Below are 144,179 nucleotides of genomic sequence, written 5' to 3' on the forward strand. Positions count from 1 at the left end.
GAACCGTTGCTGGTTCCACAACCCTCCGATGATTCACCAACCTGTACGGGACCAGCACGGTGAAGTATGGTCAAACAACCGCCCTTGACTGCCACGGTGTGGGGGAGGCCCTCGACCAGCAGTGGATTGACATCTGGCTGTAATTTTGTTAATTGTTCATTTCTGTTTGGCTCATAATGGCCATGTCATTGCACTGAGTTGGTATTGTTGGAATCCTGAATTCAAAGCCAGGCAGCTATCCATGATCAACAAACGTTGAACAAGTTGAATCCAGAAAAAAACGACATAGAATGTGGGTATTCACTTAATCTTGTCTGCCCACGCTATGTAAACGGCGATTAAACTAATCAATGTAATCTCAGGAAATTCACATTGAGGACATCATGATTTTATGATGATTAGGATTCATTTCAGGATTTTAGCATTATTACCAAGACAGACAATTGGAGCCACGCCCAGATGGTGGTGGTTGTGGTGGTCAAATCGGATGTCACATTGCAACTATGCTGCCCTTGCAAGATCTGGCAGAAGGAAGGACGCAACGGGGAAGTGCGGCGACGACAAACAGTATCGTCCGTGATGACCTCTCCTCGTTGACCCCGCGTCCTGAGATTGATCCGCCGACTGTGCGATTCCCCACCAGGGATCGCAGCTGGCGGAGCGGGTGCGGCGCGGGGATGCGGCGCAGGAATTTGGCCATATCCCGTGGGGACCCGGGGAGCGAGGGTCGGTGGTGGACTCGGAGAGGATCCGGCAACCGGCGTCCTCCGCGCCAGCGTCTGCGCCGCGGTCTCCCCGGGGAAACGTCACGCGGCGCGCCACCTCCTCTCACGTCCGGGTAAGCAGCGCACAGCGACGCGTGGACGCGCAGAGACACAGACGCGCGGACACGCGGACACACGGAGACGCGTAGAGACACAGACGCACGGACACGCGGACACACGGAGACGCGTAGAGACACAGACGCACGGACACGCGGACACACGGAGACGCGTAGAGACACAGACGCGTGGACATGCGGACACACGGAGACGCGTAGAGACACAGACGCACGGACACGCGGACACACGGAGACGCGTAGAGACACAGACGCACGGACACGCGGACACACGGAGACGCGCAGAGACACAGACGCGTGGACACGCGGACACACGGAGACGCGTAGAGACACAGACATGCGGACACGCGGACACACGGAGACGCGCAGAAACACAGGTGTGCTAACAATAGACACACACGTTTAGACACACAGATGTGCAGGTACGTGGACAGACATGTCCATGCTTGCAAATACAGACATGGATGGACAACACACGTGAAAACATATGGACACATTGATACAGGAACCCATGGACTTAGACACATGAACACACAGGCACCTCTGTATTCAGACACGGGGTTCTGTGGATGATTAAAATAGCTGCTTAGTTCTCTGATTCACGTGGACACCTTATTGTAGGTTGGAACATGGGTCAAACACACACAGACACTCGAACAAGTGCTCACTCTAAGCCTAAAACCCTGTTTCCATAGGACACATGACCCGAGTTTGAACTCGATTTGCCATTCGGGCAGTCGGCGAAAACAATCTACTTGATTTGGTTGCGAATTCGGGCTGCGGCCAGAATTTTCCAAGCCGGGTTTGCATCGAGGCATGGCCTGAATTCTCTACGTCAGAAACAGAATATGCCACCAGCTGTGTCAATCGCAGACGGTCTCGTCTACGGGAACACACTTTTTAAAATAATATTAAATTTAACATATAATGACGTTTAAATCTGTCATAAACCCAACCTTAATCTTCGACTCGCAAATATGTCTTAGGAAAGTTTTATTCACTTTTACAGAGTCATACATTTATGTATAACCGCTGAAAGTAACAGGGAGACTTTGTAGAGACAAATAACATTGTATATTTCAAAGCCTCGATTAACAACATGAAATCTCTCGACAATCTCCCGACACACATCGTCCCGTATTGCCGGTGCAGCGATTTGCCCAACAGCATTCAACGACTGCGTAACGCCGAGGTCATTTGAAAGGAGAGGTTCATTGCAGGTCTGTGGGGTATTTATGAATGGATGACCCCGTGCATGTCTAAGAGCTGCCCAATTCACGTGACAGAATTCCTGTTCAGCACGAGCTAGACAGGAATGGGAGTGCTAGGATGAAATGAGGTCAACTCACACAGGTCAACTCTCTCGAGTCAACTCTCTCAGGTCAACTCAGGCTAGCTCGAGCCATCTCGGGTCAAGTGTCCCGTAGACACTGGGTGGCGAGTAGTTTCAGGTTAACAAACAAAGACAAAGATCCCCCGTAAAGCCTTAGCGGACTTTTGGGGCAAGTGCTGTTCGCATGCACCTATGAAAGCCGCCACGGCAGAAGAGGGGGGTGGGTGGCCAGCACCACGCCCGGCCGCCTTTTTCTCCCCGTTGGCGATGTTTAGACACCACACACCAGGTACGCATTTGAGACTGAGTCAACCTAGGGGAGGCCCAGGACCGATTCAGGTAATCGTCACTTGGTGTTGGCCGTGAGCCGAAATCGAACTCGGGTCGCGGGGTTCGTAGCACAGCGCGCTAACCGCTGCTCCACCGCTCCCCGTAAGGGTGACACCAGACAGAGAGGCGCAGACGTGTGAGTGGGCACCAACGCAGCTGACACTGCCGCTACGCTAGTCGGACGCGACAAGAAGCCGTGCAGGCTCACTCAGCCCCTGTAAATAATACATCTACATTTTTGGAGAAAATATTAATAATACACGAATATCCATTTTACAGGGCAATCCGTACGGAACAATATTTCAAACGTGCCATGAGCTTCTGCAGCCTTCGTTTAATCCGGTTACGTTTGGGTAAAGGTAAAGGTGCATGCCTGCAAGTGCCTCTTCACGCCACTGCTGGCGGAAGGGCCAGCAGTGTGCCCACACTTTACCCCGCCACAAATCACCTGCCGGCTCTTGGCTTGCCATCGAACAAAGACGCTCACTGCACCGCGCGCGCTTTCAGATGCGCTCCCTTGCGATCGTCTGAAATGCTCTTCCTTCCGATATTGGTAATCCACTGGGAACGATGCACTTTTAAATCATTTCGATTTTAAAACGAATTTCTTTAGAACTGATTTGCGTTCTAGATTTGAAGCTTTCGTGACTGCAAGTATTCATACTCTTAGTTTTTTCGGTAAAGTCACGTAGGTAAAAAAATGAAATTAAAATTTATTAAAATAAAATAATAAAAATCACGACGTTTCGGAGGCAACACAAATCTCCGTCATCAGGTGGGACCGTCACAGCCAGATTTTCTGTATGATGACGGAGACTTGTGTTGCCTCCGAAACGTCGTGATTTTTATTATTTTATTTTAATTTATTTTAATAAAAAAATTTTACCTACGTGACTTTACCGAAAAAAAGAGTAACTGATTTACGTGTTTAGTTTTTTGTCCTTTCTCCGCACCGTCGTCGCGAAATGTTTTGCTGCGCACTGGTCTTGCAACCCAGAGGCCGTCGGGTTCCATTCTATCTCCACGGTCGGTTACGTGCGGTGCGAAAGAAGTTCAACACACATCGGAGGAGGGATTCAAGAAAACTTGCCCCATTCATTCAACAGCCGTGCCGTAGAGATAGAATGGAACCCGGCGGCCTCTGGGTTGCAAGACCAGTGCGCAGCGAAACAATTCGCGACGACGGTGCCAGCCTTTTAAGTGTACAAGACGCACGAGTTTGATTCTAGATTTGAAGTTTTCGTGACTGCAAGGATCAATATTCTTTGGTTTTTTAGGTAAAGTCACGTGGGTAGAAAATATAAAATAAATTAAAATGAAAACAAATCAATTATATATTATATAAACATGTTGTCTCTTAATAACTCTCTTCATACGCCTCAGTCATTTTGCTGGAGCAGTCAACACCTGATGACGGTTGCTTGTGTGGCTTCCGAAACGTCGTGATTTAATTTATTTGTTTTCATTTTAATTTATTTTATATTATATTCTTGGTTCTTTCGGTAAAGTCACGTAGAAGGGAAATAATAAAATAAAATAAATACAAAAACAATATTTTAAATATGATATTTATATTATTTTATTATTTCCCTTCTACGTGACTTTACCGAAAGAACCAAGAATATGAATCCCTGCAATCATGAAAGCTTTAAATCTTTAAATCAAAATTTACTTTATATTGTTTACCTTCGTGACTTTACTGAAAAAACCAAAGAGTACGCACGAGTGTGGTAAATGTACGGGGCGAGGGGAATCAGTGTTGCCACAACGGGCGACTTGCCCCATCCCAATGCTGTCCAAACCTGTTACGTATAAGGGGTGTGGCGAGGGCTCCGATGAAGGTTCGTGTAGGTTCTGGGCACTTCTCTTTCGTAGGCCTTCAGCGATAACTCTCTGGAGATGGTACTGCTGCTGCTGCCGCCCTGATGTGACTACACTTGCACCACTGTTCGGAATGAGATCGTGCGAACAATACCACTTCAAGGTGTTCTTTGCTAATTTTGCAGTGAAAAAAAATCTCTAAATGTTAATCTCCGATTTTTCGATTTAAAGCTTTCGTGACTGCAGGGATTCATCTTCTTGGTTCTTTCGGTAAAGTCACGTAGAAGGGAAATAATAAAATAACTAGTATTTTATTATGTTTTATTTTTATTATTTTATTATTTCCCTTCTACGTGACTTTACCGAAAGAACCAAGAAGATTAATCTCCGATGTTAATTTATCTCACCTTATGAAGAAAAACCCACTGACATTGACATAGCTCTTCCTCTTTGTATATACACGCTGACTATATTTGCTGTACTCTTTGGGTCTTTCGTTAAAGTCACGTAGATAAAAAAAACAAATCACGACGTTTCGATCGCGACACAAGCAATCGTCATCAGGTGAAAAATATAGCGGGAGAGCTGCTGAGGCAGGAAATAAAAATATGTGTTTGCTATTTATAAATATATTTATTTATTCAAGAAGATATCTTGGTTAAAAAAAAATATCATACAAAAAAAAGTCACATTTATTTTTCGTAGTCTCCTTTCAGTTTTCGTAGGCCCCAGGCACAGTTCCTACACAGTGCCTACTCCATACCTGTCAACCCATACGATTTACCCGTATTCTTGTACTGGGAAATTGAGTTTCCAGGTCCATACGGCGTACACCCGTTTCAATACGGGCAAAAATATTTACGTTGAGTCTATTTGTGTTGTGTTTCTCGCTTGCGATTGGGACTTTGTAGGATGAACGTTGAGATGTGGAAGGGGCACGGGGTGACCAGTAAGGTCTGAATTGGCCTGTAATAAGGTAGGGCACTGATAGGGGGTGGACAGGTTTGCTGTACCGTGCCAATTAAATAACACGAGCCTGGGTGTGGCTGCCCACATTTTGCCCCACCGCCGCCGCCACATTTTTTGTTATCATACAAAAAAAAAGACACGTCACATTCCCATACCCTTTGGTGCTTTCGGTATCGTTTCCTGGCCGAGGTGGACGTGACGGCGATTCTCGTCAACGCTGCAGTCGATTGGCGTCGCAACGGAAGGGGAATTTGTTGGAGGCTTAATTCATATTCGGTCAGAGGGAGTTCGTTCAAAATGGCACAGCGACTACTGCTGCTGCTGCACCGCGCACAGACCCTTCATGCGAAGACTCCCCCCCCCCCCCCACGTAGACTTGTGGAGCGTGAAGGAGATTCGTTGTTAGCGAGCACCTGTTGAGGCTGCTAAGCTGCACCAGGTAGCAAGCCAATTAAGTTAACTCGGAGGAGGCATGTTTATAGGTTCATAAACCACTTGCCGCTGATGGTATCCATGAGCAGGGATCGAACCTAGGTGACCGGGCGTGTGGCAACCGAGCACGAATTACTGCATGCACGCACACAGTACTCAGTGCACACAGTACATTTACTCACAGAACACAAACATCACACACGCACAGTAGACACACACAGTGCATACACAACACACACTCACAGTACACACACAACACACACTCACAGTACACACACAGCACACACGCACAGTAGACACACACAGTACACACACAACACACACTCACAGTACACACACAGCACACACAGTACACACACATCACACTCACAGTACACACACACAGTACACACACAGCACATACACTCACAATACACACAGCACATACACACAATACACACAGTACACACACATCACACTCACAGTACACACACATCACACACAGTACACACACAGCACATACACACAGTACACACACATCACACACAGTACACACACATCACACTCACAGTACACACACACATCACACACACAGTACACACACATCACACTCACAGTACACACATCACACACACACAGCACATGCAAAGTATACACACATCACATACACACAGTACACACACATAGTACACACACAGCACACACACACAGTACACACACAGCAAACACACCGTACACACACAGCACATACACCCAGTACACACACAGCACATACACACAGTACACACACAGCACATACACACAGCACACACACACAGTACACACACAGCACGCACACACAGTACACACACATCACACACACAGTGTACACACACATAGTACACACACAACACACACTCACAGTACACACACAGCACATACACAGCACACACACACACACAGTACACACACAGCACACACACCGCACATACATTCAGAGTACACACACACAGAATTCACACACACAGACACGTGTGTGTGAGCTTAAAATACCAATTTCACCCAAGAGATCATCTGACATAACTGGATTTTTCAGAATGTCAACGACAGTGTAGAGTCGTGGCCTGGGTAATTAACGAACAACATTAAAGGGGCCGTCCATAAATGACGTCACGCACCTAGGGGGGGGGGGGCAGACATTTGTGACGATGTGTGATGACGAGGGGGGGGGGGGGGAGAAATGTGACGTCACATCAAAATGCGCAACTTTAAATAAATATTGACAACACGTTCTACTTAATTAAATAGACTTTTTAATAAATGTTTTCTCCTGCAACATCAGAGTGCAGCGCCACATTAAATACGCACTACAATGACAATAGTTTAAATCGATTTGAAGCATGTTTTATTTTGGGAGGGGGGGGCAGAGCTTTGTGACGTCATATTTGAGGGGGGGTTTGACTTTTTGTGACGCCGTGTGACGAGGGGGGCGGGGGTCAAAAATCGTCCAAAATCGCGTGACGTCATTTATGGACGGCCCCAAAGTGGATACACTTCAACATTACCATGTCTAAGGTCATCCACGAACTCGCTCTCATCCTCACGTCACCCATCTCATCTCAACTCTACTCTCGAGCGAGGGTTGATGGATCACACACAGATGTCGTGGCCGTCGAGGAGTTTGACATAGCCTGGCTCGCCAGAGGGCAAAGTCACAGCAAGTGGACTCATCGCCATCTGTACGGGGATAGAGCGTTGCTCCCTTGCGCGCGTGGATTTTCTCCGCTTTCCTCGCGCACGCATCACGATAATAAAAGCACGCGCACACCACGAACTCGCTGAAAACATTTAAAACGTCAAAACGCAACGCATCGCGCACGACCGCCTTTTCCTCCCCAGCGGCAGTGTTTACACATCACACAAGGGCAATGTACTCGTTTTGGGCCGTCCATAAGTGACGTCACGCACCTGGGGGGGGGTAGACATTTGTGACGATGTGGGACGAAGTGGGGGGGGGGGGGTTGAGAAATGTCACGTCACATCAAAATGCGCAACTTTAAATAAATACAGACAACACGTTCTACTTAATTAAATAGACTTTTTAATAAATGTTTTCTCCTTCAACATCAGAGTGCAACACCACATTAAATTCGCACTACAATGACAATAGTTTAAAGCGATTTGAAGCATGTTTTATTATTTGGGGGGGGGGGGGGGCAGATCTTTGTGACGTCATATTTGAGGGGGGGTCTGACTTTTTGTGACGTTGTGTGACGAAGGGAGGGGGGGGGCAAAAATCGTCCAAAATCGCGTGACGTCATTTATGGACGGCCCCATTGAGGCCGTGTCGACCTAGGGGAGGTTACAGCACCGGTTCAGACAATCGCCACCGCTGTTGACCGTGAGTGGGAATTCGAACAAAACACCGCTCCCCACTCTCACTAAGATCTCTCCCCCCCCCCCCGTTCCGCTATTAACATTCTGTTGTGGTGCAAGTGCTGTTAGCGATTAGCACCTGCGGATGGCCGGACACGGCGTGCGCTCACCACCACACCTGCCCCACCCCACACCCCCAACCCATCTCTCTTTTGCCACGCAGGTGCGAGTGAACGGAGAGATGTGGCACTACATCGCCACCCAGTGGCCTCAGCCGCACACGGAGAGCGACTTCTGGCACATGGTGTGGGAACACGGAGTGAACGTCATTGCGGCTCTCACGCCGGCTCAGGTGAGCTCAGGAGGCCCACCAGAATTCGTTTGCAGACTTTGGGGTGTTCGTTTTTCCTCTGTGGAGTTCTCGTGTTCTCTCCACCACCCTCCCTGTTCTGCATGCGCTTACTCAATTTCATTTATTTGGAACTAGCTTTACTTTCGCCCGGGAGAATTGGATTCACCAGGCCCGGCCGCCTTTGTCTCATGCAACAAACAGTGGCGATGTTTACACACCACACCAGTTACTCGTTTGAGGCTGAGTCGACCTAGGGGAGGCCCAGGAGCAGTTAAAATATAAGTGTATTTTTAGCATTTTTGCATGGTGTACAGTCTGGAAAGTACCCACATGGCAAATTTCAAGTTTGTTGCATGTCGGGAAGTACGCTAAACATTTGGAACAGACACACATAATCACAACTTTGCCTTTCGCTGTATATATATGGAGATAACCCTGTGAGCCATTCGGCTCTTGATTCGGGTGCAACCGCAACAAACAATAACATTACAAGATACATTTAAAATTGCATGTACGCAAATTGAAACATCCTCTACAAAAACAATACAATCTTCCAGAAAATGCACCATCCTCTACAAAGTAACTGTAACTGTATTTATTTTGCTGTGCCTTTTTTTACACCTGATGAAGGAAGCTTGTGTTGCCTCCGAAACGTCGTGATTTAATTTAGTTATTTTCATTTATTATTATTTTATCATTATTATTTTTTACCTACGTGACTTTACCGAAACAACCTAAGAGTAAGAAGAGCACACAATCTTGATTTGAAGCTGTCGTGACTGCAGGAATCCACATGTAGTAGAAAATTAATAGATCTTCTATAAACTCGTGTTGCAGCAGCTTTTTCTCCTACGTCAGCAGTTCTCCTGCTGTGTCTGTTTCACCCGATGACGGTCGCTTGTGTTGCGATCGAAACGTCACGATCTATTAATTTTCTTCTTCTTGGTTCTTTCGGTAAAGTCACGTAGAAGGGAAATAATAAAATGATAAAAATAAAACATAATAAAATACAATTCTCACGATGTTTCGGCCACAACGCAAGCAGCCGTCCTCAGGTGAAGAACAGGGCTGTCGGAAAGACAGCGTCCTAATGAAACGTGATAATTTTATTGTTTTATTTTTATTATTTTATTATTTCCCTTCTTCGTGACTTTACCGAAAGAACCAAGAAGATGAATCCCTGCAGTCACGAAAACTTTAAATCAAAATATAAATTTTCTACAACATCGCCCTCATCGACTGCAAAACACTTGGCGGGACACTCCTGACAAAGAGTATTGAGGCTCGAATGAGGCTCTCCTGGGTAAACAAGCGTGATCATCACTTATTAACGCTTTCGTGACTGCAGGAATTCATATTCGTTGGTTATTTCGGTAAAGTCAAGTAGATAGAATAAAATAATAATACAAATAAAGTGAATAAAAAAATAAAATAAAAATAAAAAATAAAGTGAATAAAAAATAAATAAAAATGAATAACATTCAAATAAGAAGGGGCGGGTCCTAAAAAGGAAAGGCGCGGAGCCGAAAGGGGTTTGAACTTCGCTGATGATTGAAGACAACGAAGGCACCGATTCACATCGGGCGTGGTTCGTCCACTAGGGGCGTTGGGGCATTGCCCCAACAAGAAGCTGGAAACGAGAAATTATTTTTCTAATAAAAAACACTTTTATATAAATAGTTTTGTTGCGTTTAAAAACGATTTAACATGATGATTCTTTCAACGTGAATTGCTTAATAAAGATACAATTTTAAGTTATTCATATTTGAAACCGCTGCAACGCCACGGTCTGATTTGTGCCTCGGGGAGGTCTCGGGGCGGCTGTGAAGGCGTCCGAGTGGGACAATTCCCTTCAATCCTTGCGATGAGCTTCGCATTTTATCCACGCCGTTTGAGACCCATTCAGAGCGGTGTAGAAGGCGCCCGTGGCTGTAATGAAAGACGATGTCACGACGCGAGGTGGCACCGTGCAAATACAGGGTGTTTCGAAAAGATGGACCCAATTTCAGAGCTCACGGCCTACACGCTCCAGGCTTTTGGCAGTGTCAAAGGGGTTGTGTAGTGTGGACTTGAGGGTCATGGGTACAGCATTTGAGCGCTTTGTTGTTTTGTTTCGCATTGTTAATAAATGCCCACCGTTGGTAGATAACACAGTTGTATCAATAACATGACGTGTTTTTTTCTGAATTAGAACACCGTCTTTTCAGAGGTCACTCACAACAGCCCCACCTAGTGGAAATGTCACGAGCAGCCACTGATTCAAATAGTACTAATCAAAGGTCGCAACCGGGTACCCGATACCCGTACCCTACCCGATACCCGGCTACCCGTACCCGGCCGGGTACGGGTACCCGTTTGCGACCCTGGTGCGGCCGGGTACGGGTAAGGAATCAAAACCCGTTTGCGACCTCTGGTACTAATACAACAACAACAACGTCTACGACGGCACCTTGACCGAGTGCGCCACGTGGTTCCACCGCAGGTCGCCGGGGAGACGAAGCCGCATCGCTACTGGCCGCGACTGGGCTCGCGACAGCGCCCGTCCGTGTACGGGGACCTGGCGGTCCACGCCACCTTCCGCGGCACCACGGCGGCGGGCGGCTGCGCCACCACGGGGCTACGCGTGGCGCACGCGCCGTCGGGGAAAGAACGCAACCTGTGGCACCTCCACCACCCCGAGTGGAGCCGCGGCAACGATGACGACGATGACGACGGCGGCGGCGGCGACGACGACAATGGAGTGGAGAGGTTTCTGGGTGAGTGACGTCTGCCGCGATGGCTTTGGGGAAAGGCCTTCGTCCAGCAGTGGATTAATCATGGCCGGTGGTGATGGTGAAGTCCCACCTTGCGGGCGCGTCGAGTCGGGGGCAGAGGTCGCAAACGGGTTTTGATTCCTTACTCGTACCCGGCCGCACCAGGGTTGCAAATGGGTACCCGTACCCGGCCTGTACGGGTACCCGTTCCGTACCCGTACCCTACCCGAAATGAGTGACAAACGGTTACTCACCAGTGACTCACGGCCTACCCGTACCCGTACCAGGCCGCACCAGGGTCGCAAACGGCTACCCGTACCCGTACCCCGGGTAGCTGGGTATCGGGTAGGGTACGGGTATCGGGTACCCGGTTGCGACCTCTGGTAGGGGGCGATGCACAGTCTGGATGTAAGCACGCCTGATATAAGCACAGCTCTCATATAAGCAACACACGCTTACATGGCACTGGTGGTGGGGGGATGCGCAGGGAAGCTTCTGATGTAAGCACACTTCAGATATAAGCGCACGTGCGCTTGTTACCGGGGTGTGTGCTTCTAGTCTAGCAAACATTTACAGTTATTTGTCAATCTGGATGAAGATCCCCCTACTCCTTGTTGGTTGTCGGGGTTGTTAAACCATACTTCACCACGCCGGTCAACATGGGTTAGCAAATTGATGGGGGCACGCAGGACAGGTTGAGATATCGCTCGCCACTGACGTTAAACCGTGGCCGGGAACGGGCTGGGATTGCCGTGTTCATACACCGCAGGGGCGCTGACCACTGTGCTCGCCGCTTGTCCTGCGGCAGCTGCTTCTCGAGGAATGAGCAATTCACCCAGGGACGGATCGTCTCTGGGCGAGAGACGTTTTTGTGCAGCCGGCAGTGCGCGGAATCCCGAAGTGAAATTGCTCCGCGTTGCAAACGGAGCCTCAACGGGAGCCCCACACGTGGTCACCAAGTTGGAGTTCCCGAGCAAGACCGAGGAGGCGGTGGTTGGGGGGGGCTTGGTGGTGGTGGCAGGTGATGTTAACAAGCGAGCGGGACTGGGGGAGGACTCGGGGAAGAGTCGGGAAGAGCACCAGGGGTGAGGGTGGTTCTACGCCACGGCACGAGGCGACGGGGCGACTGATAGCGATGACGTGACCGGCGCGGCTGAGCGTTTATTTTCGCAGCGCCGATGAATTGGGCGATAAACGAAGATTGATGATGCCGTGGCGGGCGCGCGCCGTCGTTGTGTGACTTTGGCCGGTCGACAGCTGCGGCGGTGGCGGCGATATGTTTGCCAAATATTATTTATTTATTTACGTGCCGGAGCAGAGTTGTCAACAGCATTCATTTGAGAAAAATTGCCGTGGAGGGGCCCTCCCCCCTGTCCAACACAGAGCTCGTCGTGTAGACTTTAGTGACGTCAAGAGAGCGGTGAATGGGCCAGATGCAATTGCCCCTCTTGAGCAATCGCGAGCGGCTGGGATTGGCCAAAACCCTCGCCTCCTCGTCAGAGGCGCGGGCGCATTTTGTCGAATCGTTTTCAGACGTGAGTTGCCACTTTCAATCTTAAACGGAGGTTACTTTGTTACAAACTCCCCCCCCCCCCCCAAAAAAAAAATTAGAGGAGACAAATATTCCGGGAGGGAACCGATATTCCCAAATATCAGTTCTTGGGGCGGGTATGAATAATAATCATTCCTAGGGGGGAACAATTATTCTGGATGAACGGATATTCTCGATAACACCAGCTACCAAACCGTGCGCTGTGGATGAAAATCCCGTCAATCTAGACGCCACGACGACGGCGAGCAGAGCGAGTGTGCGCGCCCGCCAAGCTGCTGACGATAGTTGTATTCATTTATTTAATTGTTTTACCTACGTGACTTTACCGAAAAAAACCAAAGAGGATGGAGGCCTCCTCACGCTGTCCACACATGGCCATCCACGTGGAGCTATCATTCGTGGCCAGGTCGCTTCTGAAAAAAAAAGCTAATAGCTCAGTGGGCTTTACCGGGTAAAATAACAAAAAATAGTTCAGTTTTATCTAGTATTTTTTGTATATGTTTACACTTCCTATAATTTTCACTCCTGTCGAGTTTTTGTATTGTTTCTTGTTGTAACGTCCTGACCCACCCCTACGAGACATCTGTGAAAAAGAGCTTCATAGCTCATCGGATTCCTCCAGTTTAAATAACTATTCTGACCTCGTCACGATCTCCGCGACGATAACGATCCACCTGGCGCCCCGCACGCGAGTTCATTTCACCGCTCGATCTCGCGCCGTCCGATAAACCCTCTGTGCATTTTCCCAGCCAACAATCTCATCGGCTCAACATTTTCAGTTGTGTTATTAATCATCGCCGGCGGGACACTTCGTCCCCATCCCCTCCCACCACCCGGCCACGTGCAGAGTTCCTGCAGGAGCTACAGTCGGTGCGCAGGCTGACGGGCACCATGCTGCCCCCGAGGACGCCCCTTCCGCCCACGCTGGTGCACTGCGCCGGCAGCGACGACGGTCCTACAGGGGTCCTCATCCTCTCGGAGCTCATGGTCGCCTGCCTGGAGCAGAACGTGGTCAGTCCATCATCAACAACAGCATCATCGTCGTCATCGTCGTCATCATCATCCGCCGCAGCAGCAGCATCAGTATCAGCAGCAGCAACATCAGCAGCAGCATCATCAGCAGCAGCATCAGCAGTATCACCAGCAGCATCATCGTCATCATCATCCGCCGCAGCAGCAGCAACATCAGCAGCAGCATCATCAGCAGCAGCATCAGCAGCATCATTAGCATCAGCAGCATAATCATCAGCATCATCAGCAGCAGCATCATCAGCAGCAGCAGCATCAGCAGCATCATTAGCATCAGCAGCATAATCATCAGCATCATCAGCAGCAACATCAGCAGCATCAGCAGTATCATCATCAGCAGCATCAGAATCATCATTATTACCTTGATTTATCCACTGCTAGTTGAGGGACTCCCCGTGCCGTCACCATCTCTCACGGCCCCGCGATGCAGTGTATCTCTTGCGTGCGTGCTGACTCCATCGCTCTCCTCCCCACGGTGGACGTTCTCCCACGAGCGTTCCCCCCGGCCACTCGGACTGACAGAGAGCACGAGCGAGGTGGCCCAGTGGCTCAGGAGTCGGGGCACTGAGCCTGCGCCGCTGACAATCCTGGGTGTGAATCTGGGTTTCAGCCACCGATGATTACACCGAGTTGTTGACGGTAGCAGAGCGGATTGTCTTAGCCTGTTTACCATTGATTGCACACAAAAAAAAAATCGCAGCAAAAATCGAGGATTCAAATAGATATTCTTTAACTGCCATGTGGCAAACATTTTTCTCTGTAGCAGGGCACGTGGGAAAGTGCGTTGTGTGGCTAAAGAGTTCACTCGAAGGAAGCTCAGAAGTAGTTCTATGACATTCCCTTCCACGGCCCATTCTTGCGTGAAATGCGAGTGGACACTTCATCTCATAACGTGGCTCTGTTAGCACAATTTTCAATACGTTTGGGAAACAGACGAAACATTTTTTCTTTTTTTTCATCTTAATTGTTAGCCGCATCTGTGAAAACAATCCCTGGGCAGGTAAACTTTCCAGAATGTAATATATTATTTTTTACAGAGCACCGACACGGACAAAGGGGTGCTCGCTAACAGCACTCGGAGGCGATCCATCCTGGCTAAAAGGGAAACGTCTCCGAGTTTTGCGCAATCGGTACACACACGGGCTGGGTTTTTTTCTTCCCCCCCCCCGCCTTTACGAATGAGGAAATCCAAACGCATTCTTCTCATTCGAAATAGGCAGGCAACGCAAATAAATAACCAAAAACTAAACAGTTGTGAAATTCCACAAAATATATACTTCAAATCTTTTTTTAAGAGTGGCAGGCAGAGGCAACCACCACTATCAACAAAAATAATTACAAAAGGGGCATACATCACAAGACGCTTTGCACGATTAATCTTCGCACGACAGGTAAGTTCGCTCATCGTTTGTCATGTTTAGATGTGCGATGATAAGCAGCAGTGGCTCACGGTGGCTCCAGGTTGCGGAGGCTACAAAACTCCACTCGAGGTTTTTCCGGTCGAAGGTGCAGGTGGATTTGTTGAGAAGCTGGAATGCGTTGCCAGTGGCTTCGTCATCAGCGCTTTCTCACATAGAGGCCCATAGACTCGCATAGAGACCCATCGACTCACACAGAGACCCACAGACTCACACAGAGACCCACAGACTCACAGAGAAGCCCATAGACTCACAGAGGCCTATAGACTCACACTGATGCCCATGGACTCACAGAGGCCCATAGACTCGCATAGAGACCTACAGACTCACACAGAGACCCATCGACTCACACAGAGATCCACAGACTCACATATAGGCCTGTAGACTCACACAGAGAACCACAGACTCACAGAGAACCCCATAGACTCACAGAGGCCCATAGACTCACAGAGGCCCATAGACACACACTGATGCCCATAGACTGGAATGCGCTGACGGTGGCTTCATCATCAGTGCTTTCTCCGGCAGTCAGAGCGCGTGCAGCCCCCACCGGTCTAAGTGGAGTCCAAAAATGGTGCAGCAGCATTATCGCCATCACCGTCGGTGTATTAATGAAATCTTCGATAAATGGTGAGTGTTTCCCGAACCGGAACTGGGCTGCCCTCTTCACCAACCCACACTGGGACATGTGGTGAAGTATGGTGAGCAACCCACGTGACTGACACCGGTGCATGGCGAAGTCCTAGTTCCAGCGGCGGACCGACAAAAGGGCAGCGCGTGTCCACATGCACACACACTCCTCGCCGTTGATTCTCGTTCATTTGTTGTTGTTTTCTTGTGCTCCTCCGTCCGCTCGCCCCCGTGCACAGAACGTCGACGTCCCGCAGGTGCTCGGCGCCCTGAGGCAGCAGCGGCCTCACCTGGTGCCCACGCTCGAGCACTACAAGTTCGTGTACCGCGTGCTCGCGCGCTACCTCGGCAGGTCGCGGCTCATCTGACTCGCGTAGACCCGGGGGGAAGGACTCACGGAGAGACTCCGGTAGACTCAAGGAGACACGGGGAAGGACTCGCGGAGACTCGGGGGAAGACTCACGGAGACCCGCGGGGAAGACTCACGCAGAGACTCCGGTAGACTCAAGGAGACACGGGGAAGGACTCGCAGAGACTCGGGGGAAGGACTCGCAGAGACTCGGGGGAAGACTCACGGAGACTCGGGAAAGACTCACGCAGAGACTCCAGTAGACTCAAGGAGACACGGGGAAGGACTCGCGGAGACTCGGGGGAAGACTCACGGAGACTCGGGAAAGACTCACGCAGAGACTCCGGTAGACTCAAGGAGACACGGGGAAGACTCGAGCAGACTTGGGAAGACTCGCGGAGACTCGCGGAGACCCGCGGGGAAGACTCACGCAGAGACTCGGAAAGACTTGGGCACCATCAGCGTCGACAGGCGACATCCTCTTTTTTGCCTGCCGAGGCCGATCTGTGGGAGATAATTAGACGTTAAATCCTGTGTGGGCATGGTGGCACGGGTGGCCGTGTCGGAACACTGAGCTGGTACTGCTCTGAGATGTTGGATTCATGCCGAGGTGTGTATGACTCTCTCTCTCTTGGGTGATTCATAGTGGCGATGTTCCAAGAGCTAAGCGAGTGCTGCTGAGATCCTTTGGGTGATGTTCTCTCAAGTGGCTCATAATGGCCATGTCCTAGAACTCAGCCAGTATTGCTGAGATTGCGGGTTTAGGTCTGAGGTTTGGTGTCATTTTCTCTTGGGTTGTTCATAATGCTCTTTGGTTCTCTCGGTAAAGTCACGTAGGTATAAAATTAAATTAAATCACGACGTTTTGGGCGCAACACAATCGTCCGTCATCAGGTGGGACAACCACAGCTTGTGTTGCGCCCGAAACGTCGTGATTTAATTTTATTTTCTGCCCATGTGACTTTACCGAAAGAACCAAAGAGTATGGATCCCTGCAGTCACGAAAACTTCAAATCTAGATTGGTTCATAATGGTCATGTCAGAGCACTCCACCCGTACTGTTGGAATCCTGGCTTTAAATCAGCTATACTAGAAACAGTTTTAACGTTTAGCAGGTTGACTGCGAAACACGAAATGTTTTTTTTTGTCCACTTTAAAAGCTTGTGCGAGCCAGAAATTTTTAAAATAAAATATATTTCAGATGACTGGGACATGGGGAACCACTCTTTAGCAGAGCCACCAAGAGGGCCCTTCCCTGACACACGGCAAGACGCGGGGCTCTGCCAAACGAACAACAGTCCTTCTGCTCGCGACACAACTCTGATGGCACAATATGAATATCATCGACGCTAATATAATACAAAACAAATGTTAATGAATTCGAGGAAGGAACGGCATCTGCAAAACACGATGCCCATTTCCCAGCGTTGCGACGAAAGTTCCCTGTAATTTAATTAATTTGGCAAACTTTCTCATCGATGGACTACAAGAGAACATCGCCCAGACGATGAAAACCACGTGCTGCATTCGTGTCATCATCATCGTCGTCAAGACATGAATCCGTGAGTGTGAAGCCAATGGTTGAGGTTGCAGACGGCTCGCCAACGGTAGTTTGTCCAAGGCCCTTTGCGGCTGGCGCTAAAAGCCACTTCATCTCACGGAGGCGGTGGTGATGATGACGGTGATGATGATCGTGGTGGCGGTGGTGGTGGCGGTGGTGGTGACGATGGCGGTGGTGGAATCCCACACAGGACAATAACGGAGGGTTTTCTTTTTTTTCACGAGCGCTAAACCAACACGGTTACGTGCCGAGACGTTGGGGTTTTTTTTATTGTTTATTAAATCGGAGCGCGCGCGCGGGCTAAAGCTTCACAGCGATCGGAGTTCACGTGCTCGAGGGCGAACGCCGACACGGACGTCTGGACAAACCGGACCGAGCGAACAAAGCCCCGGAACAAAAGTTACCTCGCGTCTCCGCCTACGAAGAAACGGGTGTCATTCAGCGGGGGGGTTTTTTTTTTTTGCGATAAAGAGCCAAGTTCACCGAGCGGGCATCTCATTCGTACGACTTGCAGAGCCCCACCGATCATTTAATATTTGATTTTTGTTTAAAATTAACATCTTGTTGATTGTACGTCGAGAGGAAATAATCAGGGATTCATTTCAGCCGGTGCGTCTCTGATCCAGTGACCCGCAAATTATTTCCACACCCGGCTTCACCACATCAAGTATTCCTTTCGCTGATGGCTGTGGCTGCTGGTCACGTGCCACCTCCTCCAGTCAACCAGTGGCCCAACTATAATCGGTGAGAAATGAAGCTCTGGAAATAACGAAAAAACTGTTCCCAAACCCAAAACTTTATGACAATCTATGATTTTCTCATCATCAACCGCTGATTTAAACCGAGCCCGAATGAAGATGATCTCGTCAAGGAGTATAAGCCATCACGCAAACTCCGGTCATCCTCGCAGCGGCTGTTGGCTGGCCATCGAACAAAGACGGTCACTGCATCACTTGCTTTCAGATGCGCTTCTGCAGCCGTCTGGAATGTTCTTCCGTCCGAAAATAGCAAGCCACTGGAGCTATGCACTTTTAAATAAGAATTTTTTGAAAACTAATTTCTCGAGAACTGGTTTTTATGTTTAAATTCTTGTCCTTCCCCCACACCTCCGATTTAGCACGGTTAGCTACATACGGTACGAAATAATTTCAACATACACAAAACACGAAAAAATGTCTCAAAGCAAAATTGAAGAGCTGTCGAGCAACCAAGGTCATTGTTAAGGAGCGATAACCAACAAAAGCTGAAAAAGCGTAGTGTTATCATAGATAGTACTCTTGAGATGGGTATTTTACGAGAGAGAGGATTGAACAAAAAATCTAAACACAGACGCACTATTGTTTTTCATGCGCAATGACCTCCACAGAGTAGCCAAAGTTATACTGATCGTGCATGCGAGAAATGAACGCCAAATCAATAGGACGCACAGCATAGCTCACTCAGCAGAGGCCAAAATCAAGGATGATCATGCCACCAGGTGCTGTTTGCCTTCCAATCATCATCGCTGGGCCGAAGACAAAGCCAGGATCTCCAGCCAGCATCAGGACTCGAGAGCAGCCGAGAGAAATTGACTGACTGGCTGATACCTCCCGACCTGCCCTGCAGCGAATACAACGGATGTATCAATGCGATGTTTAGAGCACAGATATAGCCTGTGCTAAGTTCCACATGCGTCTGCATTTCATGATGTTTGAAATTGATAATGGGGAATGTGGCGAGGTATACAATACGCTGTGGCTGTTATCATCAACATCCCCAAGCATATTCATGGTTCGGTAAAGTGACGTAGATAGAAAATAAAAATAATCAAATTAAATTAAATAAAAGCAAAAAACACACGATCAGGCGGAGAGATGAAGACCGCTTGTGTTGCGATCGAAACGTCGTGGGTTTTTATTTTTTATGTTATTATTTGTATTTTCTATTTTACGTGACTTTACCGAAAGAACCAATAATATGAATTCCTGTAGTCACGAATGTTTGAAGTAAAAAAAAATCCCCAAACATGTGAATTTCATAGAGATCCGCAGTGAGCAATTGCGTGGCTTTTGCACGTAACTTAACCCCATTTTTATACGAAGAGGTCATTTCTATTGGCAAAGTGAACAACATTATCCATGAAACGTATGTGGGCTCGGGCAGGTTACGGTCACTCGAAGAGGCGATGGCCGAGACTAATCACAGAGTGACAGCCAAACTGGGGAAAAACACGCCAGGGCAGCAGATCCGGCACGGAGATGGAGTGATGAAATCAGCTCGTGTGCATGAGCTCGCTGGGTTGGTTGCATCGCGAGGCCGTGAGAGGCGGCGACGGCTTGGCGAGGACATTTCAGCCAGCAGTGGATAGACCAAGGCTAATGACGACGTCATTGAAAAATGCTTTGAGTTCCGTCCGAGTGTGTTGCGTGCGGCTTAATCGTAGCGCGAGCGGCGAGGGGATTATGCCGAGGGTTCTCTGAGTAAATATCGCAGCTGGGGAACTTTTATCCCACTTTAGCCAGGTTGCGAGTAGCAGCAACAACAACAACAACAAAACCCCACGGAACAAAGCTCTGTATCAAGAGCGCAGCCACAGATTTATTGCCTACCCACGTGTAAACACACGCTGACAAGGGGTGACAGCTCACGCGAATGACGCAGTGTTCGCGAAATCCATTTTGATGTAAGCGACGTGTAAATAGTGTAATTTGATTAATGGACGAATAAACGATAATAATTAAACAATTCCATGGAACTAAAATTTTCCACTTTTTTTTCACGAGACAGGGTGTTTTTCTGCTTCCTCTTGGCATGGGTCCCACTGCTGTGGAGGTCAACAAACCCACACATCTACCCCACGGTTCTTCACATCCTGGTTAACCACTTCGAACCGCGGCTTTCGAATTTAACAAATCATTTGGTGATGCTGTTTTGCTGCTGCGTTCGCAGTAGCGCACAAGCGCCAATTGACAACAAACATGGAACACATTCGTCAATAACACTGTAGCTTTAAAAATAACAAAATACATAATAGGTGACGTTTCGGGCAATGGCCCTTCTTCACAACGCATAGGCCAGAGAGGTAAGAGTATCGATTTAAAGCTTTCGTGACTGCAGGGATTCATCTTCTTGGTTCTTTCGGTAAATTCACGTAGAAGGGAAATAATAAAATGATAAAAATAAAACATGATAAAATACAATTCTCACGACGTTTCGGCCACAACGCAAGCAGCCGTCTTCAGGTGAATTCAGACGCTGTCTTTCCGACAGACCTGTTCTTCACCTGAGGACGGCTGCTTGCGTTGTGGCCGAAACGTCGTGAGAATTGTATTTTATTATGTTTTATTTTTATTATTTTATTATTTCCCTTCTACGTGACTTTACCGAAAGAACCAAGAAGAGGTAAGAGTATGTTTGTTTTGCCGATCGGTCTCCACTCTGGTGCTTCCACGTCCATCACGTTCCTTCCCATGTGGTGTTCCCCACTCCTCTCGACGTGTCCAACCGAGTGAACTTTCATTCAACCCGTCTGGAACGCGGTGAAGTCTCCCCATTGTTGTACTCAACAGAACACACGTGGGTCTCAGAGCCGCCACCACTGAGATCCTGGGATTCAAATCCGAGTACAATTGGCCAGCCGTGATTGGTTAAACCGGATCTCTCAACGGTAGCAAGTTGATGGCTTCAGCCTGTCTCAGCCAATGGCTACAAACACAAAGTAAAGACAAAGATCCCCCGTATAGCCTTCACAGACTGTTGGGGCAAGTGCAGTTAGCGGGCACCTATGAAGGCCGGTATGGCACACGAGGGGGTGGTTTAACGCGTAGGCTTTCGCGACCAATAACATCCATAATAGAGGTTTTTGGGTTAGATCGCGTAAATATATAAATGTGTCGTTAAACCCGCCACCACCCGACACAGCCAACTAGTAAGGGTTGTCACGTAAACGGAACGTGGCCAATTCGTCACTAGTACAGCATCACCGGTGTGTTGGAGAGCCAATCCACAACATTTACCATCTGGGTACGACGTTTCGCCAGTAATTACAACTAGCTTCATCAGGCGACAGCCAGATTTGTGGAGAAGTCTCTTACTGTTTCGTTCCTTATATAGAGGCGTAGATGTGTTGACCACCCTTCTGCGTTCTTGCACAATGATGGGGGGGATGGATCACTGAGGCAACGTACATGATGCATGTGCATTATGCGAGCCTTTTGGACTTGTCCTTCCTGTCTATTGTGTTGATTAAAAGAGCCTACCAACGGTAACCCCTATTGAAGTACGCTGCCCTTTGTAGGCATGCATTTAAATAATGTATTTTTTAATGATGCGCTTCCACGCAGCACTAAGGCGGTAGCTATCCGAACGGTTAAAGTTATTTTTATTTATTTCAATTTCGATAGATTCTCTAATTCGTTTTGGCCAGTAGTCGCTAGTTTTGCACAAAACGTCAACATTATCAAAATCAATTGAGTGTCCTTGTTGGCACGCGTGTTCTGCTACTGCTGACAGTTGCATTTGAGATAATTTAATATTTATCTGATGTTCTTTTAGTCTCGTGCTGATCATTTGTCCTGATGAAGCTAGTTGTAATTACTGACAAAACATCGTACTCAGTTTGTAAATGTTGTGGCTTGGCTCTCCAACACACCGGTGTGCTGTACTAGTACACTACACTATACATTAGTGCTGTACTAGTGACGAATTGGCCACGTTCTGTTTACGTGACAACCCTTACTAGTTGGCTGTGCCGGGTGGTGGCGGGTTTCAACGACACATTTAAATATTTACGAGATCTAACCTAACACACATCTATTATGGAGGGGGTGGTTGGCCAGCACCACGCCGGGCCGCCTTTGTCTCCCTAGTGGCGATATTTACACACCGCGCCAGGTACTCATTTGAGGCTGAGTAGACCTAGGGGAGGCCCAGGACCGGTTCAGATAATCGTCACTTGGTGTTGGCCGTGAGCGGGAATCGAACCCGGGTTGCCAGGTTCGTAGTGCAGCGCGCTAACCGCTATGAATGATATTGGTCGCGAAAGCCTACGTGTTAAATTAACCGCTACACTACCGCTCCTCAGACACACAGAGAGACACACACAGAGACACAAAGAAACAACGCCTCTGTGGTGAAGCATTATATATAGTGTGTCTCTGTCTTTCTATGTGCGCCTCTCTCTCTGTGTGTTTGTCTCTTTGTGTGTTTGTCTTTCTCTGTGTGTTTATCTCGACCTAGGGAATGCCCAGGACCCGGTTCAGATAATCGTCACTTGGTGTTGGCCGTGAGCGGGAATCGAACGCGGGTCGCCGGTTTCGTAGCGCTCACCGCTGCCGCTCCCTCTGCGCGCCACGTGTGCACAGAGCCACCCACACCGCCCCCATCGCCCCATTCCCAAGCAGCGCAATAACCTAAGCGCGGCACATTTCTCAAACACAGCTGCATTGGCCCAACTCATCGGGGGGAAAAGAAAAAAAAACCCTCCACGTGGCACCGTCGTGGGCAATTTCCAAAGCCGATTTGTGGGCTGCCCGCTAATTGATGGCCGTTAAATTAGTCGCGGTGACACCTGCGTGCAGGCGAGGCGGATCCCACTCCGACTTGGTGGACATCGCGGGGGGTCGCGCCTGCACAGAGGAGGAGCTCAGCAAACACAGGTGTGAGTTGCGGGAAGGTCACTCACTCATCTTGGGGGGGGCGGGGGGGGTCACGCGAGACGCGTTGCGGATGTACACGAGAAGGAGCTGGTGGTGGTCGAGGTGGTGGTGGTGGAGGTGATGGTGGTGGAGGTGGTGGTGGTGGTGGAGGTGGTGGTGGTGGTGGTCGAGGTGGACGTGGCGGTGGTGATGGTGGTGGAGGTGGTGGTGGAGGTGGACGCGGTGGTGGACGTGGTAGTGGTGGTGGACGTAGAGGAGTTGGTGGTGATGGTGGTGGTGGAGGTGGTGGAGGTGGTGGTGGAGGTGGTGGTGAAGGTGGTGGTGGAGGTGGTGGTGGACGTGGAGTTGGTGGTGATGGTGGTGGTGGCCAAGCACCCGTCTGTTGATCCAGCTCTGTAGGCGAGGATTGATCATCGAATATCCGTGTTTTTCGGTATCCGTTTACGGATATCGAGTATCAACTTCAAAAACTCATGGAATCAATGCTTTAATTAGGGTCTGGGACGAATCTTGGTTGATTAATCGACTCTTGCGAATGATCGACTTCTTTGTTATGTTGTGGTCGATTGCTCATGCCCTTTAAAAAGTGGTGGCTGCTCTCAACGCGATGCCTCCAGATGGAGGGAAACCCCCTGCAAGCTACGCCCAGCGCAACGCGGATGAGAATTTGGTGCAGCATGGGCGCATAGTACAGTACAACAATGAATTTAGCTGCGTTTCCCGGCGCAGGTAACGACAGTGGACTCCCATTCGTCCCCCTAAATCTGCCGACATTATCCCTTTACGATGGCCAATGCAACCACGCGACCCGCTCGGCGTGGAAGAGGCTTCATCCAGCCGTAGATTGACAGGCAATTGCTGTACATATCGACAGCCTGCTTTCTCTACTGACTCCGAAAGACAGCATCACCAGTAGCAGCAGCAGCAGCTGCACGGAAAGCCCTTGCACGTGTGTGGCGATCTATGCGTGGTCCACCCAACCCCGGCTCACAGCCAGCGGATGCGCACGTGTCTTTGGCATTCATGAGTAATTAGTCCAAATCGTGTCGCTCCTCCCTCCTCCTCCTCGACGCGCCCGCATCAGCTCCCCGCTGTGCGAACCGCAGAGCCACTGCCGCGATTAAGCAGTGGCTCGTGATCCCCCTGCACTCCTCCCCCCCTTCTGATATAGACATCTGCAGTGGGGGCGGGGGGTACCGATGACTTTATGTTGAGCGGTGGAGGGGGGGTGGGAATAGCAATAGGATAACATATCCTTGGTTCTTTCGGTAAAATCACGTAGATAAAAAAATTGAAAAAATGTAATAAATGTGACTATTTTTTGCTTTTATTATAATAAAATACAATTTTATTATAATAAAATGTATTTTCTGTTATTATTTTTATTTCCTATCTACGTGACTTTACCGAAAGAACCAATAATATGAATTCCTGCAGTCAAAATCAAATAGGCTAATTTTGGTATGGAGCCGATGAGCGGGGTCGGCTCCGTACGGTGCGAAAGAAGTTCAACTTACATGCGCACAGCTTGTGAGAGTCAACGCGTAGAATAGATAAGAGGGGGCAGAGAGACGCACGGAGATACACACACACGCGCAGGGGTGAGACACACAGGGAGGAAGTCATTAAGATAAACAGTGAGACACAGAGGCAGACACAGAGCTGTGATAGAGTTACAGAAAGAAGCATGGAGACAGACAAAGGGAAAAACACAGAGACAAACACGGACAGAGTCACAGGGAGACAGAGACACAAAGACAAAGATCGCCCTATTGCCTTCGCAGACTGTTGTGGCAATTGCTGTTAGCGAGCACCTGTGAAGGCCGCCACAGCACACGAGGGGGTGAGTGGTCAACATCACGCCCGGCCGCCTTTGTCTCCCCAGTGGCGATGCTTACACACCGCACACCAGGTACTCATTTTAGGCTAAGTCGACCCACTGCACAACTGTGCACACCCACAAACCACACGGCAATTTATAATAAAAAATAAAATAATTTTTACTTTTATTAGTGACGACCCCGGGGAGGGGGGACCATGACCAGTTCTCATATTTAAATCGTCACTAATGTTGGCCGTGAGCGGGAATCGAACTCGGGTCGCCGGGTTTATAGCGCAGCGCGCAAACCACTACACCACCGCTCCCCGAAGACAGAGACACGGGAAGAGACGAGCAAAGAGACGACGTAGACAACGGAGACGCGGAGACACACTACATAGACACACGCGGGCATCATCACAAACACTTTGGCTAGACCAAACAGTCCCAATGGAATCCCACGCCAGTGCACGTGCCACACATTGCCATGGAGAGCGGCCACTGGCCATGAGGATCTGGGGGAGGAGGGGAGGACGTGGGGGGGGGAATGGTGGAGGAGGAGGGGGGGGTGGTAATACCTGAATGACCCCTAATGGGCTGCGGAGAGAGGCGACGGATGAGCGAGCGCATCTCGCGAATCGAGACAGCGTGGGGCCTCTTCATCCCAGAGAGCGTCACAAAGAGGTGCTAATTGCGAGGAGGTTGGGAGGGCGACAGCCGTAACATCCTGCTCCCCCCGCCCCCTCCACACCCCTCCCCCCCCCCCCAAACTCATCCCCCCAACCCTCCTCCTTCCCCCCCCCGGGGTCGTCACTAATCCACACTTCCAAACACATTTGCAATAAACACCTCTGGAGCGCGGGTAGAACATTGGTGGGAGGGAGGGGGGGGGAGTTGCTGTTCGCGTTAATTGATAATTGTCGCGCCGTGATTTAGGCGCGACTCGTTGCCACGCGCCGTCAACTTCCACCAGACGAAGAAGCATTCGAGGTGTCTGGGTGCGTAACGCAGACAACGATCGCCCGTACGCACCTCTTCACCGGGCTGTTCGGGCTCGTGCTGTTTGCGAGCGCCTATTAAGGCTGGCGTGGCACGACCCCGACTAGGGAAATGCTGTGGCCATCCACACCTCTGTTTCCCCCGGTGCCGACCTTTAACACGCTCACCGCAACAGGTACTCATTTGAGGCTGAGTCGACCTATGGGAGGCCCCAGAACGGGCACAAATGCCCCGCCCGGGGCCGGCAATCGAACTCGGGTTGCCGAGTTTCGTGGCGCGACGCGCTAACCACTGCGCCACCGCTCCCCCAGAACAATAGATTACGCGCGCTGCGCTGAAGTTTGAAGGTGATAAGCAATGTCTAATTCATTTTTCGATTTAAAGCTTTCGTGACTGCAGGGATTCATCTTCTTGGTTCTTTCGGTAAAGTCACGTAGAATGGAAATAATACAAATAAAAAATACTAAAATAATTCTCACGTGACTTTCTATGTGACTTTAACGAAAGAACCAAGAAAATGTCTAATTCATCAAATCTATCGTGCATATGTCTCTCCGCATAAAACCAAATAAAAACATGTTTTCAAAACACGTCAAGTGGCGTAAATGAAACACGCTTGAAGCAATCGAGGTTACAATGAGCATTTAAGTCATTAAGCCTCTTAAGAAGCCGTCGAAACAAATTTCTGTGTGGTTTGTGAGTGTGTGCACAGTTGTGCACTTGGGTCGACTCAGCCTGAAATGTGTACCTGGTGCGGTGTGTACATATCGCCACTGCGGGGATAAAGGTGGCCGGGCGTGGTGTTGGCCACCCACCCCCTCGTGTGCCGTGCCGGCCTTTATGGGTGCTCGCTGACAGCACTTGCCCCTACAGTCTGTTAAGGCTATACGGGGGATCTTTGCCTTTGTCTTGCATTGGTCAGCGCACCTCGCGGCGGCCACCTGAGTGCGATACTCGCTCACGGCCAAAACGAGTGACGAACATCGTGAAAAGGGCCTCTGCCTAAACTGAGAATCTCGCGCGGGTGTGAAAACAAAAATGGGCACTGGGGAAGACAAAGGCGGCCAGGAGTGGTGCTGGCCACACGACCTAATAGGTGCTCACTAACAGCACTTGCCCCAACAGTCTGTTTTCCTGTACGGGCTATATTTGTCTTTGTACAGCGTTTAGAATGGGCAGTGATTGCGCAATGCCGTTGAGGTCTCAATGCATTCACGGCTGCGCGTCCCCTCCCCCTCTCGCCCCTCGTATTAATCCGGATGGATCCTGTGTCCAGCAGCAGAGCGGAAGAGAAGGACAAGGTGCTCAGCTGTGTGTGGTGGTGGTGGTGTGTGGTGGTGTCGGCGTGAGACGGCGAAGCGAGGGCTGCAGACACGACACTTGTGTGAGCACACGAGGCTGGATGAATTAACGCGCAATTGCCATCGGAATTACGAGGCACGGTCTATCCGCTGCTGGATGAGGCCCTTATACCCCCACGCTGTTGAGCGAACCCGGCAATGCGGGCTGATGAAGCGAACGACCGACAACACAGAGGTGCAGTACAACAATGGCAGTTCACCGCATTGCCACCTAATGGACGCAACGTAGCGAGGCCCACAGCCTGTAGCACCTGTTATGCATGGTGGTCGCGACCCGACTCCCTTCAGTATTGACCTGTGTATGTGTAATGGAGAGCATAGCGGAGGCGCTGTGTGACCATCATCATCATCACAACCGTTATCATCATCATCATCATCAACACAACCGTTATCATCATCATCGTCATCGCCACCATCATAATCGTCATCACCATCGTCATCACGTGTGGCCGCCGCGTGGATTCGCTCTCGTCGACGATGTCTCAGTCACCAGCGGCGTCGTCGTGCGCGCAGTCTGACCACTCGACGCGTGGTGGAGTCCATGGGCCGGGGGCAAGAAGTCGCTACCCCGTAAGGTGGCAACAGCTTGGGTCGAACCCATTCGTTTACATCGAATTATAATTAGTGTCCAGGAGAGCCACAGTGCGTTGCACGACTCAGGATGGTCCTGCTGCTGCTGCTGCTTAATTGGGTTTTTATTTTAAGATGTTCTCAGCCAATTAGTTATTATACTTTCGTTTTGTATAGCTTCATTCATGTCAATAGCATCATAAAACCATGTACGTTAATTATATATGATGGTCAAATGCCATATACGCAGTTGGCTACGCACGGGCGAAATAAGTCAAACACACACACCAAGCAAATGAAAACCCGACTACCAAGCAACATTTTAGAAAATAAAAAAAAATAATTAAGATATGGCATCAAAACGAAAAGCATAACTAACACAAAAATTATCACCAAAATGAATGATGAGTTGCGTTCAATAATATTATTATCATACGTGTGAAAATAAATCGGAGCACCCACAGAACACCCACGCCTTGCGAGAGGGGGGGCAACACTCCATCGCCGTACAGATGGAAACAGCTGGCGATGAGTCCACTTGCTGTACCGCCTTCTACTGGCGAGCCAGGGGTATGGCACCGTGTCCTCGACGCTTCACAACATCTGTGCGGTGATCCACCAAATCTCGCTGCTGCCTCCAATCGTTTTCAGTTTCATTAATTTTTCAGTTTAATTTATTAGGTATATAACCCTGTGAGCCATGCGGCTCTAGACTCGGGTGCAACCGCAACAAACAAAAACACGAACAAGAAAACATCTAAAAGTGACTACACGCAACAGAAAAATCCAGGAAAAAACAGCAAAGCCTTTCAGAAAAAAACACCGCGTTTCAACGCTGTGTGCAAAAATCCCAGTGGGATGCAAGTCAAACAATAACAACCTCAAGACAATAGTGCGGCATCACAGGTAGCCACGTGAATAGCCACCACCGCGTTGCAAACACGAACGAATGGCTTGATAACTCCACACATCTTCTTGGTTCTTTGACTTTACCGAAAGAACCAATAAGATGAATCCCTGCAGTCACGAAAGCTTTAAATCGAAACTCCACACATCCCCAATGGTTATCACGTGAAGGCACTGTTGTCGGCCACATTCGTGAATTGCCACCACAGAAATGGTGCCACCTCAGATGCTACCGACAAGTGGGCTCGTCTGTGCTGGGCACCACACGGGGGCCGTCTGATTGAGTTGAGCAGTGATTCTGGTGAAGGTGGAGGCGATGGTGGTGATGATGGTGGTGGTGGTGGTGGTGGAGGCGATAGTGATGATGATGGTACTGGTTGTGGAGGCGATGGCGACGGTGATGATGATGGTGGTGATGCTGGTGGTGGAGGCTAAGCGTCACCTGGTATTAACTAGGTAAGAAAGCGAGAGGCCAGGATGGTCCCATTTGTAAGAGCGACCCGAGCGGGGGAGTTGGTGGTGGTGCTAAGTGGGTGGCAGCCCCCGTAGCGTCCAGGGAACGGGAGCTGATCCCCCTCCTGCCAAGGGCTCAACACCCCCTTTTTTGACTTTTCAAGATGCACGTGAAGAGACAGATTGTCAGCGTTCGTCGGAGATGGCTGCACAAATGAGTAGAATTAACCTGCGGGCGTCCCAGCCTTTCCTCATCTACATTGGGGATGAGAGGTGATGATGTTGGTGGTGGTTAGCGAGTCGAGTTCGATGCCCGTTCACGGCCAACACGAGCGACGATAATCTGAACCGGCGCTAGGCCTCCCCTAGGTCGACTCAGCCTCAAATGGGTACCTGGTCGCGATGTGTAAAACATCGCAACTGGGGGAGACAAAGACGGCCCGGCGTGGTGCTGGCCATTAACCCGTCGTGTTTCGTTTAGGCTTTCAGAGGTGCTCGCTAAGGGCCACTTGCCCCAACAGTCTGTTACAAGCTACACGGGGATCTTTGTCTTTGTGAGTGGGTCACAGGTGCAGCTACTCGCTCACAGCACTTGCCCCAACAGTCTGTTACAGGCTACACGGGGGATCAGAAGCAGGTGGTCGCTGTAGTTTCGTGGGATCGGTTTAAGGGTTGGTCGCTTTGTTGGCGACCCACACCTGGTCACCGAAAGGACACGAACTTTTGGCCCGGGAGAGAAGAGGGGAGGGAGAGGTGAGGAGAGGTGAGGAGATGGGGGGGGGTGGAGGTAGCCTCTCGCCCGCTTTTATCGGCCCTGGTTTCGCTTCACCTGCCAGAGTAAACACCCGCGCGCTCGCTCTCTCTCTCTCTACACCCATGCGCTTTGTATACATAACCTCCTTTATCACTCCACTGCTGGATGAATACCTCCCGAAGCTGCGTCGGTTGTGGGGGTTGTTTGGGCCATACTTCACCGTGATGGTGGGTGAAGGGGGCTTGGGGTGGCCAGTATCGATTCAGATATGATCGCCCACTGGTGTTAGCCGTGGCCGAGTATCGATCTCAGGCAGCCCGGTTCCTCGCGCAGTGCGCTGACCATTACGCACCGCTCCCCCCCACTGGTTGGTAGGAGTGTTTACATTGCTTGGTAAAGCATACAAAACACAGGGTACATTAAAAAACTGTTAATGATGCAAAGAATCATGGTTTAAAATCGACTAGTATGCCCCCGATAAATGAATCAATGTTGAACTAAATTATTTTCATCGCACAGTATTTTTCATTCTCTCGGCTGATATTTTGCCAAATCAAGTGCAGAAGGCAATTTCATGGGGGGACGATTTTTTTTCTTCTTCGTGCATTCACTGGTGGTGACCGGGCTGAGACCATCGGACTCACTGCACTTGAGAACCCGGCAAAACCCCCACGGGAAAATTCATCCCGGATTCGATCGCAGCTTCTCAGCGGTGCATGGCGGCGTTGTCTCCGACACGGCCATTGTGAACCCCGCCGGAGTCGCCAGGCCACAGCCAAGGCACACCGGCTTAACATATTAAGTCTCCGAAACAATTGAGTCAGCTCAATAATCCCCATTGTTTCTGGGAGCCCAGAGTCCCGACAGAATCCCGATAGCAAGTCGCCACGCGTCCCAGTCTCTCAGTTACAGCGCGGATTTAATGGAGACTCTGATAACCGCGTCCCTATTATCAGCCCAATCAGCACCGTGGGCTCATTCATGCGCATTCAATCAACATTTACTTGCGCGACTGCAGTTGCCCACCCCCCACGTGAATCGCCGTCCATTGCGGGGGCAGGAAATTCTAGATTTGAAGCTTTCGTGACTGCAAGGATTCATATTCTTAGGTTTTTTTCGGTAAAGTCACGTAGGTAAAACATTAAAATTAATGAAAGTAAAATAAAATAAAAATCACGACGTTTCGGAGGCAACACAAGTTGGAGCGCATGGAGCAATATCCATTGTTGTTATGTACTTCTATGCTCCCGCCTCTACGCAGCACACCGGCCTTCAGCAATTGTCGCATTGTCCGGCGTGGAGTCAAAGGATCCCCGCACGGCGTGACAAAGGCCACCATCCAGCAGTGAGACTGATAGATGCCCTGTGTGTGTATTCAGGTGCACGGGCTAAGCGTGTTGTATGTACATTCTGTTCGTAGCTGGGAGCGGAGCGGACTTAACCGAGACGTCCATTGGCGATATGAAGTTCACACTCTTCCAAAGAGTGGCGTGGAACTTTGAGCCATTGGGTATTTGATGCCCTGTGTAGATGACTTAACAGATCTGCAAACAATCCAGAATCAAACGCTCGTTGTGGCTAAAAACATTCTTGTAACGAAACAACTCAAGATTATTTTCGATTAGCACAGTTGACGACATGCGGTGCGAAAAAGTTCAGCAGACATACAGACATTGCGTACGTAAATGTGGGAATACAAAAATGGAAGAAGAAAACCCCCCACCGTGTTTGGATTTTCAAATCTGATGTCAACGGTGGAATGCGGCGAACTTGGGAACAAGCACAGACACTCCGTCTCTCAGTTTAACTCGTAGTCAGGCTTGCGCGACAAATATCATCCGCAATACAGGATTTTTTGTGTGGTTATATTCTTCTTCTTTCGTATGGCATTGTGAAAAGCAACAGTTTTTATTTTTTGTTCGTCATTTTTTTTTGTAAAATGTCATAAATGAATGCAAAGGTTTCGTCGTGTGCAATCCAATTATGTGATAGACGCAGTGTTGATGTCAGCGATACCGCCAGGATGCGCATGGATGGAGCATCGTGGTTAGAGTCGCGTAAAGAAGCCGAGCTTCGAGTTTCCAAAACTAAAAAGTTCAACAATAATTATTATTCTCATCTCATACATTTTAGAGGCCAAAAACATCGAAACGTTTCGTTTTCGGATATTTAAAGTTATTAGCGAATAGTTTGCTATATATATGCATCAAATGTAAGATGTTTCGTCGTTACAGAATATCGTGAACAATTACATCAGTCGCGCACTCCCCGTACGATCGGCTGGATATATATGTAGAACAAACAAACACAATTGCTAATTTCTTCATTACAATTAAGGATATTTTGTATATCACTGTTCGGTGACGACACTGAAATAAATATCCATTCGGTGCTGTCGCAGAAAGCAGAGCACCGACTTGTGCGGGGTTACCTGCATCTGGAAGGTGCTAGCACACAACTGCTTCTGAGGTTTCGATTGAAAGCTTTCGTGACTGCAGGGATTCATCTTCTTGGTTCTTTCGGTAAAGTCACGTAGAAGGGAAGTAATAAAATAATACAAATAAAACATAATACTAAAAATTCTTCAGAAGAATTTCTTCACCTGAGGACGGCTGCTTGCGTTGTGGCCGAAACGTCGTGAGAATTATTTTATTATGTTTTATTTTCATTGTTTTATTATTTCCCTTCTACGTGACTTTACCGAAAGTACCAAGAAGAGGCTTCTGAGGTCTCTCTTCACTCGCTGTCTTGCGCACACGAGGTACAACGTGTATGTATCGTGGACTTCTTTCGCACCGTACGTAGCCAACCGCGCTAATCGGAGGTGCGGGGGGATGGAACAAAAAACTAAACACAAAAAGCAGTTCTAAAAGAAATTAGTTCATGGCGGTGCTAGATTAATTACATGTTTATCGCGTGACTATCAACCCGGTATTTTTGTTCCCCCCCCCCCCTCCCCGTAACGCGTCCGACATCAGCGCTGTCGTGGACAATATTAGCACCGCGACAAAACGAGCAAGCAGAGCAACGAGCCTCTTTCCCAACATGCGTCTCGCCATGTACACACACGCAATAGTTTGACACATCCCATTTGTTTTTGTATTTCTAACAACAACAAAAATGTCACCTTTGGAATATAGTCAGTTTAAAAAAAATCTAACTCAATCACAATTTCATTGTTGCAGTTATCAGTGACTGGATTGGAACCATAAAACTCGCTTCGGTTTTGAGAACCCCGGTTTAATGCCTTGCCTCCGATTAGCTACTTACGGTGCGAAAAAACGTTCAACATCAGTGCCGGATAATCCTAATAGCAAAAGTTTGCTAAGGCCCCGCGCTAAATGCTTTCAAGCTATCAATTCCGGTTCAGTGATTCTGCACTTGCTGTATTATTGTAGTACTATACTGCATTCAACTTTTATCAATTCCGGTTCAGTGATTCTGCACTTGTTCTATCACTATAGTACTATACTGCCTTCAACTTTTATGAACGACTGGGTGTTTAAGGTTAGCGATTTATCGCATAAATCTGGCTGTATAGCAAATGAAAAAAACGATTACTTTACAAGTTACAAATTTGTATTTGAATATTTACGTGTTTCTTTTTTATTCAGGGCCCTCTTTATAACATATGCTACAGGGCCCCCGGTACTGTTCAACATACACACATAATCAGAGCGTGCCGACATCCGGATTCGAACCCAGCGTCTTTCAGCGGTGGCGGCTCAGCGTCTCGGACGCGGGCGTCTGTGAACCACCAAGAGTCACGTGACCAGCGGCTTTACACATCAAGTCTCTGTGTAGCGACTGAGTCATTTTAATCCCCATTGTGTTTCAGGCGGCGCGCGAGTCCCGCCAAACGCTGATATCAAGTCGCCGCGGGTCTCCCTGTCTCCTCTTCCCCTCCCCAACATCGTTTGTTGTTTTAAACGTGTGTTTACCTTCGCGTCTCCATCCCAGGCACAAAAATAAAGACAAAAGATCCCTTACTCTTCCTCCTCCGTAGCCTTACACGCGCTTTTGGGGCAAGTGTGCCGGTGCAAATACGTACACAGACAGAAAGACAAATGCTGCATCACCTTTCGGAGTGAATAGCGAGTGCCTATTGAGTTCGGCACGGGGCACGAGGAGGTTTTCAGTGGTCAACACACCACCGTCTTCTTCTCCCATGCAGTGCTGAGGTTTTACACGGCGTACTGAATATTCGTTTCAGGATGAGCCGGCCGTGTGGAGATCCATGAGCGGTTCGGATATCACTCGCCGCTCATGTGAGAAGCGAACCCAGGTCGGATAGCACAACCACTGCGCCACCGCTCCCCATTCAGATGAGCTCACAGGAGCATAGCAAGACAGACTGGAAGGGGACACGTAAACACCCACAGACAAAACAAACAGATGTACACCCTGACACTTGTTGTGTATTTGGCCATGGCAGCCTCACTGAGTCGCAAGACTGGTTAAGGGGAGGGTCTTGCTGCATGGGGATGTTTGACCATGGGGGGACGAGCAGAGAACCCGGGTAAAACCCACCACCGCATGGACACACGAGGCGAGCGACAATCAAAGCACCACGCCCGGCCGCCTTTGTCTCCCTAGTGGCAATGTTTTACGCACCGCACCAGGTACTCATTTCGAGGCTGAGTCGACCTAGGGGAGGCGCAGGAGCGGTTCAGATAAATCGTCGCTGGTGTCGGTCCGCGAGCGGGAATAGAACTCGGGTCGCCGGGTTCGTAGCACAGCGCGCTCGCCTCTGCACCGCCGCTCCTCGTGGGGTGGACACACGCGTAGGTGATGGTTTGGAGTTGGCGCCGCAGGATTTGATGCATCATCCACCACTCACCCGCCCATCTATCTATCCACCTACCCACCGACTCCATCACCACCCACCGACCCGACGATTCACCCACCCACCTACCCCCTCCCATCGCCAACTACCACCCACACCCAAACACATTCACAACCCCTCCCCCCGCCGCCCTATATACAGGACGACACGTCCTATAACAAGGAAGAGCAACTACGCGACTCTCCGCGGGAGGTCCATGGTCGTTTGTAAAGACGCGTAGAGTGGACGGGGAGGGGATTCCCATCTCGAGCGAAAAGACGAAAAAAATAACTTTAAACGAAGGAGCCGGAGGAGGAGAAGACGACGACGTCGTCGGAGGAGGAGGAAGAGTGAAGTGAGCAGGGACCGGGATGAGCAAAGGCGCGATGCCCACTGCGGGACGTGACTAGAGTCATCCACGAGCAGCAGCATCAGCAGCATCATCATCAGCAGCATCATCAGCAGCAGCAGCAGCAACATCGGCGGCATCGGCGCTAGATTTATCATCATCAGCAGCAGCAGCAGAAGCAGCAGCAGCCGCAGCAGCAGCATCAGCATCATCATCATCAGCAGCAGCAGTAGTAGCAGCAGCATCATCATCAGCAGCAGCATCATCAGCATCATCATCATCAGCATCATCATCATCAGCATCATCAGCAGCAGGAGCGCATTATGCACGCGCCGTGCGTGGGAGTCGCGTCCGTGAAGATGGAGGGAGGACACGAGCCCGACTGGAGCTCCTACTACGCCGACCCGAGCGAGGTGAGGTTACCACGGCGAGGCGAAGGTGCACCTAGCCTGGCACGGGCACCCCCTCGTACGCCGGAGAAAGAAAAAAATCTGAATAAACGCCCAGGTTGGGCGAAGTTTTGCTGTGCGCATAAACTGCGAGCAGTGGGAGCAACTCGGAGCGGTGGCTCAGCGCACTTGTTCCCACGTGCACGGCCAGCCCGAGTTCGATTCCCGTATATGGCCTGACAACATCAGTGGGGAGTGGCAACCGAGTCTTTGTTCGGTCTCTCCTAGGTCGACTTAGCCTTAAACGAGTTAGGCTAGCTAGGTGTTGAGCGTATATGCTTGAGCGCCGGGGATACAAATGCGGTCGGGCGTCGTACCTGTCCACCCGAAGCGACTCTTGCGATGGGTCGCTTAATATGCGCTCGCTGACGGAACGTGCTCCAACGTTTAACTGGACTGGGCTACACGGGGAATATTTATCGTTGTATTTGCTTTACACGCACATATATATACACACACACATATACAGCATACGTGTCTACAGTGTATATGTGTGTATATGTAACAGCAACGTAGTGTGGAGCGGTGGCGCAGTGGTTAGCGCTCCGCGCTGTGAACCCGTGCACTTAAGTTCAATTTCCGTCCACGGCGAGCATCAGCGGGCGAGCGATATATGAACTATCAATGAGTCTTTTTCTCTCTTCACAAACCCGCATTGACCAGCGTGGTGAAGTATGGTCAAACAACCCCCCCCCCCCCGTGCAGGGTTTAGGGCGGCCTTCATCCAGCAGTGAATTGACAGATGAGCTGTGAACTCGGGCTACCAACAGAGCGCTTGAGTTTTAACATCAATCTCAAGACGTGGTAGTCGAAAGTAGTTGCAGCAGTGTTGACGCAGAACATAAATGATCCTTCATAATGAAGATGTATACGAAGCATTGTGTAAAAACACACGCAAAACTTTGTTTCACATGTTTAACTCGGCACCATAGTATGCGTGTGTATATATAAAGAATATAATATATGTATACGAGACGCGGAGCCAGATGACGATTATGGCTCCGTTGTGAGCGTTTCTCAAAGCTGTGTTCGACGCGCGGACCACTCGTTTATAAAACAGTTTATTCTCCCACTCAGGTGACGCAGTGCAGGCGACGGGGTCGCGGCTGCGTAGATAATTTCAGAAATACTTGTTTAAACAAAATATGTAGAGAAAAATAACAAAATATATATAGGGTAGAGGTGGTAAGGGGCTACAACACATTGCCACGTGCCAGAAAGGGCATCGATCCTTTGGTCATCCCGGTTCATGTTCGCTCTTACTCAGCCGATTCAAACATTCCCCCCCCCCCTCTCCTTCATCCCTGGTTACAAAACGAATGAACGTATCTTTCTAAATACCAGGAATATAAAATTATTCATATTCCCGAAACGTATTTTTTTTGTTTAAACGCAGCTATAATATTCGTGTTTTTTTTCTTCGGTAAAGTCACGTAGAAGGGAAACAATAAAATAATAAAAATATAAAACAATAATTTTTTTATTACTTTATTGTTTCCCTTCTACGTGACTTTACCGAAAGAAGCAAGAATATGAATCACTGCAGTCACGAAAGCTTTAAATCGCAGCAATAATGTTTATTTTAGGGGGAGGGTGTGGTATTTAGATCTTAGGGTTAAGGTAGTTTAAGCATGGTGGTTTGCCTAACTGAATTTTTTTTATTAAACATCATAAGTTAAACATTACTTTAATGTCCGAAACAAAGTTTATAAATCCATAATAGTGTTTTCTTTGGTTAGATACGTGTTGTTAAAACCGCAACAACCGGATACGGCTAATCAGTAAAAATACTAAATGTTGTGTGTTTACTCTCCAACACACCGGTGTTCTGAATCCGCACAAATTGGCACGTATGTTTACGTGGCAACCTTTACGAATTGGCTATGCGCGGGTGGTGGCTGGATTAACGACACATTTATATGGACGCGATCTAACCCCCCAAAAAAAACCTCTTGTGGAAAATATTGTTCGCGAAAGCCTACAACTACTACTACTACGTGTCGTGTTAAAAAGCAATAAACATCGTGATTATTTCCGGATTAACCTGCAAATGCATCACAGCATCGCGGACCACCTGGAGGAGCGTTGCGGTCAGTGTTGGCAGTGCTACAGACAAAGCACGAACTATACGGGGTGGTGGCCGCACAAAAGTCAGGACACATAGGGTTCATCTTCTTGGTTCTTTTGGTAAAGTCACGTAGAAGGGAAATAATAAAAGAATAAAAATAAAACATAATAAAATAATTCTCACGACGTTTCGACCACAACGCAAGCAGCCATCCTCAGGTGAAGAACAGGTCTGTCGGAAAGACAGTGTCTGAATGGCATGTGTCGTGTTAAAAAGCGTCGTGAGAATTATTTTATTATGTTTTATTTTATTATTTTATTATTTCCCTTCTACGTGACTTTACCGAAAGAACCATGAAGAGGAATCCCTGCAGTCACGAAAGCTTTAAATCGAAACACATAGGGTTATTATACAGGGTGCTTCAAAAACGTGTTAACACTTCTGAGAATTTGCAACAATACCACGAGAAATGTCCCTCCGGAACTTTGGAGACCACCTGGAGAAGATTCCAGGCACGCGTTGACAATGATGGCGAACAAGTGGGAGACCATTTGACTTTTTGAAGCTATTAACATGCATTTGTTATCATGTTACAGTGTATTATCCGTTATTTTTTCCATTAAAAACGATAGTCCCATAAATGTGTTAAAAACAATTTTAAGCACCCTGCATTTATTTTAACAAACATCGTAAGGTTATTTACTTTATTCTAACACATGTTCAAATTGATTTACAATACACAGTTGATGTATGATGCACGAATTTTCTTTAGAAATTAATTCAGGACTTTACTTTTTTAGGATTACAGCAGGCGTCAGTGTCGGAATCTAGCCTACAACCTCCTGTATACCAAGAGAGGTAGTTAACATCCGGGCACCGTGGTGCCAATCTTAAGGCCACCTCGCAGCCCAAGCCTGGCATGCCCAGGCAGCCTCGCAATACAAGTGATAAACAATCTTGATTTGAAGCTTTCGTGACTGCAGGGATTCATCTTCTTGGTTCTTTCGGTAAAGTCACGTAGAATGGAAATAATAAAATAATAATATTTAATGTATTCTAACACATGTTCAAACTGATTTCCAATACACAGTTGATGTATGATGCACGAATTCTCTTTATAAATTAATTCAGGACTTTACTTTTTTAGGATTACATCTGCCTTCAATAGCATACATAAAAAAAAACGAATGTAACTCGTTCGTCTTTCGTACATTTTCTTTCCATTTCTAAATGTCATCTGGAAAGGAATAAGACATGTTTTTATATATTAATAAAGACGATAACAGATCAAATAGGAGCTTAGAATAAACATTTTAAAATGTTTTAATGCCAGTGTTAATATAAGTGAAATAACCCCATGTGCCCTTACTTTTGTGCCAATCTATATATATACTCAACACATTCCTAAATAGCACTCCCTTCAAAGTAAAACAGTTGACGTTTCGGGCAACGGCCCTTCTTGATCGCCTGTTCTTCTCAAACAACTAGTTGAACATTTTCTTAGAAAACGATGGATCTCTCGCGTTATAGAGGAGAGCGGGTAGGGGATTTCGCGTACCTCCGATAAGCACGGTTGGCTACGTACGGCGCGAAAGAAGTTCAACATACATACTGATACGTGTGGTCAGGGCCGTCCATAGGGAGATTACGGGGCGCGGTACAACCCCCACTTCGTTCCCCCACCGCTCCTCCGGAGCATCCGAGACCGTGACGGCAAAACGTGGGTGCCCCCCAAAGCGCGGGACCTGGGGCGGTCGGCCCGATTCGCCGTACCCCTAGGGACGCTTCTGCGCGTGGTGGGGGTTGGTGGCAGACGCGTAGAGGAGGTTTTGACATTATAAAGTGTTTTTTTTTGTCTAGACAATAAATGATCGCTTATGTTTGACGGGGTATCTATAAATGGATGTGTGTGTGTGTATATATATGTGTGTATTTTTTTACGTAACCAACTCACACTGATCAGCGTGGTGATGTATGGTCAAGTAAACTCCCACGACTCGCAACAGCGTGCAAAGGCTCTCTCATCCAGCAGTGCATTGGGCAAAAGGGGTTCTACATGTGCATTATATTTACAAATATGTTTGTCCACTGGACTATTGTTGTTTGTTTATATTCTGCCGTCTGAACGTCCGTGTGATGTATTAAGTGAACCATTGCTAATATCTGTAATTAAACTTGAACCCATGTTAATAATTCTTATAATCCATTAACACTGCTGGATGAAGCATTATTTGTGCCCGTATTGGTCTTAGGGGTCGTTTAGCCATACTTCACCACGCTGGTCAATACGGGTTGGTTACATCGGTGAGAGAGGTGGGGATGAAGCAACACGTATTTGAATATCACTCGCTAATGATGTTAGCCGTGACTGGGAATCAAACTCATAATCAGATCGCCGCCGAGTTCAAAGCGCAGTTGCGCTAACCGCTGCACCACCGCTCCACAGCAGCAGCATCTGAGAAGTGAGTTACGGTTGAATCGCTATTGTTTCTGGAGAGTGAATGGTGATTAAATTATAATTGTTTATAGTTCTGTAACAATACATTTTAAGAAAGGGTACAGTTAAATTCGCAAAGTGTATTCATTAACGTGGTATGCATTCGACTGATTTGAGTTGTTAAATGTTCCGTCCATTAAAGCCGTTTGATAGGTCAGCGCGTACAATTGTAATTAGCGTGCAACATTCCTCAAATAAATGAACAGGCCTCCGTTGGTACGCCGTCTACGGGTCTGATGAGACCCGTAAACGACGAAACCGGACCAAAGGTTCCGGTGTTTAATAACAGACGCAGCAAAACAATGTTTAACACATTCTAGATTTTAAGCTTTCGTGACTACAAGGATTCATACTCTTAGTTCTTTCGGTAAAGTCACGTAGGTAAAAAATGAAATTAAAATTTATAAAAAACGTCGTGAATAAAATCACGACGTTTCGAAGGCAACACAAGTCTCCGTCATCAGGTGGGACCGTCACAGCCAGATTTGCTGCGTCCACCGAAAGAACTAAGAGTATGAATGTTTAACGCGTCTGAGGATTTGCAACAACACCACCTAGAGAAGATTCCAGGCACGCGTTGACAACGATGGCAAACAAGTGGGAGACTCTTTGACTTTTTGAAGCTATTAACATTACATTTGTTATCACGTTACAGTGGATTATCCGTTATTTTCCATTAAAAAACGATCGTCCCAAATAAGTGTTCAAAACATTTGAAGCACCCTGTATAACATCGGTGGTGCTACTGCAGCATCGGCAGTGTTACAAAAGCACAATGAACAACAACAACAACCATCAATACATTCGTCAATAACACTGGATGTGTGGTCTTAACATGCAAAATATATAACAGGCGACGTTTCTGACAATGCCCCTTCTTCAGTAGGCCAGATAGAGCGGATAAGAGTTTTGAGACTGCACTTTACATCATGGGTCATGTTTGGTCATGTGCTATGAAGGGTTATTGCCCGAAACGTCGCCTATGGTTTATATTTCCTTTAATGTCCACACACACACACTGTTATTGACGGATGTGGCGAGTTTTTTGCTCTGTAATATTGGTTCGAAGGGTGAATTAGGTGGATGGACTAAAACTTAACGTTCGATTTATTTCATAATTATGGGAATGATTCCTATATATTATATTCTGTTTATCGGTCGGCGTGCATAGAAACTCATACGTACACTCTAACACTGCGTACAAAATGTATACTTAATTGTACATATATATATTTGACACACGTACAATACATATACGATAGGAAACAATATTTTCACAAGCCGGGAATAATAGTTGTACACCGTGCGTATGAAAATGTTACTCTCGAGCAAACGTTAAACCAAATCAACCACAACTTAATTGTATCCTTAATTCGCTGTTAATAAAATTGTTAAGTAGCTAAAGGAGGTAATTACCAAAGGGCTCATTAGTGTTACACATACCGTACATGTGTGTGTGTGTATCCTTTCCCGTTTCTTGTGATTTAAAACCTAAGACCGTCACCACCATCGAGTGCGCATGGAAACTGTTGGGGCGAGGGTTAGGAACGAGCGACGTGGCCGGCGCAACGACTACCAGCGACTCGTTTCAGGTTAAGTCGATCTAGAGGAGTGGTTCTTCTTCTTCTTCTTAACCTGAGGGTGCGAGATGCCCTTTCTGGGGGTGCGAGACATGGGCCAGATTTTTTTTTCGAAGGTAAATAATCGAAAACAAAAGTTAGGCACGGTTACGCAATCACAACTACTTTGTTTCATCAAACCCCTGAGTGTTTATTCACATTCTAAATGTCGTTAACAATTGAGAACCACAGGGGTGACGGCTGCAGTAAAGATTAAGAACCACTGGTCTAGAGGTTCGCCTGTCTGCCACTGATGTTGTTCGTGGGAGGCAAATCGAACCCTGGTCTTCAGTAACGTAGCGTAGTGCACAAACCACTGCACCACCGCTCCCTACATACAAATACAAAGATCCCCGTGTAACCATGCAGACCATCGGACTTCAGTAACGTAGCGTAGTGCACAAACCACTGCACCACCGCTCCATACATACAAATACAAAGATCCTCGTGTAACCATGCAGACCATCGGAGCAAGTACTATGGTAGAGCGCCTATTATTAATAATACACCTTTTATCGTGCAGGGAGAGCTTCATTGGGACTCAAAACTTATGTTCAAGAGAGAACTGCGTTTCTTACGCTTGGATTCCTCCAATATTCATAAATATTCTGATTCCGATATGAGATGGAAAAACTCTGTCAACCCTACGCATACAAAGGAGATACCGCTCAAATCTCCGCACCGACTTACTCAAGAATACTGGCCGTCTTAAACGGAACTATACTGAACTATGTTTTATTTTACCATCACGTGGTAATGTTTCGCAGCCAAACACTCTAAACGCGTGATGTTGATTCCGAATGTGGAGTCAAAACTCGGAGGATCCGGAGAAAAATCCACGCGACCACGGGGAGAGGCATGGAAACACCAAATATACAGCAGGCGTCAGTGTCGGAATCTAACCCACAACGTCCTGTATACCAAGAGAGGTAGTTAACATCTGGGCACCGTGGTACCAATCTTAAGGCCACCTCCTCGCAGCCCAAGCCTGGCATGCCCAGGCAGCCTCCCGATACAAGTGATAAACAATCTTGATTTAAAGCGTTCGTGACTGCAGGGATTCATCTTCTTGGTTCTTTCGGTAAAGTCACGTAGAATGGAAATAATAAAATAATAAAAATAAAACATAATCCACCCGAGGTCGGCTGCTTGCGTTGTGGCCGAAATGTCGTGAGAATTATTTTATGTTTTATTTTTATTATTTCCATTCTACGTGACTTTACCGAAAGAACCAAGAAGAAGTGATACACAATCTTGATTTTAAGCTTTCGTGACTGCAGGGATTCATCTTCTCGGTTCTTTCGGTAAAGTCACGTAGAATGGAAATAATAAAATAATACAAATAAAACATAATCCACCTGAGGTCGGCTGCTTGCGTTGTGACCGAAACGTCGTGAGAATTATTTTATTATGTTTTCTTTTTACTATTTTATTATCTCCATTCTACGTGACTTTACCGAAAGAACCAAGAAGTGATACACAATCTTGATTTGAAGCTTTCGTGACTGCAGGGATTCATCTTCATTGGTTCTTTCGGTAAAGTCACGTAGAATGGAAATAATAAAATAATAAAAATAAAACATAATCCACCCGAGGACGGCTGCTTGCGTTGTGGCCGAAACGTCGTGAGAATTATTTTATTATGTTTTATTTTTATTATTTTATTATTTCCATTCTACGTGACTTTACCGAAAGAACCAAGAAGAAGTGATACACAATCTTGATTTTAAGCTTTCGTGACTGCAGGAATCTATACTCTCTGGTTCTTTGCGGTAAAGTCACGTAGAGACGTCGTGTTTTCTTTTATTATTTTTTCTACCTACGTGACTTTACCGAAAGAACCACAGAGTAAGTTATAAACAGGCTTGATTCTCCTGCTTATCTTCATATTTCCCGACGAGATCGTGGCGCGCGTTCCAGATAATTTGATCGTTTTTGGCTAATAGGTTCTCCCTAACAGGCACTTATCCCGACATTCTACGTAAGGGTACACGGTGGACGGTTGCCTTTGTGTGTTAATTATTAAGAGCGGCACGGCACGCGGGGGGGGGGGTAACACCGCATAAGCATACGCAGACAAAGATCCCCCGCGTAGCCTTATATAGACTCTGATGAGTAAGTGCTACTAGCGAGCACTTTTTGCCACACGACCAAATCGTTCCATCGCTTCGAGCCCGGCGACCTGAGTTAGATTCCCGACCGCGCAAACCGCTTTCTGAACGAGTCCCGTGCCTCCCCTAGATAAACTCAACCTTAAATTAAGTACATTATGGGACCTCCTTTGCCAGTACCAAAATATGAGAATAGGTTTTCCCCTTTTTTCTTGCAACAAAACAGGTGTTAAGATGTTAAAACACCAAACTGAAACCTTTTACAAGGAATCATGTCTGCATTAACCACAATACTTGTGGTCAGAATGCAAAAAAAAAACACGCTGATAATATATGCATTGTCCTTGAAACTGATTGGTCCCCACCAGAGACAACTTTATTTTTAGCCTCGTCTCAAACGGTGTTAGACCAGAGGACGCCAAAAGGCGTACAGCACAAAGACAATGCACTATCAGAGTAATGAGAGCAAGGGGTGAGCATCTACATCATGGGACCTCCTTTGCCAGTACCAAAACTTGAGAATAGGATTTCCGCTTTTTTCTGGCAACAAATTAAATGAAGTGCCTGGTGCACGGCATGAAGACATCAGCACTGGGGAGACAAAGGCGGCCGGACGTGGCGTTCAGCTTAGCGGGGGAGGTGGAGAATTGGGTCAGACATCACTTGCCGCTGATGTTAGATAGCAGTGGTCGGGAATCGAACTTAGAGGGCTGTGGGTTGGTAGCGCAGTGCGTCAACTGCTACGCCACCTCTCCCCCAAAAAAGACGCACAGCCATGTACTCACATATGCTAAACTCACAACGCACGATGACAAAGATACCCCATAGAGCCTACACAGATTGTTGGAAGCAAGCGGTTTAGCGAAGTCTTATGAAGGCCGGCACAGCACACGAGGGGTGGGTGGCCAAGCACCACGCCGCACCAGGGACTCGTTTGAGGCTGAGTTGACACAAAGACAAAGATCCCCCGTGTAGCCTTAACAGACTGTAGGGGCAAGTGCTGTTAGCGAGCACCTATGAAGGCACACGAGGGCATGGGGTGGCCAGAACCACACCCGCCCGGCCGCCTTTGTCTCCCCAGTGACGGTGTTTACACACCGCACCAGGTACTCATTTGAGGCTGAGTTGATATACACACAGACACAAAGACAAAAATTCCCCATATAGCCTTTAACAGACCGTTGGAGCAAGTGCTGTTAGCGAGCACCTATGGCACACACGCGCACGCAGACACACACAGACACACGCGCCTCACCTGCCCGCCCGTGTCTCGCTGCTCCGTGGGGACTTGCAGGCCTACAGCACCTCCGCCGCCATGAACGCGGGCCTGGGCGGCCTCGTCTCCATGAACGGCTACCACATGGGCCACATGCACGGGGCCTTGCAGACACCGTCCTCCGTGGCGCTCCCCACGTACGGCTCCCTGCAACAACAGCAGCAGCAGCATCATCATCATCAGCAGCAGCAGCATCATCAGAGCTCCACCACGACATCCCCGCAGCTGTGCGGGGTGATGCAGCAGGGCGGTACGGCGCCCGGCGCCCTGCAAGGAGGCGGCTACGGGGGTCTCATGGGCGGCAGTGGCGTCGGCGTCGGCGGCGGAAGCCCCCTCGGAGGGGACCCCTACGGCGGCGAGGATTTCCTGCTGCAGGGCGCCGGCGGCGGCGCGGCGGGGGATGCGCGCGGCCCGGCGCAGGACGCGGCGTTCAAGGGCTACCGGCGGAGCTACACGCACGCCAAGCCGCCGTACTCGTACATCTCGCTCATCACCATGGCCATCCAGCAGTCGAGCGGCAAGATGCTGACGCTCAACGAGATCTACTCGTGGATCACCGACCTCTTCCCCTTCTACCGGCAGAACCAGCAGCGCTGGCAGAACTCCATCCGCCACTCGCTCTCCTTCAACGACTGCTTCGTCAAGGTGCCGCGCTCGCCCGACAAGCCGGGCAAGGGCTCCTTCTGGGCGCTCCACCCGGACTCGGGGAACATGTTCGAGAACGGCTGCTACCTGCGTCGGCAGAAGCGCTTCAAGTGCGACAAGAAAGGGACGGCGAAGACGGCCAGGAGCACTTGCGATGAGCAGCAGCAGCAGCAGCAAGGAGGTGAACTGCAGAGTAGCCGTGCGGAGGAGATGGAGCAACAGCAGCAGCAGCCTCGGCCAAGCTCGGCCTCAGCTCTGCACCATCACGAGGACTCGCCGCCAGCCGAGGCCATGGTCTCGTCTTCTAGCCGCCAGGACGGCGCGCTGGTCCTGCCACCGCTACTCCAGAGCCTCCACCATCAGCAGCAGCAGCAGCATCCGCAACAGCAGCATCATCATCATCAGCAGAATCATCAACAGCAACAGCAGCAGCACGGCGCAACCGATCCGGCCTCTCTGCACCTTAAGATGGACCCCAACTACTTTAGCCACCCGTTCTCAATCACCAGCCTCATTTCTTCTGGACAGCTGCATCAGCAACAGCAGCAGCAGCTGCTGCAGCAGCAACAACAGCAGCAACAGCATCAGCAGAGGATGGATTACAAGGGCTATGAGCAGGTAGTGCATGGATTGTCCGGGTACGAGTCTGACATGCACGCGGCCATACACGGGAAGACACTGATGGAACACACGTCCATCGGCACCACTGACCCAGCAGTCTACAGAGGTCTGTATGCCCGGCCACTCATGAATTCGTGATTATATCAGACCTCTCATCTGTGAGCGTGCGTGTGTGTGTGATGTATCTAGCAGGGTGTCCATGAAGGTATCATCCATTTATAAAGGTATCATTCATTTATAAAGGTATCAGATAATCCATTCATAAAGGTGTCATCCATTCATAGAGGTATCCATTCATGAAGGTGAATCAACACCCTGCACCACCCCAATTCAAACGAGATGTTCCATCTCAAGGGATAGTCCAGGAGAAATATTTTAAAAGGTTAGTAGGATATGAACACGGCCTTTTAGGCAATCCGCTGCTGGATAAATGTCTCCCCACACCATCGTCTGTCATGGGGGGCGACGTGTGAACATACTTCACCACGCTGGTCAGTGCGGCTTGGTGAATGGGGGAGAGGGGAGGGGCGGCTGGGGTATTCCTCGCGAGTCTTGGCTGTGGCCTGGAATCGAACTCAGGTTTGCAGAGTAGAGGTTTAGAGGGAAGTTTTGGTATAGTTTTACCTACACCCACACATTTGCCTTATAGTCACTATAAAATAATGGATGACATTTTTACGGACAGCACAATGCATGCAGCACTATGAGAAACAGCCACAACTCGCACACAATAAACAGAATTCGAACGAATATTATGATTCGTGCATTCGCAAAGATGATAAACATTGAGCCCATGATGAGCGGTGTCACGATGACTCTATCTGTGCATCAATTCACATCAATAAGCAAGGTTCTACGATAAGTGGCATCAAAAACGCGTGCGTACAACATCGAGATGAATTCAAAGTATACCCCGAACAAGGCTACATATATAGACGAGAATAGGTGAATAGGCTGAATCGATTCATAAGCTAAAACGACGACGACGACGACGCGCACACACGGTCGCGATGTTCGCGTATCAAAAACGAAATCCGTGTTTCCAATCCGCACGCGCTGAACGAGACATCGACATCGGGTGGCCATGGAAGACTTAGGTCGACTGGCGGCACGGGCACATTCACGATGGCGAGGGAATGGTCGAGGAGCAGGAGAGCGACGGACGAGCCAGCCGACACGCGGTGACCACTGGCGGAGACTGAGCGACGCGATGGGTCATCTCACGCGGTTAGGAAATGTGACATCACGAGAGATGGCGACGACGGCAAAGAGAGAGGCTTCCATCCAACAGTGGACAAGAATCAAGGCTGTGGTGGCTGATGGACGATGATGCGGAAGGATCCCTGCAGCCGCTAGAGGCCGCTACATTCACCGCAATGTGCACAACGACAACAACAACAAAAACCGTCAGGAACAATAATTGCGAACGAAGATTTTAATGCCGCGTTCATTCCAAGAACGTGAAACCCAGGCCGTGCAGTGTCATATAATCCCAGCCGATTGCACCCTAGACGCCTCGCGACGACAACAGCTGCCGCCATTCACCACCAAGTTGTGGTGATGTCACCACGGCGCTTGTGCCAGGCTAGGTGCACTTTGAAGGCCACGTGAAGTGTTGTCGAAGGCTCGCCGGCAACGAGGTCACGGGACAGACCCAGGCGCCACGGGTTGACACACACACACAGATGTCCATTCGTTGTGAAATATGACGAATGCTGTCAGCAACTATTAATGTACAGGACAAGCTTGCACAGAGACAGACTTTTGTTTGGTTTATTTGGTGATGCTGCTGCGTTGGTAGTGGTGCACAAGCACAAATAACAACAACAACAACAAAAACTCAACACGTTCGGTTTCAATAACACTGAATTAAGTTATACGTTTATGATAGGCGACGTTTCGGGCAATGACGCTTCTTCACAGCACATAATTACAGAAGCCCCGTAGTATGAGGTGCGTTCTCTAAGTCGTATGCACTTTATCACTCCGGTCTCTGAGTATGTCCTATGACGAAGGGCCATTTCCCGAAACGTCAGACATTATACATATTTGTTTTCCTTTCAAGGCCACATACAGTGCTTTTGACGAATGTGTGTGTGTTGATTCTCCTGTAATCTGGTGAGAGATGTTCCTGTTGATGTATGTTCGCAGGATCTGGTGGATTGTGTAATATTTGGTGACTGGTGTCTTTGGTTTACGTGTATTACCACTTTGGTCCGATGGTGTTTGATGGTGTATGTGTAAGTTCTGATGTATGTACACGTGTGTTGTTCAATATCAAACATACAATGATCCCCTGTATAGCCTTAACAGACTGTTGGGGCAAGTGCTGTTAGCTAGGAGCACATATGAAGACCGGCACGACACATGAGGGGGTGGGTGGCCGACATCACGTCCGGCCGCCTTTGTCTCTCTAGTGGCGATGTTTACACACCGCAGCAGGTACTCATTTGAGGCTGAATTGACCTAGGGGAGGCCCAGTACCAGTTAAGATAATCGTCACCGGTGTTGGCCGTGAGTGGGAATGAAACTCTGTACACCAGGCGAGGGAGTTAACATCTGGCCAATCTTAAGGCCACCTCGCCTATCGCAGTGCGCAAACCACTCCGCTCTCTCTCTCTCGCGCCGCCACTAGGGAGACAAAGGCGGTCGGGCGTGATGCTGGCCACCCCCACCGCCGCTTGTGTGTCGTTCCGGCCTTCATAGGCGCTCGCTTATAGCAACTTGCACTAACAGCAGGGTCAAGGCAAAACGGGGGGGGGGTCTTTGTGTCGGAAAATGATGACGTGTCCACAAAGTGTTGGGAACGTTGTTTTGTGATGTCTTGCGTAATATGTCCGCGTGTGTTTACTGTCTGTAAATTAATGTTTCTGATTTCGTATGTGTGTGTGTGCATGGTTACGATTATTTGTAACTGGTGTGTTTTAATATTTATGTGAGTGTGTGTGTGTATGTTCAACACGTGTTTAGCGTTCATGTGCGATGCAATCTATGCGTGTGATGGCATATATAAGTGGCGTGTGTCCGATTTACACGTGTGGTTTTCTTGATGTCATTGGTCGTGTCTGATGTAACTCACACGTGTGTCTGGTGAGGCATGTCCTATGACGTATCTCTGACGTATCTCTTTGCGTCACGTGTGTTGAGTGACCCATGTCTCTGCTGACCGAACGCACGCGTGCACGTGTTGTTAATATTCATTCAGTCGTGCCTCTGTATTATAATTCTAGGCGGGTGAGTGTGTGCGTACGTCTGTATTAACTTCAACAATGTCAATGATGGCAAATATACAGTCCGTGTACATACATATATACAGCATTAAGACAACGTGTACATAAGCTACATACAAAACGGGCGGGGCTGCACGCGTGGTTAATTAGTGGCGTTAAAACATTGTTGGTTTCACGGGTAAGAAGGAATAATGGAGTTTGCTTCGACTTAAAAAAAAAATGCGAGTCGGGGAGATGGCGTCACGCGACATATTTTCCAGAACTCAGCCCCGGACAGCTCCAATCGAAATTCAGCCCCGCGCACACTTATACCATAGCCTCATAGCCTCGGAGACTTTTTGGGGCCAGTGCTGTTAGCCGGTATTTATTGAAGGCCGGGACGTCACACGAGCAGGTGGGTGGGCCAGCAGCAAGCTCGGCCGTCTTTGTCTCCCCAGTGGCGATGCTTACACATCACAGTAGATCACTCGTTTGAGGCCCAGTCGACCTAGGTGATGTTAGCCGTAAGCGAACTCTGGTCGCTGGGTTCCTAGCGCACCGTGCTGACCGCTGCGCCACTGCTCCCCTATATCCAGGGCAGTCCATGGGAGGTGGGGGGGGGTGCGGGTCCTGGGGTAAACCGCACCCTGTGTGCCCCCCCCACCCCCAAAGCGCGGGGCCCAGGGCGGTCACCCAGATTCGCCGTACGCGAGGGACGGCTCTGCCTCTGCACACATTCCGTGTGGCTGCGAATCGCGTTTTGCCCAACAGATCTTATGCTTTAGTTATCCACCACCAACCATGGCATCGTTGGTTGATGACAAGACGACCTAAAAATATTGTCGAGTTTCAATCAACCAACAATTGGCTGACAAGCCAAACACGACTTGTGAATTCGGCCTTGTGCATGGATAATAAAACGAACCAGGGCTTAAATACCCAGCCGGGTCGAGGCCGTCAGGGTTGGGCTGCCCCCGGAAAACTTTCCTTGAGAAGATGAAGCCCCGGATATTGGACACAACACAGAGAGACAACGTGTGTGCATATTCTTGTTTTTTTTCCGGTAAAGTCACGTAAATAGAAAACCAAAAAATGAAAATAAAAAATAAGATAAAATGTTAATGAAAAGAATAAATGCAAAACATTAATAAATGCAAAACACCATGCGCCTGATGAAAACCACTTGTGTTGCGATCGAACCGTCGTGGGCTTTTTGCTTTTATTATTTTCAATTTTTTTATTTTATCTTAATTTTATTTGATTTTATTTTTTATGTCTTCTATCAACGTGACTTTACCGAAAGAACCAAGAAATATGAATTCCTGCAGTCACGAAAGTTTTCAGTCTAAAATTTAACGTGTGTGCACTTTTCTTTTGCAAGCAAGACACCGCGGTGTTGTTTTGATGCAGTCGTCGTTTCTCCCAACGTGTTCCTGAAATGTAAATTATTGTTTTAAATAAAGTTATAAATGTTCACTACGTATGCATGGACACGCGCCGGCGTTATGAACGCGTGTTGTGTGTGAACTGACGACTCGATCCGTGACGATGAGTAACGTCATCTTCTGAAGCCGACGGATGGGAGCGCGTGCGTTACGCGAGCACGCAGACACACAGGAGACGGAGCGGTGAACTTCAGCTCGTGTTGTTGTGCACGTGGCTTGGTGGATCGTTGGATCGTAGGATCGTGACAGATGACGCTGGATCGATCCATGGCTGTTACTGTCGATGGTGATTTTAGACACCAGAATTTCTGCGTGCTCAAGATCGTAGGAAGTTCTCATCAACGCTCCGCGCCTCGCCCGTCGCCCCCACTGATGTCCTCTTCTTTGAGGGGGGGTGGGTGTGGTGGGGAGTGAAAAAAATTTAGGGGGGGGGGGGTCTACAATTTTTTTTTTAACTGTTGGATCAACTTTTTACCCCCAAACGTGGGAGTGGCTCCACTTTCTATTACTTTTTGATTCGGGCCTTCTGGAAGGCTCTCACAATTTAGTTGATGGACAAACGGAACGCCGGGCTTTTATCATAGAAAGAGCGGAGTATTGATTGGTTTCACTCAGACACAGACGTGTACCAGGCATTCACACATTGACAAGGTACAGACCCCCAATACACAAAAAGTGAACAAACGAACACAGACACCGATCTGCAGACACACACACAGATACAGGCTCAGACGCAAACACAGACATGTGGCAGCGAACCGCGGCACAAACTTGAAAACTCGGCAATAGTTTATTGCAGGTTAGCAATCACGACAAAATAAATACTGTAGTCTACAACTGACTGATTTTATGACACACACTCGCCATGTGACTGAAGACATCGATACGTACGTCACAATTAAGACGGGCGCGTGCACACCCCATGTGACCGTCAATGAAATTCGAAATCATAAAATGAATACTTTTAGAGCGGTTTTCATCATCGCTCGCGATCATTGTCTGCCCTCGCTGGACTTTGATAAAAAAAAAAGCTGTTTAAATAAACATTGTGTACATATATATATAAAGTATAAAAAAACACGTGAATCGCAAACTAATGTGGACGTACAATTGGTGGTGCTTAAATACATGTTTCCGGCACCTCCGATTAGCACGGTTGGCTATGTACGGTGCGAAAGAAGTTCAACATACATGTTTTGGTTGCGGAGTGGTGGCACAGTGGTTAGCGCACTGCGCTCTGGATCCGGTGAAAAACCGAGTTTGATTCCCGCCCACGGCTATCATCAGTGGCGAGTCAAATCTGAACCTGTCCTCGCCCCCCCCTCCTCCCCCCACACTTTCCTGCACCAACCGACACGGACCAGCGTGGTGAAGTATGGTCAAACCAATCGCATGTCACCGACATGGACAGGCCTTAATCCAGCAGTGGATGAAACAAACGGGGCTTCACCAATAATAATTTTTTATTCATAATTAAACACTTTTTTTTATCACTGGCCACCCAGCCTCCCGAGTGTTTACAATTAAATACTGTTTGACTTTACTCTTTTTGTAAAGTGTACAAAAACTTTCTGAAATAAAACATTTGCATCGCACGCTTGTAACAACACTCGAATACGGCTCGATTCAATATCATCGACCCTTTAAACTCGAAGGCAAGCCCCCCCTCTCTCGCTTCACAAACATCGAATCGATCGCCAACAGCGGTGAAACGATAATTAGCCACCGCCACTTGTCGCTGTTTGGCGTCGCGGTTCGATTCGAGAAACGTTCCTTTACATTCTTGCGAACTTAGCTGAGCGGGGGTGACGTTAAATCCGTTACGTACACGCGCCACGCAACAGATCGAAAAACACCAAATTCTTTACTGCTGCACGATATTTTTGACGCGTGCATCGATTCCTCGTTACACCTCCACACACACACACGGCTAACCCACAACCGCGGCGACACCGTGCCTGAATTTCTTTGTTTGCAGCATTTACAAACGTATGGCGGACAGGAAAATCTACTGCTAGGCCCTTAAGCTGCCAACACTGGTTTAGAGCTGGGATGATGAATCAATAAAAAAAATTGCAATCAACTAGTTTTTTTCTGTGGTCAATTACTCTGGCTACTATAATAAAAAAAGGTCCCTCCCCACCATCTCCCAAACATATTCTGTCTCTCTTTGGTTTTTTCGGTAAAGTCACGTATAAAGATAAAATAATAAATTAAATAATAGCATACGACGTTTCGATTTATTATTTTATCTTTCTACGTGACTTTAACGAAAGAACCAAAGAGTAATTCCTGCAGTCACGAAAGCTCCATATTCTGTCTCCTGAAGGCGGTAAACCCTCCCAACCCTCCCACCTCACTCCAACCACGAGCCACGCCCAGCGTGACGATGCCGATTCCGTGCCCAAGCCGTGCCCCTCACCACCCGTCCTTCGGCACATGTTGGAACGGCGGTGAAACCTTTTCATTTTACAACCGCTATCCGATTAGCCTAATTAATCGAAACGATAACCGGGAGAGTAATCGATTACTTAATCGGGTTACATCCCAGCTCTGCACTGCGTTGTGTGCAACCTTAGCAGCAACAGACACAGGTATTACCCTCCATGATGTCACACGCAGTAGGGTGGAGGATGAGAGATGATCATAGCTAAGATTATTAGACCCGCTCCTCACGATGATGTTGACACAGCTGCTGATAATGCTGCTGCTGCTGCTGATAATTATGAAGGCACTGCTCTTGATGACAAAGATGATACAGCTTCTAGAAGCCGGTGCTACTCCTTGCTGAGGATGATGATAGCACTGCCCTTGATGATTCTGACTATGCTGACGGTTATCCTATAATACTGCTGCTGATGGTGGTGGTGGGGTGACGATTCTAATGATGAAGATGCTATTGCAGATGATCGCAATGATAATGCAAATACTGCTTATGATAATGATGCTATTGGTGTCGATGACACCAATAGAAACGCGATGCTACTGATGATTAAGACACTGCTGATTATGAAACCAATGGTACTGCTGGCATTAATAACGCCAGTTACATTGGCGCGTTAATACTCCTGCTGATGATGAATGATGCTCAGGGTCCAGCCGATGACAACAACGATGCCACCACTAATGATGTTGATGCTGGTGCAGATGACATCACTGTCACGTCACGTCTGATGAGCCAGCTTTTTGCGCAGAACTCCAACCAATCTCTCCAACCTGGAGAGAGAGAGAGGAGATAAACACGCACACAAATATCCCATCAGCCTCCAGTGCACGCACGCTTATCTTTATGGCGCTGTTTGTTTAAAGAGTGTGTATTACGATGCCCAATTGCAATGCCAGATACGTCAACAAATTTACACATTACGGGTTCTCTGACGGTAAAAAAAAAGAAATTTCAATGCCACTTAAAGAGGGAAAAACCTTTTAAAAGATTTTACACATTGTTGTTTGTGTTGTTACTGCGTGGAGAAAATCTTTTCAAGGACTTTCGTAAAGCTGCCCACACACACACCCACTTATCGAGCGTTGCGAATGCCCGCAATGGCATGCCGTCATACCGACAGCTCGTCAAACGACGGCGAAGCGGTGCAGGCAAAAAGGAGTTGGTAATCTCAAGCTCGCTCGCCATCGACGCACGATCCATGCCCAGCCCAGCCAGAGGGCGCAGCGCGAACCGGTGGGTTTGGGGAAAATTCAGTTTGCATATTCACAAACGAGTCCTTTTTGCTGTGGCTTGCGCCTCCCAAGTTCTGGGTAACCTCTTTGATCAATTGTGGCCAGTTTTAATAGCGTTAGTCCCGAAATAGCAGGATACTGAGAGTTCAGTTTTGTTTACATCGAATAACTCACATTCGTTAATAACTCTGTGGCCTTAAAAGGAGAAAAATAAATATATTTTATAGGTGACATTTTGGGCAATGGCCCATCTTTAGAGCACATAAACCACGTTTTTTATCTTTGAAGGCCACAGTGTGAGATTTTAATTTGTTGTGTTTGTGCACCCCTGCCAATGCAGAATCACCAAGTCAAAATATAAACTAAACAATTTTCTATTTTACCAGGTAAGGTACATTGAGCTATATAGCCCTTTTTCAGAAGCGATCTGGCTTCCACAAATTATATCTCAACGGAGTGGATTATCACACGGAAATTTATAGCAGCCAAATACGTTAAATGTGTGTTTGCTTCTAAATGTGGAGGGAAAAATCGGAAGACCCGGGGAAAAATCCACGCAACCGCAGAGAAAGAGACATGCAAACTCCAAATATTAGGATCGAACCCATGACCTCCTGCACACCATGCGAGGCAGTTAACATCTCGCCACCATGGCTGCCAACCTTAGCTGGACAGCACGTACAACAAAACATTTGAATCCACGAGAGCCGCCGCCGTCGCCATCGCCGCCGGACGTTACCTCTCCGCCTTGTCGTCGGCAACGGCGCGGTCACGCTCGGCGTGCAGCAGCCGGGCCCGCAGGGCGTCACGCTCCGATTCCGCCTCCTGCAGCCGCCCGTCCGGCGGGTGCCCATGACCCCCCCGCTCGACCTCCCCGTGCGCCGACCCCGCCGCGGCGGGACCCTTGGCCCCGTCCGGCGAGCGCGACCCGGCGCTGCCGCCGCTGTCGGAGTTGCCGTGGTTGCCGTCGTGGTTGCCGTGGTGGTTGCCGTCGTGGCTGTTATTGCCGCCGCGTCGCTCGCCAAGGCTGCCCGTCTCTTGGGACAGAGACTTGTGGAGGCTGTGTACACGTGATTGACAATCACGCGTTATACTTTCGCTATTTTGTTCTACAAATTATATTCCGATTGACACCACGCGACTCGATGATTATAGTTACTTTTGAGTGTTAACCAACAGCTCCGTTACAGTAAATCATGAGATGAATTCATTTTCGATTCAGAACCATTGCAGGCGAGGAGCATGTAGTCATTAGGTCCACAGTACTTTTTAGTACATCATCATAATCAGCTGTTATCTATTCACTGCTGGATAAAGGCCTACCCCTCCCCCCCTCGCCCCGCAAGCCGTCAGCGTCTCTCATTGTCTCACGATTGAACAATCCATCTCTTGCACCTGCACATGAACCAATTTCATCGCTCCATCTCTGCACGGTGGACGTCCTCCCGGGCCATGTTCCCTTTGTCCGCCACTTTATTGTTGGTCTTGTCCACTGGCCATCATCGTCTCTTCGAGACGTGTTCTGCCCGAGCCCCTGCACTTACTTTTACGATCCAAAAACAAGTGGGGGCTCTTACCTGCACACAAATAAAGGTCAGCTCTCTATCTCATACTGCGACCTTGTCTCGGCGTTCGGTAACCTTGATAAACACGGGAATGCGGAGCTGGGAGACTCTCCAGTTAGAGTACCGGCCATTGTGAATGAATCTTTTAAGTCTTCGGCGAACCATGGAATGTTGAACTATTATTAAACTTCTCACGCTGTATGACTCTGCTGATGGGACACAATGTCAAAACCATTCCAGAATTTTCCTTGTGAAATTATGCACTCACACAAGGCAGTGTGACTGATGAGATGTTTCAAATATAGATTAATTTCTTTTTACGCGGAGAGACAGATATGTGAAGGAGGCATAATGTCTGGTTTTTATTTATTTGTTAATTATGAAGAGTTTGATTTAGATACTGAACAAACCTTCCCCTCCTGCAATTACAGCTATCACCACCTTTGAGGCCACAGCAAGGGTCCTTTTAGCAGCTGGATTAGAACAACTGCCACCATCAAGATAAGGGGCTGGGGAATTAGCCACCTTATCTCAGAGCGGGTCCTTAGCCGGCTCCAGACTACCTTTTGTTGGGCACTGTCAGTCAACTGAGCTGAAGTGATTGGCTTAGTGGCCATAATGTAAACTCCCTTTGTCCCTGCCGCAGCTGCTGCCTCCAGCAACAGAAGTTACCTCCTCTCTCCTAAGGTGGCCACTCACAGCTGCAGCCCAAACCAGGTGTGGGGAATCCATTGGCTCGTAGGCCTGGACAGGGCCCACAACTTCAGTTCAACTGCACCATGGTCACAGGAGGCCGACAACTTCGAAATGGCCTGGTGAAAACCCGAGTTTGATTCCCGACCATGGCTATCATCAGTGGCGATTCATACGCCACTGCAAGCATCTTGGCCGCTTTAATCAGGTGCAGCAGAGGGTTATTTTTAACCTGGAAACGAGACTTACGTCACTTCCATCACTACAAGGGGCCTCTTCCATTGGTAGAAGTGATGGAGACGTATTGTATAAACGCATGACCCACCGCTAAAGGTATTTGATAGTGCCATCGGCCCTGAATAAAGGAATTATATGCACGGCAATTAAATACCTAGGAACAGTATAAAAATCAACGGCGCGGTGTTGCATCCACCTGCACACTCAACGGCTACACCACTGCAGACAAAACAAAGGCCTTAGACTGTAGGAGGAGATAATGTTCGCGAGCACCTATGAAGGCCTGCACGGCACAAGAGGGGGTGGGTGGCCAGCCTTTGTCTCCCAAGTGATGATGTTTTTACACACCGCACCAGGTACTGATTTGAGTGCCGAGTCGACCTAGGGGAGGCCAAGGACCGGTTTTCATAATCGTCACTGGTGTTGACCGTGAGCGCGAATCGAATCCGAGGTCGCCGGGTTCGTAGCGCAGCGCACTGGCCGCTGCGCTACCACTCCCCACAACACTGCAGACACAAGCATGGGGTCACACACATGGGGTCACACACATGGGGTCACACACATGGGGTCACACACATGGGGTCACACACATGGGGTCACACACACATGGGGCTTTCCTCCTCCGCCACAAGTACGCGAGGAAAGAGGGGCCAGTGCTCGTCGCGCTACGCGCACCTGTAGTAAACGCGCAGCGTCTGGATCTCCTCCTCCAGCTTGTCACAGCGTGATAACGCGATGTCCCTCTCCTGCTGCGTGGCCACGAGCTGAGCCTGCGGGAGGGCGGGGAGAAGGGAGGTGAGAGGAGGGAAGGAGGGATATCAATACAAGGTGAAACAAACACTTGCGCACAACTCACAAATGCGTACGTACACACACACACGGTTGGCTACGTACGGTGCGAAAGTTCAACATACATACAAGCACTCACGTGTGCGCACGCACATGCACACAAGTGCACACACAAGTGCACACACACGCAAGCACAGGCATGCACGTACACGCACAGACACGCACGTACACACACGTACACACACGCACATACACACAAACACGCTTGCTCGTACGACTGTGCCCAGGACAGGGTCGCAGGTGGCTCTACAATCGTTGTTGTAGCGGCCGCTGTGAAGAAATATGGGGCCTTGTTGTCAGGCCACGGACGAGAACAACGATACAAAAAGAAAATCAAGAATTCCAGCAAAAAAACAAATAATAGAACAATTAAAAAAAGAATACAAGTGTCAAAGTAGACGTTATTACCTAATCCGTCGTCGAGAATCGAATCTAGGTTTTCCGCAATGGCAGTTTGCGCGAACCACTGAACCCACCGCTCTCAGCGTGCACGCGAGCGCAAGCATTCACACAGAGCTACGGGGTCACTGACACAGAACACAGCGGCCACGAGCACGCCCATTCAATTGATTGAGGAGGGCACTAAGGTTGTAGCAAAGGGCAGCCCACCAACACTCAACACTTTTAGAAAACAAAAAACAACAATAACAGAGGACCCTTGGTGATCTTGTTAAGTCGAGGAGCAGGTAAATGAAAACCCAAAGTGGCCATATCCACCGCCCCCCACCACATACAGACCCTCCGCCCCTCTTCTCCCTCCCCTCCGCCCCTCCCCCCCCACCCCGGCCATGCCAACAGTGCAAGCCTCCCTCCCAACCGCCCACGAACCCACCGGCACACACAACAAAGACAACAATTCCCCGAAAAGCCTTAACAGACTGTTGGGCCAAGTGTGGTTAGTGAGCAGCACCGATGAAGGCCGGCACGGCATACGAGAGGGTGGGTGGAAAGCACCACACCCGGCCGCCTTTGTCTCTCCAGTGGTGATGTTTACACACCGCACCAGGTACTCATTTTGAGGCTGAGTCGACCTAGGAGAGGCCCTCGACCGGTTCAGATATTCGTCACTGGTGTTGGCCGTGAGCGGGAATCGAACCCGGGTCGACGGATCCGTAGCACGGCACGCTGACCGATCCACGACCACTCCCCACACCCGTCTACCCACCCACCCAAAGAACAAACAAATTGCTCACCACATTCACCAATAGCACGAAACAAAAAAAACGCACGGTACACTGACGTTTTGGGAAATGGAGTAAGTTGTAGATGGGGGATCGGAACTTTACGCTGTGGGGCTCTGGGAAAACTGGAGGGGTGACAAATGAACAGCTTGATTGATAGAAATGTGTTTTTTTCATCGGTGGATATTTAAAATCAAACAAACCCTTCAATCAATCATCCATAATTTACCCACTGTCGAGTAGATTACATTTATTATCCAGAACACCCCAATGTAGTGCTCCGTGAGGATTTTAAACGGTATTTTTTTCTCACGCCGATGGCCCAGGGTGTAGAGAGAGGGCACTTACCAACATAACCTAATAAATCACGTGTGTTTGTGTCACAATCCTGACGACAGATGAGACCCTGAAGCTCAAAACCATGGCAGAATCGGGCAGGCTATAATGAATGCTGCTGGATCACATAAGTCTCAAAGTCCACACGGCCAACAGACCAAAAGGAATGATAGTTTTACGTAGACATACAAAACGGAGGGTAACTGAATTAAGTTATTAGTCGCAAGTCAACATCACCACGACTGCAGCGCAAAATTTCACTTAAAAAGCGCATGTAATTTTTATTTTGTCAATCAGCTGGGTATTTTTTTCTCTCCTCCCGTTGCTCTCTACTGGCTGAGCCGAGCCGGCGAGTGGGAGTGGGTGAGAGGGAGCAGACGAGAGATGGAGCGGGCGAGAAAGGGAGCGGGCGAGAGATGGAACGGGCTAGTCGGAGCGGGCAAGGGAGGGAGCGGGCGAGAGATGGAGCGGGCAAGAGAGGGAGCGGGCGAGAGAGGGAGCGGGCGAGAGAGGGAGCGGGCGAGAGAGGGAGCGGGTGAGAGATGGAACGGGCTAGTCGGAGTGGGCGAGAGAGGGAGCGGGCGAGAGGGAGCGGGCGAGAGATGGAGCGGGGGAGAGATGGAGCGGGCGAGGGGTGTCGACCTTTATGGCTCGGTCCGGGATGCCCTCGCAGGCGGAGTTGCGCTTGTTGTTGGCCAGCGACACGTTCTGTTCCTTCAACCTCCCCAGCTCCTCCTCCAGCTTTGCACACTGTGGAGGGCGGGAGGGGGGGGGTGACACGGCGGGGAATCAAATACATTTAAAATAAAATGCAGCCAGGGCCGCACTCAACTTGGCCAACGCCCCGACGCAGAAATAAACCTGGCCATAGTGGCACGCGCCTGTGACCTCAGCTGTGTTGGGGTAAGCCCTGGTCGACCCGCTCGTTGCTCCTCGTACAGTCACGATCGTAAGCATAATGTGGACATGCTGATCATTCGAAGCAATGTCATGATTGGTATTGTTAAACGTGGTGCTTACTTTCGACACACCGCGCAATGTTAAATCTGCAATGATAAATCTGCACCGCTCAGTAGCGTGGCTACTGAGCGTGCAGGTGGTGCAGATGCACCATGGCTTATGGTCCTGTACGAGGTTATGAGGCTTGAGGGGTGGCGGGGTAGAATTTGATTGTGGATGATGGCGAGGCTCATTTCATCCCTCGCACCAGGGCCGACGTCGGCCACGCTGCGTCACCGCGCACAACCGCGCCGAAACGCCGCACTCAACGCTCGCGGATTTTCGCACAAACATCTCAACACCTCGCCCAATTTCGCGCAGGGGCCGCAATGTTTCGAGGCGCAAATGCCCCGGCGATTCGCGCGGCGCGCGGGGGTAGGGGTGGGGGAGGGTGGGAGGGGTGGAGCGGCCGGGGCGCCAGGTGGGCGACCGCCGCAAATGGGACGGGTGCCCGGCACTTGGGTGCGACGTTTGCCGGGGGCTGTGAGCTTCGTCGCTCCGCACAGCTTACAGAAATTCACTTCCTCCTGTCAAAGTGCGACGGCCTTCGCCACCCACCCATCCTGCCCGCTCGCCCGTTCGTTCGTTCACAGAAACGGCCGCCGACTCGCGAGCTGGGCGAGCTTTCATGGAGCTGCCACGATAATTGCCTGGAACCCAAATAAAATCAGCCTCGTCCCTGTAAAGCAGGGGGTGGGGAATCTGCGACGCGCAGGGGGGGGGGGGGGGGGGGGAGTAGATACGACCCACAGCGTCCCTTCAGACGACCCGTGGCCACGTCATTTGCGGAGCTGCCGGCAAATGATGTTCAGCCGACGCTGCAAGTATCGTAGCCGCACTCATCAAGGTAGCAGAGGGCAACGTGGCAGAAGTGACCGAGATGCGTGTGTTAACGAGCGCTTGACACAAAAAAGTATTTTTCAGAGCCGTGGTCAACCCTGGGCAAGGCAGAGATTTCCCATCCCTGCTGTAAATCCTGTGATTTGGATCGGTGTTTTCTCTTAGGGTTTTAATAGTTAATCTCATTAAATCTTCAAATTAAATCCACACCTCTTGATTACAAAAACTGAAATCCTTTTCTTTTTTAAAGATTGTGCTACCCAAGGACTCTTAAGATTATGGGACCATTCTCTTTGTGATAAGAGGCTAGAATGGGGCAGGACCAATATCTAACCATGGGTCCCGATTTAACACAAGCTAAATACTAGCCATCGCAGAACATCATGGTGAGAAACCCTTACATATTACTTTGGCTCATCTTTGAGGGTTGATTTTTATTGAGACTTTTAAAAAAACACTACATACAATGGAAAGTATTCAAATCATATTTCACATTTTATGGTACACCGAATCTGAACAGTACAAATACCTGTATTTGTTCATACACTTGTAACCTACCCTTGACCCGAAATATATTTCTTGCATCATAAAAGGCATGCAAGGGACATGAGGTGCACACGACACTATTTGCGCTCAGTCCAAGTGGCCCCAGCTTCAGTCAGTGCCCAGTAATGATGATGACAAATCTGAGGTTTGAGTTATAAGGGGACAAGGGGGCAGGGCAGAGAGGGTGAGGAGCAGAGCAGGTCAAGGAAGGGGAGCGCTTGAAAGGAGACACCAATATTGTATGTACAGTACGTTGAACTTATTTCGCACCGTGCGTATCCAACCGTGTCTATCGGGGTAAGGAATGGCAAGGTATGGAAGCATCAGGGCAGGGCAGCCTTGGGGAGACCAGAGCAGGGAAGGACATGGGATTTTGGGTAAGAGAGAAGAGATCTGGGAAGGGCCGGGAAAATGAGGGCAGGATCAGAGAAAATCTGTGAGGGCATGGGAGATCAGGGAAGCCAGAGCAGAGAAGATTAGTGAAGGGCCAAGGAGATCGCAGACGGAGGCAGGAAAGGTCAGGGAACAACAGGGCAGTCAGACAGGAACAGTGAAGATTAGAGAAGGGCCGGCGAGAAGGAGGTGTCGTGCTGGGGAGAGGAGGGCAGCACTACGAGGTTAGAAAGAAGGGCAGGGGGAGAGAGGAGGGCAGGGGTAGGGGGGAGGGCAGGGCTGACCCGTGCGAGGGCGCCGTCCCTCTCCGCAAGCACGGCGCGCATCTCCTCAGCGGTTATTCGCCGTGAGCGCTCGCGTGCCCGGGCGATGCGCCGCACAATGATGGCGCCGTCCTGCTCGATGGCCGGACCCGAGTCGGCGCTGCCGATCCGCGCCAGCAGCTCTTCCAGCGCCTGCCAGGGGTCACCGGCGCACACGTCGTTAAGAGTCACGTCATAAATTTCGATTTAAAGCTTTCGTGACTGCAGGGATTCATCTTCTTGGTTCTTTCGGTAAAGTCACGTAGAATGGAAATAATAAATAATAAAAATAAAACATTATAAAATAATTCTCACGACGTTTCGGCCACAACGCAAGCAACCTGTTCTTCACCTGAGGACGGCTGCTTGCGTTGTGGCCGAAACGTCGTGAGAATTATTTTATTATGTTTTATTTTTATTATTTTATTATTTCCATTCTACGTGACTTTACCGAAAGAACCAAGAAGAGTCACGTCATAGTTGTCATCGTCGTCACCTTGTCATCTTTAGCATTGTCTGTTGTTCTCATCGTCATAAGCAACTTTGTCATTGCCGATGGCAGAATAAGACTATCAATATCTCCGACAGCACACCAACACGAGAGGTCCTCTTTCAGTGACATAAGTGACCAAGGACGTTAAAGTTTGAAACACAGTGTTGTTTCGAGGTCAAAAATATTTCCCTCTGGTAACCTGATTAGTGTTGCCAAGATGCTTGCAGCGACATAAACATATTGTGGTACGGGCCATTTCGCGCCGTGGAAGACCTCACGTGGCCAAGACCCCAAGTCGTGGGAAAGGTGTGGCTCACGGTGCCATAAATTTCCCACCGCCCGGTCTAGACACTCGGCGACTCTTTCCGAGTTAAATAAAGGGCGTTCCTATTATTATCATCATCATCGTCGTTATTAGTCATAGTGCGGCATTGCCCTATTACCCCAGGCGTGACCCCGAGCAAGTTTTTGCAGCACTGCGGGAATGTGCGTCGCCTCTGTTTACCCGCGCCCACCTACAGCGGCCAGCGGAGCGACGGAGGGGGCAATGGCGATAGAGTGCAGCGCGCCGTGCCCGCAGCACGTTGCACGGTCTGTGGCTTTTGTGTAACGTACCACATCCGAGTCCGTGAGCTCCTGGGGTTCAGACCTAGAGCAGACGCACGCAAAGGACACACGGTTTGCGGGCACGTTTATTTATTTATTTAGAATATCCCCCCCCAAAAAAGCGCCGATTTGACAAAAGAGCGGCTCCTCAAATAAAAACGTGTTTATGAGAGGGCAGCTGCAGTCAATCGCAGCCCCCGCCCTGCCACCCACCTCCCAGGGCGCATGTTCACATTGACAATCTATTAGGGATGTGACTACTAAGGGGGGGGGGGGGGGGCGGTGGGATGCGGTGGTGTAACGACGCATAGATTGATCAACTAATATCGATTGTCCAGTTCACGATACTGGCATCAGGTCTCGTAGTGTACGAATCGATGCTCTCATGTTTGTAAGTGCTGCACCTAATGGGTCTGGGGTGACTCGCTCCAGTCGATAGAGGCCGCTTACATTCACCACAATGTTAATTTAGTTTCAAACGTTCAATAAAATCACGACCCTGTATTGCGACAATTCAATGAAATGTAAAGATGGATTTCTTTGTCTGATGATTTAGCAACCGAATGCACAAATGGAATTTCACCACTGGAAAAAAATACATAGAAAAGGGTAACAAACTTCCACCTTCTATTCTTGGAAACGGAGTTTGGAGGAAGAGGTGAGGGGTTTTGGGGGTGGACATTTTGCGGGAGGTGAAGCGATGATGGAGTGGTTTGTGCACTGCGCTACGAACCCGGCGATCCGAGTTCGATTCCCGCCCGAAGCTAACATCGGTGGCGAGTAATATCGGAACCACCTTCCACCTTCACAAACCCACGACAGACCAGCATGGTCAAGTATGATCTATCCACCCCCATCACCGACACGGTCTGGGGGAGGCCTTTGTCCATCAGTGGAGTGACGAAAGGATAGAGATTAGGGGGTGGAACATGGCGATTCGATGAAATGTCAAGATTCACAGTGACAAGTCGACAATCAATGATCCCAGTAACTTGCTTGTGAATGCAGTGACCAGTAGGGCTGTATCAATGATGACACTGATGAGCGTGGAGGTAGTGGGAGAGGAGACGGTCATGGGGGGGCAAGTGGGGGGGGTCACAGTGGCAAGATGTCAACTACCACGCCAGGTATACAGGAGGTCGTGGGTTCCATCCTGACCCTGATGATGCCTGTATATTTGAAGTTTGGATGTTCTCCCCATGGTCGTGGGGATTTTTCTCAAGATCCTTTGGTTTTCTACTCCTCGTTTAGAGAGTATTTGACTGCTATAAATTTCCACTTGATCAGCCACTTTGCGGAGCTATCATTTGTGGCCAGGTCGCTTCTGAAAAGGAGCTATATAAGCTCCGTGGGCCTTACCTGGTAAAATAAAAAATAGTTTACAGTTTAGTTTAAGTTCTCCACGGACGGAGGACCCACGAACTCTTCCGTGAGGGCGACTCGCCCAACAACGCAGCAGCGGATAGAGAAAAACAGAGAGGTGGTGGGGGGGGGGGGAAACACAAACGCGCAGGAATGCGGGGTCTGAGCGCTCGGCAAACACTCCACACGGCAAGGTGTGTTTGCTCAACGAGGGCAGCAGCGGGCGGCAGGGCTGTGCTGCGGCAAGCCCCGAATTTGCCCCCTCCCAACCCCCCCTCGCACCCCCAACCTCCACAATACCCCCCCCAGCCCCCCCCAACCCCCCACCTTGTGCGGGGAGAAACCACAAAAAAAACGCGGCCAGACACCACCGACGCTGCGGAATGCAGCGTCGAGAGCGGCAACCCCTGGCAAACAATGGGGGCCCGGCCACTTTTTTTTTACGGCGTTGGGTGGTGGTGGCCCCACCGTCGCCGCCGCCGCCACCACCGCGTGCTTCACCGGTGCCCACGAAGAGGCCACGCAGAGAATGAGGGAAGGATGAGGAGGGAGAAGGGGGGGGGGTTACGAGGAGGCGGTGAGATGCGGGGCAAAGCGAGGGTCACTCACAACTTCTAGATTTGAAGCTTTCGTGACTGCAAGGATTCATATTCTTAGGTTTTTTTCGGTAAAGTCACGTAGGTAAAAAATTGAAATTAAAATTAATAAAAGTCAAATAAAAATAAAAAATACACGACGTTTCGGAGGCAAGACGGAAGCTTGTGTTGCCTCCGAAACGTCGTGATTTTTTATTTTTATTTTACTTTTATTAATTTTAATTTTAATTTTTTTACCTACATGACTTTACCGAAAAAACCTAAGAATATGTCACTCACAACGCTCGCCCGTCCAACGCCACCGGCCCCAATGCATCGCTTTGCGAACCTTAAATCGCTCCGTGTTAGTTTGTTTAACTATATATTTATCCCAACAAGGAGCTCGCGCAAAGGTGGGAAACAACCTGACGACCACGGAGGATGGGGCAGGAGAGGGAGGTCAACTAGGGGGGGGTGGGGGGGGGCCCTCTCCGTGTCCTCGGGACAAAGGTTGCCGAACGTCGAGGGCTGCAAAAAAAAAGTTATTTCGAACAGCTCGGCGTTCCCCCCCCTCCCACCCCGACTCCACCCATAGTGCCCCCCCCTATAAAACAGATGACCTCTACTCTTATTAGGCAGACCGGCCAGTTGGACAAACACTGTTAAAACCTACAAAAGGTCTGCGGGTCACAGTGAAGTAAAATAGAAAGGAAAAGTTCACCAAAAATAGCGACTGAAAGCGGGAAAATCGCCGACCTTTTCTAACGGTTTGGCAAAAATTCACTCCATCAGATCGCAGAAGCTAAGCAAGTTTGAGCCTGGATAGTACTTGGATTGGTGACTGCCTGGGAATACCAGTTACCGTACGTAGGCTTGGGCTTGCAAGGTGACCCAGATGGCAGGACAGCAATAGATTTTTGAATCCATCTGTGCGGAGCTTTGAGAATGTACCACCCCCTCTCCCCACTCTCCCCTTGTGTGCAAGGATTTTCTCGAGGTTCTCCGGTTTTTCTCCACATACTCATTAATTTACTTGGTCAAACATTCCAATGCAGACCCCCTCTTCAACAAAGAGCGTTGAGACGCCATGAGGCTTTTGTTGGTAAATAAATAAATGGTATCTGACAACTATTTTTACCCGTGAAAGCTTGGGGGGGGGAGGGGGGGGGTCAGTGGGGTGGGGGCTGGTTTTCACCTAAAGTGTCTCTCTGGGGAAATGCAATAGTGTGGGCGAGTGTTGGGTCGAGTTGAAATATGAGGTTGAGTGGATGTGAGGTTGAGTGGATGTGAGGTTGAGTGGATGCGAGGTTGAGTGGATGCGAGGATGAGTGAGTGTGGTGTTGAGTGGATGTGAGGTTGAGGGAGTGTGGGGTTGAGTGAGTGTGGTGTTGAGTGGATGTGAGGTTGGGCGAGTGTGAGGTTGGGCGAGTGTGAGGTTGGGCGAGCGTGAGGTTGGGCAGGTGACGGTGCAATTGAGCTTACAGATGAGCGGCCAGGTGAGCACGAGTGTGAGAGGGCGAACGCGAGATTCAGTGAGCGAGGGAGCGTTACCGGAGGCGCTCCTCTTCCATCTGCCGTGCACGGAGGAGTGCATCGTCGCGCTCTTGCTGAGCCAAGCGCATTCGTGCCAACACCGCGGCGTCTCGCTCCCTCTGTGCCGCGTACACCTCCTGCACCAGCGCTGCCCATTAAAAAGACAAAGATCCCCCGTATAGCCTTGACAGACTGTTGGGGAAAGTGCTGTTAGTGAACACCTATGAAGGCCAGTACAGCACACGAGGGGGTGGGTGGCCAGCACCACGCCCGACCGCCTTTGCCTCCGTTGTGGCGATGTCTTACACACCGCACCAGGTACTTATTTGAGGTCGAGTCAACCTAGGGGAGGCCCAGGACCGGTTCAGATAATCGTCACTGGGTGTTGGCCGTGAGCGGGAATCGAACCCGGGTCGCCGGGTTCGTAGCGCAGCGCGCTAACCGCTACACTACCGTGTACAACACACAGACACGCACACCACACGGACACGCACCACACAGAAACACACACCACACGGACACACACAAAGCCCCCACCCCCTCCCCGTCCTCCCCCCCACCCACCGGCCGCCCTCTCGGCGACGCGCGCCTCCTCGGCCTCCTCGCGCAGCTCCGCGTCCACGGCCACCGTCTGCAGCTCCCGCTCGGCGCGACCCAAACGCTCTTGGAGCTGCGATGACACGGGGTGGGGTGGGGTGGAGGGGGTGCGAGACACGGAGGGAGGTGGGACGACACGTCTCACTCCCCCGGTTCCACGAGCCCTTGCTCGGACCCGGTCTATGATGGCCCAGGAAAGGGTCCTAATTCAGCCCTGCCCCGCGAAGACGGTGGGGTAGCCCCTAGAGCTCAAAGCGGAGGAGGATCGAGGAGGAGGAGGAGGAGGGGGAGGAGTGAGAGGATGGGAAGAAGGGTGATGAAGAGGGATGATAAGGGTGGGCATAAGTGTGAGCAAGGATGAGGAAGAGGCTGATGGGGAAGATGCAAAGGATGAGTGATGAAGAAGATGAGGAGAAATGAAGATGGATGATGAAGCAAGATGATGAGAATGACGACGATGATGATGAGGAACAGGAGGAGGTTCAGGATGAGCAAGTGAAAGATAAGGCTGACGATGATGATGAAAATCATGATTAGGTGGAGAAATGATGAGGACGATGCAGATGACGATGATGACGAGGAGGAGGAGAAGGGGGCGGGGCACCTGCTTGTTGAGTTCCCACGCGGCCTCCAGCTCGGCCAGCAGGAGCGGGACGTGCTTATGGTGTCCTCCCGGCTCGGCCAGGGGACCAGCGTGGCTCCCGCTGCTGCCCACAGGAGACGAGGTGACCGTCACTTACGTCGAACGCTCGTTTGTTTGTTTTTAGATTTTTTTTTTAAAACCCCCCCCCACCCCCCCCCGATCAGCGCGTTGGCGCTCAACATTTATTGACATGTTCATTTCAAAATGGCGAAGTCACGGCGTGTATCAAAGCTGTTTCACACGAAAATTTAATCAGAATTGAAAGATCGCGGAAGTATAAATGTGTCGTAGCCCTCCACCACTCGACATAGCCAGTAAGATTTGGTCACGTAAACTAAACGCGTCAATTAGTTACTACTAACCCCAAAAACCTTTATTATGAATAATGTTGGTCGCGAAGGCCTACTACGCGTTACAGAGAATTGAAAGCTTGGCCATCGTGAATTCAAACTCGGGCAGAGCAAGGTTAAAGAGGTGGGGGGGGTTTTGAGCGCAGATTTAAATCTCTCTACTTACTGATACTCCTTCCCTCTCTCTCTTTCTCCCCCCATCTCTCTCATCCGACAAAGTGGAAGGGGAGGAGGTTCCACAGGGTAGGGGGCCACAGATGTAAAAGTGCAAGCGGCCGAGGTCCTCAAACGGACCCTGGGAACCATCGCGCATCTTGAAATTGTCTTCATTCTCACCTGAAGCACACCATTCTCCGCTTTCGCCTCTCTGCCCTGTAGAATGATCACCCCTCAATTCCACTCCGCAGGCAAAAAAATATCTCAACATTTCTTCAAAAACGGCCGCCCTCCCTCCCCCGCCCATTCGTATGCCGTCGACAGACGCAGTCGCATTAAAAAGCAAACAGATGTGCAGACCCTGTATCGAGAATGAAAACTAATTTCTTTAGAAATACTTGTTGTGTTTAGTTTGCTGTCCTTCCCCCGCACCTCCGATTAGCACGGTTGGTTACGTGCAGTGCGAAAAAAGTTCAATATACCCTAAGAGCACGCCCTTACAGTGACCAAACAAATAAAAAACAGCACCCAGAAACCACGAATTCGCATTGCCAATCCCAGAATCCCCAAACTCGCAGTCAGCACCTGAAGATGGACGATCGCGCGGCGGTGACGGCAGACATGGCGGACGCCGCGTCGCCCACCGGCACTCCCGCGGAGGGCAGGCTGCGCGGATTCCGCAGGGAAAGTTTGCCTGGCGCAGCAGGACCGACGGTCACCACCGAGCCCGCCTGCCCGTTGTGGCGCGACGGGAAACCGTTGCAGCGGCTCTTTCCGCCGGACGGGGCCTCGGGGTCGTCGCGGGCACTCGGCGAAGCCGCCGAAGGAGTCGTCGCCGTGCTGGCAGGCGGCCGGGGAATCGAGTCCGGGGTGGTGGGAGACCGTTTCGCCTGCGAACGGAGAGCAATTTTGCGAACAAAAGTAGCGGGTAACTTATTCGTGAATGAAGTGCTTTTGTGTTTTTAGTCAACGACGAAGATGACGAAGATCGTCAAGCGTGACGAGGACCGCGACCCACTTGCCCACCAGAGATGGAAGCACGACTTCGAAATTAATGAGTCCGGACAAAAACGCTGACCGAGATAATTTAGTCACGTTATTGGAGACGGCAGTGCACAGGGAAAAACCGAACGTGGCAATGGTGAAATGGAAACATTTCCCGGGTTCACCGATTGACCGACCTGATAACATTGAGGGGGGGGGGGGGAAATTGCACACCCCTCACACCAACATTGAACACATGTACAACCGCTGTAGGCGACTGCGCTGTGAGAATGCCAAGGTGAAACCGATGAACAGAATAACAAAAGTATGCGGACCTGCAGAGAGGTTCTTGGGAGCGGCCGCGGAGGGACGGATGACGGCGCCGGTGAGAGTAGCCGGGATTCGTTGGTGCCGGAACTCGGTGAAGAAATACTGCGGTCTTCCTCCTCCTCCACATCCTCATTTTCCTCGTCCTCCTCCTCCTCCACCAAAGATGAAGAACCAGAGTTGGGCCGTTTTTCCAGTGGGTCCGATGCTCCACCACCTGGCGTTTGTGAAGGAGACCAAAGACAGTTCTGCTCCATGTATCATGTACAGCCCTCTCTGTCAAACCACAGGCTGTTTGGGTGGGAATTGTCAGCGAGCCCCTAAATTACATAACACACACCCGGACAGCCCTTTAGCGAACCCACTGCTAGATGTGGCCTCCCATCATGCCGTGCAGGGTCAAGGGGGTTTTTTGACCATACTTCACCATGCTGGTCAGTGAGGGCTATCGAAGGAACGGCCCAACACTAGCTAAACTTTCGAGGTCCGATAAGAAGATGTGATCTTTGGCACCGAAATGTTATCGAATCGATATTGCTACGACGAGGGATTTGTGGTCAGCAGGGAGTGGTGCGGGGTGGGATGCCGATCGCATGACAGACCACAGAGCCTGCCTAGTGCGAGATCCATTGCCATTGTTAAGACAAGGGAGAATATATGTTCCAACAGATTCCTGATATTAGCATTGTTTTCATTATTGTTAGAATTGGGCTTCATCCAGAAGTGGTTTAACAAAGCGCTGCAAATTACTAATTACACGACTGTTTGATATTGCTGGGGGTGGTGCAGTGCTTAATGCGCTGCACTGTTAACCCGGAAATCAGAGTTCAAATCCCAAACACGGCTTAACATTGGTATCAGAAGCAGTCCTGGGTACCTCCCCTCCCTCTGTGTCAACGCTCGCCGACCGGCATGATAAAGTATGGTCAAACAACCCACATGGCCTACACAGTATGATTATGGAGACCTTCATCCACCAACGCTATAAAAACGAACAACACAGTATTATCTTATTTTAGCGAACCGCGCTTAAAACAATGCCCTGTTTATTGGTCACTCCTGGTAGTTTTACAGCACAGTGCTGTGCTGCAGCGGGTAATCCGACGGACGCCAGCACCAACTTCGGTGATGAAGCGGCATAAGGCTGAAAATGACCAATTATTATTATATACTTTTAAATGCTGGGGGGGGGGGGGGGTTATTGGCAACTCGCTTAATAATTCAAACACCACTTCACCACCACCGAGCGATGACAGTAGAACCGACAACATTTTCCCCGGGCCCCGAGATGGGAGGGAGGTAAACAGCTCGCGGTAATTCGCCAAGGCTGCGCGTGCGTTTGCACCGCGCTGGTTTATAACCTGTTTGCACAGTCTGTGTAAACCCGCTGTGTGTGTGTGGCATCTCCGCTGCGGGAGGCCCTCCGGCGGCCAGCCGGCCAGCGCTTCGCCCGTCAAGCGCTTTGCCCCGTCCGTCAAGCAAACGAGAACGTCCGCGTCGCGGCTTAGCGAGCGTTCTCAAGAGGCACGTGGTCTGGCGGAAGGGCGAGGAGAGGTGGTGGTGATAGGTCCGGAATGAGAGCTTGCGGTCCACAGTTTACAAACAAGTGTTTTCTCTTTTTCCTCAACGTTATTCCGACTGTGCGATCACTGCGCATCACGAGACTAAACATTCATTTGGAAATCTCACAGAGCAGCGCAAGGTTGAGTGTTAAAGAGGATGGCCTGTGGAAGTGAGCGTCAAAGCGATCAATCCGAGGTCCCTTCAAGGGACACCTGGACAATAAAAAAAAAAATATTTTTTTAATTCCCAGAGCTAGAATTTAGTCCAGGATCAACATTTTTCACGAAACGTTCTTATCGTGCAGTCATTGGTGGCTGGGCTGAGATCAGCAACTCGCAACTCGTTCCACCGATTGCATCACAGGCAAGTGGTTGGACGCAGAGGATGTTGGCCGTGCCAGCTCGGCGCTCTGACCTCCGAGCCACCCCGACTGCAGATCCACGCTAGAGCGCTTTGCACTGCCCGTGAAACACGAATGCCGGTGCCTCGCAGTGAGGGGCACAATCCATGTTTTTGGTCAGAAACGAACCGCCTCAATAAGTGAGGGGTGCAACCATTCTGATTATTGACCCAAATGAGTCGTCGATTACTACACAGTTTGGGATAGTACTAATTGCAGAGCAGATCATAATTCTGGAGGAAATGGGTAAAACTATAATCATCATCAGCTTTGCCGCCAAGACCTGTAATGCCACCACCACCACCACCTCAACAAGACCAAGACTTGTGATCGGAAAGGCCGACGACGATGACTTTTCACCACAAACGAGCAACACATCGCAGAAACGGAGGTGTGAATAGCCGCCGTTGCTTTTAAAAATCTAAATTGCTGTGAACGCAACGACAATAATCACTAACGGGTGATCGCTCTCGTGTTTGAATCGAAACGTCGCAAGTTCGTTTTACTTCACACGGTGCGTGTATTTAAAAAAAAAAATGGGTTTTGTTCGTAGCTCTCCAAAAAAAAATGCATTGTCAAAAACAAAACTGATGACATGTGGACTTTTCCACACGGGGGAGGTTGCCAAATCGGCTTGACGAATAAAAATGTTCGCGCCAGCATGGGCGAGCCACATCACAAAAGGGCACCGACGAAGCCCTTATCAGGAAACATTTTCTGGGGGCTGGCTTTGATGTGCGAGCGGCACAATGGTACCCGTCTGGTCGCTGGCTCTGACAGAAAACCGAGCGACGGTCAAAGTCCGCCATGGCACGGCGACCGACCGACCGGCCGCCCGGCCGTCCAACCGGCCTGGCCACATCCATCATCGTCGTCACACCAAAGAGTGCAACGCCGCTTTCAATCAACGTCCTCCGCTACAACACCGAGAAACGCGGTGACATCGGAATTCCTGCTCCCCGCATTCGCTCGCATCATTTTTTCCCCCTCCTGTATCAATCCCCCCCCCACCCCACACTCTCTCTCTGCGTCTCACTCTCTCTCGCACGCTCGTTCACTCACTAGAACCTCTACCCGTCCGCTCTCTCCGCTTTTTTGTTTCTCGTCTTGAGCAAACAGGGAGCGTGCCCCCCCCCCACCCCACCACTGCCCCCACCCTTCCAGGGCCTGTCGCCAGGAGCTCCCATTGCCGCGGTCCCCTGCCCAGGATACCGGCATTTTCGTCAGACGCAAGACAAACGCTGGGACGGCGTTCTTAGAGAATCGTGCTCCATAGCTGCGGGCCGGCCCCCGCCCGGCGCTGTTTACTTTCCCACTCGTGCTCGGCCTTCCCCGCATTGTGCGGCCGCCGCTGGGAGGGCCCCTTTTCTTTTCTGCTCTCGTTTTTTTTTTCTCAGCCACTTTCGCGGTGTAATGACATTAGGAGGCAAAATCTGCGAAAGGCGCCGATTCAAAAGTCACTCTTCTCGTCCATTATCATGGAAACTGTTCCCTTTGGTATTATTTGAACGCTAGTTGACTTTTCCAAACTCGAGGCACAATCGCAAACCTCGGCAGAAACTATTTATGGGCAGTGGCGGCGGCAGCGGTGGTGGTGGTGGCGGCGTCTCACGAGGGAGAGAGATTTAAACGCAGGCCGCACGACCGCCGCATGCACTCCACACAGCGCGCGGCGCTTCCAAAGTAAACGCCAAATTGCAATGCGGACCAGAACTGTTATTTTGTCAGATACCAGTGCGACGACAATAGCTGTTGCTACTGCCTAATTATCTATGTTGTGGAAACGAGTTTCGGACAATTACTTTTTGGATTTTAGGTAAAAGTTCAGATTTTGTTTGGATTTTAGCAGCTTACATTTTATTAACGGATTTATTTATGGATTAATTATAATAAATTTAAAAGTTGTAAATGTTTAGTCAAATTAAAATTTTAAATAGAAATGTTTTTGTTTTATATTTTAATATTTCAAGCAAATGTGATATCACAAATCGTAAAAATGTCGTCATGTGACGGCCCTTGTGAAAGGAAAATCAAAAAAGTGCCACCATGGAAGTGACATCACAGCAAGTGACGTCATGTCCTGTGATATCATGTTTTCTGATCAATCCAAAACAAACAATTTTTTCAGATAATCTGTAATTTCATATCACGGCCATATTTTAGGATTTTTTGTTAGATTCATCTGCAAAACCTGGAACATGTCCCTACCACATTAGTACAGCGTGAAAGTGCAACGAAAATGCATCCACGCTCTGTCGTTTAGACTTGTGGTGTACGATGGATGACGTTCAATAAAATATTTTCTCGCCACAAGCCCACGTCCAGGTCCAAACGCAGACATTCTTGCATGGCAAATGTGGCCCCCTTTTTCATAAAGACGCAAACAACAACTGCGTGTTTGTTGTGGTTCATCCTCTCGGGTCGTTCTAATTAAGTCGGCAATTGTTTGCGCCTCAGTCGCACGTCAAAAGCACCCTACATGGGCGGAGGAGAGAGGCAAATCAACTTCAGAATCTAGCACAGCATCCAACCGCTTTCATCCACATGACCAGGTGGGCGGCAGAGCGAGTGGCTTGCAATCGGAAGGTTGCGGAAGTTCGAATCCTAGTTGGGGGTTGACTCGTTCCATAATTTCTCTCTATTTAAGATCGGAAGCAACAGGAGAGCTTCACCATTCTTGCCCGATGAAGCTGATTGTAATTATCAGCGAAACGTCGGACTACTCAAATTTTAAAAATGCTGTTGATTCTCTCTTGGGCTAAAGAAGTCAATTAAATTGTCCTTTGTAAAACGTGACACATTTTTTACTGTTTGGCCGTGTCAGGTGGTGGAAGGTTACGACACATTTATAAATAACGTGATCTGACCCAAAAACCTATATTATGAATATTATGCATTTCTCCAGGGTTAATAAAAATGAATACCAGTTAGTGGGGAAGTCGACCGTCATTGTCCCTTGGATAGATGTGATGAACATGGAATTTCCCCGACTGGCTGTAAAAGGGGGATAAGCACCGATTCAAAGCTCATTTGAGCCGAAAATCACTTAAGAATTTGAACGCAAAGTCAACCTTTGTCTACACCTCGCCAACGACCAGGTGGTACGAGTGAAATTTTTCTAATGAACAATACTATTTTTTTCACGTGCATATATACATGTACAATCAAAATGATAAATGGCACAATAAACAAAACCATGCCGTTTTAAGTCCAGGTGATTAATGTGCGTTATAAACAGACGTGGTTGGCAGCTGACGCGTGACTGATGCATGTAATATTTGGGCACACATTGGCTCACTGCTCTGGATTGGAAATGATAATATCTTGACAGGTCCAACTAATTAAACCCGTCTGCTTATCTCTTCAATACGCACACATAGTTGAGGCTCATGGGTGAGAAGGTAGGGCGGTAGGTAGATGGACAGATAGGTAGGTTGGTAGGTGGGCAGGTAAGTTGGTAGAGAGGTAGGCAAGTGGGTCAGAAGGTCAATAAGCATGGAGGTAGGTGGGTAAATAGATGGGCAGATAGGTCAGAAGATAGGTTGGTCGGGAGACAGGCAAGCAGATAGAAAGGCAGTGGGTCACAAGGTAGGCGAGTAGGTTACTTGTCAGTGGGTAGGTGGAACAGTAAGTTGGTAGTTCACTAAGTAGTTGGGTAGACAAGTAGGTCAGTAGGCAGTTTGATATGCAGGTAGACATTGATATATTTTTTTAAGTATCCACATGATTGCACGAGTGAACAACACCAAAACACAACTGCGCTAAAAGGTGGCGCCTCTTACTCGCTGCGCCGACGCTCCCCTCCTCATCGCCAAATGACTTCCCCATATCCGTGGTCTCCGGATCCATGCGCGAGGCCGCGATCGTCCTGCATGCATCACGACCCGGGGCACAGGGAAATTCCGCGTCAGTCTACAAACCATAACGTCCAGCAAGCGACTCTCCATCCAAGCGAACGTACCACATCGTGCAGAATAAAACGAGTTGTATCGCCACATGCCTGCTGGTTCAATTACCGCAAGGGTTGTTGCATTGCTTGTACACACACACAGGTGGCAGATTCGGCTGGTATAGACCTCTATGCGAGTCTGTGGGTCTCTGTGCGAGTCTAACTGCGGCGAAGTGCGATCCATCACTCACATCATCAATCATTGCCCCCCGAACCATGCTTTTGCAGGAGGTACAAACGGAATGCATCTGGTGATCCCAGACGACGCCCCCTTCGATGGCTCTCCACACTCAACACGTTGCTTATAAACCCCACCCTTCTTTCTTTCTTTTCTTTCAAATGCCACGTGAAGGAGAAGATTGCTTGCACACAGATGCAAGCCAAACAAAGTATCAAAATAATAACACGCCAGTGGGACGCTAAACAGAAATGGATTTCTGATGGACCCCGTGCATTTTTCTATTTCGCGGGGAGATTCAAATCGATCGCTCGCTCGATGACATCCCCGAGACCGAGGTGGACGAATTCATAAGGAGGGTGGTGGGGCGGGCGGGCAGGCGGGCGGGCGGGCAGGGGCAGACAGCACCCAGATTTATTATCCCCAACGTTCGAGTCCCATTGAGGCTGGCGCCGGCTTCGCCAGCAGTGCCAGGCACCACCCAGGGCACAAGGGGGGTGCTGCTGCTGCTGCTGGGAAGCCGGCGTTCCGGCCGGCATTCCGGTGGATCGTGTGAAACACGCGCGGCCGCCGTGTGATCGCGCACACGGCCATTGTCCGATGGAATCGTCTGACGGACGTGACCGCCCCTCCGACAACGACAGCAGCAGCTGCTGCCTCTTCTTGCGTACGGCACGACGGCCACGGCCAAACATACGTCAGTTCGATCGTTAATTCATTCGTTAACTCCATTTAAAGCGAGTCAAAGGCCGTTATCATCATCGATGTTGGCAACGATCAGTCTACTGCTGGATGAAGGCTGCTTCCCCAAGCCATAGCCCATCTCTCACTGCGCTGCTACGCAAGTGATCAGTCTGGCGCCTGTGGCACAAGCCAATTTCATCGCTCCATTTCCTGAGTGGTTGCCCCCTTTTAAATATGCACCCAAACAAACATAAATCAGAGAGACGCAAAGTCATCTCGTGCATAAGAGCATCATCGCAAAATTACATTTACAGATTTGGTGTTGGATTCGAGTTGGAAGCATTCATTTCATTATTAATCTTAGTTATTTTTATATTCTCTATATTTTCTTTTTACCTGTTTAGTCTATCGCTGACACAGGAATGACAGCAAAAGCACTATTTGCTGAAGATGTCCACTGAGTTAATAGCCCTTTGCTGATGATGCATGACGATCGATCGACTGCTATTGCCACTTATGGCCAAATAACTTATTCAGATTTCACCGACAGTAAAGCCTTCGTGTAAAGGGGCGGACCCATGGGAGCAAATACCACAGAGCTCCCTCCGAGAACCACAGGGTGAAGTTTGTCAAATTACAAATAATAACAGATTTAGGCATAAGCTAAGCTACAGCTTTGGGTGTCACATTAAAAAAAAAATAAGTTTAAAGTTTTACATAATAGGTTGAAAAGTAAAGGCAATAAGGAAAAAACTCTTAAAACGGTTATTTTCATTCCAATATGACAAAAAATATACAAGCAATCCTCGATTTACAAACCCTAAGCTTGACATAACTTTAGGGCACCCAGCAAGACATAATCCGGCTCCGATTACAAAAAAAAAAATTTCAGAGCTGGAATTTCGCAACGTAAGTGCCGAACCAAATATGATGCAATGTTCTTTTTTTGTGTCTGTGTGCGTGTGCTGTTGTTGGGCGACCGGGCTGACGCCATCAGTTCGAGACGCCCAACACCCCGGTACAAATCACGGGGGGGGGGGGGGGGGGGGCGGCCGCCACCATTTCTAACATCAATGGTGCCAGTGGTTCTGCCCTTTGACCCGCGGACCAGCTGGCCCACCTCGCGCGTCCCTTTTCTCTTTGACTCACGGCAGAGCGAGCGCGGCGAGCTCGCGGGCGAACTGCCGGTGCGACGCGATCTCCCGCTCGGCCTTGCGCGCTGACGGCTTGGGTCGAGGGCTGAGCCTCTCACGCAGCTCACGATTCACCTGCGCGTTCCCTGTGTGTGAGAGGCGCCCCGGGGACGGACTCGTGAACGCTCCTCCGATGAAACCACGGCATTGTACACTTCCACAAACGAAGACGAGTTATTGCTTTGCGCAAGACATCGGGCCCCACGGCCTTCTGGGAGTGAATCAATTCAGCAGCAATGATTCAGTACAAAAAAAAAAACAGGTTTCAACATTACAATGTCTCATCAGCAGTAGTGCTTGCTTGAATCAAGTAGTTCATTGAAATCAGCGCTCCCCAAGTCATGTGTGACACACAAAGATCCCCCCCCCCGTATAGCCTTAATAGACTGTTGGGGCAAGTGCTGTTAGTGAGCACCTATGAAGGCCGGCACGGGAAACGAGGGGGTTGGTGGCCTGTAACACACTTGACCGCCTTTGTCTCCCTATGGCGATGTATACACACCACACCCGGTACTAATTTGAGGATAAGTCGACCCAGGGGAGGCCCAGGACGAGTTCAGATATTCGTCACTGATGTTGGCCGTGAGCCGCAATCAAACTCGGATCACCCGGTTCGTAGCGCAACGCGCCAACCACTACACCACCACTCCCCCACTTCCACGCACACATACCTGAAAATACACACAGACACCTCCGCTTAGCACACAGTTGGCTACATACGGTGCGAAAGAAGTTCAATGTACAAAAACAACAGTCGCCAAACGCCACTAAGTGGCGGTGCGTCACCACAGCACTGTGCCAAGTCAGCTGCACTTTGAGGCACGTACACAAAAATTCCCCATTTACAGGCTGTTGGGGCAAGTGCAGTTACCGAGCGCCTATGAAGGTCGGCCATGTCATGCGAAGGGGTGACGTGGCCAGAACAAGACGAATGGCTGCATATATAACCGTCACGTGCAATCTGGTTGCGAGCTACATTTGGCGAAATTGTATCTGAGAAACTAAAATGATCGAATGAGCATCATTCTCAGTGGCAGCGGGGGGGGGTGGAGGAAGGTGCTGCCCTTCTACTCTGTCGATCAAACGTCACTTCCAAGCGATATCAGAAGTACCTCTGCGATATCCACTTCCACGGGCCATGCTCTGCACTGCCCTGCGAGAGATTTAAATGGAATCATTCATCTCATGACAAGACAATGATAGCACTTGGGATAACACTGGGGCGGGGGGGGGAGGTTTTTTAAATATTAAAAACAAAGATTAACTCAGCTGCTTAGCCAGTTATCTAACCAAACAACACGCAGCCCACCCCGTTCAACCCTCACCCAAGACGACCGACCGCCGACTCAATAACTTCCCACCCACTCGCCCACCTGGCCTTACACTGTGCACAGGTCACCCCCTTATGACAATAGGGGCCCACCTCTAATCTTGACAAACACGAGAGTGATCCTTTATGTGGAGTGTTTGTCCAGAAAGACCTCAAATGAGTCACAGGACTCTCTCTTTCTCAGAAAGTTCACCTTTTTTTTTCTTCCCACGGACTCAGAAAAATGCTCGACACGTCTTAGGGAAGAAAAAAAGTTGCCCAACACGAACCTTACATTAACATTGGCAACATCGACAACATGGGGGGAGGGGCATGTCACAATCCCCCCCCCCCCCAAATCAATCGACGAATTCTCACGGCTCAAGGATCACGACCTGAGTCAAGAATCAAACTCTCCTACGACTCGTTTTTACCGTTTGGTTTGTATCGTTTCTCTATTTGACCTCGCTCGTACCGTTTCATTTTATCCTTCGCCGAATGTAACATTAGCTTACGATTGCCTTCTTTTCTCGGTTTTACAATCAAGGGCAGGTTCATGGATCAAGAACTACCATCATGCCATCGGACGACACTTTGCCTCTCTTAACCTCAAAGTACTACAAGTACTTAACTGGGTTTGGACACAGCAATCATCACCCCCGACCGGAACACCAATGCCTCAGGGCACTCTTGCAAAGGACTCATCCAGGTCTCTTGGGTTCTGGCCTTGTTAAGGACCTCCGATCAGCACGGTTGGCTACGTATGGTACGAAAGATGCTCAACATACATATATAAAAAAATAAACTTGAACTTAATAGTACAGCTTTTGGGCCTTAACTATGACTGAATTCCTGTTGCCTACCTCAACAGTGCTGTATAGGTGACACCAACTCGAACATAAGAAGATAATTTGCATCAATCGTAAGCAATCCATTGCAGCACGCACTATTCTACACGTACATCGTCATAATCGTTTGCTATCGACGAATTGGCACTTGCCTCCAAAAACTCTAAAGAACTCCAGGCACACTGCAGAGACAGCTGGAGCAAATTATATTAGGGGCTGCGGAATACACAAGTTGGTGGGGAGTATGACTATCACCACAGACACTCAGTCACCTTTGTCTTCATAATCATTCATAATCAACGTTTTTGGGTTTAGATCGCGTTATTTATAAATGTGTCGTAACCCTCCACCACCCGACACGGCCAATCAGTAAAAAAGTGTCACGTGGACAAAAGACAAATAGTTCACTGCTTTAGCCCACCGGTGTGTTGAAGCGCGAAACCACAACATTTACAATTTGAGTACGACGTTTCGCTAATAATTGCATCCAGCATCATCGGGCAGTTCGCCAGAAAGCCTACGTGTTAAACACCTTTGTCTTCCCAGCACCGATGCTTACACACAACCCTCACATCCTGCTGCTGACCTACGCGGCGCCCAATGGGTTCGCCCCACAATATCTGCAGGAACTGATCCATGTTCATACGCCAACGATGCCCTCGCGATCTTCTGATCCTGTTCTTCTAAGTACTCCCGAGGTCAAGGCTCCGTTTCTAATGGTGATGGGGCTTTTGCCACTGTGCAGAACCCAGACTATGGAACGCTTTGCCTTTGGTAATACAACAGTCGTTAGAGCTATTTCAATGTCTTGAAAACCTTTTTAAATTGTCCTTCACGACCGAGTTATGACCGTTTATCCTGGTTGTTTATTTCCTGCATTCCATACACGGGGCGCATTGGGATCTCCAGATGAAATGGGCCTTATAAATGTACGTTGTTGTTATTATTGTTAACCCACTTCCTCATTTTAGGCCAAAGCGACTGAAATGGAAGTCTAGACCAGATTCAGATACCGATCATACAAAGGACCGAGTGAAAGGTACTCGGTAGGAATCTACGTAGCATTCATCGCCCCGCGCTGCAAAAATGTGCCGGGACTCTCCTGAAAGTGTTTCACGAGACTCGACGAGGCTTTCCCTTGGTAAAAAGAGCGTAAAAATTATAAAGACAGTGGAAGTTTTGACAAAATGTCTTAACCGTTGACTAACACTGCCCTCTAGAGATGCAATTTTTTTTTACAATGTTACCAACGGACATGCGTGCACGACCCAACGTTAAAAGTTTTAATACACGTTCTTAAACTGCTTCAACACAAACTGGGTGGTTTATGTACGGTCATTAAGATAATATAATGTAACATTCACAAAAGTGTCATCCACTATCAAAGAACCACGAGACACTGCAAAGACTGGGGTGAAGAAATCGGCCCACGTGCACATCCTCGAAGGAATTGTTACATCCCGAGACCGTGAGAGACAACGAAAATCTTGGGAGAAGCCTTGATCTAGCAGTGGATTGAGCATGGCTTGAGGACAACGTCTTACCACCCTCGAAGTCTGGCCACTAGTCCCTTGTAACAATTCGTGATTCAATCGATTTGGGATCGCAACTAGTCTCAATAATCCACTATTAATCGTGTTGCGATACAAGTAGCAACCGCCAGTGGAATCTCGACCGAGGCAATTTCATCAGATCCAACGTGTACGTGAATCGAGACTGGTTGCGGAATAGCAGCCACATGAGAGAACACATCTACGAATACGATCAACGTGGAGACTGAGCGTTGGGATAAGAAAAACAATATAATTACTGATATACACAGTAAAGCCACATTGAGTCGAAGGACTAGGATGGTTTTGCAGTGGATTTTTTAAGATGTCTTCAGCCATGTATGTGTGTTTATTATACCTGTGGGAAGAAAACCAGAGCACCCAAGAAAACCCACGTATGCAATGGGGGGGGGGGGGGAAACTCGTTCCCCGTAAAGATGGAAATTTATTGCAATTAGTCTACTTGCTGTACTGCCTTCTCCTGAAAAAAACAGGAAACGACACCTCCGGAACATTCGCAACATTCGTGCGATTCACCAACCGTGAATCGCACGAATGTAATTGCACCCTTTTTACCGGGTAAAAGGGTAAAGGTAAAGGGTAAAGGTGTCAACATTCCAAGGGGTAAGGGTAAAGGGTAGGGTAAAAGGTAGGCTTGTTGCTTTTTACCTTTTAGCTTACCTGCTAAAGGGTAAAAAGGTAGGGTAGAGTGATTGTATTGTGGTAAGGTAAAAGGTAGGGTAAAGGTAGGCTCGTTGTTTTAACACTTTTACCTTACCTTGCCGATGCCTAGCTGCCTCCGCAGCGCTGGATGTCAGGCCATGTGCATGTAGCCGCCGCCGCCACCACCACCACAGCCCAGCTAAGGTAAAACACCGAGTGTCGTGCATGCAACTGCGAGGTCTTGCCTTTGTAGAGGTCGAGCAGGGTGCTCTTGAGCTGCGCGTTCTGACTCTGCAGAGCGCCCGTCAGCTCCTCCTCCTCCTCCTCCAGCGCCACGTCCCTGCACAACACGGACAGATGCTCTTGCATTGCGCGCACCGCACAATCACATCCTGGCTCGCCCCGCCGATCCCCAGCAGGTCCCGCAAAACGTCTCGAAGAAAGCGTGAGAACGACGCGCACGCGAACGTGTGTGTGCGCGTTTGAGACGAGCGCCGTGGTGATGTCACTGCCACTTGGTGGCGAAAGGTTGTTGTTGTTGTTGTGACGCTGTGCTTGGCGCACGGTTCCTTCCCCAGCGATGGCAAACATCGGCGGGCGAGTGATATCGGAACCGGTCCAGGTTTTGTGATATCCGGTGCCCATACCTGGTACGGTGTGCAAACATCACATTGTGAACGTTCACTTTCCCCTGCATGGCTTTTGACTGAGCAAAGGGTATTTCCGCTTGGAAATTGCACAGTGCAGACAATGGGACGATCAACATCACGGAAACTCTCTCATTCATTATTAACGGGCTCCAGCGATGTGGCTCGCTGCACAATGGACTGCCGCAGGTGCTTACCGCTACCACATCATCGCAGCTGTAGAGCAGCAAACATTTGCAGGCATTATAACCTTTCACCCACACCTACCAGCAAGCACCAGCGATTCAATAAAATGTCATTGTTCAGGTTCGAGAATTGACTAAAGAATTGTTTATTTTTTCGCCTCATTTTGATGCCTCTGTGATGCAATGGTTTTCACTCTGGACTTGAAAATCCAGAGGTCAACGGTTCGATCTCCTGGTGCAGCAGTTGAAATGGTGCCAGTTTCTTAAGTTGCCCTGGCCCTATCCACCTCGCAGTGTAGATGGGTAACACCACAGTTAGGTTTCATGTTGGTGTACAATGCGGATACTCATACTTATTACAAAATATCTGGCCAGTGTGGAACAGAAGGAATTTTCTTTTTTTACCAGATAAGGCCCACTGAGCTACATAGCTCTTAAATCTTGACTTAAAGCTTTTGTGACTGCAGGAATTCATATTCTTGGGTCTTTTCGGTAAAGTCACGTAGATAGGTTCAAAGAAAATATGATACGAAGTGAGCTGAGTTGAGTACAGCTGAGGTGGTCTTACCAGTGAATGGTTGTAAGGTCTCAGACAGAAATCGGGATAGTTTGTAGGTGGGTGAGTCAATGATGGAGACGATAGGACGAAGGGGTGTCCCTTCTTTATGGATTTTTGGTAAGCCATATAATCTGGGTGGTCTAGCAGCAGAGGGTTTTAAGGAAAACCGCTTGGTTGGTTCGATCAAAGATGCCGAATCAGTGATATTCTTGGTTTTCGTAACGAGGCGGTTGGTGGGATCTCTTTTAATTTTGGTATAGCTACCATCATTAAGTAGGTCCTGAATTTTGTTGTTATTTTCTTTGAACCTATCTACGTGACTTTACCGAAAGACCCAAGAATATGAATTCCTGCAGTCACGAAAGCTTGAAGTGAAGATTGAACATTCATATATAGTTGCAGCTCTCGTTTCACGTGAAAGTGTTTTTCTTCTTCTTCAAATGAATGAAGTGGCACCGCATCCAAGATATCATGAGCTCATTCGCCGCACATCGCCATGGGTTCGAGGCTCACGACCGGATCGCTGCCGGTGCCACCAGCTGCCCCCGACAAGAGCGAGGAAACGCTCGCCGGGAGGACGACAAGCCAGCGATGAGGTGCATTTCAGCTGGGTAGTTGGGGAATGCGGTAACATTTTAACATCTTCTTAGTTCTTTCGGTAAAGTCACGTAGAATGGAAACAATAACAATAATAAAATAAAACATAATAAAATCATATATTTTTTTAATTATTTTTATTGTTTCCATTCTACGTGACTTTACCGAAAGAACCAAGAAGATGAATCCCTGCAGTCACGAAAGCTTTAAATCGAAACATTTTAACAGCGGCAGCGGATAAAGGACGGTACACCGACATTTGCACAGCGGCCACAGCGTGTTTACCCCGGCTGCAATTGTGCAAATTATAGTGACGGCTGAAGGTGAATGTCTACTTAGAGCTGTTAAAAAATGACCTTTGTCAATTTGCACAACTGCTATAAATTTAATCAAAATTGGTATATATTTTTTATCAAACAGGCAATGCTTTTAAAAATTAAATATATCTTTAGGGATACAATCAACTCCACAATGACATATGATTAGCTTGATATTTTAGACAGATTCACTTAAATTAATTATTTTGTTTATGCATCGAATGATGTGTGTGAGAATCGATTATATATACGATTGGTGTTAATCGTATGATTAAAGCAATACAAATATCCACGTGTTTTTATGGAATATTAAAATGTTACATTAATTGCGTGAACCAAACTGTTGAAAACACACAGAAAAAAATAAAAACAATACAAAACAAGATAGTAAAAAAGCCAAACTAGGCGACTGTCGAATTCAATCGCAACGCCAGAAACGTGGAGCTTCATCGTACCGCTAGGGGAAGTCCAATCAAGATGTCGAATCGGAACCTTTCTGCAATGTTACCCGCTTAATTACGCAGCTAACGAGGGCGGAGGCCAAATTCCACTTTGTCCGATTTTGCGACGAATTTTTACTTTTTCCACCGGCACACCGGTGGGAATCGGGGAGGAAGAGGCGATGTCCATGGCCTCCGCGAGGCCCTGCGAGGGAAACAGGGCGGCGGGGACCCAGCAAGTCGTGGCGTGTCCGGCAGGAGAGTGCGGTCCACTCGTGGGCAGCCAGGCATGTGTGGAGAGAGCACGTGGTGCGTGGCTGCAACCTGTGAGCGCCACATTCCTGCCGTGCTATGACAGCAAGAGCGACAATGCCTCGGCTGCTCACGTGGCCACGCTATCCAGACTACATGAAAGCAAGGAGGCTCCCCCCCCGCTCCCCCGGACACGGGGTCCCCCACTTGGATGGGACAGCAGGCCCAATTCTACCCCTACTAAGTACAGTCCTGACGCGGCGATGGGGAACATCCACGGATTTTCTGTCCCTCTCCTATTGGATACCGGCGAGTTGTACCCGGTTCGCATTTTTTATCGCAATCGAAAACAATTTTAAAAGGCGGCTTACTTTATAAATAAATAAAAATAAACAACTGATCATCTTCTAGCCCTCTAAATGTGTTTTTGGGTTGTTACCGGGTCGTCGTTCGACGCTTTTGAGCAGCCACACATTGTCCCTCGATTACATATCGTTTGCCAGCTCCTGTTGGTGTTAATTTAGTCCCAGAAGCTCGCAACGGGTCGAGCAAAACGTCAAATATCGTGCTGATCAACGAGTGGTACACCACCTGAAAATGCATCGGAGAGCTGAACGGTACAACTGCAAAAACCAGTGTAGATTTTTCTTTCCATTTTTTGCTCGATATTATCCCAATCGTACTCTCGGTGTCAGGTCTGAAAGCAACCCACCCACGTCAAGTTGCAATCTTTACAGCCACCTGTTTAGACTTGCCCTGTTGCGAAGACATGGGACCTAAGCCGTTTTTATGGCAGGAATAATTTTCTGTTGCATTACACCAACGTGGGTGTGACGTTGGGGGAGGGGGGGGGCAAGCCTGCGATCGAGCGACATGAAGGGAAGGGCTGGTGGATCGCCAAGATGGAGCCTGAAGACGACAGTGGAGCAAGTAGGTTGCCAACATATTTGCAGAGTTTGAAGTGCCATCCTCTCGCATGCGCAACATTTATCCGGACACTTAAGTTTCCTCCCATGTGCATCAAACTCACTCTACTAATGAGAAGAATTGGTCAAACATCCCAATGCAGGACCTTCATGAAAAAGTGTCTTGAATATCAAGTCATGAATTTATGGATTAGAGCTAGTTTTCTGACTGCAGTTATCTTATTATTATTCAACTCCTTCAAAAATATAACATCACCATTATCAGCCAAGATCGATCCACAGTTACACTATCAGGTTCAGGAGCCTTCCCTTTGTCCTGCTATCAAGGGTAGCGTTCACTTCTTCAGGTGTGACATATAGAACTTCCTTCTGAGCAACCGGTTGAATTCTATGGAATTTTTACTATTTTCACTACAAATTTTCCCACGATAATTGAGAGTAATTCCCTGTCATGCTGATTGATGGTTCCATCTTTCTCACAAGGGCTACAATTTGTGAATTGCAAATCACAATTACCTAGGTTTTTGCTGTCGTGGTGAATATATCTCTCCGATGCGTATGCCTGGTCGTACTGCGCCTTGTAAGGACATGGTGTCCAACGTGTCACTTGCTGCTTTCATGCCCTCACCGCTTGCAAAAAACACCCTCCGAATGGCGTGTTACATACAAACGGCGTTCATAACTCCGATACAACCGCGCGAGTAAGAACACGACACCCTCCACACATCACCAAGCAAAGCAATTTTGGCCTAACTGCCATAACAACCTTGGGGTCAAATTTCTCCCAACACAAAAAAAATCAGAATGCGGAGGAGATTAAAAAAAAAGGGATGTCAAAATGTTTTGAGCATGCCCGGCAAGCCAAGCGAGCGGCAGAGTTTGTTTACAGTTTACTCTGAGCCATTCAGACCTGTGTAGGGCTGTTACAGAGAGCCCGTTATGCATGGCAGCCTATGGTAAACAAACACAGTAGGCGGGGCTACATGTGTGCACAAGCAGGTGCCCTCTGCGACGTCCGCGCCAGACACCCTGGGGGGGTCGATTCGGTCGTTATGATCCCCCGGGGCCCCACCCCTCAGGGAGGGGTTGGGTATAAAAGGGGATTGTATCGAAGGGCTCGGGAGTGATGTTTAGCTAAAGAAGAGGAGGCGGAAGACGTCTGAGATAGAGCCCTGGACTCCCCCTGGTACGCCGTCCTTATCAGGACCGCGCAGGCTCGAGCCAGTGGCGTGGTACCAGAGCCAGAGCCAGTGCTGGTCTGGACTCTGGGTACCGGGCCCGACTGACCAGTGTCGGGCCAAGATAGCCTCCCCTAGCCCATTAGTGGAGGACTCAGAGGCAGGCTAGGGTTAGCTAGAGAGGTGTGTCCTCAGATAGACGGGTGAGGGGGCCGATACCCCCTCAAATGTGTATGTCACAACGTTGGTGTGAAATAAACAAGTGTGCCTCCAACTCCGGTGTGAACGAGTCGTGAGCGTTACTACATCTGGCGTCAGAAGTGAAACAAAGTACGAACATGGATACACGCCGGACGACTCGAGTCGGGGTACCAGAGGCAGAAGACACCACTGCAGTCGGAGGGCCCGAGACGGCTGAAGATGCCATCGACCAGCCGGGGCTGGGCGCATCCACGCCACAGCAGCTGGAGGAAGGGGAGCCGTCGATGGAGGGGCTGAGGGAGGCGCACGCGAAGCTGACCGAGCTGCTGTACGCCGCAGCCGCCATGCTCGACACCATCACGCAGCTGGGGGCTGCGGGACCGCCACGGGGCAACGGCAGCCGACGATCACAGCGCCTTCCCGCCATTTCCACGGAGCAACATTTTGAAACTCCCGCCATCGCCGCAGCTGCTGTTGAGGGCGTGGCCGCTCTAAGCATCGCGTCCAACGGCGGGAGTACAGTACCTGCCGCGTCACCACCAACGGGCGGAACGTCACCACGGGTGCGACCGGCGATGCCATCGCTGGTTCGTGCCGACGCTGACTTGAGTGAGGCGGACGAGGGAGTGCGTTCTTCCTCTGCAGCCGCTGCCTTACATCAGCGGCTACCTCCACTCAAGGAATTTGTGGGCGAGGATGGCGACTGGGGCGGCTTCCAGCGGCGCTTCCTCGCTCACCAGGAGATGGCACAGTGGACAGACGCCGAGGCTTTCCGCGCGCTGCCAGCACTTCTCGACAGCGACGCCCTCGCCACTCTAACATCGGCTTCGAAGGAGAGGCGCTCCACGCTGCAGAAGGCGATGCAGGTGCTGTCGGCGGTATATGGTCCACCATCGGACTGTCGCCAACTCTTTTACGATCGCCAGCGGGGGACGAAGGAGTCGCCCCTGGCGTACCGCACAAGCCTCCTGGCACTGGCGAAGGAGGCCTTTCCACGAATGGATGACGAGGGTGTCGACGCCATGGTGACAGAGAAGATACTTTTGCTGGCGGACGACTTAGACATCGTCATTGTCGCACAGGACGATGCAGAGATGTGCTCCCTCCAAGCGGCCCGTCTTCTCCACGCAAACCTGTCCTCTCAACGACGGAAGGCCAGCAAGGCGGCGAGCGGGCGTGCCGTCGCTGCAGCCACCCTCCCGGCGGAAGAGGTTTGCGCCATCGACCATCAACGGCAGCATGGAGCGGGAGTACGGGAGGACCGGGCCGGTTCAAGCCGTCTACAACATCCATCGTCGTCACCAGCGCTTCCACGCTGTTACAACTGCGGCATCCGGGGCCACGTCGCCTCGGGGTGCCGCTCTCCTGGGCAGCGCAGGACGACACCTCAACGGGACGCCGGCCCTCGTCACAAGCTCCACCATCATAATCCGGCGAGTCGCGGCACCCCTCACGTTTGGCCCACGCACACGCCCGTCGCACACTTAAACACCGCAGCGAAGGGGGGGCCAATATCGCGTACCATGGCACCAACACGCACCGCTCTGGGTACTCAGATTGAACCCAGCCAGTGGTCCGTGTTGGCCCATCGGGTTGTAGCCGCGTCGTCAGGGTCGTCGGCCGTTGTGGGTCACATCGATGGGGTCGAGGTGCGCATCCTGGTCGATACAGGAGCATCGGCGACCATTATTTCGGAGTTGATTTATAACATTCTCCCTGCCCAAAGCCGTCCTTTGATGCCTGTTAACGTGCCATTCTTTGCTGCTAACGGGGGTTCACTTGGCATCATCGGACAAATTCGAGCCCAAATTTGTGTCGGGGATATTAAATTATCTGGGCCGATTTTTGTTTCCTCCTCGCTGGCGGTTCCGTGCCTGCTGGGGACGGATTTCCTGGCCAAAATGCCGATTAGGATATTAATCGACCAGGGATGCATTGAGCTCCCATCGGGCCGACGCATGGCGTTTTTGCCATCCCCCGCTACGAGCCGGACGGCGTTCGCGACGGTGCCGGCGTTCGTAGATAGAACGGTGCGCGTTCCTCCGGGGGCGCAAATGTTAATTCCTTTGAGACTTCGGCGGCCCTTCGCTAAGGGCATTGGGGCTCAAGGGGTTTTGCTGGGACCGTCTAGGGCCGGGGTCAGTGGACCTAATTTACTCCCGGCCCAGACCATAGTGAGAGGGGATGGAGAACCCTTCATCGCGGTCCTCAATGTGGGCTCGCAGACGGTGGTGGTCCCACAGGGGACCGTGCTTGCTCACGCAACGCCGGTGCCCTGTGAGGAACCCGTCGCGAGTCATGTCGGCGCTGCCCCTGCACCGCGACCACATTCAGACAGCGATGAAGGGTGGCTCGAGGCGCTTTGCGCGGGATCGACGGACCTGTCAAATTTAGAGCGCCAACGTCTTAAGACACTACTGAGGGAATTTTCCGACGTTTTCAGTCGGGATAAATACGATTTGGGCTGCACTCATCTGCTGCGTCACCATATTGATACGGGTGACAGCGCGCCAATACGCCAAAATCCTTTTCGGTTGAGTCCCGCCGAAAAGGACCATGTCAAATCGGCTGTTGATGACATGCTAGCCGCCGACATAATTTCTCCCTCCAACAGCCCTTGGGGAGCGCCGATCGTCCTGGTTAAGAAGCAGGACGGTTCGTTGCGGTTTTGCGTTGACTTTCGGCGCCTTAATAAAATTACGGTTGCCGACGCATACCCGCTCCCACGGATGGACGAATCGCTTGACGCCTTGGCGGGAGCGCGATTCTTCTCCACATTGGACTTACTTTCGGGATTCTGGCAGCTTCCTCTGGACGATGATTCAAAGCCTAAAACTGCTTTCCGTACTCCGCACGGCCTGTTTCAATTCAACCGGTTGCCGATGGGCTTACACTCAGCGCCGGCAACTTTCCAGCGGTTGATGGAATTGGTTTTGGCTGGATTGCAATGGGAGTCGTGCCTGATTTATTTGGATGACGTCATTGTCTTTGGCAAAACTTTTGAGGAACATCTCCAGAGGTTGCGGGCGGTTTTCCTAAAGATGCGAGCTGCTAATTTGAAATTTAAGCCCCAAAAATGCCATTTGTTACGCGAGTCGGTGCGTTATTTGGGGCACATCGTGGGGCGCTCAGGTATTTCTACCGATCCCGCCAAAACGCAGTGTGTAAGCTCCTGGCCGACTCCCACCTCAGTGGGAGAGGTTAGGAGTTTTATTGGGTTTGCGTCGTATTATAGACGCTTCGTCGCTAATTTTGCGACTATCGCCAAACCCCTACATGCTTTAACATCTAAAGGGGTTCGGTTTTGCTGGGGTCAGGAGGAGGAGGCTGCTTTTTGCTCCCTTCGGGATGCTTTGGTAAACGCTCCTCCCCTGATTTACCCTGATTTTTCAAAACCGTTCTTGCTCGACACCGATGCGAGCAACACGGGTATTGGGGGCGTGCTCTCCCAGGTGGTTGACGGCGTGGAACATGTGGTTGCGTACGGCAGTCGGGTGTTGTCTCCAGCGGAGCAACGGTATTGTGTCACCCGTAGGGAACTGTTGGCAATTGTCCATTTCGTCCAACAGTATCGCCCATATCTGTACGGTCGGCATTTCACCGTCCGCACAGATCATGCGGCACTGCAGTACGCCCTGAGGGTTCAACAGCCATCGGGACAATTGTCCCGATGGTTGGAGGTCCTCCAGGATTACGATTTCCAAACCACATACCGTAAGGGCGTTCGCCACACCAACGCGGACGCTCTTTCACGCTTGCCAACCACCTCCGAGTGTGCATGCCTCCTGGGGTCTGGACGTTGCAGGCCTCCAGGGGACACATCGGTACCTGTCTTGGCGGCCGCCAACGACGACGATGCAATGGTTCCTAATTCGATCGAACAACAGGGCAAAGATTCCCTGTTGGGGTTGCCCGTCATTGAATGGGGGCGCCTCCAGATGGAGGATGTCTCCCTCCTCGGGTGGCGACGTCGCGTTGGCGGTGCGGCGGGGGGAAAAAGAGGTGGTTCCGACGCATGGGAAATGTGCCAAGGTCTGCTAATGCATTGGGACGGGAAGTCACGTCGACATCGGCTGGTTGTCCCTACTGGGTTGCGGGGTAGGGTGGTATGGGCCGCTCATGAGCGCCTCCTACACCTGGGGACCCAAAAGACTCTCGCCTTGCTGCAACTTGATTTTTACTGGCCTGGCATGACGAGGGATGTGGGGGATTTGTTGGGATCGTGCCCTCAATGTGCACAACGCAAACCGCCGGCACGGGAGTCTAACCCGCCCTTGCAATCGATCAAAGTGTCCAGGATAAACGAGCTGGTCGCTCTGGACATTTTGGGACCATTCCCCGCCACCCCCAGAGGGAATAGATATTTGTTGACGGGTGTCGAGTATTTTACACGCTGGCCTATGGCCTGGCCTTTGGCCAACCAGTCGGCAGCAGCCATCGTGGAGGCCTTTGTTCAGGGTTATGTCCTGGACAAAGGTGCTCCGGAGAGGCTGCTGACCGACCAGGGCAGAAATTTTTCCGGTAAACTACTCAGACAAGTCTGCGATCTCCTGGGCACAAAGAAAATTCGGACCTCCCCATATCACCCACAAACTGACGGGATGGTCGAACGTTTGCATCGCACCATCTCGTCCATGTTATCACAACAAGTTTCGGACTCGCAAACGGATTGGGACCTACAAATTCAGGGGGTCTTGGCGGCGTACCGGATGGCACCCCATGCGGCTACGGGGTTTTCTCCCTTTTACCTCATGTACGGCCGAGAACCAGACCCGCCTGTTCGTGCCCAGTTGCGGATCCCCGTGCCGCAGGGAAAAACTAATCTGGCTGACCACGTTAAATTTAATCTGGACAAATTGACCGAGGCACGGGATGCTGCAATGCAAAACTCTGACCTCCGTCAGAAGGCAAATGAGCGCCTCAGATTGAGTCGAGCGCACATGCTGCAGTGGAAGCCGGGGGACAAGGCATGGTTGCACTGCCCCCAGGTGCCACTGGCAACCTCCTCTAAACTTGTGCGGCCGTGGCGGGGCCCTGTGGAAGTGGTGGAGGTGTTACGTCCGCAGTGCGTGCGCATCAAGTGGGGGAAGCGGCGATGGTTCGTGCACCCCTCCAGATTAAAACCCTTCGCTGCGGTACACAACCCCACTTCACACGCGCGTGGCCAAACATGTGGGGGGTCGGCCGACTTGCTGGGTCCGTCTCTGTCGCTCTCACCAAATGCCTTGCCGGCTGTGCCACCTTCAGGAGCATCAGGAGTGACGGGCTCACGCCCGATCACCCCTCCTGCGGATACCGAGGGTCACGCGGAGTCAGAGGAATGCTCACCTCAAGACGGACAGTCGCCACCTGATGGTCCGCCACGCGGGGTTACCCCGTGTGAGGGGCCCGCTGCAAGGACGCGCGCTAAAATGCGCAAACTGTTGTGAGGCCGGAAAATGTGTACATAGCTGTTGTGTTTATTGGCTGTTGTGTGGATGGTGTGTTTCCCGCTCCTCGGATGTACATATGTTGGGTTCACCGTTTGTTGTGTGTGCGGGGTGGGTTCCCTGCTGGTTGTATATAAGCTGTTTTTTTACGGAATTCGTATTTATTCGGGGGGGTGCGACGGGTTGTTTCTCATCTTGTTGTTGTGTCTTGTTCTGGTTCCTGTTATGGTTCAAAAATAGTGAGGCACACGTCAGGGGGTGAAGGCACCTTTATTGTCAAATTTTGTATGTTGGCAGCCGGGACGGCTGCATGCTATGTGGGGGGGAGTGATGTAGGGCTGTTACAGAGAGCCCGTTATGCATGGCAGCCTATGGTAAACAAACACAGTAGGCGGGGCTACATGTGTGCACAAGCAGGTGCCCTCTGCGACGTCCGCGCCAGACACCCTGGGGGGTCGATTCGGTCGTTATGATCCCCCGGGGCCCCACCCCTCAGGGAGGGGTTGGGTATAAAAGGGGATTGTATCGAAGGGCTCGGGAGTGATGTTTAGCTAAAGAAGAGGAGGCGGAAGACGTCTGAGATAGAGCCCTGGACTCCCCCTGGTACGCCGTCCTTATCAGGACCGCGCAGGCTCGAGCCAGTGGCGTGGTACCAGAGCCAGAGCCAGTGCTGGTCTGGACTCTGGGTACCGGGCCCGACTGACCAGTGTCGGGCCAAGATAGCCTCCCCTAGCCCATTAGTGGAGGACTCAGAGGCAGGCTAGGGTTAGCTAGAGAGGTGTGTACTCAGATAGACGGGTGAGGGGGCCGATACCCCCTCAAATGTGTATGTCACAACGTTGGTGTTAAATAAACAAGTGTGCCTCCAACTCCGGTGTGAACGAGTCGTGAGCGTTACTACACCTGTGAAAGCCCAAACACAAAACGTGAACACGATGGCGTGAAAGTCAGTTGTACCTACACTATGTCATGTCTCGCTCGCCCACTCGGCACTCTCGAAAGCCAAGCAACAGGGCAAACGTAAATCCTACCAGTTGGCTGTGTCGGGTGGTGGCGGGTTTTAACGACACGTTTATATATTTACGCGATGTAACCCCAAGAAAAACTTTTATGGATATATCCTGCTGCTATGCACGTACTATATTGTGAACACAGATGTATCACATTACTGCGGTTTCATTTACGGTGGAAGTGCATTAGGCTCGCCCTATGACCACTGATCTTGTCAGAACTCAGAAAATCAAAACAGGTTTGACTCTGGATAGTGCTTTTAATGGGTGATCCACCATGCATATAACGGGTATGCATGGTGGACGTATGAATGGTGGATGTATGAATGGCAGATGTATGCATGGCGGATGTATGCATGGCGGATGTATGCATGGCGGATCTATGCATGACGGATGTATGCATGGCGGATGTATGAATGGCGGATGAATGCATGGTGGATGTATGAATGGTGGATGTATGAATGGTGGATGTATGCATGACGGATGTATGCATGGCGGATGTATGCATGGCGGATGTATGCATGGCGGATCTATGCATGGCGGATGTATGCATGGCGGATGTATGCATGGCGGATGTATGAATGGCGGATGTATGCATGGCGGATGTATGCATGACGGATGTATGCATGGCGGATGTATGAATGGCGGATGTATGCATGACGGATGTATGCAGGACGGATGTATGCATGGCGGATGTATGCATGGCGGATGTATGCATGGCGGATCTATGCATGGCGGATCTATGCATGGCGGATCTATGCATGGCGGATCTATGCATGGCGGATGTATGCATGGCGGATCTATGCATGGCGGATGTATGAATGGCGGATGAATGCATGGTGGATGTATGCATGGTGGATGTATGAATGGTGGATGTATGCATGGTGGATGTATGCATGACGGATGTATGCATGGCGGATGTATGAATGGCGGATGTATGCATGGCGGATGTATGCATGGCGGATGTATGAATGGTGGATGAATGCATGGTGGATGTATGCATGACGGATGTATGCATGGCGGATGTATGAATGGCGGATGTATGCATGGCGGATGTATGCATGGCGGATGTATGAATGGCGGATGTATGCATGACGGATGTATGCATGGCGGATGTATGCATGGCGGATGTATGCATGGCGGATGTATGAATGGTGGATGAATGCATGGTGGATGTATGCATGACGGATGTATGCATGGCGGATGTATGAATGGCGGATGTATGCATGGCGGATGTATGCATGACGGATGTATGCATGGCGGATGTATGAATGGCGGATGTATGCATGGCGGATGTATGCATGGCGGATGTATGCATGGCGGATCTATGCATGGCGGATGTATGCATGGCGGATCTATGCATGGCGGATGTATGAATGGCGGATGAATGCATGGTGGATGTATGAATGGTGGATGTATGCATGGTGGATGTATGCATGGTGGATGTATGCATGACGGATGTATGCATGGCGGATGAATGCATGGTGGATGTATGAATGGTGGATGTATGCATGGTGGATGTATGCATGGTGGATGTATGAATGGTGGATGTATGCATGGTGGATGTATGCATGGTGGAAAGGCTACAGCGGAGCTACGTTTTTGGCAGCAGAGGAAAGTGCAGAAAAATAAATTGGTGTCCTGCACTATGCCCCCATGTATATGTTACTTTCGGCCCATTGACAATCCACTGCTGTTTTGAAGGCCTCCCAACAACGCCTTTGATCAAAGGGGTTGGTTGACCATACTTCACCACGTTGGTCGGTACGTTGTGATGGAGGTGGGAGGGAGGCGCCCATGCACACAGCACCTGGTTCAAATGTCACTCGCCACTGATGTTATCCGTCTACGGGAAGTAGAACTCAGGTCGCCGGATGCACAGCACAGCGCGCAAACCGCTGCGCCACCGCTCCCCACCCATTTAGTTTTTTTTTTAAATCCGTTACCAAGTTATTGTGGTTGAGACAACAACGCAATCTAAGCCGCAAAACCAAACACCACACGCCAACAAACAGAAGCTTCACGGAGCTGGGGTGTGTCACGGCAGTCAGACTCGGCCTAACATTAATACATTAGCTAATGTTGGCAAGACAAAGGCGGCCGAGCAGGTGTAGTGGGGGCTGTGGTGGCCACCTTAATAGGTGCTCGCAAACTGCACCCCCCTCCCCACTGGATCCATCGCTCGCTCACTCACTCACAGAGAGCGGGCTCCTATCCATACTCTTTGGTAAAGTCACGTAGAAGGGAAATAATAAAATAATAAAAAGTAAAACATAATAAAATACAATTGTATTTTTGTATTTAAAATTTTATTTTGCTTTATTTTTTTTTATTTTATTTTTTCCCTTCTATGTGACTTTACCGAAAGAACCAAGAAGATGAATCCCTGCAGTCACGAAAACTTTAAATCGAAAAATAAACTAAATCACGACGTTTCGGGCGCAACACAAGTGCCCGTCATCAGGTGGGACAGCCACAGCAAGAAACAATTTGCTCCGTGGACAAGAGGGAAGCTGCTTGTCACAAGCAGCCTCCCTGTTGCCTACTTCGGCAATTGTTTATTTTGTTTTCTACCTACGTGACTTTACCGACAAAACCAAAGAGGATGGGGATCCCTGCAGTCACGAGAAATTCAAATCGGGCTCCTACAGTTCGACTGTGCCGCACGTGTTGGCACCCACGCACGTGTTGGTACCACGCGCACGTGTTGGCACCCACGCACGTGTTGGTACCACGCGCACGTGTTGGTACCACGCGCACGTGTTGGCACACACGCACGTGTTGGCACACACGCACGTGTTGGTACCACGCGCACGTGTTGGCACCCACGCGCACGTGTTGGTACCACGCGCACGTGTTGGTACCACGCGCACGTGTTGGTACCACGCGCACGTGTTGGCACCCACGCACGTGTTGGTACCACGCGCACGTGTTGGCACACACGCACGTGTTGGGCACAAACCACGCACGTGTTGGTTGGGCACCCCACGCACCCGCCCCACCTCGGTTCGCATCGCGATCGCGGTCACGGCTCTCTGGCATCGGCAGCGAGAAGCGGTCCTGGGCCTCAATGTAGTTCGGCTCAAGACATTTAAAATAAAACGACTACTGCGGTATAACTGGCTTGAGGTGTGTGCACCAGAGGTCGCAACCGGGTACCCGATACCCGTACCCTACCCGATACACGGCTACCCGTTTGCGACCCTGGTGCGGCCGGGTACGGGTAAGGAATCAAAACCCGTTTGCGACCTCTGGTGTGCACGTGTGTGTGTAGAGAAACAACACAGCAGTGGGGAGACAAAGGCGGCCGGGATGTCATCGCCACCCCCCCCCCCCCCTTAACAGATGCTCAGATAACCACCGAGCATGCCAACAATAAATATTCGTAATGACATTGAGACTCTGTGGGTTGGCAGCGGTTCATGGCTTAGCGCTGTGTAGCAGAGGTTGCAACCGGGTACCCGATTACCCGTACCCTACCCGATACCCGGCCAGGTACGGGTACGGGTAGCCGTTTGCGACCCTGGTGCGGCCGGGTACGGGTAGGCCGTGAGTCACTGGTAAGTAACCGTTTGTCACTCATTTCGGGTAGGGTACGGGTAGGGAATCAAAACCCGTTTGCGACCTCTGCTGTGTAGGAACCCGGCCGCCCACCTGAGTTCGATTCGGGGTCACGGCTCCTGAAACTGAGCGACGGAGTCATCGCCCGAACCAGCGGGGTGAAGCATGGTCAAAGCAGGCCGACACGGCCCCATCCAGCAGTGGATAGAGCAGCAAAGATGGCCCGTGAAGCCTTCAGAGAATGTCGGGGCAAGTGCTGCTATGAAGGCCGGCACTGTGACACACGCGGGCGGGCGGGGGGGGGGGGGGTTGGCCAGCACTACGGCCCGGCCGCCTTTGTCTCCCCAGCGGCGATGTTTACACAGTCACCGAGGTGGGGGAGGAAGAGGGGGCCCCAGGACCGGCTCGGTGTCGGCCGTGGGCGGGAATCGAACTCGGCTGCTCGGCGGGTTTCGTAGCGCTGCTGCCGCCACCGCTCCGCGCGCCTCCTCCTCTTCACCACCACGCCACGGCCACCACCACCAGCACCACGACCACGATGACCACGCCGCCCGCTCGTACCTGTGGTGAAGCTCTCGTTCTAGACTCTGCAGCTTTGTCCTGGCGCGGCACACCGCCTGCTGTAGCTCCCGGCAAGGCGGGCCCATGGCGTTCAGGGGGGGGGGGCTCTGCTTGAGCCACTTAAGGGGGGCGGCGGATTTGTTTGTTTATTTAATTTTTAATCTTCGAGTTGGTTGGCGTCACGAGCGGTTGGAGTGCGGGTTTTGTGTCGGGTTTTACGAAACGCGGTGGTTGGGGCGGTACCTGCCGGGCCACCGTACCCTTCTCTCCCACCCCCATACCCTCCCCCACACCCTCGTACCCCCTCCACACACCCCTGCCCCCTCTACACCCCCCTCCCCCCTCCACACCCCCCTGCCCCCTCCACTCCCCCCTCCACTCCCCCCTCCACACGCCCCTCCCCCCCACACCCCCCGCCCCCCCCACACCCCCTCCCCCCTCCACAACCCCCTCCCCCCTACACGCCCCTCCCCCCCACACACCCCTCCCCCCTCCACAACCCCCTCCCCCCTCCACACCCCCCTCCCCCCTACACGCCCCTCCCCCCCACACCCCCCTCCCCCTCCACAACCCCCTCCCCCCTCCCTCCTACACACCCCTCCCCCCCACACCCCCCGCCCCCCCCACACCCCCTCCCCCCTCCACAACCCCCTCCCCCCTACACGCCCCTCCCCCCCACACCCCCCTCCCCCTCCACAACCCCCTCCCCCCTCCACACCCCCCTCCCCCCTACACGCCCCTCCCCCCCACACACCCCTCCCCCCTCCACAACCCCCTCCCCCCTCCCTCCTACACACCCCTCCCCTCCACACCCCACCCCTCCACACCCCTCCCCTCCACACCCCTCCCCTCCACACCCCTCCCCTCCACACCCCTCCCCCCACACCCCTCCCCCACACCCCCCCCACACGTGGTGACATCATGGCCATGCCACTGGTTGTTCACGGTCAGCGCGCTGCGCTACGAACCCGGCGGCCCGAGTTCGATTCCCGCTCGTGGCCAACACCGAGCGACGATTATCTGAACCGGTGCTGGGCCTCCCCCGAGGTCGACTCAGCCTCAAATGAGTAGCTGGTGCCGTGTATAAAAAAAACATCGCCACTGGGGAGACAAAGGCGGTCGGGCCCACCTCCTGTGCCGTTACGGCCTTCATAGGTGCTCGCTAACAGCACTTGCCCCAACCGTCTGTTAAGGCTATACGGGGGATCTTTGTCATGCCCTATTCAGGTGGCAGTGGTGCATCTATATTTTTCTATATTGCTTTTGGGACCGTCCATAAATGACGTCACGCACCTGGGGGGGGGTCAGACATTTGTGACGAGGGGGGGTTCGAGAAATGTGACGTCACATCAAAATGCGCAACTTTAAATAAATATAGAGAACACGGTCTACTTAATTAAATCGACTTTTTTTCATAAATGTTTTCTCCTACAACATCAGAGTGCAGCACCACATTAAATACGCACTACAATGACAATAGTTTAAAGCGATTGGAAGCATGTTTTATTTTTTTGGGGGTAGGACAGAGCTTTGTGACGTCATATTTGAGGGGGGGGTCTGACTTTTTGTGACATCGTGTGACGAGGGGGGGGGGTCAAAAATCGTCCAAAATCGCGTGACGTCATTTATCGACGGCCCCTTTGTACAAAATTCAATGAGTATTAATGTGATGGCAATTTGGTTGGCAAGTGGCTTTTGGCTGCTGGCCATCGAGCAAAGACGGTCACCTTATCGCGCGCTTTCAGATGCGCTTCTGCGGCCGTTTGGAACGCTCCTGTTTCCGATATTCGGAAGCCACTGGAGCTATGGCACTTTTAAATCTGGATCGAAAACTAATTTCTTTAGAACTGCTTTTAGTGTTGACCGTCCCCCACACCTCTAATTAGCACGCTTGGCTACACACGGTGTGAAAGAAGTTCAACATACAGAAAACGAAAATGACATTTACTTTATGCACAAGCACAAATAGCAATACAACACTCAACGCATGCGTCAACAACACTTTCCTTAAAATGTATGAGGCGACGTTTCGGGCAATCACCTAGGGATGTCCTTAACGCTCGTGACGTCACTCCACATCGACCACCCCCCTCATTAATATTCTTGAGCAGGTGACGTCCTCCAAATGGACCCCCCCACCCCTCATTCATAATCATGAGCGGGTGACGTCACTCAATATGGAGTACTCCCCCCCCCTCACTAATAATCATGAGCAAGTGACGTCACTCAACATCAAACAGGCCCTCTCATTAATAATGATGAGCGGGTGACGTCACTCCGCATAGAGAAACCCCCTCATTAATAATCATGAGCAGGTGACGTCACTCCACATCGAACAGCCCCCCCTCATTAACAATCATGAAGAGGTGACGTCCTCCAAATGGACACGCCCCTCCATTAATAATAATTATCAGCTGACGTCACTCCACATGGGGGGCCGAGGCACCTCCTCCCCCCTCCTCAGCGTCAACTCACAACTCTCACTACAAAGGCAGAACCCTCACGTCACGCGATCTCCGTGACGCTGTTGAGACATCGAAGTAAAAAGGACGTCATGATGAACAAGGGATTATAACCTTTAAATGAAATAGGTCTGTGTCACCGCGCCCTTACAAATAGCACGCGCATTGATGCAATGAATATCACGTCGCGGTCTGCTTTTAGCTTGCAAGTTTCAGATTTACTGAAATACACCCGTCCTTGGACGGACAAAAGGCGAGTAATATCAATATGCATTTTCTATAAACAGCAAGGGCCATTCCACCTGTCCTAACTTCAATTGGCAAAAGGCTAGTAATATCAATATGCATGTTCTATAAACATTACCCCTGTACTAACTTAAATTGGCAAAGGGCGAGTAATATCAATACGCATTTTCTATCAACAGAAAGGGCCATTACCCCTGTCCTAACTTCAATTGTCTTAATAGTCAATAGGATAAATCTTGACTTAAAGCCTTTCGTGACTAATTTATTATTTTTCTATCTACGTGACTTAACCGAAAGACCCAAAGCGTAGTCAATAGGATGTCTCTAAATTCACCTGTTCTTTGATCCATGCATTCCTCTTTCTTCATCACGTGGATGATGAATATTTTCTACAGTTATATTTAAGCCTCTATTTATCCAATGTTATCCCATCGGGAGGGAGGTTAAACCACAGTGCGAAAGAAGTTCAACAAACATACATAGAGATGGAACTTAAACTTAGTACAGTACTTTGATGCTGATCTCTCTACAGCAAAAAACATTTCGGGAATCACGTTTATTCTCTTCTCGGATAAAGGGAAGTCCCAGGTGTCACACTCGAAGAGGTAAACACTGCCCTTTACAGAATTTTAAAAAGCGTAAGGTCCTGGGGCCAGATCGAATAATCACCGTGGACTTCATCAAAAAGCGGCACCAATTATTGAACCAAAATTCGTGAATCTAACTTCCCCAAATGTTCCCACAAAATATAATACCACAATTATAATTATTATGTTTAAACAAGGCGATAAAACGCACATAGGACCAAGACGAAGCTAAAGATACCCCGTATAACCTTAACATACTTTAGGGGCAAGTGCTGTTAGCAAACACCTATCATGACCGACACGGCACACGAGGGGGTGGGTGGCCAGCACCACGCCCGGCTGCCTTTGTCTCCCGAGCCGCGATGTTTACACACTGCACCAGGTACTCAGTTTAGGCTGAATCGACCAAGGGGAGGCCTAGGACCGGTTCAGATAATCGTCACTGCTGTTGGCTGTGAGCGGGAATCGCTACCCTACCGCTCCCTCCACCTATACACGCGAAGACAAAGACCCCCCGTATAGCCTTCACACACTTTTAGGGGCAAGTGCGGTCAGCGAGCACCTGCACATCCATACACCAATACCCGCCATTCGCCACGAAGTGACGGTGACGTCGCCACGACGCTTGTGCCAGGCCATGTGCACCTTGAGACCACGTGAAGTGTCGAACGCCCGCTGGCAGGAGGTCACGGGGCAGACCCAGCAGGTGCCACGGGTCGACTGACTGAGATGACCGAGATGAGTGGCTGATGCACCACCTGTGCCCCCTGCTGTGCCAACTTGCTGTGCTTTAGCCACCCCCTCGCCATACACTCACACATACACACGTGAGCAGCCAGAGGCTGGGCCAGTTGTCGCACGCGGTCGCCGAAAACGTGGCTTCGTTAATTCTGCGCGTCGGGGGTTCGGGGGGGTGGTGGAGGGGGTTTGGGGGGAGGAGATGGTGGGGGGCACTGGGGACCCGACAACAAGAACACTCATTACTCCTCCTGCGAGCAAAACAAATAATCGCGGCCGCGCACCAGCGGAGAGCCCAATAATCCCAACCCTTTTCGCGACGAGAAGCGAAAAAAAAACCGCTTCGGCGCGCCGGCGCTCAAAGGGAAATACAAAGCCGTGGGTTTATCCGCATGGAAGGCCGAGTGCGGAGAAAAATGAAATAAAGCGACGGTGACACGAAACTCGATCCGAGCAGGCGGTGTTCTTGGGCTTACACCGTTTATTGTGCAATTGTCCTGTTTTTGGGGACAGAAATCCGCTGGAGTGCAATTTTATAATTTGGAGTTTTCGACGTCCGTGCCCAGTCGCTCCCTGCACTGCGCGTGGTGAATTGAGCAGTGTGTGTGTGTGCGTGTGTGTGTGTGTGTGCGTGTGTGTGTGTGTGCGTGTGTGTGTGTGCGTGTGTGTGCGCGCGCGCGTGTGTGTGTGTGTGCGTGTGCGTGCGTGTGTGTGTGTGTGCGTGTGTGTGTGTTGGCGCGCGCGCGTGTGTGTGTGTGTGCGTGTGTGTGTGTGTGCGTGTGTGTGTGTGTGCGTGTGTGTGTGCGTGTGTGTGTGCGTGTGTGTGTGTGTGCGTGTGTGTGTGTGTGTGTGCGTGCGTGTGTGTGTGTGTGCGTGTGTGTGTGTGTGCGTGTGTGTGCGCGTGCGTGTGTGTGTGCGTGCGTGTGTGTGCGTGTGTGGTGGGGAGCGGTAGTGTAGTGGTTAGCGCGCTGCGCTATGAACCTGGCGACCCGGGTTCGATTCCCGCTCACGGCTAACACCAGTGACGATTATCTTGAACCAGTCCTGGGCCTCCCCTAGGTCGACTCAGCCTTAAATGAGTACCTGGTGCGGTGTGTAAACATCGCCACTGGGGAGACAAAGGCGGTCGGGCGTGGTGCTGGCCACCCACCCCCTCGTGTACCGTTCCGGCCTTCATAGGTGCTCGCTAACAGCACTTGCCCCTACAGTCTGTTAAGGCTATACGGGGGATCTTTATCTTTGTGCGCGCGTGTGTGTGTGCGTGTGTGTGTGTGCGTGTGTGTGTTGGTGCGCGCGTGTGTGTGTGTGTGTGCGTGTGTGTGCGCGTGCGTGTGTGTGTGTGCGTGTGTGTGTGTTCAGTTAAGGAGGTCACGCTTGGGTGTGTTTGGCACCGCCTTTCCAACCGGTGGCTTACTTGGAGGAGCACATGCGTCTGCTGGCGCTTTTGCTCGGTTTGTGTATAGACGGTGGAGGAGGCAATGATGTATCATGTCACCCGTGTTCAAACAATTGAATGACTACAAACTCACCACGCTTGTGTCAATAACGCCCCATGTCTTGTAGTGAAATTAAAACCGTATATAATTAGGCTGTAGAAAATTCGTTCACGATTTCATCTGAAAAAGAAAACTCTTGAGAGTCAGGCCTAGAAATGAAATTGCGGATGATCCGAAAAATGTGACGTCTCGTGAAGTCACGATATTCAATTCAGTGATACGTGAATGCACTTTTGCTTAATGTTTCACAATATAAACGCGTTTATAGTAAAAGATTGCTTCACTGATGGAACGTCACGTTTGAATGCAAACTTCAACGATTAATATTTGAAATTATCACGATTGTTAAAGGTAGTTCATACACGATAAAATATTTTCAAAGGATATATTAACACACGTGTATTCTCGGTTCTTTCGGTAAAGTCACGTAGAAGGGAAATAATACACATTTTATTGCTGTGGATTTCACACCTGATGATGATTGCTTGTGTTGCAGTCGAAACGCCGTGAGAATGTTATTGTTTTCTATTTTTATTATTTTATTATTTTTCTTCTACGTGACTTTACCGAAAGAACCAAGAATATGAATCCCTGCAGTCACAAAAGCTTTAAATCAAAAACACACGTGTGTTTGCATTATGGGCAAGCGGTAGCGCACTGGTTAGTGCACTGTGCTATGGAGCAGCCGACTTCAGTTCCATTCCCGCTCACGACCAATCACAGTGGCGAATATATGAACCGGTACTGGGCCGTCCCTAGGTGGGCTCAGCCTTAAATGAGTACATGGTGTGGTGTGTAAACATCAGCACTGGGGAGACGACGGGAGGCGGCCAGGCGTGGTGTTGGTCACCCACTCTTTCGTGTGCCCGCTGACAGCACTTGCTCCGACAGTTTGTTCAGGCTATACGGGGGATATTTGTCTTTGTGTGTGGAGCGGTGCGTATTGAGCCAGCCGACCAGAGTTCCATTCCAGGCCACAGCCAACATCAGTGGAGAATAATATCTGACCTTGTGCTGGGCGACCAATCAAATTAAAACGACACTTTTTATTTTACCGGGTAATACCCACTGAGCTATGTAACTCTTTTTCACAATCGACCTGGCCACAAATGATAGCTCGACGAAGTGGCTTATCACGTGGGAATTTATAGCAGCCGAGTAAGTACTCTAAACGCATGTTTCCTAAATGTGGAGGAAAAACCCGGTGGTCCCGGAGAAAAATCCACGGGACCACGAGGAGAGAGACACCGCAAATTCCAAATATACAGCAGGCGTCAGGGTCGGGATCGTCTCCTGCATATCAGGCGAGGTAGTTAACATCTCGCCACGGTGGCGCAATCAACTTCCTCACCCTCTGCACTGACAAGCGTGGTGGAGTCTACTGGAACGACAACAGACGACTGGCACGGCGTGTGGGAGAGGCCGTCACCCGGCAGTAGATTGACATAAAACCGCGTTTGGGTACTATGTGTATGGGTGTGTTGTTTGTTTGTTGCTCACGCACCCAGTACCTCGCCATTTTACGGTGACGTGATGGCAATGGCCTCATTCTCGCCCAGAGACAGCACATGAGCCGGAGGCTGGGATTTGGCCTCTGTGGAGAGAGAGACTGGGAGATTGTAATCACTCCACCACAAAGTGCGCGTTCACTTCCCCCGTGCTCGTTTCGTCCATGTATTGCTCATCGCACGGTGTCCGGCCCCGTGATATAACCCTTGGTGTGCGGTGACATCGCTTTACAAGCGATCTTATGTGTATATATATATAAATAACACAGTAATTATCATTCATTTTACGACTATTAAACGCAGTTGCACAAGTAGTACTGCAGCAGTGCCAATTCACTTGTAGTAGTAATACATTTTCAATGTAATGTTACTGTATGTGTATATATGGCTGACGAGATAGGGTGATTTGGTTATCTTATTTCGTGTGGCAAGGTAAAAATACATGTTGAACTTCTTTCGCACCCTACGTAGCCAACCGCGCTAATCGAAGGTGCGAGGAAAAAACAACAAACTAAACACGAAAAAGCAGCTCTAAATAAATGAGTTTCAATCTAAAAAATTACAATATTCTCTGCAGCATGTCGAGGTTACGAAGCCATCCAAGAGCGTCCGTGGAGGCTGAGTAGAGATCATGCAAATCGATGGTCTGGCTCTGGTGACCACATCAGTAAACTCTGTTGACTCTTCTTCATTGTCCACCGATGAAGGAGGAGATGACCGCATCTGCCATGCCCCGTGCTGCAGCAGCTCAGGGCTGAGCACTGTTTCTTGGACAGGGGTCGGTAACGAGTTCCTGGTTCGTGAGGGTGGTGGAAAATCGACCCCATTTAGTATGTTCGGTATGAATAGCAACGTCAAATTTGGTCATAGGCCAAGCTCCGATTAGCACGATTGGATACGTACGGTGCGATAGAAGTTCAACATATACACATACAAGCTAAGATGGCTGTTTAATTTTCGAACCTATTATAATTATAGAATTATAGGGGGGGAAAAACTTGACTATAAATGTCACTTTTCTATAGCCCTTCTAGATCATCGTGATAATTGACAGCAGTCACCCACTCAACCGCCTCATCGGGGCCGGGGACGCCGGGGCGAGACCGGGAATGGTCCAAATCACTCATCACCACCAGCTGTGATCTATCCACGGTTGCATGGAGATAAAAATATGTCTCTCTAGAACTTATGTATAATCCACGTGTTCCTGTTTCTGTTTGTCAACGTAATTGCAAGTACAGTAAATATTTCCCCATTCTTCGTTGAACACTCTCCATTATTTGCACAATTAAAAGTTGTATCTGCTTATGTCCGTGTGTCTCATCCAGTTCATAGGTAATGTGCATTCATCAATAATAATGATTAATAATAAAATATTTCCTAGGACAAACATGTTGGAAAGCTTTATAGCATGCATGCATATTTATTCTTGTTTCCTCGGTTAGTTTGTCATTATCTTTGCGGACATTCATATGTGTGCTCACAGGTACTCTCGCAAACAGCACTTGCCCCAACAGTCTCTATGGCTATATAGCAGGATCATTGTGTGTGTGTTAGAGAGAGAGAGAGATATATATAGCCGTGCTTAAGTGCTTCGCGAGCAGCAGCCTTCTGAGTTCGACTCCGAGTCTGAGTTTGACTTCAGTGCATCGCGCACTTTCAGGTGCGCTTCTGCGGCCGTCTGGAACGCTCTTTCTTCCGATATCAGGAAGCCACTGGGTGCGATGTCATTTTAAACCTGGATTGAAAACTAATTTCTTTAGAACCGTTTGTCGTACCCCCGCACCACCGATTCGCGGCTACATACGTTGCGAAAGAGGTTCAACAGACGTACAGTTTCATAGCTCTTTTACCAGACCTCATGGAAGAGGTAGGAGTACGCACACTTTACCCCACGAGACGCAACCTGTCAGTGGACTGTGATGTACCGCTGTCCCACCGCTCCACCCAGAGCTCGACACTGCGTATGAAGTCAATGTCAAAACATTCCCGAGTCAGTCACTGTCAATTCCACAGTTTTATGACAGGGACCAGTTGTTTCAATGCGATAACCACTGCACCAACTCTGCACCCCCCTTACATATACAGTTTACATGCTGTGTGTGTGTATATATATAAAATCCAGCAAATAACAAAAAATGATTGTTTGTATTTAAGCCAATAGATGTTTTAATAATTCTTACGGCTTAGACATTGTAAAAGCATTGCTTGTGTGACATTATTGCTTACAGATAATTATGTATAAATCATACAACGTGCATTGTGAAACTGCGGGAGGCAGTGGTGCTCAAGCGCAAACAACACAGCCCCAGATACATTCTCGTCACTAACACCGCCATAACAAAAACGAAAGACAAATACAATTCTAGATTTGAAGTTTTCGTGACTGAATGGATCCATACTCTTGGTTCTTTCGGTAAAGTCACGTAGGTAAAAAACATAAAAAAATGAAATTAAAATAAATAAAATAAAATCACGACGTTTCGATTGCAACACAAGCAATCATCATCAGGTGTGATCACCACAGCAAGAAAATGTATACATATATATTTATACATAAATTTAGACATAAAATATATACATTTTCTTGCTGTGCTGTTCACACCTGATGATGATTGCTTGTGTTGCAACCAAAACGTCGTGATTTTATTTTATTTATTTATATCTTTTATTTTATTTGTATTTATTATTTTCTTTACCTACATGACTTTACCGAAAGAACCAAGAGTACAAATACAATTGGCGACGTTTCGGACATTGCCCCAGAGGAAGAAGGACCATTTCCCGAAACGTCGGCAATTGTATAGATTTTAAAAAATTCCTTTGACGGCAACGTTATTGACGGCTGTATTCAATTGCTGATTATAAATCATAGCGGCATGTAAGCTGTGTGTATTTAATGTTTGAGACAGTATTATAATTGCCGCACCAGCAATGACTATATGCATGCGACTGGTTTATATCGGCAGGCGTGTAAAGATATCACTGAATATTAATAAGAGTCGCGATTCGATTAACAACATCGATTTAAGCAACGCTGACTGCGTAAGTAGCGGCCTCTAGCGGCCGTAGGCGGTTACGTGTCCCTCGTTCTTTCTCGCAGTCCTAAGTTCATTTTCCCAAGGTTCTTTTGCTCACTTTCATTTCACACATTTCTTGTTAATGACCATGTGTCTGCCAATATTTCACAGCAGCTACTAACAACTGACTCAATAATACATAATAATAATAATAAACCAGATTACACACGGCAGAGTCGTGTGGTTAGTGTGGTCCCATAACCAGCCTTTACTACCATCTCCTCCCGTCTCACACCGTCACTAGGCGATCTCCACCTACTTGCTGCACCCACGAGACCACAATATTTATTGAGCTTAAGGAACTAAGTAAGCCATGGGATCTATAAATTACACATACCTCGAGACCCACCGAGGTTGCCGGTCTTCGCCGTTAAAATGTAACACGGCAGTGCAAGCAAACGATGATCCTAGTTGTAATTACTGGCGAAACGTCGTACTCACATTGCAAATGCTGTGGATTTTCTCACCAACGCACCGGTGTGCTGTGCCAGTAACGAACTGGCATGTTCTCTTTACGTGGCAAACCTTACTCATTGGCTGTGTATGATGGTGGCGGGTTTAACGACACGTTTATATTTACGCGATCTAACCACAAAAAACTTGTACAGTATTATGGGATAGCAATGCCTTATAGTTAACAAAAACGCCCCACGTGACCGAAAAAACGATGTAGTTATAGCCACTAGCGCACTGCTCCACGAAAGGCAGCCACCCAAGTTCCATTCCCGCTCAGGCTCAACATCAATGACGACGATCTGAACCAGTCCTGTGCCTCCCCTAAGTCGACTCAGCCTCAACTTAGTACATGGGTGCGATGTGTAAATATCGTCACGAGGGAGACAAAGACCTTCACAGGTGCTCGCTATCAGCACTTGCCCCAAACGTTCGTTAACACTATCCGGTGGGACCTTTATCTTTGTGTGTCACATATGACGCATGTGAGCGCTGATTTGAATGAGCTACTCGCTGCAAGCACGACACTGCTGATGAGACACTGTCATGTCGAAACCTTTTCCTTGGACTGAATCATTGCTTCTGAAATGATTCACTCCCAGAACACCGAGAGCCGATGTAGTTGTGTAAAACAATAACTTCGTTGTTATGTGGCGAGATATACATTTATATGGAGACACGTCTGCCTATCTGTTTTCAATTGAGATGGAACTCGCGTGTGCGTGTGTGTGTTGCATGTGACGTGGACATGACACTGGAGTGAAATCCTCTTGTTCTCTACGCCACGTGGCTCGCGTTGGGCAATCATCGGGCGTGTGTAGCGTGTACCTGACTCAACTTGCTTCGCTACGCTGGCGGCTGCATAGGTAAACCGGCAAACGTACAACCCGTGGTTGTGGGGGTTGTGCTTGAAAGGTAACGCAAGATGGGCACAGAATTTCAATAAAACCCCGGACCAGGCTCATCTATTAATCACATCATGCGTTGTAGTACGGCTTAAACATATTTTTGCTCATAAATCTCTAGATAAAGATATAAATAGTTCGTATACAATTATTGATTGTTTTTTCGCTTGATTTTTTTTTGCGTTGAACGGGACCCCATAGTTTAGATGGAACACTCTTACCCATAACATCTGATAACCCAGCAGCAGCATTTACTTAGCAATAATCGACGAGATCATATTTGGTCTGGCAAGCCAGTAAATCGGCCGTTGAACTAAGACGTATTTATTCGTATCCTCCTGCTAAAGCACAGGACGAGAGTTCGGCTTAATTGCTCATGGAATGTTTTCCGGAACCACCCACCCAACCCAGGGGCTGATCTCCACCTAAATATTGCCTCGCTCCGTGTAGCTGTCCCGGGCTGAGCCCGGAAAATATTTTGACAGAGCCCAACGGTGGACGTTGAGTTCCGGGGGTTGGGGGCAGATATTTTTTATTTTACCGGAGCTCAGCCCCGGACAGCTCCGGCTGGAATGAATCCCCGCCTGTACGAATTAGTCACACGTGACCTGCTGCACCGGGGCCATGAGCACATGGCACGGCCATCGCGCGTGGTGGCATTGGCACAAGCGGCGGCCTGGTCAGCTGCTGCTGCACGGACGAACCCAGCAGAGGGAAAAACTCGGCGCTCTGCAGGTACAGGGCGTAGCGAGGAAGGAAGGACAACGTCGACGGTGATGGTGATGATGATGATGATGACGATGAAGGTTGTGCCGGTGGTGGTGGAACGGGTCCAGACCGGGTCTGCCCGACCGTCCCCATGCCGGCGTGAAGAGGGCACGGGTCTCCTCCCTTCTCGGCGGCCAGGCGGCGTGCCCTCCTCTCGCGAGCACGTCGGTTCTGGAACCAGATCTTCACCTGCAATGGGCCCAGTGCGGCACAACGGAGGAGTTGCTGCACTTTCATCCTCACAGTCATCGTGGCAGGGAGATTACACTGGTCAACAAAAAAAAACATTTTTTTCTGGCCTGGACTTTTGCAGCTGTTTTAGACTAATTTCAGGGTGCTGATTCCAAATCTGATCTCAGATTTGCTCTATCACATCTCATTTTTATGATATCGGCATACCCCATTTTCATTGATTTTACCCGAAATTAACTCTGTCACTTATGATTGCAAGTTGTTGCGAGTCAGTGACTGCTTTAGTGTTAAAATATGGCGCTGTATTTTTAGGATAGTGTGTTTATAATATCATGTTATGTAGATATCCACATTTATTTAATATTTTTCTTCTGCAGTTTTTATTGAAAATGCAATATTTGATATCTCAGATAGACAAAAACTGATGCCAGATTTGGAATCAGCACCACAAAATTACATTAAAACAGATGGAATACCTTATGCCAGAAAAAGTGTGTTGACCAGTGTTATCTGCTCGTAAGAAGGGTCATTGCCCGAAACGTCGCCAATTAAATAAATTTTCCTTTTTTCTCCTCATCGTCTTTGCCCCGAAGATTTGTTATATGTATGCAAAAAACTAAATTTAAGAAACTATTACAACTTTGACAGTGCTGGCCGCTTTTCGTTTTTGACCATTGTATTTATATATATGTGTGTGTGTGTGTGTTGAACTTCTTTCGCACGGCACGTAGCCAACCGTGCGAATTGGAGGTGCGGGAAATCCTCTATCGCTCTCCTCCTCCATAATGCAAGAGAGCCATCGTTTTCTCAATAATATTCAACCACCTGCTTTAAAAGAACAGGTGATCAAGAAGGGCCGTTGCCTGAAACGTCACCTATGTTTTACTTTGAAGGTAGTCTTATTTACGAATGTGTTGAGTTTATATATATAGAGTGGCTCAAAAGTCAGGACACATAGGATTATTTCATTTATATTAACACTGGCATTAAACGATTTAAATTGTTTATTCGCACAAAAAAGCAGTTCCAAACACAAAAAGGGAGTTCTAAAGAATTTCGATTTAAAGCTTTCGTGACTGCAGGGAATCATCTTCTTGGTTCTTTCGGTAAAGTCACGTAGAAGGGAAATTATAAAATAATAAAAAATAAAACTTAATCAAATGAGGACGGCTGCTTGTGTTGTGGCCGAAACGTCGTGAGCATTAAATTTTATCATATTTAATTTTTATTATTTCATTATTTCCCTTCTACGTGACTTTACCGAAATAACCAAGAAGATGCGTTCTAAAGAAATTCGTTTTCAGTCTGAAAAAAGGGTCACAACATTCCGTGCGTGGAGGCTCTGCCTAGAAATCTGTGTTTCAGGAAAAAATTGCTAAAAGTGTGTGGGGTGGTGGGTGGGGGGGGAGGAATCAAACAAAGCGCGAGGAACGTGGAGGCCGTCGCTCACCCGGTTGTGCGAGAGGTAGAGTGATGCCGATAGCTCGGCCACATCGGCTCCACTAAGGTAGTGTGCCTCCCTGAAGCGCCACTCGAGCGCCGCGACCTGGGCCGACGAGAACGGGACGCGGGGACTCCGACCCGTGTGGCGATTCGCCCCGTCGGCTCGCCGCCTCACTTCTACACAAAGACAAAGACCCCGGACCCCGTTATAGCCTTAACGGACCGTTGGTGCTGTTAACGAGTAGCACATATGAAGGTCGCCACGGCACACAATGGGGGGGGGGGTGTGGGTGGTCAATACCACGCCCGGCCGCCTTTGTCTCCCTAGCGGCAATGTTTTTTACACACTGCACCAGGTACTCATTTGAGGCTGAGTCGACCAGGACCAGTTCAGATCATTGTCACTGGTGTTGGCCGTCAGCGGGACTCGAACTCGAGTGGCCGTGTTCGTAGCGTAGCGCGCTAACCGCTGCGCCACCGCTCCCCCCGCACCTGAAAATCTCACCTTCTCACCTCTACATACACACACGTGGATGGGAAGTGATGTGGGTATGTGCGTAGGTAGGTAAGTATGATAAGTCCTCGCTCCAACCGCCCGCCACCGCACATACAATACACACACGTGGGTGGGTATATGGCATGGAAGGCTGGTGGGCAAGTGAGTGTTAATTAGTATGTTGGGTGGTAGGTTGGTGATTAGGTCGGTGGGTTTCTCGGTGAGGAGGTGGTATGAAGTGCTGGTGGGTATGTGAGTGGCTGTCGGGGTGGGTAGGATGGTGGGTATGTAACTAAATGGATTGAATGCTGAATAACTGTTATGAAGATGGGTGAGTAACAATCAACAATTATTCAATTAATAAATCATTCAATTCATCAAGCAATACTCATCATTATCATTAACCACGTTAACCAAAGCAGCATCATAATCGTCATCATTCAATAAATCATCACCATCAATACGTTACAACAGATCAATGAATCATGTGATCAATCATAAGCATCATAAATGTTCCATCAATAAATTATCATTAGTCTTCTTTACCTGGCGCCTATCGTTTGCCCACAATTGGTCTTTGAGATGTAAGCTGGAGAAATAACATTCGCATCATAAAATTATAATAACAACAAAAAGCACTTCTACTCTTAAGCAAATTAAGAATATACTTGAGCTGGGTATAACACATTTTAAATATAGCTCTTCCCCTAGTTTGTAATGTAATCGTTTTAGCCAGCCGAGGTAGAGTTGAAAACAAGTCGTTGTGTTTTATATAGACGGCCAATGGTCTACAGTGGGATGGATGCCGTATATGTCGAATTCATTAACAATATACGAAAAATAAGAATATCTTTTACCATTTCTGGCAACACCAACTAGATACATTTTGCACGGCATCAACTACTGGCAAAAAGGTCCCATGAATGAACAATAATTTACAGTTCTTCGCAAATCCACTGCTAGACAAAGGTCGCCCCACCCTGTGTCGTTCGTGGGGCCTTAAACGTTTAGCCATACTTCACCACGCTGGTCAATGCGGCTTTTGTGAGAGCGTGAGTGACAGATGTTGGAGCATAGCACAATAGAAGCATGCTATACAGCAGTTGAGAACGGGGACGAAAGACCCAGAACCGTTTCCGATATCACGCGACACTGATGTTAGCCATCGTGGCCGGCAATCGAACTCAGGTGAACCGGGTTCGCAATGCAATGCGCTAACCATTGCGCCACCGCTCCGCCCAGAATGACAATTCTTAATCTGAATGACCGTAGCGCCAACTTACTTGGAAGTCGAGGTGGCTTGTACCGCGTGCAATGAATCCACGCAAACTCGCAGCCGTCCTTGTCAGCGGTCGTTCCTGCTCCTCCTGCGCCCTGCTCCTTGGGTTCTTCTTCCACCACCTCCTCCTCCTCGTCCCCATTCCCTCCTCCGAGGATGGTCTCAACTCGAAAATCACGGAATCTCCCCGACCCTTCCCTGCGGACCTGACCACCTCCTCTACTCAACTGCTGTTTCAGGGGCTCGTTGCCTCTTACTGCCATGCTGTGGTCGCCGCCGTTGATCGATGGAGCCACTGGTGGTGATGATGATGATGATGGAATTGCTAATGCGTGGCGAGGTCTCACCGACACAAAGGCGCTACTTGCTCGCCGCTGCTGCTGCTGCTGCTGCAGGAGGTGGTGATAGTGGAGGTGGTGGTTCAGGTGAAGGAGGACGCTGCTCGCATCTCGCTGCATCATGACTCGTGGGGTGAATGGAAGTCGCCCGAATGCTCGGGGTGAGATCCCGCTCGGAGGCTCGGGGTTAGACAGAGCGGGTGACAAGGCACGCGCGTGCGACAATGGCTGGTGTCGTGTCCGGTCTACTGACTCGAGTGTTTTGTTGTGCGAATCGGTGACCGGGGTTTATCTCTGCGGCGTTGACTGGAGCTGACGGTGGCAGTTATCGGAGTGGCCGGCGCAATGCCTGGTGTGAGTGTCTGGAGGCAATTGAAACGTAACAAAAGTGTGTGCGGTAGGCCGTATTAATCAACGGGGTTTTTAGCCACCAAAGCAACGGCGGATGTCTCCTGTGCCTGCAGCAGTATCCGAATAGGTGACTGAGCAAGCGCCTGTAGAGCCTTGGCTGAAACGGTCAACTCAAGCATCAGCAGCAGCAGCAGGAGCAGGAGGAGGAAAAGTGAGATGGGCAGAAGTGGGAATCGGAGGCATGGGAATTAAACCAGGATGATGGTGATGTTGAGGTTTGATGACGGAGAGACGCGCAAAGGTGCAGCGTCCCAACAGCTCGCTCGGGGTAAAAGTGGTGAAGTCGCGACGCTTTCGCCGGGAAGGGAACTCGACACTGGTCGGCGGCTGTGGATCTGTGCGCTCACGCAAGGGGTGGTGTGTACTAGGGGAGACGAGGGCATGTGGGGGTGGGGGGGGACATGGAAGGTGGAAGCCAATTACCTGTCGGCTGGAACCAACCCGCGTAAGTGGGACGATGCTGACGCGCGTAAAGACGCGAGCGCATATTGATGTTGATGCCACGCTCGCCGTTGTCAACACCCTTGCCTACCTCGAACCCCTGCCTACCCCTCTCCTCTTCAATCATTCTTAATTTTACGTGTGTGGAGCTTATTTCGCACCGTACGTAGTCTTCCGTGAGCGATCTCCTACCGCTCCCATCTCATTTCACTCCACTTCCCTCCACACACTCTCCTACCTCTAATCTCACTCTACTCCCCTCCACGCACTCTTCTACCTCTCCTCTCTCATCTCACTCTACTCCCCTCCACGCACTCTCCTACCTCTCCCCTCTCATCTCACTCTACTCCCCTCCACGCACTCTCCTACCTCTCCTCTCTCATTTCACTCTACTCCCCTCCACGCACTCTCCTACCTCTCCCCTCTCATCTCACTCTGCTCCCCTCCACGCACTCTCCTACCCCTCCCCTCTCATCTCACTCTACTCCCCTCCACGCACTCTCCTGCCTCTCCCCTCTCATCTCACTCTACGTCCCTCCACGCTCTCTCCTACCTCTCCCCTCTCATCTCACTCTACTCCCCTCCACGCATTATCCTACCTCTCCCCTCTCATCTCACTCTACATCCCTCCACGCACTCTCCTACCTCTCCCCTCTCATCTCACTCTACTCCCCTCCACGCACTCTCCTGCCTCTCCCCTCTCATCTCACTCGACTCCCCTCCACGCACTCTCCTATCTCTCCCCTCTCATCTCACTCTACTCACCTCCTGACACTCTCCTACCACTCCCCTCTCATCTCACTCTACTCCCTACCACGCTCTCTCCTACCTCTCCCCTCTCATCTCCCTCTACTCCCCTCCACGATCTCTTCTACCTCTCCCCTCTCATCTCACTCTACTCCCCTCCACGCTCTCTCCTACCTCTCCCCTCTCATCTCACTCTACTCCCCTCCACGCTCTCTCCTACCTCTCCCCTCTCATCTCACTCTACTCGCCTCCACGCTCTCTCCAGCCTCTCCCCTCTCATCTCACTCTACGTCCCTCCACGCACTATTCTACCTCTCCCCTCTCATCTCACTCTACTCCCCTCCACACAATCTCCTACCACTCCCTTCTTATCTCACTCTACTCCCCTCCACGCACTCTCCTGCCTCTCCCCTCTCATCTCACTCGACTCCCCTCCATGCATTATCCTACCTCTCCCCTCTCATCTCACTCTACTCCCCTCCACACACTTTCCTACCTCTCTCCTCTCATCTCACTCTACTCCCCTCCACGCTCTCTCCTACCTCTCCCCTCTCATTTCCCTCTACTCCCCTCCACGCTCTCTCCTACCTCTCCCCTCTCATATCACTCTACTCCCCTCCACGCTCTCTCCTGCCTCTCCCCTCTCATCCCACTCCACTCCACTCCACGCACTCTCCTACCTCTTCCCTCTCATCTCACTCTACTCCCCTCCACGCACTCTCCTACCCCTCCTCTCTCATCTCACTCTACACCCCTCCACCCACTCTCCTACTGCTCCCCTCCCATCTCACTCTACTTCCCTCCACGCACTCTCCTACCTCTCCCCTCTCATCTCACTCTACTCCCCTCCACGCTCTCTCCTACCTCTCCCCTTTCATATCACTCTACTCCCCTCCACGCTCTCTCCTACCTCTCCCCTCTCATCTCCCTCTACTCCCCTCCACGCACTCTCCTACTTCTCCCCTCTCATCTCACTCTACTCCCCTCCACGCACTCTCCTACCTCTCCCCTCTCATCTCACTCTACTCCCCTCCACGCTCTTTCCTGCCTCTCCCCTCTCATCTCACTCTACTCCCCTCCACGCACTCTCCTACCTCTCCCCTCTCATCTCACTCTACTCGCCTCCACGCACTCTCCTACCTCTCCCCTCTCATCTCACTCTACTCCCCTCCACGCACTCTCCTACCTCTCCCCTCTCATCTCACTCTACTCCCCTCCACGCTCTCTCCTACCTCTCCCCTCTCATCTCACTCTACTCCCCTCCACGCACTCTCCTACCTCTCCCCTCTCATCTCACTCTACTCCCCTCCACGCTCTTTCCTGCCTCTCCCCTCTCATCTCACTCTACTCCCCTCCACGCTCTCTCCTACCTCTCCCCTCTCATCTCCCTCTACTCCCCTCCACGCACTCTCCTACTTCTCCCATCTCATCTCACTCTACTCCCCTCCACGCACTCTCCTACCTCTCCCCTCTCATCTCCCTCTACTCCCCTCCACGCTCTCTTCTACCTCTCCCCTCTCATCTCACTCTACTCCCCTCCACGCTCTCTTCTACCACTCCCCTCTCATCTCACTCTACTCCCCTCCACGCACTCTCCTACCTCTCCCCTCTCATCTCACTCTACTCCCCTCCACGCTCTCTCCTACCTCTCCCCTCTCATCTCACTCTACTCCCCTCCACGCACTCTCCTACCTCTCCCCTCTCATCTCACTCTACTCCCCTCCACGCTCTTTCCTGCCTCTCCCCTCTCATCTCACTCTACTCCCCTCCACGCACTCTCCTACCTCTCCCCTCTCATCTCACTCTACTCGCCTCCACGCACTCTCCTACCTCTCCCCTCTCATCTCACTCTACTCCCCTCCACGCACTCTCCTACCTCTCCCCTCTCATCTCACTCTACTCCCCTCCACGCTCTCTCCTACCTCTCCCCTCTCATCTCACTCTACTCCCCTCCACGCACTCTCCTACCTCTCCCCTCTCATCTCACTCTACTCCCCTCCACGCTCTTTCCTGCCTCTCCCCTCTCATCTCACTCTACTCCCCTCCACGCACTCTCCTACCTCTCCCCTCTCATCTCACTCTACTCGCCTCCACGCTCTCTCCTGCCTCTCCCCTCTCATCTCACTCTCCGTCCCTCCACGCACTCTCCTGCCTCTCCCCTCTCATCTCACTCTCCGTCCCTCCACGCACTCTCCTACCTCTCCTCTCTCATCTCACTCTACTCCCCTCCACGCACTCTCCTATATCTCCCCTCTCATCTCACTCTACTCCCCTCCACACACTCTCCTACCACTCCCCTCTCATCTCACTCTACTCCCCTCCACACACTTTCCTACCTCTCCCCTCTCATCTCACTCTACTCCCCTCCACGCACTCTCCTATATCTCCCCTCTCATCTCACTCTACTCCCCTCCACGCACTCTCCTATATCTCCCCTCTCATCTCACTCTACTCCCCTCCACGCACTCTCCTACCACTCCCCTCTCATCTCACTCTACTCCCCTCCACGCACTCTTCTACCGCTCCCCTCTCATCTCACTCTACTCCCCTCCACGTACTCTTCTACTGCTCCCCTCCCATCTCACTCTACTCCCCTCCACGCACTCTTCTACCGCTCCTCTCACTCTACTCTCATCCACGCACTCTTCTACCGCTCCCCTCTCATCTCACTCTACTCCCCTCCACGCACTCTTCTACCGCTCCCCTCTCATCTCACTCTACTCCCCTCCACGCACTCTCCTACCTCTCCCCTCTCATCTCACTCTACTCCCCTCCACGCACTCTCCTACCTCTCCCCTCTCATCTCACTCTACTCCCCTCCACGCACTCTCCTACCTCTCCCCTCTCATCTCACTCTACTCCCCTCCACGCACTCTCCTACCGCTCCCCTCTCATCTCACTCTACTCCCCTCCACGCACTCTTCTACCGCTCCTCTCACTCTACTCTCATCCACGCCCTCAATGCGTTCTAAGTCCCCAGTCAATGCTCGCGCAGTGGGTGGTCGCTCATTCCCCTTTACTGCTCCCCCCCAACCCCCTTTCCTTTGTTTGGAACGCCCTTGCCCCGGCCATACGTGCTGTCGACTCCCTACCCAGAGGACTGCAGAGCTTGGGAAATTGTTGGCGTCGTCTTAGCGCGTGGCTGCTGCCGCTCCCGCGTGGTCTGAGTCGTCCTCTCTCTTTCTCTACCAGAGCGAGCGAACGCTGCAGCGGTGGCACTTTACGAATTTAAATTATTATTATTATATTATTCTAGGCATGAACGCGACCGCATCTCTTACATTGACATATTGTCATGTAACGTCGCTCCACTGCGCACTGTGGCTGTAACGTGCCGAGAGGTAAACATATCAAATTTAAACGATGTTCTTTCTGCTACGATGCCCTTCGAGCATGGAACAATATCACATCGCGTTGACGCATATACGCCATCCCCTCCCAGTCAGTAATGTGATGGGCAATTGTCCTAATTGCTTGGTAATTGTGAATACTCGTGCATTTGAATCGTATAGTTCTTCTTACCAGGGCTTAGTTTTTCACTCGATATTTTAACGGAACACTGCGATAGGTTTGTCTTGCTATGGGGATTATCGGCGTAAGGCACTACCACTAGAGTGCAATGCACGCCTATCCATAATAACCATGATATTATTTTATTCTATAATAATCCTATGAACAGGTTTTAAACGACAAAATGAAGCAAGATGGACGCGGCGTGTCAAAATAATTCCCTTGACAAAAGTATTCCGGACTGTGTGTCGGCTAAAGCTCAGCGCTGGCTATGAATCTGGTTTCACGTGTAACTCACTGACATCTAAGCTTAGTGGCAAGATATATATTTATTTAAATGTCAATTATGCTCGTCGTGTTTTTTGTCCGTGTTTTTATGGTCCGGTTCATGCGCCGTGAGCGAGGACTGTAACATCGCGAAGCGGTGATACGTTCGTCCACCAGTGGATTGAACACGGCCGGCGATGATGCGTAACGTTTAGTGTTAAAATAAACGGGCGTGTGTTATATCTGCTGAATATTTCTGTTGTCCGATTAAATAACGCTAACGTTCGTGGACACATCGCACCACGTGGCGATTTCAGGTTAAGTCGACCTAGTGGGTGACCATGTTAGGACGAGGAGATGCCCGATTGCCGCAATTGTCGTGTGTGTCTGCCTTGGTCAGGGATCGAACTCGTGTGGTTTGGAGGTGTAGTGCCCTGGGCACTTCCCTTTTCAACGTGTACAGAGACGCAGACCTTCCGTATAGCCTTTGACAGGCTATTGGGGCAAGTGCTGTTAGCGAGCACCTATTGAAGGCCGGAACGGCACGCGATAGGATGGGTGTGGACAACACTACGCCCGGCCGCCTTTGTCTCCCCAGTCCACCAGCCAGAGCCGGATTAAGATTTTGTAGGCCCCTGAGCATCAGGTACTGTGAGGCCCCCAGTAATGTGTTTCAAAAAGGAAAACAAAGTTAAAGAAAAATAAATTTATTTTTTACAAGGCTAACAACAAATAAAATTCAGCATTCACAAATTAAACATCTCTGGAGGCCGCTCCAGCTGACGGAGGCCCCTGGGTTGCAGCCCCTCAAGCCCCCGTGCCTTGATCCGGCCCTGACACCAGGTACTCGTTTGAGGTCGAGTCGACCTAGGGGAGGTCCAGGATCGGTTCAAATATCCCTCACCGATGTTTCCCAACTCGGGTGACCGGGTTCGCAGCGTGGGGCGCTAACCACAGCTCCACCGCCCCCCCCCGCAAACACACGCACACCCAAAACGCAACACACGCAAATAAACAAACACCCACTACACGTGTCTTATTTGCTTATACTTTGAGATCAAATGTATTTCCACGCAAGTATATACACAGACGAGCCATTAAGAGGACATTAATCAACTATTGTTGTCTGTCTTCTTCACAAGCGCCACTCTCGTGCAAACAGTGACGCCGACTTGAATTGTCGCAAGATTGATGAGCGTCTCTCATCTCACTCTACTCCCCTCCACGCACTCCCCTACCTCTCCCCTCTCATCTCACTCTACTCCCCTCCATGCACTCTCCTACCTCTCCCCTCTCATCTCACTCTACTCCCCTCCACGCACTCCCCTACCTCTCCCCTCTCATCTCACTCTACTCCCCTCCATGCACTCTCCAACCCCTCCCCTCTCATCTCACTCTACTCCCCTCCACGCACTCTTCTATCTCTCCCCTCTCATCTCACTCTACTCCCCTCCACGCACTCTCCTACCTCTCTCCTCTCATCTCACTCTACTCCCCTCCACACGCTCTCCTACCTCTCCCCTCTCATCTCACTCTACTCCCCTCCACGCACTCTCCTGCCTCTCCCCTCTCATCTCACTCTACTCTCATCCACACGCTCTCCTACCTCTCCCCTCTCATCTCACTTCACTCCCCTCCACGCACTCTCCTACCTCTCCCCTCTCATCTCACTCTACTCCCCTCCACACGCTCTCCTACCTCTCCCCTCTCATCTCACTTCACTCCCCTCCACGCACTCTCCTACCTCTCCCCTCTCATTTCACTCTAATCCCCTCCACGCGCTCACCTACCTCTCCCCTCTCATCTTACTCTATTCTCCTCCACACACTCTCCACCTCTCCCCTCTCATCTCAATCTACTCCCCTCCACACGCTCTCCAACCCCTCCCCTCTCATCTCACTCCACTCCCCTCCACACACTCTCCTACCTCTCCCCTCTCATCTCACTCTACTTCCCTCCACGCGCTCTCCTACCTCTCCCCTCTCATCTCACTCTACTCCCCTCCACGCACTCTCCTACCTCTCCCCTCTCATCTCACTTTACTCCCCTCCACGCACTCTCCTACCTCTCCCCTCTCATCTCACTCCACTCTCCTCCACACGATCTCCTACCTCTCCCCTCTCATCTCACTCTACTCCCCTCCACGCTCTCTCCTACCTCTCCCCTCTCATCTCACTCCACTCCCCTCCACGCTCTCTCCAACCTCTCCCCTCTCATCTCACTCCACTCCCCTCCACGCTCTCTCCTACCTCTCCCCTCTCATCTCACTCCACTCTCTGGCACGTTGTCTCCTCCCCAGCAATGCAGGCCTCCTCCTCCTCCTCACAAAGCCACCCACAGTCATCAACCAACGTTGCATGGGAGCAGGTGGCTTCTTCTCGACTCCTGCTGCTGTTCTCTGGGATTCTCTTCCTCTTGAACTTGATGCGGTTGAGACTCTGGTGCCCTTGATCGAGTCAACGCCTAAGACTCCCATTTGTTTTCGCGTGGCCACAGAGCTCACGATTCTCCCTCACCCCTTCCCGTGAAGCGTCTGGAGATGCGGTTGCATTTCAGACGCCGCTCGAGAAATTGTACTGTTTTGTTTGCATTGCATCCAGCAGCGGATTGGCAAGCGTAATCTTAATTTGGAGCTTTCGTGACTGCAGGAATTACTCTTTGGTTCTTTCGGTTCTTGGTAAAGTCAAGTATAAAGATAAAATAATAAATTAAATAATAGCATACTACGACGTTTCGATTGCAACACAAGCAATCATCATCAGGTGTCGATGTGTGTTCTCTCTCTATGTGTATCTTTGTGATATCTGCCTGCTTATATGTCTGCCTATAGTTTTCTGGTTAGATTTTTGTTGTTATTTCTTTTATACCTGATGACGATTGCTTGTGTTGCAATCGAAACGTCGTAGTATGCTATTATTTTTAATTTATTATTTTATCTTTATACGTGACTTTACCGAAAGAACCAGAGTGATTGGCAAGCGTGTCCGGTGCGCGCACGTGCGCGGGACACACGCGCGGTCACCTTCCGCGCGCGTTATCGGGACATTATCAAATCAAAGCGCAGTCCACTAACCAATTGTTACGGGGGATTTAAAGGGAGTCCTGACAATATAAATAATAATAAATTCACTCCAGCCGGGCCCATTGTCTGCGCGGTGTCACGGTTAAAGTTGATAAATCACCAACAACTGCCGCGATTACAGGACGGCTCGGTCTGAAATCTCTCGTTCACGGCCTCGCTCCTGCAGGTGGTAGCAACCCAACGCCGAACCGTGACCAAATGTTTCGCAGGGAAAACCCCGGCGCACGCATTAGGGGCATTGGTTACGTGTAGTTACGATGTGCCGTTTCTGGACCTCTATATCTCGTGTATATAGTGTGCATATGTACACATATAGTGTACAAATGTGTGTGCTAGTGTACAGAGTGCACACAATCTGCATTACCCCCCGTGTTCGTGTATGGGGAGTGGAAGTAGATATTACAGAACTACTATAGAGTTCCCTTCACGTTACCTTTTTTTCATCCCCATTAGAGGCACTGCACTTTTTCACCCTCCACACTACACATGAGTGTTCATCGCGTGTAAATATGATTCATTCTTCGAGCTGAAATTGAGCCGAATTTGTATAACCTCATTGATACCGCGTCACAAGTTGTGGGGGGGGGGGGGTCTGCGTCTTACTTTCCGTAGCGTCTTACAATCGGTAGAATACGGTGAATTCCCGGCGTAGCCAACTCGTCTTCTCTCCCAAAGTAAATCGGAGGGCAGCCAGCACAGGGCAGGCAGGACATGTTGTTGCGCGAAAAGCTCGTTAATTTAATTAGAGGGGCTGATTTCTTTGTGCCGCGCTCCTAATGCACTTGAAGCCCCGGGAACAAGACACGCTTTCTTCCACAAATACACAATCGAGTTACACCTTAAACGTAGTTTACGTATTTATCCTGTGGCTCGTAATTATACTGTAAAGGGATCTAGGCCTGTTAATGCAGACGGGGTTGGGGAGCGGGGGGGGGCGTGAGTAAGGCGCATGGACGGGTGGGAGGTACCGGTTATCATTGCACCTGCGAAGTTTGTAGCCTCCCCCACCACCACCAGCATCACCACCAGGCAATTGTTGAGGCACTGCGGCCCTCGGATTTTTGACGCAAATCCTCGCCAAAGAAAATCGAGACTCCGGGCTTAATTATTCATGGATTCTTTTTTTCTTGCCACACCCCCCACCCACCGGGCCCGGCTAGGGAGAAATATTTTTTTCCCGAGCTCAGGTTGTGTTGGGGTGGAGTATTACATCGCACGACCGTGAGAGGTCGTGGTGGTGGTGGTGGCTTGGGGAATCCTTCATCCAAAAGTGGATTGACCATGGCTGCTGATGAAAAACGGCGTTTTAATGTCTGAAAGGCAACATCTGTTGCAGCCCGATGATAAATCCTTGAGATAATCTGGTAAATAAAGCCATAGCATCACGATGCACTTTCGATTATCGCGGTTGACTGCGTACGGCGCGAAAGAAGTTTAACATACATACCTGACTAAATTAGCAGTTGTGAGCCGAACTTAAATTAGTTTTGTTCGTGTTAACTTTCTATTCGGCTTCACAATTGGAATATTGTATCACATTTAAAAACCAGAATCGATTGATGGACACTTCTGAATCAAACATTCCACTGAATTTAGTTAAAATGTACTCAATGGCAATATTTTCACCTGGTTAAAATAAAGTACCGTAATTTATTAATAGCTGTCACTTCACCGTGTATTCTTGTTTACCTTCGTTCTATTGTTTACATTTACTAAAGTTTTTATTATTCATTATCGTAGGACAGTGAGAGGTGGCGATAATTTGGGGAGGACTTTTTATTTTACCAGGTCAGGCCACTAAGCTTTTTAGCTCTTTTCGAAAGCGACCTGGCCACACATTATAGCTTAACGAAGTGGCTTATCAAGTGTAAATGCAAATCAGCCAAATACCATAAACGCATGTGAATTCTAAATGCGGAGGCGAAAACCGGAGGACCCGGAGAAAAATCCACGCGACCATGGGAAAAACATACCAACTCCAAATGTACAGCCATCAGGATCGGGATCGAACCCACGAACCTCTGCACACCAGGCGAGGGAGTTAACATCTCGCCATCGTGGTGCCCCCCATTCTAGCAGTGGATAGATGATGGCTGAAGATGATGGATGCGTGGATATTTTCTTTGTTTGTACTCTCCATATTTAATTTCAGTCATGCTATCGGTGTCATGCCACGAGACGATACGTCCAATCGGATCTCTCGCGACCAGCAGTGCATTAGCCCCGTGTTAGTGAATGGGCCGTGGAAGAAGATATTACTGAACTACTTCTGAACTCCCTTCAAGTGACATGTTTTTAAATCCTTTATATTAAGTTCACTTGCTTGCTTGCTTGCGCGCTTACGACCGTGCAAATCTTTCGGTCGTTTTTAACCCATTTCCCGTGATCCAATCGAGCTGGCATTTTGCACACAGACTCGTTGTGCGTGACAATTTATTTTCGTGAAAATTCTTTTCCAAAATTTTCAACATTTTAGGGAATTTTTTTTATACTTAATTACCAATTGCTTAATGGTGGCAGGCAATCATCTGATCCATAGGTGGCAGCCATCTCAAGCCAGAGGACGAGAGGACTCTAGCCGCCACGCATATAAAGGATTTATAGTGAAAAACCTTGTTTTTACGGGTTAATTTTTTTATCCCCATATTAGAGGCACGCCACTCTTCCAACCACCAAGTACAAACACCCAGTTTGATATTGCGGAGACCATGAACTCACGACACTCGGGAACCGTGTTGAATCGTGGGTGCCTCAAGCCTGGATTCGAAGCCAGGATTTGAGTGGAGCCGGAGTCACGAGGCCACCTCTTAATTCGTTTTCTATTATTTTACCACCTTTTAAACTGGATATGGGAATACTAGCAATGATACTGAGCACGGATTTTCAAAGTTCAAATAAGAACCAAATAAATTTCGATTTAAATATTTCGTGACTGCAGGGATTCATCTTCTTGGTTATTTCGGTAAAGTCACGTAGAATGGAAATAATAAAATAATAAAAATAAAACATAATAAAATCATTCTCACGACGTTTCGGCCACAACGCAAGCAGCCGTCCTCAGGTGGAGAGCAGGTCTGTCGAGAAGACAGCATCCGTCCTCAGGTGGTGTGGCCGACACGTCGTGAGAATTATTTTATTATGTTTTATTTTTATTATTTTATTATTTCCATTCTACGTGACTTTACCGAAAGAACCAAGAAGAAGAACCAAATATTAAAAGTAAAAAAAAAGTTTTCTTTCGTGCAAGTCAAAAAGCGATTGCGTGGAAGGCATTTGAGGCAACGTCACAGCCATGTGAAAAAAATCACAACACAATATTTCACAACACATCCGTAAGCTCGCGGCACCATCGTTAGAAAAAACATCGCGAATTGACTCCGACATCACAAAAATGAACCGCGATGGCAAAAAGTCAAAGAGGTATTGTGACAAAGGCATTTAAGGGGAAGCCACATCAGTGTGTGAAATTCACAACACATAATTTCACGCACCACCTTCAACTCTCAGCACCATCGTCTCAGAGCATCGCACATCGGCTCCACATTGTCAAAAATAAACCATCCACCGCTAAAAACCTGCGCGTCTAAATGTGCTGACAAAAGCCTGCGAAAGTCGCGCCGTTGCAGGTGACGCCTATGTTTGTACCGCACCTGTACAACAGCATGGGTCCGTGCTGTTCCTCGCCTCTAGAGCGGTCACAACCATCTTCATAGCTCTGGTTGCAAACCCGCGTGTGCGACGATGGGGTATTGAAACTAAAATATAATGTGAAAATGTATAGCAGCCAAATACTCTAAACGCGTGTTTATAAACTTGGAGGGAAAACCCAGAGAAAAATCCACGCGACAAGGGGGAGAAAGAGACACACACACACTCCAACTATACAAGCAAGAGAGTTAACATCTTGCCACCGTGACATTGAGAAGGACCGATGCCAACTCAAATATGACGCGTGCATCTTCTCCCGTTGTGCACAAGGACACCTGGCAGTGATCATTCATAACAGCGCCGTCGTTATATGGTTAAGCGATGCAGGAAGGATCCCCTTCCCCTGCCGCTGAGTCTCAAGACTCTCTTTCAGGAGGGTCATGCAGTGAGAAGTTTGGCCAATTACATTTGTATCGAGTGTTTTGTGTGTGGGAGGGAAACCAGAGTGCCTGGTGAAAACCCACATTCGTATGCGGGAATAACACGGACAAATGTACACGGATACGTAGTGCTATCGAACGCTGCCCTGTAGAAGCTTGCCGATGAGGTCTAAGGAGGGCAAAACTCGACCACGCTATCTTAAATGCAGTGGACTGCCCATACAACCTTTCTTGAAGATGCGTCCACTGACGAATTTACATGTGGGTTTTTTTAATCAAGGAAAACTTCGTCAGCCACCCTCGATTCACTGTTGGATGAAAGCCTCCCTAAATTATGGTCCCACGATGCAGCAATCCGTGTGGCACCTGCACAAGAGCTGAGTTCATCACTCCATCTATATGATGGACGCCCTCTTAGGCGTGTCACTCCTTTAGCTGACACGATCGCTGTTAGTCTCGACAACCGGCCGTCTGGAACGCTCTTCCTTCCAATATTAGGAAGCCACTGGATCTATGAATCGCTTAATATGGATTGAAAACTAATTTCTTTAGAACTGCTTTTTGTGTTTAGTTTGTTGTCCTTCCCCCGCACCTCCGATTAGCGCGGTTGGCTACGCACGATGGGAAAGAAGTTCAACATGCATACAATTAGCACAGTTGCCACGTACGGTGCAGAATGTCAACGTACATACATTTCCCACTCTTACCACTTAAATGTTTACTTCGTCCTGTGAATATTATGCAACGAAAATGTACGTCACGTTCACAAACACAACAAAACCGAAGAGCCATGAAAAACACAAAATGAAAGGGAAACTTATCTAATTATCATCTTCAATGTTTTCTTCCAAAAAAAAACCCACGCGGTTTTTTTTTTCTAACAATTTAATGCAGGAACGAGCTAAGTGGATAAAGTCGCCCATTGTCAAAGGGTTCAGGCTCAAGCTTCCAGGAAGCAAGGCTTCTCTCTAACCCCTACCACCACCACCGCCGCCAACAGACCACCCACCCTGAGTCGGAGAGGCTCTGCTGCTTGTGTGGATAGGGTAGCACAAGAAGGGAACGTGGAATAATGGAAACAACAAACTCGCGTATTGCTTTTTTTGCGTCTAACGGGGTACCATAGTTTATACGGAGTGATCTTGCTAATTGCACGCAGTAGCTCGGCAGCATGTGTCTATGTTGACGAGGTCAAAACGAGTGCACTTTTATCGCTTAAATAAATGCTGCTTGATAATATGGGTCTGGAAAGCCAATAGGCTGTTGTACTAAAAACTATTTATACTTCTGTATGGAGACACAGAACGGAATTCACCTTACATCTGGGATCGGCAGCAATGTAACAATTCATCCCCTTTACCCACCTTCAGAAATGAGGAATTGCCATTTAGTTATTTTTCATTTTTTATTATTGTATTTTATTATTATTTATTTTTTTCCTACGTGACTTTACCGAAAAAACCTAAGAGTATGAATCCTTGTAGTCACGAACGCTTCAAATCTAGAAGGAATTGCCAAGTTTAAAACTTCATCCAATATCTATGTACAGGGTTTATCAAAAGTCAGGACACAAAAGGTTAGTTAATTTATTTTGACACTGGCATTAAAACATTGTAAAAAAAATGTATTGTTTAATATTTGTATTTTATTATTTCCCTTCTACGTGACTTTACCGAAATAACCAAGAATATAACATTGTAATTGTTTATACTTTGAGTTATTATTTTATCTATCAATATTAATCTCTATATTTGTCTTCTTGCTGTGGAGGGGTAACCTCAAACCCGTCGTTTACAAAACTCGACCGAGAACCCTCAATGAATTGATACGAAAGAAATTTGATGAATGTAAAAAAATTACACCAGTCATGTTAAAAAGTCCAAAATTCATTTTCAAAAGCAAATTCATGCATGCAGTATTGTTGATGGAAGTCCGTTGGAACATTTGTTAAAATAAATTAAATCTAGAATTAAATTAAATAACTCTGTGATTATTAAAATAATATAACTCTATAACTTTTGGGCTAGCCTGGAAAATATTTATCTCGTGCCCTGTTTCTGTTTTTGTTATGTATGTACAGTTTTGTTTCCTCTATTAGCCTGTATGTAACATTGGTAAATAATTTCCATGAATCATAATTCTCACATGCACATGACTCGATGCACACATCACGGGCATAAGAATACATTTCAATGGATGAATAAAGATATCGTTACATGCCTAGACATTTTTTTTAAAGCTTGCTTTATCCAGAAAGGGCTCACCAACTCTCGTGACTAATGCAGACGGGTCCTGCCAAATTTTCGCAGGAAGCAGCGATGATTGTTACGTATAATCCCAATTGAGTAATTTGTGGGTAATATTTCCCATTTTGCAAATGTGGACCCTGACGCTGGCACACAATGGTTGACTCTTGATGCCAGAGGATCCTTAACATCAACTGTGACTGGTCATTACACACCCCAGTAATAACCAGGGTGGCCTGCTGGGATTCGAACTGTGAATATCTGCTGGGATTCGAACTGTGAATATCTGCTGGGATTCGAACTGATAAAGGGGGCCACCCGCACCTCCGATTAGCACGGTTGGCTACGTGTGATGCGAAATAAGTTACAAATAGATAGATACATACAAAGTGGTTAAATTAAGTCCCTGGGTGGCAGGCGTACATGTTTAATAACTCACCCAAACACTCAAGCCAGGGCGGAGGGCATTTTCCTTACTAAGGCGCCGAACACAACTTTCAAATATCTTTGGCAGGAAACTACACATTCGTCTATGCCAAACTTTCATCAGGCTAGGGCTGTATGCATTGATGATATGTACCAGAACTATTTTAAGTAAAACAGGTGGCGGAGCGTAATACATTTTGAAAATGTTGCCAAGTTTAAAAAAATATTCCCCTATAAGGGGCCGTCCATAAATGACGTCACGCGATTTTGGACGATTTTTGATCCCCCCCCCCTCGTCACACGGCGTCACAAAAAGTCAGATCCCCCCTCAAAGATGACGTCACAAAGCTCTGCCCACCCCCCCCCCCCCCAAATATAAAACATGCTTCAAATCGCTTTAAACTATTGTCATTGTAGTGCGTATTTAATGTGCCGCTGCATTTTGATGTTGTAGGAGAAAACATTTATTAAAACGTCTAGTTAATTAAGAAGAACGTGTTGTCTATATTTATTTAAAGTTGCGCCTTTTGATGTGACGTCACATTTCTCAACCCCCCCCGCTAGGTGCGTGACGTCATTTATGGACGGCCCCTAATATCCATTTAGGATGCCAATGATCATCATCATCACGATCCATGGGCAGATAGCCCGTAGGTGTGCACTGCACATTTTGTCGTTTGTTTCCACTTTCTTCTGTCTCGTGCCAATATGCTCAAGTAGTGGCCACATCTTCCCGGCACCAATCTATGTTTGTCGTCGTCGAGCCATTCTCTGTTAGGTCTTCCTCTCTTTCCAGTTCCTTCTATTTTTCTGAACAACACACTTTTAATTTTCCAAGTCTTGTCCATCCTGCACGTGTCCAAATAGTGCCAGTTTCATTCTCATCACTGCCATTTCCTTACTTGTACGTTGCTCACTCTTTGCTTGCAGTGGATATATTATTCACAGATCATTCCGAGGCAGAGGTCGCAACCGGGTACCCGATACCCGTACCCTACCCGATACCCGGCTACCCGTACCCGGCTGGGTACGGGTACCCGTTTGCGACCCTGGTGCGGCCTGGTACGGGTACGGGTAGGCCGTGAGTCACTGGTGAGTAACTGTTTGTCACTCATTTCCCAACGTCTTGTCTCTTCTCACAATTCAAGTTCCTAGAATCAACCCACCCGCGTCTGCAACATGGCTTCATCCCAGAGGTCGCAATCAGGTACCCGATACCCGTACCGGCCGGGTACGGGTACCCGTTTGCGACCCTGGTGCGGCCGGGTACGGGTAAGGAATCAAAACCCGTTTGCGACCTCTGTTCCGAGGTGGTCGGCCTCATGTCGCCAAGAACCGTATGAAATTACGTCAAAGACCGCATACATTTCCAAACAACAAGATGCTTTTCTTACGCTCAAGCTTACTGCTTAAACTCGTTTAAAAAACAAATGCCAAATTGTGATATACGTTTCAAAGTTTTATTATTCTCATAGTAAAGATTCAAATATGCTTCCCTGTCAGTATCTAAAAAGACAAATACACCAAATCAACTACTCGGCCGTATGTACACGTAACTAGAAGCCCTTGCTGTACCCAAAACCATTGGCAACGCCACAAACCAAATACAATTTACAACAAATGAACGAATCAAAACACTGAACGAAAAAAAACACAAGTGTCAGTGATACATCATGAAGCTGAAACTACAGCGACAATATCATAAAGAGGTGGGGGTGCTTTTCTTTCCAGGAGCAACATCAATAATCGGAGGGATGGGCCAAAAAATGCAATGCCTATTCTCAGAAACATATTACTGTGAACTGATGTGAACATATATTCATTCACATAAAGTTCACGAACAGTTAGTTAATTTTCAAGTCTCCATCCTTTACTCTTGTGCCGTTATGGAACCAGGGCAAGCATTGTATCACAGCTGAAGGATTCATCAACGTTGCACAAGCGGACTCAACCATCTGCGGATAACATCCAGTAGAGCGGTATCATTTTCAAAATGATGTCCACACAGAGGAGCGAGTTACACACACAGTCCAAATGAACTCTGTAATGGCCACCGAGGGGTTCTCAGGGCAGAGGTTACAAACGGGTTTTGATTCCTTACCCGTACCCGTTCCCGAACGTACCAGGGTCGCAAACGGGTACCCGTACCCGGCCGGGTACGGGTAGCCGGGTGTCGGGTAGGGTACGGGTATCGGGTACCCGGTTGCGACCTCTGTCTCAGGGTCATGTTTGGTCTTGCACCATGGTGTCATAAGAGAGTTTTATCCGCCAGGTGACAAATGTGGTTTGACATAATATCAGCAAGAAAACACAAGTTAAGATATTCATAAATCCTTCAACAGTGATGTTCCGCTGGCTCCGGCTCTACATTGATACAAGAGTGAATAGAAAAGTAAAAAAAAAGCCAAATGTTCATGATACTCACACAATTAAATAACAAACATTTTGTATTACTTTTGCAAAAAATAAAGGCATTCTTTTTGGGTATACCTCGTACAATGTCGAATGTCACAAAGGGGATAATCGTCTTGTAAAGTTGTTGTGTTTATGTAATTTCTTTATGTAAATACTCTTTGGTTCTTTCGGTAAAGTCACGTAGGTATAAAATAAACTAAATCACGACGTTTCGGGTGCAACACAAGCGTCCATCATCAGGTGGGAAAGCATGGTCTGCTGCTGAGGCAGACTGTTTAAAAAAAAATAAACTTTTTTAATAAAAATTTTTTTAACAAAAAAAACGTTTTTAACAGTCTGCCTCAGCAGCAGACCATGCTTTCCCACCTAAAGATGGACGCTTGTGTTGCGCCAGAAACGTTGTGATTTATTTTATTTTATACCCACGTGACTTTACCAAAAGAACCAAAGAGTATGGATTCCTGCAGTCACGAAAGCTTCAAATCAAGATTCTTTATGTAAATCGATTATACATGTTTGGCACAGAGCGGTACTGTTAGCATGTAGAACATACACTGCAAAGGTTTATTCAAATCATTTAAATCAACACGTTCCAGGACTCACAATGTTTTGTATGAGAGGTTATTAAATGAAAATGACTAGTTACATCCCTTCATGTCTATTAATTCTGTACTCGGAAAGTAAATGGTAATATGCCTATTGAGCTGCATTACCGATGAATCTGCCCTTCAGACCAGTTGTTGCAGCCTTATATAATAATAATAATAATAAAAATGGTAATGTGTGAATATTAGGAGGCGATTCAAAACGTCCCTCCACCAACCCTTACTGTGTCCTCCCGCAGAGCACAGGTTCCATTGCTCTGCGGGAATTCACGAGGCTCAGCAAACCAAATCAAGGCACGTGACCAAAAGACGCGGAATTGAGTAAAGAATGCAGGCCACATAAAATTGGAATTGAACCGTTAAAAACAGGTTTTCTCATCCTTATTTAATGTATCGACGTGGGCACTGATCACATTCTTACTTGCAAAAAGCTACCAAATGACCTGGTTAGGCAGGGACAGTCCTGTGTCCCAAACGATTGTGACATTCAGAGATTTTGTCCCGGTTTCAAGTATTCTGGTTCCCAGCTTGACTCATGATACATAGGGCAGGACTGCCTGGGTATAGGGCAGGGTTGGCAGAGGAGTGGGGGGGGGGGGCACGAGCGAGGAAACTCACTCTGTGAGTGCCGCTAGTGGCTGAATGAGTGTGGCTATTGATATATGGGCAGGTCTGAAGGAGGGAGGAAGCTGACTCACCCCGTGTTCTGGTTGAGCCTCCCAGAAACCTGGTAAGCTTTACCTTTCCACAATCATGATCAGTGACATTTCTTCTTTAATCATCTGTTCCCTCTCTCCCACTGCCCTTGAGTGGGGTGCACAGTCAATAATCACTGTGCTGAAACGTTCTCTTAAAATGTTAAACTATGACACAGGGCAGACATGAGCCATTCGAGGCTTTATAACTTACGCCTAGCTAGCTGTTGTACTTAAGAGTGAAGTTAGGAAATAGATGACATTAAAATGGACTTAAATCTGACACACAATAGCTAGAGATGATATCCAACCCAGGAATCGGGTCGAAATGAGAATTTTGGAGATGGGATGGATGCAGCCATGACCCCTTCTTGGTAAAGGAATAATAATAATTGCAGGACAATACAATTGAATTTGAATTTGTATAGCATCTTATTGCCACCAAATTGCAAGATTCCGAACGGGCCAAATGCGAGCTTTCACTCTGAAGTAAAAAAGAAAATCCACCTCAATTGCAATGCGAGTGTTGCATGTAATGCTGATCATAAAGTATTTTTGCTACCTGCCTAATAACATGCCAGGATCAAACTCTATTTCCAAGGACTGCGAAAGAAAAGCAATTTACATTGCAAAAACAAAAGAAAAAAATTATTCACACCAAACATTCTTCAAAGACATAATCATTATGTACATCGTCTAATATACAACACAAGAGTGCAAGCAATAAAGTTTCCATGCTCTTCTCTCCAACAGTGCAGCCACGCACTTACGCTAAACGCAACGCTAACTTGACAGGGAGAAAACCCCACCATCTCGGCTGAAACTGCCACTTTAGCACGCTGTACAACGTTGTTGAATTAAACGAACGTGCAGTATTTGGATGAATGCTGAGCCAGGTTCACACGTTGACGAGGCAACCAAAACTCACACAAAGGTAGATATAATGACTATTGGTGTGTACGAATTTTAATGATGTCTCCAGCAAATAAATGATCTTATTTAACAGGTTTTGGCCGTGATGCTGCAGACAGCCACATTTTCATCACAGATTGGATGAAAAGTACTTTAGACAACGTGTGAATCGGGCTCAAAATATGGTTGCTTTTTGCTTTGTGTAAATGTCTGCCAAAATGGTTTCCGTTTTTATATAATCTATGCGATAACATTTACTGTCGCAGCCCAAGAACGTCCAAACGATTCGCCTTATCAAGCATGTCTGTGTTACCCAGAAGGCAACGTGTCGTTGAAGGGCATGCAACTGTTCAATTGTCGCAGTTTCGGGGTGGCGATTCGATTGTATCGTATTGAACACGTCCATTGTGTTGTTTCTCCGGGATTCTTTTTTTTTTGTTCTCAGCGATTTGATGAATTGTCACGATTCGTGGTCGTCATTCGATAAAAAAAATAAAGATCCTGATTTGTCTCGTTTGTAATGTCTCCTTTTTTACATCTTGTTTTAAACAGTTCTGTCTGCTCCATTTGCCTAAATGCAATATTGGAATATAATTGTAATATCATTTATGTTAATCTAAAATCATCCAATTCTCACACGCACAGTGAAAAACGTGTACTTTTGAGTGCAAGAATCGATTTCCACTGATGAATCTACACCGTCACATTCCTCGTCTATGCAAATAGCACCATCTAGGCGATGCACTGCATTCCACTATTAGCTTGGTCAATAATTTCACTTTGACTGAACGATGTCACACGTCAGACAAGGGTAGGAGTACATCACCCTCGCGTTTAAAGCTACAATCCATTGCAATGCATTGTAGTTGCTTGTATATTCCCAACGGTTTGTCAAAAAAAATGACAAAACGGTTTAGGAATGAGTTTAGGATGGGTTTTGTTGTTAAAAAAATACTGTACACAACTACAAAAACACAGAACTGGAAAAAGGCTATATAGATATTTACGTTTAAAAAAAAAATGTGTGTAAAAACCATTACAATGCTTGCTGTATACTTTCAAACAAAATTTTATTCGGTAAAGCTAGCCTATGTTCATTTAAAATTAAGATTATAACTTTTATGAATAAGTTATTAACAAAAAAAGACCCACATGCAGCTTCCTATTTCCCTAAAAACGGCATAACAGCAAATCCTGCAAGGAAATCCTGTTTTTGTTTATCGGGTTGCTGTTGTCTTGTTAGCTGTTTAAAAGTGTCCATTTATAACTACTTTGCACATCACAGCTGCATTGGGAAGTTCCATAGCCCACACAAATAAAATAAAAAAACTGGGCTTACACAAACCCCTTTTTAAAAAGACAATGATACACCGCTGATTATATATTTTAAAAATTCACGTCCTTTTTCTGTTTTGCTCCAGCATGGTGCAGGGGAGTTGGAATCCACTTGTAAGGCAGGCGGCTACGCGTGCCTGATTGTATACTTTCCCTTCTGCAGCTGAGAGATGTACAGCTTTGACTTGCTGTTGTCCGACCGCTTGATCCACACCTCCAGGGTGTTGATGGCTGTTATCGTAGCGCTACAACGGCAAAGGCACGATCCAAAAACAACTCATTAGTTCTAGTAACGTGCAAATCATAAAAACCTCACGCGATTTTATCATCATCATAATTATTGATACTACACTTGTTTACCCAGTAAGGCCTCACAGAGTGTCGACACTTCTCAGCAAGGTCCTTCCACGTTTTCATAGCAGGGGGCGGCGATGTTGCTACTGTGACTGGAGTAATTTGCAGGTAATATTTCAGCATTGGGAGGTTTTGGCTAATACCGGCTGGATAGTGGGTTTTTTGTTCGCAATTGTAGGAAACTTGGAAAACCCACGGAAAACCCATGCAAACAGGCAGAAAACATATAAAATGCATGCAGAAATGTGCCCGAGTAGGGAACAGAACGCCAGGACCTTCTTGCTGTGAGGAATAAATGTTACCATTGCACCACCGTGCTGCGCATAACACGAGCGATGACTAAAAAAACATGATTATCACGAGAGGTGATGGAAAAAAAAAAGTTAACTGTGGGCAGCAGAGGGCAGTCAAGCAACATCCATTGTATTGGATTACTGCCTCACATTAACGCTCCCCAACTTCAACAAACCAGCACCAACTAACGTGGTAAAGTGTGGCCAATTAACCCCCATGACAAGTATGCCGTTGGTAAGGCAACCATGTACACTTTCGCTCACTGCTGTGAAGGAAACATTTTCTGTACTCGTATACATGTGCATATTGACAAAGGAATACCGTATACATGTTCACTCCTTAATTCCTCCACCCTTATTGAGGAGGAATCAGGTGGACTGAAGTTATTCTACCCTTGCTCAATTCAAGAAGTCTGAACTTTCCCTTATCTATTACACCTTCAATAGGAATGATTGTTCATAGAAACTTGGCATTTTTGGCCATTGGGCCTGTGGTCTACAACCGTCATAATACAAATAACAATAATTACAACATGTAACAACGCAATGCCTGATCCACAAAAACAAAAGAGACATCACAGCGATACAATCCGCTACTCCTGACGCGGATATCTGGCTTGACCAACTGAATGTGACATTGTAGTTGTTTCGATTTAAAGCTTTCGTGACTGCAGGGATTCATCTTCTTGGTTCTTTCGGTAAAGTCACGTAGAAGGGAAGTAATAAAATAATAAAAATAAAACATAATATTTTATTTTTATTATTTTATTACTTCCCTTCTACGTGACTTTACCGAAAGAACCAAGAAGATTGTAGTTGTTGCTTTGCATGTACATCAGCCGTATGACAAGAATATAATAATAAGAGATCAGCGTGACGTACAACATTGGCGAATCGTCCTTGGTGTCGATGATGATGCTGTGTCCCCGGCCATACCAGTCACCCTCGTAGAAGAGCCTCCCCTCCTCGAAGCGAGCCGAGTATTGGTGCTTATCCTGCTTGAACACCACTGCAAGAAATGCGTGGGAAATCACACGTGGCTATGTGTAGCCCGGCCAACGCCTTCCTTATTACCAAATCATCGTGGTCATTAGCGATGTGGCATAACAAGCTATGAGAAGGATATTGGATGTGACGTGGGAACAGGCGTAGAGTACAAGTAAATGAAGAGAAATTACACTGGTCAACAAAAAAAAATTCTGGCCTGGACTTTTGCAGCTGTTTTAGACTAATTTCAGGGTGCTGATTCCAAATCTGATCTCAGATTTGCTCTATCACATCTCTTTTTTATGCTATCGGCATACCCCATTTTCATTGATTTTACCCGAAATTAACTCTGTCACTTATGATTGCAAGTTGTTGCGAGTCAGTGACTGCTTTAGTGTTAAAATATGGTGCTGTATTTTTTAGGATAGTGTGTTTATAATATCATTTTATGTAGATATCCACATTTATTTAATATTTTTCTTCTGCAGTTTTTTTTGAAAATGCAATATTTGATATCTAAAAAACCTGATGTAATAGACATAAACTGATGCCAGATTTGGAATCAGCACCCCAAAATTACCTTAAACCCGTTGGAATACCTTATGCCAGAAAAAGTGTGTTGACCAGTGTTATCAAAGCAGCCAACCACATACACTAATGGCAAAAACTGGACTTCTGACTTTGGAGAGCATCAGCATCGCATACAGAATTCTAAATGCTCAGGGACGTTGTCTGTGGTGCTGGTAAAAGATCCAGTTATTAAAGGAATTTCATGATTAGCAGAATTGCTCTATCTACTGCTAGATATATACCTTCCCCTGCCATCTCCACCTTGTGCTCTCTCACAATGCAACAATCCATCTAGCTCCTGCACACAGCCTAATGCCATCGCTCCACCTTTGCGGTGCATGTCCTCTTCGGCGTGCTCTCCTTTAGCTGCTATTCCATTGTTAGTCTCGATCGTCGGCCATCATCACTTCGAACGACGTGTCCTGTCCAAGCCCACTTACTTTGTCTAACGCCAACGTTGTCTGTAACGTGTGTATGTTCTCTGATCCATGGGTTACTTCTCTCAGTGAAATTCCAATTATACACCTATCCAAGATTATTTGTGCATCATTCAGTATTTGTTCCATTGTCCGAGTTAATGTCCACGTTTCTGATCCATGTCATAGCAAGTAGAATACAGTGACCAACAACATTTACTTTAGGCACATTGGTCATCGTTGTACTAAAATATCACTAAGTCATAGTGAAAACAACGACTATAAGCATATGTACGTCTTCAAAGCATTCATTTATAACTTTCCTTACCATCAGGTTTCCTCCTTGGCTGGCTCACTGCAGCTTTACCCTGCACGTAAAAATATAAAAATAAACATGGCTTAATATGGCAGTTAATCAGGTAGTATTAAATTGTACAGGGCATACAGATGATGTGACAAAACATTATTTCGTGTAATGAGAAAACACCGTACCGTTATCTTTTTGATAGTCGTCCAGTCTTCTAGAATCTCACTGTCCCAAAGCATATAGACGATATATGGACGTGCAAAATGTTAACGAAATTAAGATGGATATTGTAAGGACACCTTAAATCCAAAGCACAATGTAGCTGTTTGAAAAAAACATGGAAAATATTTCTGTTGCTCAACACATTGAAAAGTTTCCACTGAGTTTATCAAGTCACAAAACCATAGGGAGATTACTTGAATATAAAGGTACAGAATGCTAACAAAACAATTAGTGATATAATGTATAACATTACAGGAGTGCAGCAATGGTGCATTGGCTAGTACACAGCACTATTAACCCAGAGAACTGAGTTTGATTCCCAACTATGGCTGAACGGGTCCTGGGCAGCCCCGGTTAACCAACCTGTACCACCAAACAGCGTGGAGAGGTAGAGCCAAACAACCCCCGTTACTGATACAACATGGGGAGGCCTTCATTCAATCGTGGATTTATATAGGCTGTGATTATCAAATAACAACAAGATACCAAACATACCTCCAGGATATAAATTAGCATAATATAGCTTTAAAAGGATATCAGTAACAGTAACTGGTTTTTTTCTTTTCTCTGGATTAAACGGATCAAATTTCTTCTTCTTTTTCGTTCTGAGTTCGTCACCCCAGAGTTCTAGGGGGGGAAAAAACAGAGGTAAATACACGTGGCACATCAAACACAGAAGAACATTATACATTGTGAAGCGCAATCAGCCTTCGCGCAGATGTAACATTCCAGTCCGGTATGAGGACTTACCAGAGGTGATGTCAACATTCTGGCGGTCCTCTTCCAAACGCCTGATCTTCTCCTCCAGCTCATTTTGGACCGTGTCATACAACAGAAGTTTTTCACTCTAGCAAAAGAATCATAACCACAATAAATGTCCATTGAATCCCACCATAAGTGACACTGGCAGTGAAAAATAAGCAAGTGTAAACACACAATATATTCTTACGTAAAAACAACTTCAACTCACCTCCAGGTGTTGACGGGCACCTTGTAGCTCACACTCATACTTGTGTTTGACGACCGTCAAACAAAATTCCTTGTACACCCCTTGAAAAATACAAAAAATAAGTGTATTAATTTGTACAATAACAAACCACATTTTTGAGAATCTCAACCACCTCATATTTGCTAATGACATAGTTATTTTAACACGTAGGCTTTCGCGACCAATATTATTCATAATCAACGTTTTTCGGTTTAGATCGCGTTATTTATAAATGTGTCGTAACCCTCCACCACCCGACATGGCCAATCTGTAAAAAAGTGTCACGTTGACAAAAGACAAATAGTTCACTGCTTTAGCCCACCGGTGTGTTGAAGCGTGAAACCACAACATTTACAATTTTTGAGTACGACGTTTCGCTGGTAATTGCATCCAGCATCATCGGGCAATTCGCCAGAATGGTGAGGCTCTGCTCTGTCTCCCGTTCTTATATAGAGCAGCAGCAGGGTGACGTCATCATTAACTCATCAACTCATCAGGTGCAACGATTTGAGACGATCTAAACCCAAAAACGTTGATTATGACATAGTTATTATAATAACTGTCACAGAAATATAGCATTGCCAGCGATTGGCTCAGGGTCCACCAACCAACAGAGATGAACACTGAGCAAAGATGGTGGTTAAGTAGCTAACAATGATGATGGAGTTAACATTAAGCTTATGCAGATACAGCACCAAGATTTTTCCATGGTTACGAATACAGATGAAATGTCTTGATATGCCAAAATGCAAACCATTGCTTTGCAAACTCGCCACACTAATTTAAAACTGTATTTTACCAATAAATAACAAGATATATGAAATTAGCAGTTGTACAAAGACAAAGATCCCCTGTATAGCCTTAACAGACTGTGGGGGCAAGTGCTGTTAGCGAGCACCTATAAAGGCCGGCACGGCACAAGAGGGGGTGGGTGGCGATGTTTACATATCGCACCGGGTACTCATTTGAGGCCGAGTTGACCTAGGGGAGGCCCAGGACCGGTTCAGATAATAGTCACTGGGTGTTGGCCGTGCGCAGGAATCGAACCCGGGTCGCCAGGTTCATAGCGCAGCGCGCTAACCACTACACTACCGCTCCCCACCATTGTACAACACACGCTATCATATGCAAATCATATTACGAATTTTTTTTTATGATAGAAAGTATGGGCATTAAGGAAATTAATGCAATTACACTCGAGTGTACAGAGGTAAGTGGTCAAGCGAGACTCCTCTTTTAAAAATAAAAAGCTGAGGTTACTGTTCCCAAGAGATGTGAGGTAAGCAAGCTTGAATTGGGAACTACTGTCCTTATTCCTAAAACCGAAATATAAAACATATCCCTTTACCATTACTCCATAATCCTGACCCCACTCCCCAACTCCTAACAATGAGCATAAACCCTAACCCTTCACAAAGACCAAAGAAGCAGCAGCATCCCTTCATCTTACATAAATGTAAAGCTACATAAGGAAATGGTGGAGAGGACCACTTACATGTAAGCGCAACTTAAAGAAAATCTTTGATTGGCCAACAATCTTCTCCATGATTGGATAAAAAAAAACTGTGGGAACAGCGGTGCCAGACTAGGTCTCTATCTCCACATCTATAGGGTCGGCATTAATTTCCTTGACAAGACTCATCCACAAGCGCCTGCCTCTCAATGACACACCTGCCACCTCAGTCCGGATCTGCATGTTCTGCTGCAGGGCAGCAAGTGGCTCCAGGTATTCAGACGCCTTCCCAGTCTTCACTTCCTCAAGTTTGGCATCAACTTGGCTTATCCGCTCCCGGTAGAGCCTGGCAGTTGCAAAAAAAGCAGTATTGTCAACCTCCAGCATACCCAGAAACCAAGTTATCACCTCATGCAGCAAGTGATGTTATAAATAACATGCGTAAATGCACAGACAATGGCACAACAAGATAAACGTTTCTGAGCGGGATAATTGTTTCTTTCCACTGTAATACAAAGTCACAAATTTTCAGAAATAAAATTGATTGCATATAAATAACAATAGTATCATAATTGGTTTTTTACCCTTTCATCTGCCAACAATTATCATATTTTGCTACTGGCAAAGGAGGTTCCAATGGTGTAAACAATAGTATCATAATAAATGTATATTGCATTATTACATTTATAAAATATCTCAAACATTGGTGCACCTGTGTACACAACCCTTTTTGTCAGACCACTGTTCGATCAGGGCCTCTCCATTTAACAGATCGATCATGTCGTTTGTTCTACCCTACTTCCCCACGCTGCTCAGTGCACATTCGCGCAAGGTGCGAGCACAATCGCAGGAGGGTGATGTAGCACAGCCAACCTATGACAATCTGCTGTGCATGGCGGTCACCCATCCAAGCATTATCCAGGTACAAGGCTGCTTAACATCAGACATCTGACGAGATGGGGAGCATTCAGGGTGATTTGGTTATAGGCATTATGAATAAATAATAACGGCGATCCCACTCAGGCTGACAAGGACACAGGCAACATCACAGAATATTATACGTATGTATGTGTTGAACTTATTTCTCACAACCGCACTCACTGTTCCTTCAAGTCTGAAAATTGCCGCTCCAAGTCAGACATCTCACTGAGGCATTCGGTCCTCCGCCTTTCATAGTCCTCCTCGTTCATGTCTGCCACGTGAAGCACAAATAATAAAGCAGGTGAGCTGTACGCAGCCAAAATTCGTATATTCATACGAACCCTGGGAAGCCCCTTCACGAACAGGTAACTTGTTTTTTTGCGAATAGCTGACGCATTCTCTTACGGGAATATAGACACACAGTGGTTGAGACTGCCAGAAGCTTAACAAAACACGAATGTGTGTACTTTGATTTTATGTTACTTTAAATATTTAAAAAAACTTACATTTAGATTTAAAGCTTTCGGGACTGCAGGGATTCATATTCTTAGTTCTTTCGGTAAAGTCACGTAGGTAAAAAATGAAATTAATAAAAATAAAACAATAAAAATCACGACGTTTCGGAGGCAACACAAGTCTCCGTCATCAGGTGGGACCGTCACAGCCAGATTTGCTGCATCAAGTGAGGCAAGGATTCAAGATGCAGTCACGAAAGCTTCAAATCTAGAATTCATATTCTTGTTTTTTTCGGTAAAGTCACGTGACTTCACCGAAAAAAACAAGAATATAAAAAAACTCAGTCCTGACCATGATGCTAAACTATATCTGGCGAAGGTATGCCCTAATCGCCGCTGCTGATGATGATGAAGGAAGGCAAGGGCCAGATAGTTCAACTCTCTCCATTGCATCCAATAACAAGGAGTGGGATACAATCTCAGGAGGGGTTCTTGAGCCATAGACCTGCACTCGGGCAGAGTCCTGAATAATAAGAAATAAAAAAAAATAGCATATTATTGAAAAGGGAAGAGTTAAAAACAAATCATGATGGCTATATTATGCAAATAACATAGTGGGGAATAATTGTGAAGCTGGATTTGGAAACGGATAACGCGATGATAGACGTTTGTTTGTATTCCATCTCAAAATACTCAGTGCTGTGTGCCTTCATAATACACCATGAAGATCTGAGATGATTATAAAATTCATCAAGTTAATGATGGTGACGATGACTAGGATACACCCGGGACAGACTCATGTTTTACGAAAGCAAATAATGTTCAATTTGCATCGACGAAGAGGATTTCACTGAACCTCAAGACTTAGTCCGTGTTCAAGAGGATCCCATGCTACATTGTGATGTTTAATAATTGCCGTAGTAAGAGTTTGTTTGGCTCAGCGCGTGCGGAAACGCTTACAACTCCGCACAGATTCAACAAATCCACTGCCTTAATCCTTGCCACCGGGCAGCAAGAACAACAACAACGAAAACAATCGTCGTCGAAAGTGAAGCTAAAGATATATTTAAGCGTTCTGCAGCAACATAACAGCACTTGCGTGTGCGAATGCATTTACAGATGATCGACAGATGATTGGAATTCCATCAGGAGCAAGGATCACTCGCGATTTTTGCTCCTCGATGTGCAGTTTATAAACACAATCTACAGACATGTTAGCGCATCAGTCGCCGACAAAACGCCATACGTTCAACACCAACATTCGGCAACTCGTTAAACTTGTAA

The 144,179-nt window shown here is 48.7% G+C and overlaps 3 protein-coding genes across 3 annotated transcripts in view; 1 reads left to right on the top strand and 2 right to left on the bottom strand.

Moving 5' to 3' along the window:
• The first annotated feature begins 35,365 nt into the window (after positions 1 to 35,365).
• LOC144943303 (forkhead box protein A1-like) lies at positions 35,366 to 47,093 on the top strand. The gene is made up of 2 exons (XM_078870675.1): positions 35,366 to 35,786; positions 45,412 to 47,093. The coding sequence occupies exons 1-2, from the start codon at positions 35,697 to 35,699 to the stop codon at positions 46,795 to 46,797; spliced, it is 1,476 nt and encodes a 491-aa protein (XP_078726801.1). The 5' UTR covers positions 35,366 to 35,696; the 3' UTR covers positions 46,798 to 47,093.
• A 4,991-nt stretch (positions 47,094 to 52,084) lies between these two features.
• MIPOL1 (mirror-image polydactyly 1) lies at positions 52,085 to 98,961 on the bottom strand. The gene is made up of 15 exons (XM_078870393.1): positions 98,759 to 98,961; positions 83,141 to 83,235; positions 78,482 to 78,611; positions 76,304 to 76,389; positions 70,567 to 70,775; positions 69,833 to 70,137; positions 68,703 to 68,802; positions 68,066 to 68,171; positions 67,520 to 67,649; positions 64,041 to 64,074; positions 62,915 to 63,085; positions 60,495 to 60,602; positions 58,162 to 58,256; positions 55,731 to 56,051; positions 52,085 to 54,529 (listed from the first exon to the last, which is right to left on the bottom strand). Exons 1-15 carry the CDS (start codon positions 98,842 to 98,844, stop codon positions 54,478 to 54,480), a joined length of 2,028 nt encoding a protein of 675 aa, XP_078726519.1. The 5' UTR covers positions 98,845 to 98,961; the 3' UTR covers positions 52,085 to 54,477.
• A 33,780-nt stretch (positions 98,962 to 132,741) lies between these two features.
• Positions 132,742 to 144,179, bottom strand: part of LOC144943159 (breast cancer metastasis-suppressor 1-like protein) — an 11,929-nt gene continuing 491 nt past the window's right edge. Inside the window, exons 2-10 of the mRNA XM_078870387.1 lie at positions 142,621 to 142,711; positions 141,738 to 141,865; positions 140,049 to 140,128; positions 139,829 to 139,925; positions 139,616 to 139,705; positions 139,042 to 139,112; positions 138,878 to 138,917; positions 137,459 to 137,585; positions 132,742 to 136,174 (exon numbers count right to left, since the gene is read on the bottom strand). Coding sequence (XP_078726513.1) covers positions 136,057 to 136,174; positions 137,459 to 137,585; positions 138,878 to 138,917; positions 139,042 to 139,112; positions 139,616 to 139,705; positions 139,829 to 139,925; positions 140,049 to 140,128; positions 141,738 to 141,865; positions 142,621 to 142,711 — 842 coding nt within the window. The 3' untranslated portion in view covers positions 132,742 to 136,056. The remainder of the gene's footprint in view (positions 136,175 to 137,458; positions 137,586 to 138,877; positions 138,918 to 139,041; positions 139,113 to 139,615; positions 139,706 to 139,828; positions 139,926 to 140,048; positions 140,129 to 141,737; positions 141,866 to 142,620; positions 142,712 to 144,179) is intronic.

Source organism: Lampetra fluviatilis, chromosome 30 (assembly GCF_964198595.1).
Source record: "Lampetra fluviatilis chromosome 30, kcLamFluv1.1, whole genome shotgun sequence".
Classification (NCBI taxonomy): domain Eukaryota; kingdom Metazoa; phylum Chordata; class Hyperoartia; order Petromyzontiformes; family Petromyzontidae; genus Lampetra; species Lampetra fluviatilis.

Bases quoted from the DNA above. Each gene is read 5' to 3' on its own strand.
- LOC144943303 (XM_078870675.1), top strand. From the start codon at position 35,697: ATGCACGCGCCGTGCGTGGGAGTCGCGTCCGTGAAGATGGAGGGAGGA. The intron at 35,787-45,411 runs GTGAGGTTACCA...GGGGACTTGCAG, and splicing joins ACTACGCCGACCCGAGCGAG to GCCTACAGCACCTCCGCCGC.
- MIPOL1 (XM_078870393.1), bottom strand. From the start codon at position 98,844: ATGGGCCCGCCTTGCCGGGAGCTACAGCAGGCGGTGTGCCGCGCCAGG. The intron at 76,390-78,481 runs GTGAGTCAAAGA...TGATGCATGCAG, and splicing joins CTCGCCGCGCTCGCTCTGCC to GACGATCGCGGCCTCGCGCA. The intron at 68,172-68,702 runs GTGCCCCGCCCC...GTGTCATCGCAG, and splicing joins CGTGGGAACTCAACAAGCAG to CTCCAAGAGCGTTTGGGTCG.